This window comes from Eublepharis macularius, chromosome 15, assembly GCF_028583425.1.
Source record: "Eublepharis macularius isolate TG4126 chromosome 15, MPM_Emac_v1.0, whole genome shotgun sequence".
Lineage (NCBI taxonomy): Eukaryota > Metazoa > Chordata > Lepidosauria > Squamata > Eublepharidae > Eublepharis > Eublepharis macularius.
The window spans coordinates 55,165,951-55,305,912 of NC_072804.1; the positions used below are offsets into that span (position 1 = coordinate 55,165,951).

The 139,962-nt window shown below is 48.2% G+C and overlaps 7 protein-coding genes across 8 annotated transcripts in view; 1 reads left to right on the top strand and 6 right to left on the bottom strand.

Moving 5' to 3' along the window:
• Window positions 1–3,391: 3,391 nt before the first annotated feature.
• On the bottom strand, window positions 3,392–44,045 carry LOC129343651 (SPARC-related modular calcium-binding protein 1-like). The gene is made up of 12 exons (XM_054999989.1): window positions 43,835–44,045; window positions 19,150–19,348; window positions 17,732–17,844; window positions 17,203–17,302; window positions 16,194–16,244; window positions 15,550–15,606; window positions 12,369–12,446; window positions 10,176–10,368; window positions 8,873–8,955; window positions 7,541–7,640; window positions 6,939–7,186; window positions 3,392–3,892 (listed from the first exon to the last, which is right to left on the bottom strand). Exons 1-11 carry the CDS (start codon window positions 43,907–43,909, stop codon window positions 6,946–6,948), a joined length of 1,290 nt encoding a protein of 429 aa, XP_054855964.1. The 5' UTR covers window positions 43,910–44,045; the 3' UTR covers window positions 3,392–3,892; window positions 6,939–6,945.
• A 5,512-nt stretch (window positions 44,046–49,557) lies between these two features.
• RINL (Ras and Rab interactor like) lies at window positions 49,558–71,264 on the bottom strand. The gene is made up of 13 exons (XM_055000124.1): window positions 71,165–71,264; window positions 68,640–68,756; window positions 67,833–67,973; window positions 66,335–66,476; window positions 64,571–64,682; window positions 61,707–61,779; window positions 59,429–59,517; window positions 58,329–58,688; window positions 56,596–57,243; window positions 54,376–54,690; window positions 53,858–53,986; window positions 52,673–52,839; window positions 49,558–50,765 (listed from the first exon to the last, which is right to left on the bottom strand). The coding sequence occupies exons 3-13, from the start codon at window positions 67,883–67,885 to the stop codon at window positions 50,400–50,402; spliced, it is 2,454 nt and encodes an 817-aa protein (XP_054856099.1). The 5' UTR covers window positions 67,886–67,973; window positions 68,640–68,756; window positions 71,165–71,264; the 3' UTR covers window positions 49,558–50,399.
• A 1,378-nt stretch (window positions 71,265–72,642) lies between these two features.
• SIRT2 (sirtuin 2) lies at window positions 72,643–86,201 on the bottom strand. Its single transcript, XM_054999781.1, has 16 exons — window positions 86,134–86,201; window positions 85,958–86,007; window positions 83,434–83,479; window positions 82,324–82,440; window positions 81,742–81,783; window positions 80,202–80,308; window positions 80,044–80,100; window positions 79,302–79,370; window positions 78,142–78,271; window positions 77,557–77,616; window positions 76,960–77,015; window positions 75,107–75,183; window positions 74,945–74,996; window positions 73,980–74,047; window positions 73,648–73,714; window positions 72,643–73,470 (listed from the first exon to the last, which is right to left on the bottom strand). Exons 1-16 carry the CDS (start codon window positions 86,147–86,149, stop codon window positions 73,309–73,311), a joined length of 1,176 nt encoding a protein of 391 aa, XP_054855756.1. The 5' UTR covers window positions 86,150–86,201; the 3' UTR covers window positions 72,643–73,308.
• Window positions 86,202–87,804: 1,603 nt separating this feature from the next.
• Window positions 87,805–96,219, top strand: NFKBIB (NFKB inhibitor beta). Its single transcript, XM_054999274.1, has 6 exons — window positions 87,805–88,379; window positions 89,435–89,540; window positions 89,779–90,007; window positions 90,460–90,548; window positions 92,268–92,501; window positions 94,170–96,219. Exons 1-6 carry the CDS (start codon window positions 87,988–87,990, stop codon window positions 94,206–94,208), a joined length of 1,089 nt encoding a protein of 362 aa, XP_054855249.1. The 5' UTR covers window positions 87,805–87,987; the 3' UTR covers window positions 94,209–96,219.
• Window positions 96,220–98,134: 1,915 nt separating this feature from the next.
• On the bottom strand, window positions 98,135–110,680 carry CCER2 (coiled-coil glutamate rich protein 2). The gene is made up of 6 exons (XM_054999543.1): window positions 110,486–110,680; window positions 105,194–105,240; window positions 104,416–104,509; window positions 104,006–104,074; window positions 101,295–102,175; window positions 98,135–100,068 (listed from the first exon to the last, which is right to left on the bottom strand). The coding sequence occupies exons 1-6, from the start codon at window positions 110,532–110,534 to the stop codon at window positions 99,955–99,957; spliced, it is 1,254 nt and encodes a 417-aa protein (XP_054855518.1). The 5' UTR covers window positions 110,535–110,680; the 3' UTR covers window positions 98,135–99,954.
• Window positions 110,681–114,211: 3,531 nt separating this feature from the next.
• Window positions 114,212–131,023, bottom strand: SARS2 (seryl-tRNA synthetase 2, mitochondrial). Its single transcript, XM_054999309.1, has 16 exons — window positions 130,766–131,023; window positions 128,877–128,972; window positions 128,518–128,547; window positions 127,938–128,078; window positions 126,496–126,550; window positions 126,267–126,330; window positions 123,233–123,338; window positions 122,166–122,213; window positions 121,009–121,117; window positions 120,362–120,407; window positions 119,299–119,386; window positions 118,959–119,071; window positions 117,322–117,415; window positions 116,600–116,692; window positions 115,804–115,869; window positions 114,212–114,887 (listed from the first exon to the last, which is right to left on the bottom strand). Exons 1-16 carry the CDS (start codon window positions 131,021–131,023, stop codon window positions 114,750–114,752), a joined length of 1,545 nt encoding a protein of 514 aa, XP_054855284.1. The 3' UTR covers window positions 114,212–114,749.
• Window positions 131,024–132,614: 1,591 nt separating this feature from the next.
• The window catches only part of QPCTL (glutaminyl-peptide cyclotransferase like), an 8,569-nt gene continuing 1,221 nt past the window's right edge, over window positions 132,615–139,962 (bottom strand). The window contains exons 2-7 of one of the 2 annotated variants that reach the window (XM_054999303.1): window positions 139,831–139,962; window positions 139,170–139,253; window positions 137,481–137,633; window positions 136,361–136,460; window positions 135,076–135,192; window positions 132,615–134,320 (exon numbers count right to left, since the gene is read on the bottom strand). The exon at window positions 139,831–139,962 is cut by the window's right edge and continues 15 nt beyond it. In XM_054999303.1, coding sequence (XP_054855278.1) covers window positions 134,175–134,320; window positions 135,076–135,192; window positions 136,361–136,460; window positions 137,481–137,633; window positions 139,170–139,253; window positions 139,831–139,962 — 732 coding nt within the window. In that variant the 3' untranslated portion in view covers window positions 132,615–134,174. Of the gene's footprint in view, window positions 134,321–135,075; window positions 135,193–136,360; window positions 136,461–137,480; window positions 137,634–138,965; window positions 139,254–139,830 lie in introns of both variants that reach the window. The other variant, XM_054999302.1, reaches the window with a different exon arrangement.

A 139,962-nucleotide genomic window follows, 5' to 3' on the forward strand; every position in this document is an offset into this window, starting at 1 on the left:
TTAATAGAGACATGGAATTCTTGTCTCGCTACAGATGCTGATTTTCTGTTTTTCACACCCCAACTCTATCTGAAGAAGAGAGCTTTGACTCCTGAAAGCTGAACATTCTTGTTGGTCTCTAAGGTGCCACCAGACTCAAATCCTGCTGTTCCACTACAGACCAGCACAGCTACTTATCTGAAATTAACTCTTATCATGCTAATGACAGTATTATTATACCTTACACCCTTAGTTTAAATACCCCTCCCACTTTCTGGCTAGATAAAACCCTACATACTTCCACTCCCAAATGTACCTGAAGAAGGGAGCTTTGACTCTCAAAAGCTCATACTCTGGAAATCTAATTAGTCTTTAAGGTACTACAGGACCCAAATCTTGCTCTGCTCCCTTCCCCATACATTTCACTGTACAAATTAATCGCTGTTGAACCGGGAATAAGGGGCAGGGGAGTTAGCTAGCAAGTTAACGTCTTCCGTTCCAGAAGTTAACTCCGCCAACTTCATGCAATTCCACAACAGCAGGGGGACCCCTTCTTCTGGGAACTGAGAGCCAGAAGAAAATTACTATAGGAACAGTGCTGTACAAAATACCAGGAGGGGGAGATCTGCATTGGACACGGGGGCATCAGCAGAGGAAGGAGAACCTCAGACTCCCTGACTCAAAACCCAACTTTGGGGGGTTCCCCACCCATCCCTCCTATGAGAGCAGTTTTGGAGTCACAGAATATTCACCAACATTTTAATGGCTGAAACAGTCATCACAGAAAGTTGAAAATTACTGGGAAATATGCTATTATTAAAAACGATTAAGCTTCTTAATGAATCAGTTACAGTTTGCATCTTTACGACACTATTTTTTTTAAAAGTGATATATGTGGATACTCTGAGAATTCTTATGATGACTTCTGTAATGGAATTCCCCATCCCCACCCCAAAATACAGAATCCGGGGAACGACAATAAATTACCAATCAGTTGAAAGTTAATTTGCTTGTGCAAAAATATATATAAAAAATTAACTTTCAATTGATTGGTAATTTATTGTCGTTCCCCAGATTCTGTATTTTGTGTTGTTCCTCTCTCTGGGGGTTCCCTTTGTTTTTGAGCCCATCTGACAAATCCCATGTGCTTGTTTGCTTTCTGTTTCCGGCAAGCTGGGGCAGCCGCCGATTCTTCTTCCTTTTAATGCAAAAGGCTGAGCCGCCCAGGAGTGTGTGGTTTTCATCAGTCGTTTGTGGGGGCTTGACTCAGCCAGGCAACCGCATCCTTCCTCCCCGCCCCCCCCAACTGGGTATACTTACAGCCAGGATTTCCAAGCCCTCTGGTAGATTGTACCACCCACGTATCTCTTTGTTAGAGTTCCCCCCACCAGCTTACAGATTTCACTTTTGACCCATCACCAATCCTTCTACGGTGCATGCTAATTTTTGCAGGTTTAAACACCAGGACAGTAAGAACACATAGCGATCGTACAGAAGTCTGATGTGCACAATGGGTCACGTACACTGTAATCCTTTCAAAAAACCTTGTAAGGTAGGCCAATATGATGTTGCCTTGCAGTCAGGCAAAATAAACACGCGTTTTCTCTGTGGTGGCCCCCTTCTTATGTAATGGCCTGCCAGAAGAGGTCAGGAAGGCTCCTACTCCCCTGGCATTCTGTGAACGATGCAAAACTGAATTATTAAAGAGAGCTTTCTATCCAGAGTATAGGGCTGTATTGTAAGAGGTAGCTCAGAGAGATGCCTCGGTAGGGACAGGGACTATATGCTACTCTGTTGGGTACTGGCTGCTGATGTAGACGTGCGCCTAGTAGGAAGTTTCCACATTGCTAAACATGGCATGTGCCCTGACCTGCATAGCCCAGCTGAGCCATATCTCAGAAGCTAAGCAGGGTCGGCCTTGGTTAGTAATTGGATGGAAGACCTCCAACGAAGACCAGGGTTGCAGAGGCAGGCAATGGCAAACCACCTGTGTTAGTCTCACCAAGGGTAGCCATAAGTCAGCTATGATTTGAGGGCACTCTCCACCACCACAAACACGCCATGTGAATTAGCTATGGTTTGTTTCAGAAATATGTCATTTCTGTGCTTGGCTTTATGCTTGCTTTTCAAATTTTCTGCTACTCTCTCCTATGTGTATCTCTTTTACTGATTGTTCTGTTGTTCATTATTGTACCTTGCTCGGGGAATGTCCTGGCTGTTTGATTATATTGTATTGGATCTCAGAGTCTCGCCTGGGCACGTGTTCATCAAGTGTAGGGAGACGCAACATTAGCCAGGAAGCGTAGTTTAAAAAGACAGAGCTGGCAGAGATCACTCCTCTGAAGGGTTTGTTAATTTCATCTTCACCTCTGGGAAGGCTCTCCAGTCTAAAACTGTGTGGGATTGCAACCAGAGGGCATCAAGGAATGGGAATGAGCTAAAGTTGACTTCCAGAGCCAGCCTTGGACCTGGAGAAGTTATAATCAGCTGAAGTTTCCCTTCTGGCATTTCGCAGCCCCTTCACACAGCTCCAGTGTATAGCAAAGCCTTGCCCTGCTGCTGACTCTTTTAAAACAACCCTTCCTGGCTAGCATTGCATCTCCTGACACGTGTTCTTTGCGTGTCAGATGTCTCGTGTAGAGAGACTCTCAGTGAGAAGGGTAGACTAATAATATAATAATAACAACAACTACTACTACTACTACTACTTAGCACAAATTGTAGAAGTGCATCCGAGGCTAAGAAAAAAGGGCACCTGGCAAGTTTGTTGCAGAAGAGAGATTAGAACCATTACACTGTATGTAAAGTACATTCTCTCAGCCTGACCTACTTCTCAGGGTGGTTGTAAACAATACATTCCGGAGTCCTGTGGTTTACGTTTCCATCTGGCTCCCCTAACCTAGGCACGTTGGATACATCCCAGAGCCCTCATACATTCTTCTGAAATAGTAAAGAGTCCAGTAGCACCTTTAAGACTAACCAACTTTATTGTAGCATAAGCTTTCAAGAACCACAGCTCTCTTCGTCAGATGCATCGATGCATGTGATGAAGAGAGCTGTGGGTCTCGAACGCTTATGCTACAATAAAGTGGGTTAGTCTTAAAGGTGCTACTGGACTCTTTACTATTTTACAACTACAGACTAACACGGCTAACTCCTCTGGATCTATTCTTCTGAAAGAGGCAGCGGATAATGAATTTTTTCACTTAAAGAAACCATCACTCTCTTATGGACTAGATCCTTTACAATAAAACAATTGTGCAAATTATATATATATGGCAAGGCCTTGGCACTCTGCCCATGCTCTGAAGCACTCTGCCACTGCTTCACATTTCCCAGAGCATCAAAAACAGGCTCTGTGGTGCCATCAAGGACAGTAAGTTCCACTTTTTTAAAAAAGAGAGATCTACCCTTGTGTATCTATAATTTATTAATTTTAAAATACAGACTACAAATCATTTTATAACCCAACTTATTTCTTATGCAGAGTCAGAGACTTAAAAGATTAATATCACTTTTTTTACAAACCCTTTAACAAGAAAGTTCCCATACATTCTTTTTTCTCCTTAAAAATTACACAGTAAAAATAAAGCAAAGATTAAAATGTTTTTTTTAAAAAAATATCTATAAAGGTGGCTGATTGCTGCAGGCTTTTCTGATCTATGTTTTCTTAAAGCGAAAAAGAGGAAAAATTGAAGTTCGACTGGCAGCTGCCCCTGCGCCACCCCTTTCTACATTTATAGCCAAGTTCCATTCATCATCAACCATCTTGGCACAAAGTCCAGTCTGTCTCTTTAAAGTGCAAAGAGTCTGCAAACAGAGGTGGGAATGCAGTGCTCAGAAAAGAGAGTGCGCCCCCTGAGGGTCTGGAGGAGGGAAAGCGCCATTCTTTATTTTGTACGGTGGGGGAATCCTAAAGAAAGAGACAAAAAATAATTAGGTCTGAATTCTAAACATCCACTCATCTGTGGTGAGTAAAAGTTGCATCTAGATGATCAGAGAGAAAATGTTACTAATTTATTGTAATGTTTTTATGGAATGTAAGCCGCCCTGAACCTGCCAGTGCGGGGAAGGCAGAATAGAAATAGAAACAAACAAATAAAATTAATTAATAATGTTATTTTGCCTTCCTGGCTGCAAATGGCGGTGATGGAGAGTCAACTTCCTCCAGCCTTCCTCCAACTTATGTGGCTCTCCCTCCAATGGAAAGGGCTGCTTAAGTTGCAGGAAGGCTTCAATTTATTTATTTTTGTGTGTTATTTATAGTCCGCCTTTCTCACTAAGAGCCAACCTACAAGTGACGCCTGACACAGGTTGGACACTTGTCAGCTTCCCTCAGTTTTGATGGGAAATGTAGGCGTCCTGGTTTTACAGCTTGGCTCTCCGTTACAGCTGCAAGACCAGGATGCCTACATTTCCCATCAAAACTTGAGGGAAGCTGACACGTGTCCAACCTGTGTCAGGCGTCACTTGTAGCTTGGCTCTAAGACTCAAGGTAGACTACACAGTGTGGGTTAGTACAGCCAATTTCAAAGACATTTCAAAACATGCATAATAGAGTACATTCATGCACATTTGCAATGATTTAAAAACAGCAGAAATCCAATACAGAGCTGAAAAAAATGCTGAAACGGAGCATAAGTAATTCTAAGATGGACATATTAAATGACAAACCATCTACTCAGTAGGATCACACTCAGAGCAACAGTAGTAAAGTCTGCACTCCCTCCCTGTCCCTCTACTGATGCATCTCTCTGAGACAGCTTCCTTATATCTCAGACCTCCTACCTTAGCAAAAAGAACCCTCTTGAATCTTGAGCCAAAAGGAAATGTGGGGTATAAATGTTTTAATTAAGAAATACACTTTATTTGGAATGCTTCCAGGCCACTGGTAGGACAGAGGTAGGCACCACCCCACTGGCAGCAGGCCAACAGGCAAGTGAAACTTTTTTGTGGCCTAGCAACCTGTTTAGACCTGTTGTCACGGCTGATTAAAAGTGATCAGTCCCATGTTCTTTGCTTCCCACTTCATCTGCCCTGCCTGGCAATAATCTGGGGTTCTAGCCCTAGTTTTGTGCCAGACAGTGCCCTGGAAGCATTCCAAAGGGGAAGTGAGGGCAGTTTAGGTGGGGACAGTGATGGCACTGGGCCTGCCTGCAGCCAAAAATGTTATGACAGCAAGGGGCCTAAGGGTACATCAGGGACAAGGATGTGCAAGACAGTGCCCTGGAAGCATTCCAAAGGGAAAGCGAGGGCAGTTTTGGTGGGGGCAGTGATGGCACTGGGCCCGCCTCCAAGCAATAATGTTATGACGGCAAAAGGTGTAAGGGACAAGGGGTATCATAAGTCAAAGCAAAAGAGTAAAAACAGAAATAGTTTAATACACTTAAAGCGACTTGGAAGCATTAAATCATTTTAGTGTTGTTTTTTCAAAGCTTCCGGCACCCATCAATCATCAGTCAGCTCCGTGCCTTTGCACTCGTGGGTCAGCTCACTGGGGAGGAGGGAGAAAGTCTCTTTCTTACAGAGCTGTGGCTTGGAATGGCCTGTACTTCCTTAGGTTTCCATAAATGAAAGGGATTACCAAGAATCTCTGATTTTAAAAAGTTAGCTGAACATTTGAGGAATTAGTGGTCTTGCTCCCCTCCACCCACCCCGTTCCTCTCACTCAGCAGTGTCATTCATAGAGAAAAGTGATCAGCCCCCACCCCCCGGCCCCCGCAGTTTCATTTCCCCACCCCGGGAAGGTACGTAACTCTCCCTCCATGGGAATGGAAGGTTTTCTTATTGTGTTAGTCACCAGCAATTTCTGCTATTGTGCAAATAATTAAATTGAGGGGGTAGGGAGAGAGAAAAAAAAGAACATAGGAAGGCCAAAACAGAATTAAATCAAACGCAAAGTTTAAAAACCCATCTTGAAAGCTAACATCATGCAAAGAAAATGGTAGCCTTTACTTAGGCGGGGAAAGGTGGTTTTGAGTTTCCCCCCACGTAATTCTCCAAACAGAAATCAATTTTGGGGAAAGAAAAGAGAGTTTCAAGTTACCCCCACCCAGGTTAATTTCCCCAAGAAGACAGACGCTGATTCAAATTCTGTAGGCAATTGTGTTCTACAAAGGTAATCCACTTTTAATCTACTTCGAGGCAATGCACAGAGCCCCCCTTTGTCTGGGGCGGAAATTGGCCCTGAGAAATGTAGGCACCGGGGGTTAGTTAGGAAGCAGGGCCCTTTACACAGGGACGCTTTGTTCCTGCTACCCATCGGGCACCTGGCAGGGGCAGTTCCCAGCAGCCAGCCAGGCTCCAGGTGGCCAAAGGGAACAGAAGACGCTGTGCTCCCAGATGGGAAGCCGGAGCAGGGGTTGCAGGGTACAGCCAGACACAGCTGGGGCTGCCCAACCCAGAGATTCAATTTGGAGACCAAGGTGAAGAAGGCAGTGCGATCAGGGAAAGGCACGGGGGTCCAGTCTATGTGTACAGCAGAATGAGACGGTGAAAGGGATCACGCTGCCTCAGGTTGCAAACCAGAAGGGGAATCATATGTTGGAAGCCATGCTGCATTTTAAAACCCCTGCAGATAGAAAACCAGCTTTGCAAGGAATGGGTTGTGCAAGAATCTTGCTGCTTAATGGGCTAGTTTTCTACTTGAAGGGTTTTTTTTTCCTCAAATACCAATGTGCATTCAACAGTGATGTTATCGTCCCCCCCTATAGGATTAGACCGTGAGGATCCATTCTGCTGCTTGGCTTGCTCCTGGCTGTGCTTCTGCCCTCCCAGGCAGCAGCCTGACAGAAAACTCCTGTTAAGTGCAAATGCCCAAACCGCTCCAGGAGCAAAGCTTATGCAAAAGGATTAGAAACTTTTTAAAAAATGGTGTATTTTCCAGAAGATGCCCCGTGGGCATCAACGCAGCCTGCCTATTGCAGGGGGCAAAAGATGCACCTGGCGAGAACACCCACCCTGGTGTTAACTGAGACCCAGGCAACCTCTGAGCTCGTTCAGGGAGATGAGCCGGTCGTTGTCCAGATCGCAGTAGTCCAGGAACTTGCGGACGCAGCGCTTGGGCCGGGTGTGCTTCTTCATGTAGAGCTTGAGAGGGCGGAGCTCGCGCTCATTGATGCTGTTGCTGAAATCCTTGTCCAGCCGCACAAACTGCCAGCGGACCACTCGCTCTTCCAGGCTGCGCCCCGTGAAGCGGTCCGGAAACCTGTGAGCAGGAAGCAGCCGTTAGAACAGGGCTCCTAACACGGATGTTGCCTGCCGTGGGATGAGACACTGTTCCTTCACACTCCCTGTTGAGTGGCTGGGGGAAATGCCTGGGCTGCTGAGTGCTGGTAGGGCGAATTGTCTTGTGGAATTCACTGCCACAAGATCTGCTTATGCCTGCAGCAGAACAAGATGGTAACTAACGCAGCAGTGAGACAAAGTGGGCAAATGGACTTTACCACTGTAGGTGATGGAACTGCTTTTTTAGAAGTTCCCCTGAATTCATAACTCCCTCTAAGAGGAAAACCAGAACAGCAAAAGGCGAGAAAGGCAGTTCCAGCTCAGCAGTACATGCCTTTGGTACGGGGCAGGCATCATTCTTGACTGTAGCATGTCGGAGGCCAAGGCTTTGATCAGGTTGGAGATGAACTCGGCCTTCTTGGTGCCTGGACAACCTGGGCCAGAGAGAAGGAACAAGAAGATCCCTTTAGATCTTTCAAAGAGCGGAACTACAAGTGACAAAAGGCACAGATTGGACGCTTGTCAGCTTCCCTCAAGTTTTGATGGGAAATGTAGGCAGCTTGGCGGAATGTTGGACAAGTGACAGTTGAAAAGTCCATTGGACAGCAGTTGGAGAGCCAAGCTGCAAGACTAGCAGTCGGAGAGCCAAGCTGCAACACTAGGATGCCTACATTTCCCATCAAAACTTGAGGGAAGCTGACAAGTGTCCAACCTGTGCCTTTTGTCACTTGTAGTTCTGCTCAAAGCCAAACAATCGAAGAGTACCTGTCACAGACATGTGTTTAGTGTCTACACAGCACTGGGAACCAGTTTGGTGTAGTGATTAGAAGCGGCAGGACTCTAATCTGGAGAGCCAGGTTTGATTCCGCACTCTTCCACTTGAAGCCAGCTGGGTGACCTTGGGTCAGTCACAGCTCTCTCAGAGCTCTCTCAGCCCCACCCACCTCACAGGGTGACAGTCAGGAGGATAGTAAAAACACACTTTGTAAACCGCTCTGAGTGGGTGTTAAGTTGTCCAGAAGAGTGGTGTATAAATCAAATGTTGTTGTTGTTATTACTTTCGTTTCTCTCTGCAACACTGCTCTGAATTGGGGCCAAATGCTACTGAGATTTACCTTTAAGGGACACAGAGAGATCCATAATCCTGGCACAGCAACAGTGGAACAGCGATCCCTAAAAGAGCCTCCAGACCACCACAACCCACCCACCCAACCACACACACACTGTCCCTTTTCTATTCACAGAGTCTTGTAACATTTTGTCTGGCTGGTAGCTGATGCACATGTACGGCCATGCTCATTCTCACGGCTGTGGTGGAAAGTTCTTTCCACTGCCTATGAGTAGCATGCGTAGAAGGGTTCCCTTGGCAGCTGGGAAGCATGCGCCGTAAGAAGGAAGGAAGGAAGCACTGATTTTCTCTTCCAAGCAATAGAAACACCATGGAGGCAGCACTGCAAGTGAGGCGCGATATTGTCGCAAAGAAATGGGGCAGTACAGCTATTGTGTAGCGGCCAACCCTTGGTCTTCGCAGTAAGATATGTTCATTAGATTGTAGTTTTACATGACTGACCTGGTGGGACTGTTTTTAGTTTCATTTTTAATCCATCTACCACACACGTCTTGGAGGACAAACAGATAGCAAAAGGAATTGAGCTCTCAAACCTACCGGGTAATGCCCGATCACGGAAGAGGGAGCCCAGTTCTACGCTCTTGGCCGCTGCATCCGCTCCACAGTCTGGAGGGAAATTCCTGTACAGTGCGAGAAAAGTGATTTCTTGAAGAGATACCAGGGCCTGAAACAGGGAGCCCATCAAGAAGGGGGGCAGAAATCAGGCAGAGTAGGGGAGATACCTGATAGGGAAGGAGGAATCTCTGGTGCACATGCTCCAAGAGTTTACCAGGAACAGTCCACACCTGCTGGTTCTTGTTAAAATCACACACCTGCTTTTTGCCTTTAGAGATACTTGAGTCCAATTTTTAACGTGCGGTTCTAAACCCATCATTCTGCAAAGTTCTGTTCTCTACCCCCTCTAGAAGTCACATCTCACAGAGAGGAGCCGATCCATCAAGTGCCATTGAGTGGGCATGAACGCTAAGCCGCTTTATAAAACCCGGCCTGCCGTTTCGCGCACACATTCACAAAAGGGGATTCTAAATTTTTGAGAAACAGCTGGAGGACAATTCTGCATTTCTAGTACATCTTTCACTAAAGAAGCCAAACTCTTTCTGCCTCTTAGAAGACTAGCTGTTGAAGGCTGAAAACACACAGTGGAATGGATGCTACCACTCCACTGAGTTAAGTTTATTTTTTATTTACTATATGCCCCACCCTTTCTTTTTGGCTCAAGCCCAAAGTAAGCAGCCTGCCTCTGCCTTAAGGACATCTTCCATTGGAGGACAAGCTGCTTAAATTGGAGGGAGGTTCCATGGAGGATGGCAAAAAGAGAACCCTCCTCCAAAATAATTGTGGTATTAGAAGGGAAGCTTGAGCAACAATCCTCAACATGAGAACTGGTTGCTTTAAAACGGAAATCACATACTGTACCGACAATTACCAGTTGGTATTCTAAAATATGGGACCATTTTTTATTTGAAAAAATCAATGATGGAATCTATCAAGCTGAAAATTTCCCCCAAACAACAAATTTTATGGAAAAATGGCTCCCTTTTTTTGAATACATTTCTAAAGAACATCTATATCCTCCCAATAAAATATACCAAACAATCCTGAATCTATAAATCCAAAATATATCAGATCACTCAACTTGAATTTGTCTTTCCATGTTTTACCTTTCTCTGTTATGTAGTTTTTAACAATTTACCCATGTTGTATTTCATATTGTAAACTGTTTTGTTAATAATTGAAATAAAAATATTTTTTTAAAAAACAAACGAACATGAGAACTGGCATGCGACAAGCACGCCCCTATTTTGGCCCAGATCGAACGGCCGGAAAATGGAATACTGACCGTGTGGAAGTGCCCGGGACAGGCCGGCCGGTGTCCACCCGCACGCACCAGCAGTACCCTGTGGCCTGGTGGCACTGCACCATCTTGTAAGTGCCGTCGCCCTCACATTCTGGGATGAAAGTTCCCTCCTGTTGGTGCAGCTGGGCCTCCTCGATGGCTTCACGCCGTTCCTGCTCGCACGACGGCGGGTACTCTGCAAGGCGGGCAGCTGCCAGTCAGAACCAATAAGCCCAACCCTCCCACCCTCCTGTTTATGGCACCGCAGACTTTAATCAAACCTGGCCCTTAAATATTAAATACCCACATAGGCCTCCTCTATATGCCTTTGCTAGCGCCTGTAGCAAACAAACCTGCCTTGGGGTGTACTGAGGATTAGAAGACGCTTTCCCAGAGTAGCATTGATGGTTCCAAATGGCTGGTGCCTCCTAGCTACTCAATGCATCCCTCCTCCATGGCTAGGGATTGGCTGTAGCCAGCAAAGGAGATGGAAATGGGAGCTTTTGCAGCAGGCAAGAAAGAACCTTGAGAGGCTCCTGTGAATATGCTGCTTGCTTGCGAGGAGAACCGCTGCAGCTCGAGAGAATGGCCCTGGCTGTCTGGGTGCTCCTCCTCCATTACAAAACACCAGAAGTCTCCAGAATTCTCTCCTCTTAAATTGGCCACACTTTCTGTTGCTCAGAGAACGGGACAATATGAATATGCAAAAAATAAGGTAACAGAAGGGCAACTCTAGTGAGCCTGTCGCTTGGGACACCGCGAGCCATGCCTGGGTTGTCATAGAGAACAGCATCAACACAGACATACCAATGGGGGGGGGCAGGAAGGTTGTCCCAGCGTACAGCATACTGAGTTACGCTGCGTAATCTGCCTTGAGTCTCAGTGAGAAAGGCAGACTATAAATAACGTAGGTACATCTTTGCAGAAAAGACTGTATACTTTGTATAGAGTAAGAACCAGGCATAGGGAAGGCAGGGGGGGGCAGGAATCATAGAGTTGGAAGGGACATCCAAGGCCATCTAGTCCAACCCCCCTGCACGATGCACAATGCAGGAAATTCACAACTACCTCCTACCACTTTACTGGGGTATGCTTTACTGGAGTTTTGGGAAGACCCAGCCTGAGCCGCAAGCCCCTTTGTAACGTTTGTCTTGTTTATGGCATTAAATCAAAAACAAAACACAGAACATTTTCTTTCCTAATTCATGAGATTGCTTGCTTGAAATGGGGTCTCATGTGTGCAGTCCGGAGAAACATTGCTTGGGTCATAGGCAGGGAGATGGAGAGCTCTGGAGCTCGGAGGGAAGCTCTGCCTTACTCAGCATTGGGAAAGGAAGGGCCTTTGCTCCACAGAAGTCCACAAGGAGCAAGACACGGTCCAGGCTGGGAGAGGTGGAAAGCATTGCAAATGTAGACTAGCGAGCGGGGGAACTGTCCATTAGGAGCTGGCCAGGGAGGGTGCTGAACCTAAGGCTTTCACGAGGCAAAGCTGTCGTGCTGGAGGGTTACTAGGCCACAAGGAGGGCAGACTGGAAAAGAGCCAGTGCAGGGGAAGGGGAAGAGTCCTTGTAAGGTCTAAGGAAGCCCAGGTTCAAATCCACATACTGAAAGCTCAGCAACGAGAGGACGTTTTGGAAGTCTTTCAGTTTGATGTAGTGGTTAAGGGTGCGGGACTCTAATCTGGAGAACCGGGTTTGATTCCCCACTCCTCCACTTGAAGCCAGCTGGGTGGCCTTGGATCAGTCACAGCTTCTCGGAGCTCTCTCTGCCCCACCCACCTCCCAGGGTGTTTGTTGTTGTGGGGATAATAATAACATACTTTGTAAACCGCTCTGAGTGGGTGTTAAGTCATCCTGAACGGCAGTATATAAATTGAATGTGGTTGTTGTTATTAAAGCTCAGCAATGATAGGGCGTTTTGGAAGTCTATCATTCACAGGCTTGCCAGAGGTTGGAGACAACACAACACACACACACACACAGCTCACCAAGAATGCCGGTCATTCAGCCTGGCCTACTTCACAGGGCTTTGAGGATAAAATGGAGAGAGGAGAAGCCCCCTATGGTGCCCCTGAGCTCCTTCAAGGAAGGACGGGATTTAAAAAGGAAGGAGAGGACAGAGTTTGGTGCTGGGCCAGACCCATCTCCGAGGCTGCTGAGCCAGGCCACTGGGGGAGAGGCGTCCACGCGTCCTCACCTTGGATCTGCTTTGCCGTGCGGTTGGGCTTGAAATCTGGGATGATGATGGGAATTAGGAACGGCAAGGCGGTTCCCTCTGGATGGAGAGGAAAGAGACAGACAGACAAGACACGCAAAGACTCAGACAATAGGCCACGGAGAACAAATGTGGGGATCAGAGGCTGTTTTGCATCACCCAACAGAGAGATGCTGCTGTCACCTCTGCGTCGGCATCACGCACTAACACAAAAGCACACTCCCCTGCCCTGTCCTCCTTGGGAGAAGGCGGCAGCCATCTGCAGACTCAATGGAACGCCTCCATCCCAAACGGCACAGGACCTCTTCCTGGCCACTAGAGGGCAGTCATTCGCCAGAGACAGGCATCCAGCCTCTTGCTGAGAGTGGGAGGCAGCCCCAAGAGTTCGGGGCTCACTGTCTCTCTATAAGAGACACCTCAGCGCATGTTCATCAAGTGTAGGGAGACGCGTAGTTTAAAAAGGCAGAGCTGGCAGAGATCTCTCCTCAGAGGGTTTGTTAATTTCATCTTCGCCTCCCCAAAGGCTCTGTCATTCGCCTCTCCAGTCTAAAACTGTGTGGGATGGCAACCTGAGGGCAGCGAGGAATGGAAATGGGCTGGAGCTGCCTTTCAGAGGCGGGCTTGGACCTGGAGAGGTTCTAATGGGCTGAAGTTTCCCTTCTGGCCATTTACAGCCCCTTCACACAGCTCCAGTGTATGGCAAAGCCTTTGCCCTGCTGCTGGCTCTGTCTTTTTAAATTACCCCTCCCGGCTAGCATTGCATCTCCTGACACGTGTTCTACACGTGTCAGATGTCCCGTGTACAGAGATTCTCAGCCCCAGAAGCCATTTCCACTGCCAGGGAAGTCATAATGAAGAAAAATGGAAGAGTGGCCATGAACACGTGCAGAAAAACTGCCCTGCAATGCTTAATGCTACTGCCGTGCTTCTTAGGGAAAGGAGGGTGTCAGGATCAGGGGGTGCAGTTCCCAGGCCAGGGTTTAATCCCCCACACCTCTCTTTTTTTAGTTTCTTGCCAGGATATGCATTTACCCTGCAAAGTCTGTAACAGCAGGTGCCTTTCTTCCCTGTAAGCCAAGAAAAACATGCCAAGAGACTTCCAAGAAATGCAAGATTCCATTCCAGGCTGACCACTCCAAGAACAAGGGGAAATGCCCCCAGTTTCATTAAGGTGCACGCAGCTTCTCTTTCACACCCATTCTGTATTTTCAGTGGTGGTTCCCTGTTAATTAAAAGCCCTCTAATAGATCTTCCCTTCTTGTAAGAGTGCAGTTGACTAGTGGGTACCGTTAACAGATTCTAATTGGCTTAAAATGTGCTTCCCTCCTGCTGAATTGAGCAACGGTTTTGGGAAAAAATATTTCTAATACTTATACAAGCTGCAGATGTTTATAAACTGAGCTCTGGAGTCTGCTAGTGGCTTCTCCAGGCACTCAGAGAAAGATGCCATCTATTTGAGCCTGAATCTGGGACCTTCTGCATGCGAATCAGGAGTTCCACCGGTGAACCAAGGCCTGTCCCTTTCAGCCTGTCCCTAACTGGCCCCATTGCAACATAAGTCTGGATTATCAACAAAGGAAAAAAGATGGTTGTTGTGGATTTTCCGGGCTGTATGGCCGTGGTCTTGGTATTGTAGTTCCTGACGTCTTGCCAGCAGCTGTGACTGGCATCCTGAAAGGTGTAGCACCAAAGGACAGAGATCTCTCACAGGGTGGAAAAGATGTTGGCAGGTAATTTATATCTACTCAGGAAGGTGGGTTTGGGCTGAGTCATCCTGTAAGAGTTTCCCAGGGTGTGGAATGCTAATGGCGGGAGGCTTCACTGTATCCTGAGGAGGTTCTTTTGCATATGGATTCGTGTTTGATATGCTAATCTTCTCTGCAGGGTGTTGTAGGATGTAGAGTATTCTGTTAGCCTGGTGTTTTTCAAGACTGGAAACCATGCTGTATTCATTCTTAAAGTCTCTTCTTGGTTGGAGCATGGTTTCCAGTCCTGAAAAACACCAGGCTAACAAAACAGGCTACGAACACCAGGCTACACCTCTGAAGATGCCGGTCACAGCTGCTGGCGAAACGTCAGGAACTACAATGCCAAGACCACGGCGATACAGCCCGGAAAACCCACAACAACCATTGTTCTCCATCCGTGAAAGCCTTCGACAATATAAAGAAAAAAAAGGTGTGCGCTTATGTAGCTCTTTCAGTGTTCAAAGCATTCTGCATGTATCATCTTGATGGAAACCTTACAACAGTCCTGCAAGGTAGGCCAGCATTATTATTTCTGATGGGTTGAATAAGGTTGAGTGGCTTAACGAAGGCTACCTAAGTGACCTTGCGGCAAAGACTTGAACCAGAGCACCTCCTTGATCCTGGCCATCCCCGCTTTGTTCCTTCTCTTAAACTGCAGCAATAGAAAGATATTTATTTGTTTTTCAGATTTTTAAAAACCTCTCCCTCAAAACAAGGCCCAAAGTGGCCCAAGTCACAATAAATATTATACATTTAAAAAGTAAAAAAAATATATCAACAAAATTAAGGGAGGTCCCACTTTTTAAAAATTATTATTGATTTTATGTTTTTGTGACTTTTAATGTACTTTTTGAATGTTGTTAGCCGCCCTAAGCCCATCTGTGGAGGAGGCAGGGTATAAATCAAATCAATCAATCAATAAAATAAGTATATGACTGATAAAAACAGTCATCTCAGTGACTGGGACAACTGAAAGTAACAACCAGGTGGCAAAAATTCCAATGCTACATCACAGCTGATTAAAAGCCTGCTGGAACATTTCCGCCTTGAGAGCCCTGCAGAACCTAGAAACCTGTAGTGCACATATATCATTGGAAAGAATGTTCCACCAGTATGGGGCCACCACAGAGAAAGCCCTCAACCTTGTGGAAGAGAGACGAGACACTTAGGGGCTGGGCACCACCAATAAACCACAATATGTGTTGGCTGAATTAATTCTACGATGAATCGGCTAAGATTTCTTTAATAATCATTTCATAATGATAGCCTTAGGTTTTTTTAAAAACTCGCATGTTAAACCTTTCCGTATTTTATTGCAAAAAAAATGGACCTGGTACTGGAAGCATCTCGTAACGGACCAAGCTGTTCCCACAAGCCCCAGAGGGTACAGGTGGGATGATAAGAAAGGCACTTACCTTTCTGTTTGTGGGGTAGGGGGCTTGGCTGGGTGGGCCGTGGCCTGGCACCTTCTTCTGCGTTCAGGGAGGAAAAGAGTTCGAAGGAAACTATTACAAAGGTTTTAGTGTCACCTACTCTGTCCAAAGAGTGGATGCATTTAGAGCAAAAGGACAACTTGAGTCTTAGAGGGATTACCACGGCTATTATTTTTTCTGATGGAAGCGCTGTGACTTGGGCAGCCGGAAATTCAACAGCTGGAAATTTTCCCTACCATGAGAAATTGGACCTGTCGAATGCAGCTATTTCGACACTTCTTTCAAGGAAAAAGAGCCCTAAGTGGCAACTCAACTTCCTGCTCTCTTCTGTGGTACAGCCCCTCCAGAGATCAGCCACCTAACCCCAGTCCCCTTCCCAGAGCTTGGAAAAGGGACCCAGGAATCCTGGCTCCCCCACTTGCCTCTCCCTGTGGGACAGCGGAAGCGGAAGCACCCTCCCACCTCTCCCACCTGACTCACCTGGCTTGGGGATGCTGCCACGGCCAGGGTTGAGGTACCCTTTGGGTACTGGGCAAGTAGTCAGGCCAGGGTTTGGAAGAGGGGTAGACCGCACGGAGTGGGGCGGGATGAAGGACAGGGACAGAAAGGGTGGGATGCAACCTTACCTCTCCGAGAGGAGTTGGGATCTTGCCACGAAGTCCGTACTGTATAGGAGCCTACGAAAGAGGAAAGAGGCAGAGGAGGAGGTGTGAATGGAAAATGGACTCCAAGGCAGGCTTGTAGCTACAGGGTGGCCCCTAGAGGCCAGCCCCCCCATTGCTTTGCCCCCCCCCTCAACTAACCTCACCTATTTTTCATTCAGTCAGGATGACCAGTCTTAATTGTACTCAGGCTGCTTCCCAAGCCCAAATTTCTGGCTACGGACCTGGTATAAAGTAGCCGCTTCCACCTTGCTCTAGCTGGGGCCACCACCCTTCTTCCCAGCTGCACCTCAGACAGCAGCCCAGCATGCAGAAGTTCATCCGGTGACTCGATACCTTCCAGAGTCTGTTTGGGATGTTACAACAGCTCTGGAGCAAACTGGCCATTGCTTGGAGCTTAGCAGCCATCCCAGCTCTTCGGAGCTCGGCTCGCTTGACTCACAGGGCAATCCTAAGCAGAGTTACTCCAGTTTAAGCGCTTGATTTCAATGGGCTTAGACTGGAATAACTTTGCTTAGGATTGCACTGTCAGTTTGCTCCCCTCCCCTCCCAGGGCAGCAGCCCACTGAGAAATTTCCCGGTGATTTAAAGGGCCTGTCCGCCCTCTGTTCCTTTCCCCTAATCACTGCATCTCCATACCAGAAGAAAGCAAAGCCTTATAATAACTGCACTTATATACTACTCTTCTAGAGAGATCAGTGCCCCACTCAGAGCAGTGAACAAGGCCAGTGTTATTATTATCCCCACCATACATCTGGGGCTGAGAGGAGTGGCTTACCTAAGGCCACCTGCTGAGCTCCTGGCAATAGTGGGATTCGAACCGGCAGAGTGCTGACTTGCAGCCCAACCACTTAACCACTTTGAGCCAGGCTGTAGTTAAAGGCACAGGAGCAACGCCAGACAAGATGCTGGCAAAAGAAATGGGAGAAGGGCAGGGGAGACAGAGAGAGAGACCCAAAGCAGAGATTATTACCTGTACAATTTGGGGTTTCGTTGAGGACCGATGTCCCACTGATAGGTTTCCCTTCTGGGGTGGAACACCAACAGTAACCTGTCTGTTTGTGGCACTGAACCTAAGAGGTGAAGGAAGAGGATAATTCAGTCCGACTCCAAACCACACATCCACCCTCCCTCCATACATTTAAAAAGCACCTACCTTTTAAGAAATTATTCCGCCTCCCTTGACTGCATTCCAACAACGCAGCTGGAAATATTTCCTGAAACCTTCAACAATTATTGCTCACAGCAGTAGCCCCACACTGCTGCTAAAGAGCTAAACCGCTTGCTTTCCTCACTGCATCCCATTATAATCTCATGCCCTAGAGAAAAATCTCCCTAATGAATATCAACCCCATAGCAAACATTAAAAACCCTTCAGTTCACGCAGCCAGGTTAGTGGTGATGGAGGCTTAAAAAAATTAAAATGCCTGCATTCTGGGCATCCCCAGAAATGGGCTGGGGGTGAGGGGCAGCGTGTCACACCGAAAGGCCCTCAGAGTTACCTGTAGAAAGGACCCGTCTTCGCCACATTCCGGGACGTAGGTGGCGTGAGCCTGTCGGCGGGACTGTGAGAGGGCAGCCACTCGGTCCTCCTGGCAGCGGGTGAGATTAGTGTCTGCAATGACAAAGAGAGCTGTGGTTCTCGAAAGCTTATGCTACAATAAAGTGGGTTAGTCTTAAACGTGCTACTGGAGTCTTTACTATTTTGCAGTACATGAAAAACAGTTTGGAGTGTAAACTGCTCTGAATGGGCGTTAAGTTGTCCTGAACGGCGGTATATAAATTGAATGTTGTTGTTATTTGTGTTTGTACTTTTCTTTTCAAATAAAATTTTTAAATTCAAGGGAGAAAACAGTTTGGAGTCAGAAGTGAACAATGGCCACCACATGCTTCTGGGCACGTCCAGAGAACATTACTTGCCCCGCTTAGGGCTTTTGTCCCATGCATCTGGGTCTGGTAGGGTTCCGGGCGAGAGTTCACTCACAAGGTCAACTACTTCTCACTGCAAAAAGTTACTTCCAGGGTGCAAGCCGCATTGTAACCCAGGGATATTATGATATCCACAGAGGTACGCTGCAGAATAGCTGTCGTTACTCTCTATTATTCTTGCTCAGGGCTTTTTTTCTGGGAAAAGAGGTGGTGGAACTCAGGACCGCACAATGACGTCACTTTGGGTCAGCTGGAACAAGGGGAGAGTTTTTTAAAGTTTAAATCGCCCTCGGTGAAAACGGTCACATGGCCGGTGGCCCCACCCCCTGATCTCCAGACAGAGGGGAGTTGAGTTTGCCCTCTGTGCTGAAGTGGCGTGGAGGGCAATCGAAACTCCCCTCTGTCTGGAGATCAGGGGGCGGGGCCACTGGCCATGTGACCATTTTCAAGAGGTGCCGGAACTCCGTGCCACTGTGTTCCAGCTGAAAAAAAAGCCCTGTTCCTGCTTCTTCACAGAAAATAAGGATGGACTTTGTCTGGTGTCTAAATAGGGTGATGGTATCAAGTGGATCTCCCGGGGAAGGCGGCACCACCACGAAGGCCTGGTAATCAGAAGAACCCATCAGCTTATGGTGAGGGCACCTGAAGAAGGGCCTGGTTATCTATCTCATTTGATTCCTGGGCAAGTTCACATGGAAGAGATTGGCCCCGATACTAACATTTAGGACTTTATAGGTCCTGATGCACACATTGAGTCATGTCTAGAAACTAACAGGCAATCAGTTTTGATTTTTCAGTATTGGTGTGACATTACCATCCCGGCATGCTCCGCTTGATAACCTGGTTGCCTAATTTCAGAGGAATCAACATTTTCAAACACTTTCCAAGGTATTATTAAGGATACAAGAGCTCTTTTGTGTTTGGTCACCTTACACAAACTTCCTCCAACCTTCCCCCCTCCCCCAGCCCTTTCCACCAAGTCTCTACCTACTGTTGGGTTCTCGATGGGCACCCCCGCCACAGTGGGACCGTGGCAAAGCCTCCAGGAAAGGCTCGCGGCAACGTGCTCTCTGGAAAGTGCATGGAGATTTGTAGAGTTTCCCATCGGAGGCACAGATGGGTCGGCCTCTCTCCCGGGGACACTCAACCAGGCATGGCGGTTCTCCCCGTTCGCTCTCCGATATGATGAACTGAAACGAGACACATGGGGACAAAATGGTATTGCCTCATCACTTTAGGGATCTTGCACACAGAAGCACGAGAGCGATCACTCTTCACAGAGGAAGAAGAGAGAGGACACGGATGTGGTGGTCAGTTCTTGCAATCCAAAATTCAGGTACCTGGGCAAAGCTCAGAACGAATCCTTAAGTGAAAACAGAAGGAAAGCTTAGTGATTTGGGGAGGAGGCATGTAAGCCACCTCAATGAGCTTCTTGGAGAAATGGTGGGGTAAATATGGGTGAGTCAGAGAGGAGCTTGGCCTCTTAGCCACTCTGTGACTCCAGCAGGAACGAGGGGAAGAGTTTCGTGGCACTGCCACAGAGACCTGAGGGGGGTGCTGTTTTAGGGTTGCCAGGTCCAAGTTGGGAAATTCTTGGAAATTTTGGGGGTGGAGCCTGGAGAGGGCAAGGTTTGAGGAGGGGAGGGGCCTCAGATTGGTATAATGCCATATGGCCCACCCTCCAAAGATGCCATTTTCTCCAGGGGAATTGATGTTTGTCATCTGGAGATCAATTGTAATTCCGGGACATTTCCAGCGACCCCCTGAAGGCTGGCAACCCTATGTTGGAAACAGTCAATACCCTGCCACCCTTCATCATGGGTCCGAGAAGGCATAATTTGGTTGGGTCAATGTGTTCTCGCAAGTAAACCTTTATGCGTTTGCAAACACACACGTAGACCCTCCCCAAAGTTCTGGGCCTTTCCTTTACATCCCGCTTTCTGTTCTGCTCCCCCATCTCTTTCCAACCCCTCTCTTGCCCCCCATTCTCCCCTGCCCCTAGGGGGAGCTGCAGTGACTTGTGTACTTTGGCAACCTTCGTGGCAGGCCACTGAAAAGCGTTGGTTTAACTAATCGCAGTGTAAATAAACACGTGCCCAAGAGCAGCCCATTAAAAGCTAACCACGTTTTTGGACCAAGGGCTCGCTTGACATATTGCAAGGTGTTGTTCTTTTTCCATCAGAAGAGGCCAAAACCACAGGCTTGTAGTAGACGTGGGGGGCTGCCTGGGGTGTGTATAAAAACATACCCACTTAAAACATCTGGAAAAAGAAAAGTTCAACTCTATGCATATTTCTTGCTTTTGTGTGTGTGTGGGAGGGGGGGGGCTGGTTATTTGCAGCTGCTTCTAACTGGATTCTAGTTAGGGACACCCCCTTATGCTTCCTGGATGGAAGTTTGGAACTTTTAACAGGCAAAAGTATAACAGGTGCAGCTTTTCCTGGCATGGACGGGGCAGCGCCTGACCTGCTAACACTCTGCCTGCTGTGAAGCTGTTTAAAAACATAGTCTACAAAGAAAAGGGGCGTCTGCAACAATGGCATCAACTCTGGGTCATTAGAAGTCCCCCTTATGATTTCCGGGTTGAATTTCATCTCTTCAAAGGTGCCAGGGCTCAAGCTTTCCTGGCAGAACCCCCCCCCCCCCCCTGTAATGATGAATGGTCTTTCCCACTTCCTGATGGAAAAGACAATCTCTGTATGCACAAAGGATTTTTCTTCCTCATTACTCTAACTTCAGTGTCACAGCAGAGGGCTGGCCTTTTGCTTTCTTCCTCGGAAGAGGCAAAATGAAATTGCTCCTCTAAAAACATTCTCCTCGGAAATTCTCTCCCAGCTTTCTGATGGCAAAAATTCAACAAGGATCTTCAAAGCATGCCAACATCCACAAAACTGATCATTTGACATCTGGATCGGAATTTGGTATCATAAAATCATAGAATTGGAAGGGACCTCCAGGGTCATCTAGTCCAACCCCCTGCACAATGCGGGAAATTCACAACTATCTCCCCGCTCCCCAGACACACCCCAGTGACCCCTGCTCCATGCCCAGAAGATGACAAAACACTATCAGGATCCCTAGCCCAACTGGCCTGGGGAAAATCATCTTCCTTCTTAAGTAAAATAGTAAAGAGTCCAGTAGCACCTTTAAGACTAACCAACTTTATTGTAGCCTAAGCTTTCGAGAACCACAGCTCTCTTTGTCAGATGCATCATCAGCTTTCGAGAACCACAGCTCTCTTTGTCAGATGCATCTCAAAAGCTTAGGCTACGATAAAGTTGGTTACTATTTTGCGACTACAGACTATTTTGCGACTACAGACTATTTTAATAATATAATAATAATAACATTCGATTTATATACCGCCCTTCAGGACAACTTAACACCCACTCAGAGCGGTTTACAAAGTAAGTACGTCATTATTATCCCCACAACAAAACACCCTGTGAGGTGGGTGGGGCTGAGAGCGCTCTGAGGGAGCTGTGACTAGCCCAAGGTCACCCAGCTGGCTTCAAGTGGAGGAGTGGGGAATCAAACCCGGCTATCCAGATTAGAGTCCCGCGCTCTTAACCACTACACCAAACTGGCTCTCTGCGACTATTTTGCGACTACAAACTCCTCTGGACTTCTTATGTAAATAACTTAGGGCCATCATGGTGTGCAACAGTTTGCAGAGCCCCTGTGCCATGCTGGCACCCTCTGAATGCCCTACTAAGCAGCAGTGGCATGGCTGAAGAGCCAGCCCTGACCTTGGGTGTGACTCTCCAGCACTGGAAACACATTCTGGGGCTAAATCCTGGCTCAAATGCAAGCCTGCTCCTCAGCTGGGAGGGGGCTGGAAAACAGCTAAGTCTTGGAGTGGAAAAGTGCCTCTCCCTCTCCTGGGAGCATCTCATGTTCTCCCTTCCTGTCCCCAAACAGCTGCCCATTTCAGCCACATGTTTCTCCAGCAAAGAGTAGCTTGTTTGGGTGTCCATAGGGGGGGGGTGTCTCTTTCTGCCGCCAAACCACCAGCCCAGGTCCCCCGCTGAGATATGGGGAGCCCCTGCCAAAAGCCAGAGTGATGGCAGCTTGTTTGGCAAAGAGGGGGAAGCAGAAATCTCTCCCTTCGTGCCCAGCAGCCTACTTTGACTTATGGCTTTGGAGTGCCTCTTCACAGAAAGCTGCAATCTGGCACTGGCTGGAGAAGGTACCTTGTTTGCTGGTAGTAAATACTAGCGCCCCAATTCGTGGATGCAAAAACAAAGATGCTAGCAAAATTTGTAGCGTTATTGTTTTTGACCTGAAATCCCCCATCCTGTTCTTGCTTCTCCCTGGTGTGAAGCAAAGTTAAACTATCGCTGCATAAAACAGGGTCAAAATGGCACGTAAAATTGCTTTGGAAAACACATCGAGAAAGGCACGAACAACCAAAGGTGCTCGGCTCCCTCCCAAACATTGGCTGCACCAAAGTGACCAGAGTCACCTGCGGGATCTAGGGTTGCCAATCTCCAGGTAGAGGCGGGAGATCTCCTGGACTAATCTCCAGACCATAATGCTCAGTTTCCCTAGAGAAAATGGTAGCTTTGGAGGGTGTACTTCATTGCATTAATCCCTGCTGAGGCCCTAATTGGGTCCCAGAGGAGAGGAGTGCACATTGTTTGGTATGACAAAATACCCCAAACTGACCCTGACGGAAACACCAGAGACAAAAATGGGTGCAATGGAAAGGCTCACAACAGTTTTTAAAAAGATATACCATTTCCCCATAGCCCTTACCTGCAGAAGTCTAGTTTCTCTGTGTTATTTATTTATTTAAGCATTTCTGTCCAGCTTTCCTCTATGCTCAAAGTAGCTCGACCCAAAAAATCCATTAAAAAACAGTCATTAAACTATTAACAAGCAGCATGCACTAAACGAAAGAGGCCCTTTTCACACTGCTTACTTGCTCCCGGAACGTTAAATATCGCGCAAAAACCGCGGAAGATAGCGTCTGCTTGTGAGAGTTTTGTGCGATGTCGCACAAAACTCTCGCGAGAAGACGCTATCTTCCGCGGTTTTTACACGATATTTTGCAACGTTCCGGGAGCAGGTAAGCAGTGTGAAAAGGGCCAGAGTTGCCATATTGGATCAGGTCCGTGGTTCATCGAGTCCAGCATCCGGTTCCCACAGAGGCCAAAAGCCTCTCCTTGGTTGTTCCCCCAGGCAGAGGTATACAGGGGCTTACAGCATCCGAACGTGGAAGCTCCATGGGGTTTCTCATGGCCCATAGCCGTTCATGCAACTATGCGAATATGTCTAATTCCCCTCTAAGCTGTGGCAAACAAACAAGTAACCAGTACTAATTAAATAAGCAATCCGTTCAGAATACCGGACATCTGAGAAAGCCAAATACCTCGGGGGGGGGGGAATGAGCAGTGCCGTGAAAGTCGCAGTAAATGTTTCCCACAGTCAAACTAACCAACTTCAGCTGTTAGTCAGATGTGAGATGATCGTTGAGTTGCTTGGTTCGGCAATAAACGATTCGAATGTCTGCCGAACAGTTTGCACCAAATCTTTGCAGAGAGGGCAAGGGTGAAAAATGCTTTCGAATCAAGCAGATCGGCAGTCATTGACATCAAGCAGATGAACCCCAAACAATAAGATTTTTTTTTAAAAGACTGATTTAGATTGTGATTGATTGAATTGTCTATTTAAATTATGGCTTGCCAAACTGTTAGGAAAGAATAGCTGAAGCAACCTGCCAAACAGCCACCAAGAGGCCAACGAATAGACAAACTGTCTATCGAAAAATCAGCTCCCTGTTTGTGACCGGTGAACAGGACGTGAGCTGAAGCTGTGGAAGTTCAAGCATCCATAGTTTTAAAAAAAGATCTTGCATCCTAGCACAACTTTTAGAGTGATATAGTTTTTTATGTACTTTTGTGTCAACCTCCCTGAAATCCTAAACAGAGTTACTCCAGTCTAAACCCATGGGCTTAGACTGAAGTAAGTATACTTAGGGATTTCACTGTAAACGTATATGAACATGCCGCAGGGCCTCAGATAACGGATGAGTACTGAAGCTTCAGAGTTGTCTTTTGGGGCAGCCCCACATAGCATACATTGCAGTAGTCAAGACTAAAAATCCAAATATCAAGGATGTCCCACAATCCAGATATTTTCACATTGCATTCCTAGCCTCTCTGTATCCTGTTCACCATATGCCAGTGGGGCTGGATCATGCGACTCTTACCAATTATCAGGTGTAATAAAATGTTAAAAGACCCATTGCATGTCAAATGCAGTCCAACGCAAACTGCCTCTACATGTCAGAACATTGACCCTTGTCAAATATTGACAGACGCCAAGTACATTTATCATGTATTCAATTACTTGGAGTGAGCAACAGTTGCCCTCCACTTTCAGACAGGAGAGTCTCCTGGGACAAAATTCCTCCTTCTCTCTCGCCCAAAATGCAAGTTTTAAGTTCTGTCCACAGTACCGGCCAGTTTCTCGGAGCTGACACTCAATGTTTGTCTCCTGCGGACCCTGACGCGTCTTCTGCAGCATCTCCCCCCACCTGGCGCAGTCCTAAATCAAAGAAGTGTGTTATACCTCCACTGGTGTTGTGCAGACATGATGTCATCTCTCCCCCCCCCCGGCAGGTGGCTCCTGTATCCAAGAGGCGCCCAGGCATGGGGACGCAGAGTGTCTCAGACAGACTTCTGCGCCATCCTGGATTCTCTCCGAACCACGTCCCCTCTGCCCAGCATCCCTTCCAAAGGCCACATTTGGTGACGTCCACGACCAATGGTTAAATTGCTGCAGAGGACAAACAGAATCGTGGCATCTGCTTCATACAGTTTTTATGCCTAAAAACCTGGCTGTGTCCATGTGAACAAAGGAAATCTGTGTTGCACCTTACCCTGGGTGTTAGGCGGGGGGAGGTGTCTTTTTAAGGGAGGATTCTGACAGGAGAACGTTTTCAGAATATCTCCTTGGATTTTGGATTGTCAGTCACCTTGGTTCCAAAGTGGAACTGATATCAGAATCAACAACTTAAAAAAGATTGGGCCATGCTAAAGCTTCGAGACAATCCAAAATGCTCCCCTATTTACTTCCATTTATCATATCAGAAAACGTTTGTGTTGTCTACACATTTATTTTATTTAACACTTCCAAGATATCGTCTCTCTTTCATGTTACTTAGGTGCAATGTGTTACCTTCCACTGAGATGAATAATAATAATATTTGATTTCTATACCGCCCTTCAGGACAACTTAATGCCTACTCAGAGCGGTTTACAAAGTATGTTATTATCATCCCCACTACAATTACCCTGTGAGGTGGGTGGGGCTGAGAGAACTCTGGAAGAGCTGTGATTGACCCAAGGTCACCCAGCTGGCTTCTAGCGGAGGAATAGGGAATCAAACCTAGTTCTCCAGATTAGAGTCTCGCTACTCTTAACCATGAAGGGCCATTTTAGTAAAATCCCCTGAGAAACACTTTTGTAATTACTGTGAAGATCAAGTTGATTTAATTGCTCATATCTTTTTTAGTTGTCCCCGTTATATTTCACTCCACAATCAATATATTATTCCCTGGACTGACCAGCCACAGAACATTTCAGAACAACAGAAATTAAAGAGCTTACTGCCAGGTAAGATACAAAAAATGTACATGTGATTTAGCCATATTTACTTATGCAGTTATAAATCATTCATAAAATACTCTGGTGTATGGCTTGTAGGCTATCAAGTTCCAGGGAAAAGAACTAGTATCCTTCAATCGTGTGGTTTTTTAAAAAAACCTTCAGACCATTTAGAATTATAGAATAATAGAATCATAGAGCTGGAAGGGAACTCCAGGGTCATCTAGCCCAACCCCCTGCACAATGCAGGAAATTCACAACTATGCCCCCCATGCACACACCCGCAGTGACCCCTGCTCCATGCCCAGAAGATGGCAACATACTGTCAGGATCCCTAGCCAAACTGGTCTGGGGAAAATTGCTTCCTGACCCAAAGGTGGCGATCAGCATTACCCTGGGCCTGTAGGAAGGGGCCATGAGAACCAAGCACTGATGTAGCCCTTCCTGCCCTCCCCCTCATGATCTGCCCAGGTTCACAGAATCAGCATTGCTGTCAGGTGGCCATCTAGCCTCCAAAGAAGGAGAGCTCACCACCTCCCGAGGAAGCCTGTCCCACTGAGAGATCGCTCTAACTGTCAGGAAGTTCTTCTTAAAGTTTAGCCGAAAACGCTTTTGATTTAATTTCAACCTGTTGGTTCTGGTCTGACTGCAGTTTTAAATTCCTTCCTGTCGTGTGCTGTCTCACCCTGCTAAGTTGCCGGTTAACACATGGAGCTGCCTTATACCGAGTCAGGCCCTTGGTCTATCAAGGTCAGTATTGTCTATTCAGACCGGCAGCAGCTCTCCAGCATGAGGCCTTTCACTCCACCTGCTACCTGAACCTTTTAACTGGAGGTCCTGGGGGGTGAATCTGGGACCTCCTACATGCAACACAGATACTCTTCAGCATAGTCAACGCCCCTCTTCCCATGCTAATGGACAAAAACCACTTACATACTAATGAAGAAAACACTACCAAAACGGTAAAGAGTCCAGTAGCCCCTTTAAGACTAACCAACTTTATTGTAGCATAAGCTTTTGAAAACCACAGCTCTCTTTGTCAGATACATCGTCAGCTTTCGAGAACCACAGCTCTCTTCGTCAGATGCATCGTCAGCTTTCGAGAACCACAGCTCTCTTTGTCAGATGCTACCAAAACGAAATCTTGATGTGAACAGATGTATAATTGCATTGAGATTCTTCTGGGCCCTGATGGTGCACTGAGAACACACTATCAAAAATGTCAAATGTTTTAAGAATAAATTTAAACTTAAATTAAAACAGAAAGTGTTTTTAAAAAGAAGAGATTGGCAATATATGTGTGTAATAAAATCATTATTGGACATGAAGACAGAAGGAAAAGATAAAATAAAGTTATTTAAATAGAAGGGGGAAATTAAGAACATATATAAGCAAGTTCTATATAGACATGATTTGATTGATAATTATAGGATTTAAATGGTTGGAGTTTATGTTTTATATCTTTTTTGTATGGTTCAGATGATTCTGCTTATATTTTATGTATGATTTAGATGACTAGACAATTGTCGTAGTAGACAATTGTAGATGTACGATTTAGATTACTACGATTGTAGTTTATGGTTTATGTTTGTGAGTTTATTAATTGAAATAAAAATGTATTTAAAAAATGTCAAGTGTTTGTAACAAAGAGTCTTGCAGCACCTTATAGGCTAACATATTTTCAGTGAAATCCTAAACAGAGTTACTTCAGTCTAAGCCCATTGAAATCACTCTAACCCCATTGAAATCAATGGGTTTAGACTGGAGTAACTCTGCTTAGGATTTCATTGTGGTCCAGAACTCTTGGTCATAGATCAGGCACCTTCTCTCTGCCTCAAACTCGCCCCCCTGCCCTGATATGCAATATAGGGAAAAATAATGACCCTGGCCTACCTTACAGGGCTGTTGTAAGGACTGTAACAAAATTATGTAGGGGAATGGCTTTGAACAATGAATAGGCAATATCAGTGCCAAGCGTAGGCCTTGAATGAGTGGGATGTGGATTTCCCCTCCTCTGTAATAACACAGACAGCATTGCTAAGAAAATCCATAAACAGGGACTACAGGGGGGAAATTACTAGCCATTATTCCAACTAAAGGGATATGGGGGTTTTTTTTTTGCTTAAATCAAAAGCCATCTGACACATTCCTAATCCATTTTAAATACAATTTTGCCTTCGCTAGTAAAAGTGCAAGATACATTTTTGAAGCAAGTTCCTGCAGCTGAAATTACGACTGAAAAAATAACGGCAAATATAAATCGGGGGAGAAAAAAAATCGGGCAGATAGGGCAATGAAAAGAGGCAGCTGCACTTCATAAATGTTGGAGGATTAGCAGCAGCTGGGGAGGAACAGCACAGTGCTACCAGGTATTTACGGACAAGCCTGCAAAGCCCTTGGAGATCAACAAAACCAGAGTGTGTGCGCGTGCCCGCCTGTACACCCGACTGCCTCAGAGCTTACCTTGGCTCCTATTCTTGGTTGTAACCGCAGGGGCTGTGGCCAGGAAAATCTGAGTGTTGTGTCGACAGGCGGACCAGAAAAGCTTCGCTCCAGCTTGCGATGCCCAAAAAATGGGGTTCTGTGCATCTCCAGATCCTGCCAGATCGTCCCTGCCCACGTTTCAAAATAGAGACACTCTTGTGTGCTCATGTGACACCCCCACCCCACCCCACAGTTGTCACACCCCCACCATTTCATGGCCCCAAAGGACATTCCTTTTACACCGTGACAGCCAGACCTCCACTGGCTCCTGAAGTGGTGCAGGGCAGTTGGCACGCAGGCTGTCCGGCACAGTTCCTTTTTTCAACACCAAACCAAAAATTTAGGAATGCTTAATCTCACGATGGAACTGCTTGTACTTTTTCAAGAAAAACTTCACATGTAACAGCTGCAAGACACCACATTTAGCTCCTCTGGTTATCTGGATGGGATATATGAGGACTAGGGATAGCATTGGTTAGCAGGCACGTGCCCTTTGTGTGTCATAGATCGCTGGCCCAGTTTTAAGACCTTCATCCAAAGCCTTGCTCCTCTTCGCTACTTTTTCAGGGGTGAAGCAGATGACATCTAGGAGCTGGGGCTTTTTAGTTATGGCACCCCAACTTTGGAACATCTCCTTAGATTTGTTGATTTCTAGTGCAGGCTGAAAAATCCGCTTATTTCACCAAGGTTTTAGGCATTTTTTTTCCTGGCTTTTGAGGGGTGGAGGAGTGCTTTTGGCTCCGACTGGATTTGTTATTTTAATGATTTTATTTTATTTTGATGCTCCTGTTTGTGTATTGTAAGCTGTCTCAGCAGCCAGGAATAAATGTTCAAAAGAAAAATAAATACAATATGAACAAGGAATCAAGGGATTCGATCCTATGGACCAGTTCCACAAATGCCAGCATTTTCCTCCACTGCACGGAGCGCCTCCTTCTACTGAAAGTACCAGCACTAGCACAAGATATGCAGGATGCATCCCAAGGACCCCCCCCCCAAACTTATGATTTATGTTAAGCATACTCACCAAACATGGGGAGATGCATGGATGAGAAGAGCAGATCGTTTTGGTCTGAACAAACCCTTCTTGGTTGTACACAGGGGAGAGATCTACAAAAGTTTTTCCCAGTCTGGTCCGATGCCTAATCCATACATCCACATGTGGAACCAGCCCCTCCAAACTGAGAAATGAATGTGCGATCTAACTTCTCTATGGCAGTAAGAATGCTTTGAATGCTCAACCATGGGACTGGGGAGAATCCTCACTCGAAGGAAAGGAGCATCTATTGAAGAGGAGCAGTCCCTGACCGGCCATTTTTCTACTTGCAGAGAAATTTCCCACAAAAGAGCACCCAAGCTTGCAAGAACTTCAGGCTCTACCTGAAAGTTAGCAATCCTAATCCCTTCCCACATATACCTGTGATCTGAGGTGTGTGTTATGTGCCATCAAGTCGTCTCCGACCTACGGTGACCCTATGAATGAAAGACCTCCAAAACGTCCTATCATTAACAGACTGGCTCAGACCCTGCAAAGTGGAGGACGTGGCTTCTGTTATTGAGTCCAGCCATCTCGTTTTAGGTCTTCCTCTTTTCCTGCTACCTTCCACCTTTCCTAGCATTATTGATTTTTCCAGAGATAGCCTCCGTTTTTTCATTTGGTGATCTAAGAGAGTTTGGCTGCTTCATTCGGCAGCCGCCTTGAGCCACAACCGAAAGGCAAGGTTTTAACATTTCAGCGAATAAAGCAATTAATTGAAATGAGCGTGCCTCCATTTGCAATGGTTAAAGCTGGCATTTGGATAACCAACATGACTGATGCATGTTCTTCAAGACACGGCTAATCTGCTGCCCCCATTTTGGGGGGGGGCATTATTTTGCTCTTAATATTCTTTCTTCCCAGGCTTGGATTTAACACACCCGTCTGCCTTGCACGGAACAAACTCCCGTCTTGCCTCTCTTCTTCTGTCCTCCCTTGCCCCAATTGGTACATCAACATGGTGATGTCATTGCGGTCCTGTCTCAAAAACAGCGCAGCGCTGCCACTGGCGAGACGGACGGTCCCCAGGCTTGTAAAAAAGAAGTCAGATTTCAAAAACAATATTTTTCACACTAACAGGAGCGAACAGATCTAAATGAGTCCCCTTACAGAGGTGCTAATTTGTCTCCCATGTTGGATAGGAGGACAGAATTTTGGACGGAGTCCTGAACACACACCAACGCACAAGGACACGCCCTAAACATGACCAAATTCTGTAGGCAGCAAAAGACTAGTACCTGCAGGGATTTTTCTCCCCATAACTTATCTGTACCATTCTAGAAGGGGCATCGCCCGAGTCCGTCCTGAGTTGCACACTTCTGATGTCACACCTCACAAAGAGGAGGAAACTTAGTCCAACCATGTTCCAAGGCAAATGGGCCCTCACCCTTTAGCCCATAAAGATACAACCAAGATTTGATAGCAGGCAGCTTTGTGGGGTTGTAGGTTTCCCCCTTAAAACGATTCCATACATTTCCCTAAATAAGCATGTCCTTTGTTTAAGAACACTCTTGAAGTTTGCCTTGGGAACTCAGTAACAACATTAATTTTTATTATTATTATTATATTTATATTCCGCCCTCCCCGCTTTCGCAGGCTCAGGGCGGATAACAAATACAAACATGTTTAAAAACATTTAAAAACATTAAATAATACATTTAAAAACATTTAAAAACATTAAATATAACAATTCATGCTGCATAGTGGTTCATACATGCCTCTGTGTTTGCATAGGGGTGGTTTAACCCCCCCCTTAACAATGGATTTGGAGGTTATTTACTACAAATTGTCTTTATAGCACTTTTTAAAGCGTTACAGAGGATATCATCGTTCTTAACTGGTAAACTTTGCCTTTATCTCACTTATTTATTTAGGGTATTTATATGTCCCGCCTTTCTCCCAACACAGTTGGAACACATTTTGGGGAGGTAAGAACATAAGAGCAGCCATCTTGGATTGGACCAATGGTCCATATACTTAACTATCCTGTTTCACATAGAGGCCAATTAGATGCCCTGGAGAGGCTACAAATAGGGCACGGAACCCAAAGTCTTCCCTGTTTTACACCCCAGCAGCTGGTATTCACTGCCTCTGGAGATGCTCTTTGTGAGAGGTCATCTGTCTTTTGCGAATCTGCCTAATCCCCCTTTAAAGCTAGCAAACCTAACAGCTAACACTACATCCTTTGGCAGCGAATTCTGGAAGTGATTTTTCACAAAGTGATTTTTGCCGAAGGCCACAAGTTAAGTCCATGTCAGAAGTGAGGCTCAAACACAGGGCATTTTCAACAGTGGCCACACCATCCTCTGTCACTTGTGTATGCTAGATCAAAATGGGTAGTCCTGTTAGTCTGTCTGTAGCAGTAGAAAAGAGTAAGCGTCCAGTAGCACCTATAAGACTAACAAAATTTGAGATAGGGTATGAGCTTTCGTGAGTCACAGCTCACACTTCTTCATATACAAGTAGAAAAGAGCAAGAGTCCAGAAGCACCTATAAGACTAACAAAATTTGTGGTAGGGTAGGAGCTGGGTGTGGGGAGGATAGTTGTGAATTTCCTGCATTGTTCAGGGGGTTGGACTAGATGACCCTGGAGGTCCCTTCCAACCCTATGAATCTATGATTCTATTCTATGATTCTATGAGTCACTGTGAAGCATGAAAGCTCATACACTACCTCAAATGTTGTTAGTCTTATAGGTGCTTGCTCTTTGTGAGAGGTCATCTGTCTTTTGCGAATCTGCCTAATCCCCCTTTAAAGCTCGCAAACCTCTTGCTCTTTTCTACTACCTGTGTATGCTGTTAATGCGAGACAGAAAGTGCAGGGAAAGCCATTCAAAAACAGATGCACAATTTTTTTGTTCTATTTACAGCTGCCGAGAATATAAAAGCTCTACTGAGCAGACCCGGGAAAAACAACCCTGGTCTCAATTGCAGTCTAATTGTTTAACATTTCTTGAGAGGACCAGGGCTTTTTTTCAGCTGGAACGCAGCGGAATGGAGTTCCGGAACCTCTTGAAAATGGTCACATGGCCGGTGGCCCCGCCCCCTGATCTCCAGACAGAGGGGAGTTGAGATTGCTTTCTGCGCCGCAGTGCAGAGGGCAATCTCAACTCCCCTCTGTCTGGAGATCAGGGGGCGGGGCCACCGGCCATGTGACCATTTTCTCTGAGGGCAGCCCACTGAGTTCCACCACCTCTTTTCCCAGAAAAAAAGCACTGGAGAAGACCATATCACTAGACTTCAGTCACTGGGCGTAATATATTATTATGCTCGGACCTCCTTATGCACTTGTTCCCTGTAGAACTTCTAACTGCCAAGACTTGACCTTGGAGTGCAAAAGGACATGCGCTGTACTTAGTAAGTGAGATGACAAGGAATATCCACCTTGCCAGAGAATCCGCCTTCCAGAGGTGCGAGCCACCTTCCCTCTCATGTTAGAAACCAAACATTGTTCCTTTCTTTTATCATCCTATTCTAGGGCAGGAGTGAGCAAACAGCAGCCTGCAGACCAAAGGTAAGAGCGACCTGTGGTGGACCCCTCCCCCCCCCACCGCAGCTGTTTGGATTCTTGCAAGGAAGGAAAACCAGGCAGCCCTTGAGCTCATTTACCAAAATGCAGCTCGAGAAAAAGTGAATATTCAAAAGCACTTTTGCATAGATTAATTCCACTGCAACGATTTGTTTATCTACCCAAGTACTCATAGTTTGCAAGTTTAATAGCCACTGGAGGGTGACACATATTCTGATAATAAACAAGTCAGACCACAGAAGTTGTTTTTTTGGGCGGGGGGGGAGATGGCACAACCAGTTCTTGCCCAGGGGTTAGATTCCAAGCAAAAATTCCATTAATTGGGCAATACTGTACTCATCTACTCTACACAACAGCCAGTCTTCTGAAAACCAGAAAGGCGTTTCTTCTTTTTCCATGAAACACAGGCTAGGAACACAGACGCGCCCTGCGACTGCTTGTTCAAATTCCAGCTGCCCGCGACAGGTGAACTGGCAGACCCTGCGGAGCATGGCACATTAATGCTCAGGCATGTGCAATGAGGACCACTAGCGGCATCAGGGATTTGAGTTTCAGAAGTCCTAGCAGAAGAAGCAGAAACCTGAAGGGACAGCAACTCTACAACCTCATAGTAAAAAAAATTAAGAAGTCAAACACAAAAGGCAAAAAAAAAATCACGGCAGTGTTCTACTGGGGGCAGGTAGCAGAAATAAAGGATTGCCCTTCGTGAATAAGGACTGTAGGACTACCAGGTAGCTCCTCGACCAGCCGCCAGTCCTTTGCACCCTGGTCTGCCCTGCGGGGTCCTGCCGAGGCACACACAAGCCTTTCAGCTGTCAGCCGGAGTAATTTGTTAGCGCCTCCAGCAAGCAAGGCCAAGAGGCTTGCCAGATTCAAAGCCTCATTGTGGGACACCCTCCCTCGCTTCCCCCCAGACGACAAAAGCCTTTGGTTTGCTAGCGTGTGCAGCTCGGCGGCTTATGAAGGGGGCCTTATTTGAACGAGGGGAAAGACGGGGGAACACGGCCAAGACACATCAGTCTTTTAAAAATAAAATAAAAATACAGCCCTCAGCCACACTCCCCCAGGTATGGTTTTGGTAAAAATATGCTCTTCTCAAGAAAGGAGGGACGGAGTTATTCATTAGGAGCAGAGCCACAAATAAAGTGATTCCAAACACTCCTGTGGGCTGAGAGCATCTAGCCTGTCACACAGAAAACATGAAGTGGCCTTCATTTATATCTGGGAAAAATAGATCCAGAGGAGTTAGCCGGGTTAGTCTGTAGTTGGAAAACAGTAGAGTCCAGTAGCACCTTTAAGACTAACCAACTTGAGTGTAGCATAAGCTTTCAAGAACCACAGCTCTCTTTGTCAGATGCAACCGTCAGGTTGCATCTAATGAAGAGAGCTGCGGTTCTTGAAAGCTTACGCTACCATAAAGTTGCATCTGACAAAGAGAACTGTGGTTCTCGAAAGCTTACGCTACAATAAAGTTGCATCTGACAAAGAGAGCTGTGGTTGTCGAAAGCTTATGCTACAATAAAGTTGCATCTGACGAAGAGAGCTGTGGTTCTCAAAAGCTTATGCTACAATAAAGTTGTGTCTGATGAAGAGAACTTTGGTTCTCGAAAGCTTATATTACAATAAAGTTGGTTAGTCTTAAAGGTGCTACTGGACTCTTTACTATTTGGGAAAAAATAAAATCACTTGGATCTTCTGTACGCCTTGCCCTGGAATTGCTCCCCTCACTTCACAGAAGTGGGAGGAGGCAGCGAATTATTCCATCGTGCAAGAAATTTACTCTGCACATGTTCAGAGGCTCTTTTACTCAGAGGTGACTCTAGAAAACTAGTTTGGGGGAGTGAAGGTGTGGCAATTTTATTTTATTTTTGCAAAACATCTGTATGCTGCCTTTTACCCAAATAGGGTCCCCAAGGCGGCGGACATTAAAAAATGTAAAATAGCATTTTAAACAATTTAAATGTAAAACAATGTTTAAAATATTTTTTAAAGTCTTCAATAAAAACACACAAAAAACCCACAGTGCCAAGAAACAGGAGGAGGGCCAATAATTTTGGGGGGAGGGGAGGGGGAAGAGGCCATTCTTGGAGAATCATGGATTTGACTATGCACATTAAACAGAGAGGGCTGGATCTTGTGGATCTACTCTGCTACAGTGGAGATGCTGCAGAATTTGAATCCAGTGGCACCTTAGAGACCAACCAGATTTTCAGGCTGTATGCTTTTGGGAGTTGAAGCTCTCTTTTTCAAGTGGTAACCACCATTAGTGAAATAGATCGGCCCATCCTTTATAAGGCCATTTTAATAATAATAATAATAATAATAATAATAATAATATTTGCTTTCCTAATAACCACCTGTGACATAAGCAAATCTGCATCCGTCATTGTGGCCATTTGCCACCGCGAGCCCTTTTCTCCATGAATGCGTCTCATCCTGGTAGAAAGCAACTCAACTAGTTGCTGCCGCTTTCCCCAGTTGCAATGAGTTCCACAACCTGATTACTCTTTGCTGTACCTCTCCATGAATGTGTCTACGCTCATGTTAAAGTCAACATGCAGCAACTATAACCCCCATTGTGATAGTTTCAGGTGGGCAGGCGTCTTGGTCTGTAGATTAGAAGACGATGATTTGGGTGCGACTGGGCTCAAAATGCCCATCTAGTGGCAGGGAATTCCATGAGTTAATTCTGCACTGGCTGAAGAAGTATTTCCTGGGAGCTCCACGGAAAAGCCTAACCTGACCTGGACGACTCAGGCTAGCCCACGCTCATTAGATCTCGAAAGCTAAGCTGGATTGGCCCTCATTAATACTTGGATGGGAGATCGCCAAGAAAGCTGAGGGTTGCTAGGCAGAGGCAGGCAATGGCAAACCACCTCTGCTGGTCTCTTGGCGTGAAAACCCTATGGGGAGTGGGGGGGGGTCCCATAAGCTGGCTGTGATTTGATGGCACTTTACACACATGGCCAACGCACATAGATGGGGGGGCAGAGGCAAGCACACCGGTCCTGTGTTGGCATACCGAACTGGGGAATAGCGCTCATAAACTGCAAGCCCTGGCTCAGCCCTAAGTTTCCCAGCTGCAGGGACGGAGCTGGCATGAGTGCAACTTGCAAGCGTGTAAGAGGTGTGCTCTCATTCAAGCAAACACGTGCAAGGGGGGGCAGTGCAGTCGGTTGTGAGCAGGGGCCGTGAGCAGTATCCATTCCCTCTCTCCCTGGACGAGCATCACCGTACACCAATATGGTGTGCATACGAGGCTTCTGTTCCTTCTGACTCGCCTGCTGATCTGCTTCCTTGGATGACTGCAACTTCTTGTGTTAGGGAAGAAAAAGGTCCCTCTATCTACTTACCCAAAACCATGCAGAATTTTGTAAACCTCTGACATGCCTGCCCTGCCTTTAGCTGCCTAGCAGGGCACCGTTTAGCCTAACAAAGCATATGACCTTTGAAACACTAATGCACTTCCTTTTGCCAATAAATCTATTTACATCTGCAAATTAATTATCCAAAATTAATTATCCAATTAATCCAAAAGGGAGGGGGGGAGCAGACTTGATTTTACAGCCATCACTTCAGGAGTCCAATTCCCTGTTCTCTTTCTGTCGCAACAGAGGAGATCGCTCCTAAGACTGAGCTTGCCACCTGCAGTTTTTATAGGCGCTTTAAAAATACATACATTATTTACACCCGCTTTAAAAATACATAAATTCATTATGCCCGCTGCCAACTTGTAGGATGTTGAGAAATACGTTTAAAGTCTGCCAAAATGTTCCCTAATCCAACCACTTAACCCAATACGTGCTGCATCCCTAAACCTTCACTCATCTCTTCAGTGACCCAGTAAAAGAAAATAAAAACCCCTTATGATGCAGCAGAACGGGCTGCCTAGGGTTGTGAGGGGTTCCTCCTTGTTAACAGTCTTCAAGGAGCAGCCGGACAAATCCAGGTCGGGGATGCTTTAGGCTGTTCGTGCATTGGGCCGGGGGTTCGGCTAGATGGTCTGTAAGGCCCCTTCCAACTCTATGATGCCCATTTTACAGAGTGGAGGAACAGAAGAAAGAACGAAAGAACGAAAGAACGAATTTGCCCAAGGCTACCATGCTGACTCTGTGGTTGATCTGAGATTTAAACCTAAGTGGAAAGTTATATAAAGCTTAAGATCCTCCATCTTTACCCCTGGATATTATTGCTTCTATGCCCTGACCTCCACTCTACCACACACAACTGAATTTAAGACTTGACTCTTACATGGCCATACGCAGATGGCAGAAATCTCTTGAATACACATTTAGAGAATTTTGACAATCCCCCCCCCCCCCGCCGCCCTGCATCAGGTTAGTGCCCTTAAGGGAGAAGTTGCTCCTGCCAAAATGCGGCCCTTCCCACCACTCTCAAGGCACTTTTCGCTGTGCCCAAGTCAACCTGGCTGCTGTTTATTTTGTGGGTTTGGGGTTGCGATTTTCCAGGTGTGAAATACCCCAAACTTCTTAGATGTTTCAAATACACCAGAATTCCCCTTCGCCCTTCTTGCAATCTGAGCAGGTTAAAAAAGAAAGAAAAATAACTTTGAAAGGGGCGCTCCTTTCATGAAGGAATCCGGCACCTCAGCCAGAATAGCTTTAATAAATAAATCCAATCAATGAATAAAAACCAGCCACCCCTACCAAAGGCAGCCCCCCCCCCAAAACCCCACCCAAGGCAGAGGTGTAAGGACATGTCCAAAAGAGAGTTGGTTCACATTCATGGCCCGAGGCTTGCACACCTGTGTGGATCCAAAGCAGGAAATGAGAGAGAGAGAGAGGGAGAATGCAGGAGGGAAAACACACACACCATTTTCTGCTGCTTGCTGGGGAGAAATACGACCAATACTTTGTAGGGCAGTTCCCGCTGCTACCTCGGCACATCGAATGTTAGTGAACATTCTGTGTGGTTGCAGTACCTCAATTAATGGCTGGGAGGGACTCACAAGGAAACTAGCCTTCAGCCGAGAAGAAAGCCATGCTATAAATATTTTAATAAATAACTTACTAAAAGCTTTCTCAATTTTTTTATGTGGAGATAGAAAGATAGATTAGATATATAATACGGAGTCAGAAAAAAAAAACAGCCCTACACAGTCAGTCTATGGGGCTCTTTAGGGGAAAAAAGTAAAGGAACCTGATATTTTACAGTAAGGAAAACAGAGCAAGAGAAAACTTTTTCTCCCTGTCCCATAACAGTAGAACTCCCAGGCATCTAATTAAATAGACACTTCACTCAACGAATAATTAAATTGTGGAATTCATTTTCTGTGGGAATATAGTGATGATTACAGGTGGAAAAGGGGATTAGATTCCCAGAAGAAGTCCATCAAAAGCTATTAGCCACAATTACTAAATAGAACCTCCAAGTTCAGGGGTAGTGTACCTCTCAATGCCAATTACTGGGAGAAGTAACACTAGGGAAGGCTTCAGCCTCTGTTTCTTGCTTATAGGCCTTCTCCCATGACATCAGTTTGGCCACAAGGTGGGCTAGAGGGGCCCTTTGCTCTGACCCAGCATGGCTGCTCTTATAGAAGATTCTGCAAGAGGGATGGGTTACACAATCAGAACACTTATGCAAATTTCCTCCCCTGCTGTTAGAATTCTGACTGCAGAACTTGAACTTCTGCCTTGTTTCTAGAGTAAGGTCATACCAGGGTGGGAGAGAGGAAGGTGCAGGAGAGAGAAATGGGCTTGCATGAAGGCAGTTCTTGAAACTGGAGATTCTGGTAGCTGAGTACTCCATCTGTATCCAAAGGTGGAGCCAGAGGGGCAGCCCTGCAGTGCTGGGCAGAGCTCAGTGCAAAATGTGACTGGTTCATTGGCAACCCTTTGGAAGAAAACAGTGAGATCCCACCCAGAAGAGAAAGAAAGGGGGGAAATTGTGAGTTCTACTTTGGACAACAACAAAGGGGAACTGAGGAATTAGGAAGAGCAGGGGTTTGCAACAGTACTTGCGCAACACTCAGCCACATCAAACAAGCAGCGGCAGGGCCCTTTAAACTCAGCCCCGAAGCTTTCCGAAGCATTCCGAATGCTTCGGAAAGCTTTGATTAGGGATTTCCGAATCTGGGCCAGCATGCTTCAGCCATGTGGCTGAAGCTAAAGAAGGCTGGGCATGACCTGGGCTTGAATAGGAGACTTCTTAGGCCCCGCCCCCATATGTCACCATGATGGCAGAAAGGAAGGATAGAAATATAATAAACAGATCAACAAGCAAGCTGCTTGCAAAAGCACAGCTACAGTCGCAGGTTGAAAAGACAGTAACCCTTTCCACACTGGCCTGACACTTTGAAAAACAAACAAGGGACATTTTACCCTACTTTTTTTCTCCGTTTGAGGAAAAGTTTCATCTGCTTGATTTCTGTGTTAGGAGGCCCTTAATAGTGACAGACACTGCTTCCTTCTGTTCTAAAGAGGAGGAAATTCCATTGAGAACCGGGGGAAAGACAGTCTTTTTTTAAAGATCAATTTTCTTCATATTTAAGAATTCAAATGCATTGTTTTTAGTGGTTAGACTTCTGGTAGCGTGCATGAGCACCAGGTCCACCTTCTTGGAAAAAGAGCAAGAGTATCTGATACCTGAAGAAGTGAGCTGTGGCTCACAAAAGCTTATATCCTACCAGTCTTACAGGTGCTACTGGACTCCTGCTCTTTTCCACTGCTACAGACGAACATGGCTACCCATCTTGATCATACTTCCTGGATTTGCAACAATGAAGATCAGCAACCCACAGGTAGCACAGATACATGCAATTTGGGGAAAAGACCGTTTTGAGGGTTAGACAAAACCCACAATCCCCACCTGAGCAAAGAAAGAGCCCGAGACTTCCAGAATGGCTAGAACCCAGGACTTTCCATCTTAAAGATTAAGCTCCGAGTGTAATTTGTGTCTCGCTCCTATGTGGCAGACGCTTGCATCTGGGACCTGGCAAAGGGCCGACTCAAAAGCTTCTCTCCTTAAGGTCAGCGTCGGAGGGTGATTCCCGTTAGACTCTTGGTGCCTGCCAGGCCTTGACATTCTATCCCTTCTCCACCATCCCCATCTGTCACGTCCTGGTGAAACACTCCGGGGTATTGATCCGGCCTCCCCTTGGCCGGGTTCCCAGCTGACGAATACTAATCTTTTTAAAGTCCCCCGAGAAGGGGTGACATCAGCCAAAGGGCTTGGGCCAGCCAGGCCAGATTAAATTTAGCTCCAGAAGGCGACAGAGGGGGAACTAAATATGGGTGTTGGTTGTTCCCATGTTGGCAGACCCATCCCAGGGTTTGGAGCCTGCAAAAGCGTGCCCTACGGCCCAGTAGAGACAAATGCCCCAAGCACCTGGGACAGGGAGAGACGGCTCCGTGGATCTCAAACCAAAAAGAGTAACGCCCCTGTTGGGCTTCTGACTTCCACATGTGTGAAGCTACCTTCTACCGAGTCAGACCCGGGTTTGGACCAAGAAGTGTCTTTCCACCAACGCCTGCTAACGGGGAATGCCAGGGAACGAAGCTGGCGTCTCCTGCGCTAAGTCACAGCCTCTCTCCCATTTCCCAAACCCAGCCTGCACCTTGCTTCCTTTTCTAGGGTTGTGGGTCACCCTCTGTGGGCATCTCCTTTGGGCATGGCAGAATGGAAGCTCTGGGCCAGGGGAGGGGTGAGAATTTCACAGGGGTACCTTGGTAACCCACCATCTTGCCCATGACCAATGAAGTAGCCCAAAGGTAAATGTTTTGTCAGGTAACCGATAAGGGGAGGGGGGTAAAAAGCTAATGAATTATACTTCCCCTCCCCGTCGGCCAAAACTCTGTCATTAAAACAATGATCCAGAGGAGTTAGCTGTGTTAGTCTGTAGTTGCAAAATAGTAGAGTCCAGTAGCACCTTTAAGACTAACGGACTTTATTGAGGCAAAAGCTTTCGAGAACCACAGCTCTCTTTGTCAGATGCATCACCAGCTTTCGAGAACCTCTCATCTGACAAAGAGAGCTGTGGTTCTCGAAAGCTGGCAATACATCTGATGAAGAGAGTTGTGGTTCTCAAAAGCTGGCGATGCATCTGACAAAGAGAGCTGTGGTTCTCGAAAGCTGATGCCTCAATAAAGTTAATTAGTCTTAAAGGTGCTACTGGATTTTTTACTATTAAAACAATGACGCTCCAACCCACCTCCACAAGCAACGCCAGATGAGCAAAAATTCTCCTGCACATAGAAAAATTGTTGTCTTCACCTTCAGGCATCATCATTTCTTTCCCCACTGATCCTTTTTAGCTGCGGGCCCATCATGCAGTCTCAACCTAACCTACCTCATAGGGTTGTTGTAAGGATAAAATGGAGGCGAGGAGAATAATGTAAGCCACTCTGGTTCCCCTTTGGGGAGAAAAGTGAGGTATCAGTGAAGTCAGTAAATAAAAGCGCCTACCCAATTTTATTCAGAGGAACAAACCGCTTGCACTCTCAGATGCAAATGCAAGAGAATGCAAGGACACCCTGGGCCAGTTTTGGCTGTTTCTACAGGTCCTTAAAGGGACAGCTCACTCACCAAATACTGGCGGCTTTTCCCCTTCACTCCACGCATCTCTGTTTTCAAAACGGTTGCAGGCTGTTTGGCTTCCTTCGGTGCCTTTTCTGAGAACATACTTTCCCACAGTCCCCGAAAAGGAGCTGACAAAACGGAAGCCAAACAGCCTGCCCAAGCCAGATCAGCTGCAGCTATGTGCTGGCCAGGAAGAGAGGGAAGGAAGCTAATGCGAGGAGTGTGAAATCCAGTTGTCCCCTCCTCATTCCTCTTAATGTTAAAACTAGACCCTTCCCATCCATGTGAATGCAGCAGATACAAGGACAAACAAATACAGTGGCCCCATTGTACCCCTAATAATGGTAAGCCATTTGGGGCATTGCAAACACTCCAGGGTATTCTTTGGGCCTATGACATCTTGGAAGATATGCAGAGAGGGAATTCCCAAATAACCCTCTTGGCAGGCTTCAACATGAAACCGAGTGTGGGGCCCCCAACCAGCAGGTGCTCCACAGCCCCTAAGATCCAAAACACAGGGCCCAAGAGGGACACGTTTTATATTGCACAACAGGAAGTCTTGAAGGTGACGTAAGCCACCTTCCAGACCGCCAATTGCTGGGAAAGAGCCCCCCCACGAAGCCTCTTCTGTGCTGCTCCAAGCAGCCACTTAGGTAGCTTGGCCAGGCAGCTGGCTCAGCAGTGGGGACAAGCAAAGGAAGACCCCTTGCAAGAGCTCAGCTGCTCTGCAAGGGAAGAGGAGCAATGGCAACTTTGCGAGAGGCCAGGACAGAACTTGGCAGCCCGAGTAGACGGGGAGGCGGCTAACAAAAACTGTGTTTGATGTGACCGTGGCTTGATGCTGACCGAGAGCTTTAAAGGCCACTGTGCTCTCAGTTTTCAAACGTCGGTAAATATGTAAACTGGGCTCATTGATTTTATTTGCAGCACAACTCTAGGAGGTGTCCCAAAAGATACAGAGGAGAAGAATTATGGCTGCCCCTGACAAATCGTTTGCAATAGGTTAAGTGATTTGGTCATAGACACTGCTGAAAATCAGTGGCCAAGGAAAGGGTTGCATTCTAGAGGGTTCGGTGGAAGGATGGAGAGTGACTACTTCAGCACTAAATAAGAAGGGAGGAAGAAAATCAAAACAGCTCATCAATTAAGATCATCTTCCTAAGTTCTCCTCTCTGGGAGCAGGCAGCAAACAGAGGCAGGGCTTTTTCGCTGGTGGCACCTTGCCTTTGGACTGCCCTTCCTCTGGAGGCCATCCTTGATGCACCAGACCACAACCTCTCTTTTTACCCAGGCTGAGGGCTCCCTTAGCTGTTTTCAAGGTCTGCTTCTACCTTGGCTGTATCATTAAGGAGATAAATGTCATTTCATGCTGTATGCAGGCCCCCTCGTCTTTGTTTCTCATGGTTTGTTTTATTATCAACAATTCTTATGTTGAAGTTTTTCTCATTTTATTATATATTTTTTAATTTTCTGATCTGGTCTCTAGAGCGGCAGCTATCCATTTTTCAAATAAATTAAAAGGGAGGGCAGACGCACACACACACACCCAACTAAGAAAATAGTTTGAAGCTTCACCTGGTAGATTTCTGCCAGTCCCCAAACTGCTCAAGAGGTAAGACCACCCCCTCCCTCACCAAGACTGGGAAAGGAAACCAGTAAGAGAACACTTTGCCGCACTTCGCAAAGCTCATCCTATGGTCTGAAAAGGGCCATTCATTCATTCTCTCATTCTTTGGGTGTCTGTGGTCAGAGCAAACTGTGGAATTCGCTGTGAAACCTCAGCTCTCCTGCGAAGAAGTGGCTAGTTAAGTCCTTACCGTCAGAACCAAGCCAAAGAGAGGGTGTTTCGTGCTTGCAAAGCAATTTCTGCCCACTTGGAACGACCACCAAAGACGCAAACTCAAACTAACTGCCAGATCAAAAAAAAAAAAAAAGTAGAATTGATATACAAGAGTTCATATCTCCAGAAAGAAGGGACATCAGCCCTGCCAAATGCATCTGGAATTTCAAATTTAAAAGAAATAGGTAAGCCAAGACACCTTTGTTTGCTGCGGGGCATAAGTCACTTCCCACCACCTGCGCCGCTCGCAATAACAATCCTCCCCCCCCCCCCAGATGCAAAAGTGAGAGAGAAAAGGCTGCAGAGTTCAGCAACCGCTCTGCTTCGGATTGCCAAGCCCCGATCCTTTCCCAGGGACCGGCTGCCAAAGCAAACGGGCCGTCCTGCCAAACGGTGCAAATGCAAAGCTTCCAAAACGCGCACTCGCCCCGGGGCACTTCAGGTGCGCGGCGTTCCGCCCGTCGCAGCCAAGGTCGGGAGGAGAAAGGAGGAGTTTGCAGCTCAGCGCTTCGAAAACTGGGGGGCAGGGGGCTTGCGCAAGCCCCTCCGAAGCCCTCCCGGGGAGGAGCCCCCAGATCTGCCCTTGGCACTCCCCCCAGCCCGGCCCAGCGCAGCCCTCCGCTCCGCTCGCTCTTACCGGGGACGTGTCCCGCCGCAACGGGGCTGCCAGTGGAGGGGAAGCCAGGAGCAGCCACAGCAAGGCGGGCAGCATGGCGGGCTCGGGCTCCCGGGCAGGGCAGGGCACGATCCCGCGCAGAGGGGGCCACTGGCCACAGCCGGCGCGCCTGGAGGCTTATAAAGCGGCGGAGCTGCCTGCCCTGCCTCCTCCCTGCCCGCCGTGTCATTGCTCTCACTCTCTCCCAAAGGTGGTCCAACCCACGTGGAGCAACAACAGCTGGGGGGAGCCACGCCCCCAGGAGGCAGAGCGCCCCTCCCCCTCCCTCTCCTCTGCCCAAATTAAAGCGCAGAGACCGGGGGCGAGAAGCGGCGTGCGCAAAGGCCCGAGCCAAAGCGCAGCCTCTGTTCATGCGCAGAGTGTATCCCCTACATCGCCCCCCCCCTGCAGTATTTGGGGGAGAACCCCCGCCTAGAGCACCATTCATTTCAGTGCAATCCTATGCATGCAGAGTTACCCCAGTCTAAGTTCATTCAAATCAGTGTGCTTAGACTGGAGTAAGTCGTTTTAGGGTTGCACTGTCTTCCAAGACCTTGTTATGCATACAGTGCCTCGGAGCATGTGCAGAGTACAGGAGCCCACTGACCCCCCCCCCCTTCACACTGTAGAGGCTGGTCCCCATCTCTGGCTGGAGCTTCACATGGCAAAATGGTACTGCAGCGCAGTACCTCTCCTCCTTTGCTTGCTACCGTTCTATATGCAGGGAACTTTTAAACTAATAATAATAATATTTGATTTATATCTCACCCTTCAGGACAAAGGAACGCTCACTCGGATTTGTTTACAAAGTATGTTGTTATTATCCCCACAACAGTCCCCCTGTGAGTGTGGTGGACTTGTGAGGTAGCTAGGCAGTACTGGGGGGAAATAATAAGAGTAATGAGTGAGATTTTACAATTTCAAGTTAATAAGAACCCAGAACTCCTGCTACTGAACTTGGGAATGGAAGACATTCCAGCACAATACAGGACATTGTTATTTTACATGACAGCAGCAGCTAGACTTTTGTATGCGCAGAAATGGAAAGTACAAGAAGGGCCAACCATTGAGGACTGGATTTATAAATTGCTGTACATGGCGGAGATGGATAAAATGACAAGAAAATTGAGAGACCTTGACCCGGGACAGTTTAACACGGACTGGGAGAAGCTGAAACGATATTTGGTGAAAAAATGGGAGGTGGGAGGACTGTGGCAGTTCGAAAATTACTGAAATATAACAAAAGGAGAGGGGAGTGACTATACCGGGGGGAGAGAGTTAAGTGAAAAAATTCTAAGCAATTATTTTATTTGATCAGTATGAATAGTTGGGTATCAATAGTGTTATTATCATAAGGATTATAAGGATAGAATTTAATTAATTTTTTATGCTATTAGATAACTGTACAATGGAGAATGAATATACATTAGCATACAGAATGTGGGTCTAATTGATAGACTTATGCTGAATGTGTACATGAATTGTTTGTTGGATAGTTTTATAATGGAGAAATTAGTTAATTAAAATGGACAAGATATGTAAAAGAAAGTAAAGAGCAACATATAGAGTATAAGTCAAACTGATTGATTTATAATAAATGTATGCAATGTTTATAGAAGTATTTGAAGTTATGCATAAGGAGGGACAAATTGTTTGTCCCATTTTGAAGTAATTAGAAAGAGTAAGATAGAGTACAGACTATCAAAATGATTATTATTATTATTATTGAAGAAGATAAGTTAAGAGTGTTATACTTTTACCCATTTGGGAAGGGAATTAGAGATAGCACTATGTTACTACAGATAAGCTTAGAAGAGTTTGAAAGTATATTACAATAAGCATAATAAGTTTGAAATGAGTAGAGGGAGAATAGATAAGGGGTTGGAAAACTGTTGGAAGTCAACAAAAGGGGGGGGAAAGGGAGGGGGTTAGAATTGGAAAATTTAAGGGAATGTGATTGTAATAAATTTTATATGTGTCTAATCCAATAAAAAAATTTATTAAAAAAAAAACAGTCCCCCTGTGAGGTGGGTGGGGCTAAGAGAGCTCTGGAAGAGCTGTGACTGACCCAAAGTCACCCAGTTGGCTTCAAGTGGAAGGGCGGGGAATCAGACTCAGTTCTCCAGATTAGAGTCCCGTGATCTTAACCACTACATCAAACATAAGGGATGCACTACAGAACGTGGTGTACAGCCGGTGCGCCTGCAGAGAGAAAGGATGCAGCCCATTCTGCCACTCCAGGCCTGGGCCAACTCATTCCCAGGCATGCACGAACTGGGTCCTTGCTCCTTACAACACTGCATGTACTACATGTTTGCACATGCACGGTAAAGCAGAAACAGGGACACTGTCTGCCATTGCTCATCTGCAGCTTAAAGATAAGCAGAAAATGGTCGCTCCGGTTGCATGTTCCCAAAACCTGTCCCCTGTCCTCTTTCTGTTAAGCCTTCACACACCCCAATGGAAATACAGAATATTCTCATCTCTCGGGGCTATGCAAATAGGAATGTGGGTGGTAACCAGACAGAAGCCCCTTTTCAGCCCTCAGCTGCACCTGCTCAGACCTCTTTAGAGGAAAGAGAATGACAAAAACTGTAAGAGTGCGCCAGCCCAAACAGTCGCACTAACATTAGACATGCATCAACCATCGGCCTGAATTTAAACCTGCTGAGTTTCTTTTTTTTGGAACGGCAGAACATGAATGCAAAAACGCATTTTGAGTTATGCTGATTCTACCACTGCTGTCCAGAGAAAGGGTTTTTAGGTAAGTGGCCTGCAATTTAAATTGGCTAAAGTTTGACGAAACTACTCTTGTCGTACGGTTGGAAGGGTAAGCCAATTTCCAGTTTTAACACCTGACTGTTAACCCACCTTAAGCAAAGGCAAAATGCCTCTTTAACATTTCCCTTTTTTTGTTCTGTTACAGCAACACTCCAGAATTATTTTTTTTAAAAGCTACCGGAAACACGAAGTCTCAGACTTGCCCTCATCAATTAATCAACTAAAGCCAAGTTCTGAAGAAGTGAGCTGTGAGTCACGAAAGCTCACACCCTACCACAAATTTTGTTAGTCTCAGAGGTGCTACCGGACTCTTGCTCTTTTCTACTGCTACAGACAGACTGACAGGGCGACCCATCTTGATCTAAAGCCAAGTTGATTAACCTATTGCCCTGATCAGCAACTAGACTTCCTTGGAAGGCCACTTCATGAAAGCAAGGGTCGATCATCAGGGCTGTAACGCTCCCCCCGCCCCCCCCACACACACACCCCAAAAGCAGACTGCCCATGACATGCCACATCCTGTATGACTCTGTTTTGCCCCCGGATTGGCAATGGACTCCAAATAGGCTCAAGGTTGCAGTTGCTGCCCTCTAACTTACAGACAGGACCAGTACAAAGCCTGCAGCCCTGCCTAATTCACACCTGCAATTTTCAGACGGGACCCATTTTTCAAAAAGTCGCTTTCCACATCTTGCACAGGCCAGAAGAGACTGGGAGTTTCCAGATTGTTTAAAGGAGAGGAGGTGGGGAAAGGGTAGGACACATCTCCCCCCCCACACACACACACCTCTCCCGCCTCCCTGCCAAGCACCCTTACACCTGTTTGGGGTGAGTTGTGCAGAACACAAAAGGAAGGCCTGGGGGGGGGGGACTGCTGCAAGACAGGGGTGTTGGCCCGGGGAGCGCTGCGCTACAGACCTGCCCATACAAGAATCCCCTGGCTATGAGGAGCTGCGCTGGGAAACACAGACTTAAAAGGGGACTACACTAGAAAATAAAAGCTGCTCTCAGTTGATTTCCAAGGCTCTGACATTGTGTCTCTCCCCTGGCTCAGGGGAACACACCTGGGTGGGTTAGGTGATGAGCTACAGCCTGAACTCGTGACCTGTGTTTTCAAAATAGGGAAACGCACCGCAGCTCGCCCCACGAGAAGAACTGTAGGCAGGGTGCAGCAATGCAGCAGCTTTGCTTCTCTCACTGCCTTCCTAGGGGTCTTGTGTGCTGGGGTGATGGGCGCCCCACCAGGCCCCTAGACCTAACTAACTCTCATCTTGGCAAAGGCTGGAATTGGGTTCTCCCTGGCACATTTTGCATGAAACCCAAACTGTCTCACTTGCAGGGCACCGTCTCGTGATTCTGGGGAAGTTGGGAGTGGTCCAAAGCTTCATTTGGGGAGCAGAACTATTTTGGATATGGTTTGGAGAATAAAGGAACCTAGAACTGCAAATCAGGATTCAGGAAACAACTTTGAGTGTATAACCTTAGAGCTGGCCTTGTGTGGGATAACGGCAGTATCAGTGCCTTATCATCAAGTCCAGTAGCACCTTTAAGACTACCCAACTTTATTGTAGCATAAGCTTTTGAGAGCCACAGCTCACTTCATCAGATTTATCGTCGAAGATGCATCTGACTAAGAGAGCTGTGGCTCTCGAAAGCTTATGCTACAATAAAGTTGGTTAGTCTTAAAAGTGCTACTGGATTCTTTACTATTTTGCTACTACTAACATGGCTAACTTCTCTGGATCTATTATCATCAAGTGAAGAAGTCATCCCCCCCACACACACACTTTGCACTTCTTCCCCATAAACCCATGTTCATCTTACTTGCTCTGGATGAGTTTTGTGCCCAGTCAAAGCTTGCTCCAAATATGCCCTGTCAAAACAAAGACTTAACAGTCTGACTGCAATGTCAAGTACCAACTGCGAGCAAGGATATTGCCTGTCCCCCATCTTCAGTTCTAACCTAGAAGTTAAAAAAAGAGGGGGGGACAGAACTTATCTACAGGCTTCTCTTGGGAGAAGAGCCCACTACCTCTCAGTAACCCCCTTGGGAAAACTACGTATTGGCCAAAGCGGACCCTTCCACATATCACATACTACACTTAACACTTTCTCTCAGCAGGGGAATGACAACTTGGAGTTTGTAGGAGGGAAGATGTGCACTGCCCCCTGCTGGGAGAGTGGGAATTCTACTAGATACATAGCTTAAATGCAACAACTCACAGGAACTGGTGTGTGTGCGCACGCACCCATAAGTAAGCTGCAGAGACAAGAAGGACAGACTGCAGGCCAGCTCCATCTTCTCTTTCTTTCTATCCACCTCTCCCTTCCGTTTTTGGAAGCCGTTTTCCTCTCCACACATCAGCAATGCCTTATCCGGAGAACACCTGGTCGTTACCTGTTACCTGCCCCCTACATGGTCATGTGACCGACTCTCTGCTCTCTCTCCTGGCCTTGTGTGTCTAATTTGGCTTAACAGACCAGGAGGGGGGAACCACCGCTCTGGCAGGGAATATCCAGCAGAATGGGACACGTGCCTTAGGCAAAAGGGGAACCCCCCTGTGGCTCTGCTGTTTGGTGCTGTGATCCCGGCTTCTTCCAAGCCATGTGAGGAGGTGCTATAAGCTAACACCAGCAAAAATCAAATTGTGAGCCTGCCAGCATCCAACATCCAGGATCTTAAAATCCAGACATGGGAGTCTTGCTTCCCCCCCCCTTCATTTTTTTTTTGGTAACATCTGCTCAATGAGGGGTTCTATGGAACTCAAAAGCTTGCGCAATGTTTTGTATCACTTGAGCTGGCCTACGTAAAAGGTATTACATCATTTTGTTTCTTTTTCTGGGGAAGGAAAAGCCAAAGTGGTGTACAGGTAAAGATGACCAGAACCTGAAGCAGAAGAAATCCTCAATAAATTCTGCTGAAACACATTTGCAGATACGTTTAATTTTTTTGCATCATTGATTTTGCAAGCCACAGTGGGGTGGAGAGGAGAGCGCTCGAATCCAGTAAAGGACTGAAGCATTTTCAACACGAACGCTGTAGGGCTAAAACTTGGGTTTCTTTTGCGGGGAGTGTACCCCCCACCCCCACCACACACACACACACGCGCGCGCGCACGAACACACACACACACACACACACACACACAGTGAAGTTCTCAGGGCTCTGCAGCAACGGTGTTGCCTTCCCTCAAAAGAGCTGGAGGTTTTCACAGAACAGCTCCTGAGAGTGCAGCCTGGCTTTAGAAACGGAGAATTTGTCGCTGGACTGGGGATGGTGGTTACCTTGTTTAAAAAGACAGGAAAATGCAACACAGGTGAGAGAGATGGTTGGAGGGTAAACTCATGAAGTCAAGAAGAGGTCCCTGCTCCTACGCATACTCCGGAATGAAGGACAAAGGGCCCCAGTGTGCCGTCTCCCCCCGCCGCCCCCCCCCCCCGCAAATTCTTCATCCTGAAATCTTCCATTCCAGAGCTTTCCTATCTGTACATTTTTACCTCATCCTTTTGCCAAGGAGTTCAGGGCATCACACGTGACTCCATCTTCCCGTTTTACTTTCACAACCACCCCGGCCAAGTTTTTTAGGCCAAAGTCACCCAAAGCGAGCTCCGTGGCTAAGAAGAGCCACAAATCTCCCGTCTCAGACTGACATTCTGGCAGAGTTGTTAGTACCAAATCTCTCTGGGTTTTTTTTTCCTGCTAAGCCAGGAACTTTGGACAACCATTTAAATAAAGGGGGGGAAAAGCTTTCTGGAAAACTGATATTCAGTCCGCCGCGGATTGCCCCGTGTCCGTGCTTTTGAAGGGCTCCTGAGCCTCAGTCAAGCTGTCGGGCTTCTGGAGGGAAGAGAGAACAGCAGCGGGCAGTACTCCACCTTTCGGCTTGTATATGAAACTGATAGGAGGGCCCTGGGCTTGGAGGATATCCAAGTGGAGCCTCCGAGGACAGCTGTCGTCTGCCAGGAGCTGAGAGGAATCCCCCGACACCAGGAAGAGGCCGTAAGCTTCAGGATTGGGGACGTCATACTTCTTGGCACACACTTCACATATGGACGCTGTGGTCATGTCCACGGGAACCGAGATGGACTTCTGGTTGTTGAAGGGCTCGTGGAAGGAGACGTAGAGGATGTTCTGAGGGGAGGGCGAGAAAAGGGGTTACTTGGGTGACACATGCCTCTCAGCTTCGGCCTGGTAATGAAGGCCCTGAGCAAGAGATTCAGGGCAGAGTCAACTTGTGGGACTCACTGCTCAAGGATGGCATGACGACCGCAAACTCCATTGGCTGGCTTAAAAACAAACACATAGGGGGGGGAGGGGTGCACCAACGGCTATTAGTCCTGCTAAAATAGAACCGGCGTGTTCGGAAGAAGTAAATCTCCAAATGCCAGTTGCTGGGGGTGGGCCAGGAGCAAGGGCGAGGGGCTTCTGGGTTACATCGTAAGACAAGAGGACTTCATGCTCCCTTTAGATACTCCAGAAGGAAGGATGGGTGGCTTTGTGGACATTTTGGTACATCTGACTGATTATTTGGGAGACAAGGTGATGGACAGGACGGACTATTGATGTGATCCAGTACCGCCAAAAGCCTGCTGGGAAAGGGAATAAAGCAGGGGTGCGTTTTAGCACCCATACTTTTTATCCTATATATAAATGACATTATACAGAGACTATCCGGTGCGGTACGGCTACTCGCGTGTTCTTACGATAGCGTAGCCTAGAGGCACCAGCATGATCTTTCCTGTGTTCTGGATCTGAATCTTGCCACAAACCATACGTAGACGCAATAAACATGGGAACGGCGATCTCCTGGTGTTGTACATTGATCTTGTTTTCAAAAAGCGGCTCAGCCCCTCTGCTTACCTCACTGAGGCGGCAGCCTGCACAGGAGGCAGATCTGGGACTGTATTAAAAAGTCAGCAAACAATCAGACATTAAGTTTAACTTTTCAAAAAAAAGTTGTGTGTTCTTTTGCCCCTCTACCTTATCATGTTCAAACACAAGGATTTGGGGCAAAACCAATTTTTGGAGCATTAAAGCAATGTTAACACAGATCTATGTGCACCACCGGGTGGCGTTTGAAAGTTTGATGGTCCTGGGTTGAATCTGGTGTGTGTGTTACGTGCCGTCAAGTCACCTACGGCAACCTTATGAAGGAAAGACCTCTAAAATATCCCATTATTAACAGACCTGCTCAGATCCTGCAAACTGGAGGGCGTGGCTTCTTTTATTGAGTCCAGCCATCTCCTTTTAGGTCTTCCTCTTTTCCTCCTGCCTTCCACTTTTCCTTGCATTATTGACTTTTCCAGAGAAACTTGTCTTCTCATGATGTGACCAAAGTATGATAGCCTCAGTTTTGTCATTTTAGCTTCTAGGGAGAATTCAGGCTTGATTTGATCTAGAAGGCAGCTAAATATTTCTAGGTTGCAGCCTGACTATCTGTTCTGTGATGGCCTTGATTGAGAAGCCTTTCTCCTCAACTAGAGAAGGGGTGATGTCAATTAACTCTGATAAGAGGCGCTTTTTACTTCCAGGGTAATATAGAATGTATAAAAGTAGTACTGGAGCTCACATTTATTTGGACCCCTTTCTCCTAGTTTGCGGATCTCTTTGAAGAGGGCTGTGATGGAAGAAACACACACTGCACACAATCAGATGGGCTAACCTCCAAGAGGTGCCTACAGATCTTCTGGAATTACAGCAGATCTCCAGACAACAGAGATCAGTTCGGGGAGGGACTGTACGACAGCATGTCGTTGCTGAGGTCCCTGCCCTCCCCAGGCCCTACCCCTGAATCTCCAGGGATTTCCCAACCCCAAGCTTGCACCCTGATCAGACAGCTTTTTAGTATTCACATATTGCCAGGGCTAGATAGGTGCTGGGTCTGAGCCCCCAGTAGGCAGTTCCAATAAAACCCCGGCTTTCTCTAGCAAGTGTCTGAGCTTTAATTTGGGATGAGAAGCAGGGACTTTTGCCAGTGTCAGTGGCCACAGATTCCTCCCCAGCTGCTGTCTGTCCCTTCGTCTCACATCCACCCTTACCTGTGATTGACCCCGGTGAGCATGATGGTGATAGATGGTGCGGCGTCGATGCCACTGGTGGATGGAGCGCTGGGCCTCAGCGCTTATCTGGCGTGTCACCATGGCGGCTGGCTGGAAGTTCGCAATGTGATATAGGACCCCGAACCAGGTAGTGAGATAATAACCACCTGCAGGATGGTAAGGGGCATATCAGCATCAATAAAAGCTTAGGACACACTGCTCCATCCAAAACTGACAGGCCTATACTCAAGATCAGAGTTAAGGAGAAATCATATGGCCGCAGACTCTTGTTTTCTTCCCCACTGGGGACCGTTAGCCAGACCGTCTCTTAAAGCACGCGCAAAGCACCAGTCCCGCTTGCTGGAAAAGCAATAGCGACATGATATACTTCAGGGTACATCAAGATAATTCACTGAACTCCAATGCGTGCAGTCAGGGCTTTTTTTCTGGGAAAAGAGGTGGTGGAACTCAGTGGGTTGCCAGCACAGGGGGCAAGTCCTGGCGGGAGGTAGTGCCCCGGTACCACATGCATGTGCGCAAAGTGCACGCATGCTCCCAGGACCACACAATGACATCACTTTGGGTCAGTTGGAACAAGGGGGGAGTTTTTAAAAGTTTAAATCGTGCTCGGCGAAAATGGTCACATGGCCGGTGGCCCCACCTCCTGAGATCTCCAGACAGAGGGGAGTTTAGATTGCCCTCTGCTCCAGTAGCACGGAGGGCAATCTAAACTCCCCTCTGTCTGGAGATCAGGGGGGCGGGGCCACCAGCCACGTGACCATTTTCAAGAGGTGCCGGAACTCCGTCCCACCACATTCCAGCTGAAAAAAAGCCCTGCCTGCAGTGGAGAAGCAAAGGGAGGTTATCTATCATGATTGCCTTCAACAAAAGTATGCTTTCCACCTGGATATAAGGAATAATGGCTCCCCTTTCTCATTTGCATCTGATGAACGGAGCTTTGACTCACAAAAGCTTATGCCCTGCAAAATGTTATTGGTCTTCAAGGCACTACCAGACTCAAATTTGGTTCCGCCCAGCTTACATCCATGCAGCCCTTGTGTCTTTGCTACCTCAAAAGCACGAAATGTTGTTGGGACTTCTGAACGGCACGCAATGCACACAGCTAACTTCAGGACAGCAGAAATAAACCCCGGAGAAAAGATCTGAGCCAAAAAGCCGTGCTACCTTCTCCCTGCAGTTGGCTGGGATCCATCAGCTCCATTATGTACTCCACGTCCAGCTGGACCAACACGATGTCGCAATTCAGGAGGACGTAAGTCAAGACCGGCAGGAAGTCATCGGCACCAAAAGGCTCTTCCCAAAATAAGAAGTGAGGGCATGTTATCACTGGGTGGTCCAAGCAGTACCCAGCAGCTGGTTTGGGAATGCTTGGGGAGAAAACTCTCCTCTCTACTGCTAAGTACCCAAGGAGGAAAGATACAGAGAACTGAGTGGGGGTGAGTGTGTGGGCCCCAGTGACGCTATTAAAGCAAGCTTGAGTAGATTTGCCAATCTCCAGGTGCTGCCTGGAGATCTCCTGGAATTACAAATGATTTCCAGACCACACAGAAAATGGCAGCTACTGGGGGCAACCTCTGCGGCTTTCCACCCCACAACTCTGCAAAACCAGAAGTCCTTTAAAACAAGGTATGACTCCGCCCCACCCCTTCTTAAGGCTCGCTGACCCCACCAGGCCTCCATACCTGTCCGGCCAGCTGTCTGGTTCATGGCTTCATAGAGCACCTTGCACACCTTTAGCATCTGCGTCTCCTTCTTCTTGGGTGAGTAAGCCTGGTGCATGAGGCTCAGCTTGCCCTGGATGCGCTCCAGGCCAGCCCCGTCAGGCACACCGGCTGTCACTCCCAGCTCAGCCAAGCTCTGCCGGATCATGGTGGCCTGGTGTTCGCGCAGCCGGCCCAAGCTCCCGTCACGAGTGTGGAAGTCCAGCAGCTGGGCGTAAATGGAATCCCGGAGCGGCTTAAGGATGCACTTGTACAGGGCGGCTTCCACCACAGAAGCTGGACAGGGAGGGGGGCAACATGGAAACAAATGAGAAACCTGGAAACCAAGGCACAACGGCCGGGCTCCAAAGGTCTGAATCAGACTGGCTGCTCCAGTTTTCGCAGGAGGGCTGCAATTCCAGCCCTTATGTCAAAACAAGGGACCTGGCTCCATCTTGGTGGGGCTCAGAATAAGAACAAAAAGCTTAATTCAGGGGTGCCAGCCTATCTAATCATGCAAAGCTGTCTTACACTCTAAGGTCCAACTCACAGAAGGTCTCCAACAGAGGAAGCGTTTTTTCCCAAACCTGGCTACCCAAAATCCTTCGACTGGAGCTTCCGGGCATTGAACCTGGGACCTTCTGCGTACACAGCAGGTGCTTTACCATGGAGCCAATGGAAGGGGACTGGGCAAGGTTTCTCTCTTTCAAAATTCAGCATGAACGGCAGCTGAATTCAACTCCCTCCGCAAATGATGCAAGCCAAACTCATAGGCATATTCCAGCTGTTTTCTGTAATCTAGTCATCTTTTTCCTAATCTCAGGCAGGAGCAAAGAGCCTGGCTGGGCATCAAGGCCTTACTTTCCACCACTGGGAATTCAGCCACCTCTCTGCCTTCTAAGTCTGTGAAAACAGGCCACAAAAATGCAGCGTTCTCTCAACCACACCTTGAGGACTAGAAACCTGCTTCCCCTCTCCCCCACAAACATGAACAGAAACTCAGGAATCCAGATACAGTTCCTGACACCGTAGGCTGCGTGAGAATCCCGAGAGGCAAGCCTCTTACTCAACCAACCAGCCCAGAGAACTCAACCCCTCTTTGGGGGTTTTAATGAAGCAGAAATTGATTCCTCTCAACCTCTCTCTCCCCTCCTGCTTTCCTGCAATGGCTTCCTCTGTATCTGCCGCTGCTGCTGCCGCCGCCTGTGTCAAAACCCCAACCACAGAGAAGCGACTGATTTCCTAAGCACGCTGGTGTTCACCTACAAGCGAACGGATGCTGCAGCCAGGCAGCCGAGGCCGCGAGTGGAAACCGCAGAAAGCGCTTGCAGCGGCTCAAAGTCGTGGCAGGAGATATTCATAACCCATTTGCTGGGAAGTGGAGAAGACGGCCTGACGCTTTCCACTTCTGGGGTGATGTGTGTGTGTGGGCATACATACGCCTGCAGAGGCACAGCTAGCTTTTTGCCCTGGGAGCGGATTCCCCAGAGGCATACGGAGGGCAGGCCTATCAGTAGTAGCTAGCTAAATTAAACCTTCAGGTCCAAAGGCAGTCTACCTCTAAATACAGCGACACAAAAAGCGAGCGTGGTAGCGTTTTAGTCCAGATGCCAGCTAGGCCAGGAATCCACAGGCTATTCAATCTTCAACAGGCAGAAATGGCCTCCAGGGAAATGTCCTTGCTTCCATTCTTTCTGAACACGAAGGTTCCACCAGTTTGGTGTAGTGGTTAAGAGCGCGGGACTCTAATCTGGAGAACTGGGTTTGATTCCCCACTCCTCCACTTGTAGCCAGCTGGGGGACCTTGGGCTAGTCACAGCTCTCTCAGAGCTCTCTCAGCCCCACCCACCTCACAGGATGCTTTGTTGTGGGGATAACAACACACTCTGTAAACTGCTCTGAGTGGGTGTTAAGTTGTCCTGAAGGGTGGTATATAAATCAAATGTTATTATTATGTTATTATTAATCAAAGCTTAATACCCACTGACATATAACTCCACAAATTTGCTCTAATCCCCCTTCTAATGCCATCTAAAATGGTGGCCACCTTGTGGCAATGAGTTCCACAAGGGTATGAAGAGTATGAAAAAGTATTTTCCTTCGATCATGGATCACCATAACAATGCATAAAGGATGATGTCAGAGCGACCGCCACCCCCTGCCCTCAGAACCCTGATCCCAGCCCTCAGCATCCCCACATACCCAGGTCCACCTCCTCCACTTCGCTGTGCTCACAGATGGCACGCAACTCCGAGCTCTCACACAGGTAGCCCTTGAGGTTGCTGATCATCTGCCGGATTTCCTGCAGCATGTCGGTGCTGGTGGAGTGCCGCATCCCAGCGCCCCGCAGGATGTGTCCCACGAAACTTTGCACCAGACCTCCTAGGTAGGACGTTGGCTCCTGCGCCAGTTCCTGCACCCGGTTGGAGATGCGGCGCTCGACCGAGAGGAGCCCGCTGAGGGTGCTGCCCACAGCTGAGAGGTGGTGAAGTACTTTGTATGTCAAAATGGCAGAGGAACTGCGCTTCTTGCGTGAGGCGGTCAGAGGCAGGCTGTCCCCCTCGTCTTCCATGCTGCTGAGAGAGAGGGAATCCAGTTCAGGGATGGGGGGCAAGACCAGGGGCTCATCCAGCAGCGACGATCTAGAACCAGACTCTGCCAGAGGCCAGCGAGGAGATGCAGTCGCCGGAGCAGCTTCAATCCAGGAAACACGGTGTGGAGACCTGCCCTCTTTCTGCGGGGGATCAGGAGACGGAGGCAGCTCTTCCGAGACATTTCCAGAGTTGGTGCAGGCCAAACTGCGTAGGAGAAACTTCCGCCGCACGGAGGATGAGTGGGGTACAGAGCCACCTGAGGATTAGCAGTAAAGAAAAAGACGGACTGAATGAAGACAGCCACTAGGGCCGGCGGACAGTTCTTCGATCAAGTCCCCAAAGCAACTGCTTGGTGCAGGGCAATGAGGAGGGACTCTGATGAACCCACGGGGGCTTGGCTCCTTCCCAGTCACCAGTGGCAGGGGAGGTGACCAGCATCTGCTCCTGGGCTTGCACCACCACCAGCCGGGTCCAAGTCAAGCCCCGAGTCATTACTGCAGGGGTCTGGCTCAGATCTGGCTGCATAGGCTGTGGAGGGGATGGCCGTATCCTTGCTTGGGGTGACAAATTACCTTTCTCCAGCTGTGCATGGCCATTCCCTCTTTCATTACAAACTGATGGGTATTGTTCATTCTTGCTCAGCTTGACAAACAGTCCGTTTTACTTTCCCCAGCAATCGCTTCAGGAGGCAAGCAACTAAGGGCCAAGCTACATGATATGTTTTCTAAAAGAGGTGGGCACGGACCGAAATACGAACCAAAGTTTGTCACAAACCAGGCTGTTTTTTTGGTTCGTGAACCAGCAGTTTGTTGGAGGGCATTACTGACGAACCACAACGAACCGCAACAATTTTTAGGCCGGTTTGTTTGGTTCGTTTTTCGGTTTGTCACTGCATGCAGCCTAGCACCGATCAATCAGTTTCCTAGGCAATCGGGGGCAGGCTTTTTGCAGACCTGCTGCTGCCCTGGAAGTGATGTATTCACAAACCAAATGAACCGGTTTGCGAACTGGACAATTTCATGCCGGTTCGTGGTTTGTAAAATGCGACAAGCAATGAACCACCATCTTCCCAGTCCATGCCCATCTCTATTTTCTAACGAGTCCTCAACTGACTTTCCCCACAGCCAAACAGCAGATACAGGAAATGTCATTTTTTAAGGCATGCAGGAGTCTGATTCGGCTCAGAAGCACAGTGTGGTGGGAGGAGGGGCTCCTTTCTTGAGTCGAATGGCCTTTACAGGGAGGTACATGCATCACTTCGGGGTTACACATGCCACATGTTAAGCACTTAATGAGAACAAGATCCTCATGCCACTAGCACAATGTCATTGCAGCTCTTACCTTTCTCCATCACTCCTTCCTCCTCCGAGGTCTCCAGCTGATCCAAACTCTCTCCAGATTCCTGCCTGCGGGGTACAGCTGCTGAACCAGAGTCCTCAGAGCTACCCTGTCCATTCCGGAGTCGCAGGGTCCCCCTTGCGCTGTTGGCACGGCAAAGGCTTGGCACAGAATTCAGCCAGCAAGCTTCACCATGCACAGAGAGGAAGAGGGGGTTGACGATGCATAGCGCCCCGTGCTCAGAGGTCGCCTGGATGGAGCCAACTGGCTGTCTGGGTTCACGGGGCTCTCCACTTGACCCCAGGGAACCTTCTACTGCTGATGCAAGCCCAGTGCCAAGTTTAAGGGGCATTGTCCAGAACTCTACCAGTGAAACAAAGAAGGAATCGTGGGGAACAAAAACATTACAGTTGCTACTTTTTTTTTTTAGCAGAGATCAGGTTTCCTCTGCCTTTCCATGTCTGCCCAACAGGCAGAAATTAAACCAGTCCTGTTTTCTAGCTTGGGAATGTACAGATGGGGGGTGGGGATTGTGCCTCTTGAACTTCCCTTTCAGCTGTCAGAGGCACAGGGACTTCCCAAATGGTAGGGCTGCCAGCCTCCAGGTGGTGGCTGGAGATCTCCCGGAACTACAACTGATCTCCAGGTCACAAAGATTGGTTCCCCTGAAGAAAACAGCTGCTTTGGAGGTGGACTCTATGTCATTATATCCCACTGAGGCCCCTCTCCACTCACTCCAGGGCCCGCCACCCAAATCTCCATTTATTTCCCATCCTGGGCCTGGCAACCCTACCAAAGGGGTGTGGCTGAAGAAAGAAGGGGTGGGGCTACAGGAGAGCTGCAAACAGAGGAAAGAAAGTTATCCTTTACACAACATATGAATCAAATTCTGGGACAGGATGCAGCAATGCCCTCAGGAGCCAACTCTTGCTGAAGCAGCTTGAAGACCAGAAAGAAAGGCAACGCAAACTCGGGGCTGGTTAAATGTATCCCATGATGCTGAGCAACAGGAACTTTGGTTCAGAAGGGGAACAAGTCAAGCTTGCAAGGAATGACCCTCCCAACCCCCCCTTCTCTCGCCCAGTAGGGCACCCCCAACTCACTTGTGCCCAGCGCAGCGAGGGCATCTAATTCAGGCTTGCAGGAGAGCTGAAAGGCATCCGGGATCCGCAGCCGATCTGGCAGAATATCCCTGGAAGAGAAGGCCCAGCAGAATGGCACAAATGATCCCCAGGGAGGTTCCTGAGATCTCAGGGGAAGGGGGCATGGTCCTTTGCTTTTGCCAAATCACTCGATGGCCCCTCTGCTGTCCCCGATGCCAGGGGGCAAACAAGGACTCCTGTATTCATAATGGGAACGAAGGGTGCCAGAGGATGCAGGGAGGGCCACAGGCATAGATAGCTTCCAAACAGGAACTGATTCCTGGAGAAGAAGTCCACTAACGCGTTGGGGATCATAGACTTCATCACTATTTTTGCCTTATATATTATCTGCTGCTTTAAATATGTATTCCTATGAACTACCAGCGCTCCATGTTGTCTAATGTTAGTCCTAGAATTGAGTAAAAAGCCTTTTTGAATAGTTCAGTCTTGCATCGTTTACGAAAAGCCAGGAGGAGTGGGGGCTCTTCTGACTTCCTCAGGCAGGTCATTCCACAGGATAGGGGCCACCACAGAGAAAGCCCTTGTACGGGCTGCTGCTGACTTCACCTGTGTGCAGCCTGGCACCTGCAGGAGACCCTGTTCAGATGAGCAAAGCTGCTGTGGAGGAACATAGGGAGGGAGGCAGTCCTGTAGGTATGCCGGACCAAAGCCGTGAAGAACTTTGTATGTAATAACTAATACCTTGAACGGAGCACGGTAAATGATGGGTAGCCAGTGGAGCGACTGTAGGATGGGAGTGATGCTCAAGCTCCTGCTTGCTCCTGATAACAATCGAGCTGCAGTATTTTGCACTGATTGGAGCCTCCTAGTTAACTTAGATGGGAGGCCAATGTATAGAGCATTTCAATAGTCAAGCCTTGATGTTACCATAGCCACACTTTCTCCTGCCTTGACATACTTTCCCCCCATGCCACACTTTCTCCTGCCTTGACATACTCAGAAATGGCAGTTCCCCCCAATGGCTGCACTATATTTTTTGAAAAAGTGAAATATCTTACTTGCTCTATGTGATCAAAAGCAAAGCGCGCAGTCTTCTAAGCGTGTCTAAACTTTGATTTTAAAAAAACCAAGAACGCTAAAAGTTGCTGTTGTTGAGCTGACGCTTTCATTCTCCAGCCCCTTTATAAAATTCAGAGAACAAAGGAACCTCTCTCAAGAGCTTCAGATCTCCCAAACAGCTTGCAAGGCCCATCCCAAACCTGCTTTTCAAGAACCAGTACTTTCCCAGTCTTTAATCTGTCACAGATAAAGTAACTTAGATGCACTAACTACAACGCGGAATGGGGAAGGAACCAGGGGATAGGGACAGAGAGAGGGCTGCCATTTATTTATCGCTTTAAATAAACCTACTTTCTTGAAGAGTGGATGCATCAATGCACAGGAAAAGGAGCCTGTGCATGCAATCTACTTTGCATGCAGAAGACACTCGGATCAGGAAATAAACAGCTGTTGGTGGTCCCTGGCCCCAAGGAGGCCCACTTAGCCTCAACCAGTGCCAGGGCCTTTTTGGTCCTGGCTCCCACCTGGTGGAACGCTCTGTCTACTGAGACCAGGGCCCGGCAAGACCTACCATCTTTTCGCTGGGCCTGTTAAGACAGAGCTGTTCCACCAAGCACGTGGCTGAGGTCTGCACCTCCGCCGGCCTGAAACAACAAGGGGTGTATAAAATCTAACCCTCCCTGCGAAGGCTTGTGCTGCAGTGGAATTGGATAGTCTAGGTGGTGCTGCTGAACTCTTTTTGATTTTGCTACTACAGACTAACACGGCAAACTCCTTTGAACCTTTACACAAGCAAACTGATCCCCACACCAAAAGGAGCTGTCTGCATCTCCATATCAAAGGAGTTGTTTACATCCCTCCTCTCCTCCTCCCCTCCCCTCCTCTATATTTGACCAGTTTCTTTCTGCCCTCCATGCATCTGACGAAGAGAGCTGTGGTTCTCGAAAGCTTATGCTACAATAAAATTGGTTAGTCTTAAAGGTGCTACCGGACTCTTTTTGATTTTGCTACTACAGACTAACACGGCTAATTCCTCTGGATCTGGGTCCAGAAACGTTTCTTAGAACTAGGAGCGCATGCCCAGGGAGTAGCCACGAGGGGCTACTGAACAGACCCCACCTGTCACAGCCTCTGCACGTCCTTCAGCCAGGGACCGAGATGGAGGAAGGGATGGCCCCAAGACCTCTTCTCGGGGTAGCCCATGCTGGTAGCCACTCACCTGCTCACCGTATGAAAGCTGACCAGCTCCAGCAGGTCTCGAAAGCGTAGATGGGAACCCTCCAGATGTACGGCTGCAAGGAAGAGCAGGACCTCAAGACATGGCAGAGTTTAGGGTTTAATGGGGCAGAGAGACAGATACAGACAGGGAACATCCCACGTGAAAGCAGAGGATAGAATCTAGAAGTCCAGACTGTGGGCACTCCCAGCCTTCCAAAGTGCAGGGTCTCACCCTTGAAGAACCTGCCCAGACAGCCTCACCCTGTGGTGATACACCCACATATTCACTCCTTCCTTCCTCTGCACCAAGATTCAGATGTGATGACCCATTTCTTTGGTGCTAAAGATCTACCAGGTGCCTCCCAGCAAATGTTTTTTTTTTTTAAAAAAACCTACATGAGAGAAAAACAGCCAGCCTGACTGTTTTGGGCTTCGATAATAAATGAGACACAAGAGAGATTAAGAAAAGGAGAGCAGGAAAGGCAATCAAAATATGCAACATAAATTTAAAAGCAACCAGTTACAATCTTGGATTTAAAAAGAAAAACTGAAACAATAGGGAGAGAGATTATTGACACAAAGGCTGCAGTCTATCCTCTCCCCTGACTGATCTTTCCTTCTCTCTCTCCTCATTCCCCTTTGCATCCTGACAATGGGACAAGGAAGCCCATGTCCCAATTGGACCCATTTGCACTGGGACAGGGTGAACCTGCCCCAGTCCCCGCCAAGCATTCTCATAGAATCATAGGGTTGGAAGGGACCTCCAGGGTCATCTAGTCCAACCCCTTGCACAATGCAGGAAATTCACAACTACCTCCCCCCACATCCGCAGTGACCCCAGCTCCATGCCCAGAAGATGGCAAAACACCATCAGGATCCCTTCTCTAAACTCTGTCATCATCTTTCCTTCCATTAATGGGGAAACTATACCAACCTCAGCTCAACAACAGTCCTTCCTGAGAACTGAAGCCTCAGTTGGACAGCAAGGAGGGGTGTGCGGCTTGGATGATTGCATATTCTAGCTTTCTTACAGATGAAATTTTGCAGGAGGGGAGAACATCCTTCTCTGCTTTAAAACGGGAAGGGACAGAGGACATGCATTGTAAGCAGACATGCCATGATACAACCCCGTAACTTTTCTACATTGCACAGACCAAAATTGGCCAGAACCATACTAACAGCATCCCAGTTCTCACAGCAAGGGACACTGCCTAGGCACACACATCTCTGATGCCCTTTATTCATTCACAAGACGCAGAGGCTCCAAAGAGCATCTGGTTGACAGGTTCATCCTTGGCTCCAAGGGAGAACTATCCAACTTGATGTCAGGTTCTGAATACTGTTTTGTACTGCTTCGCTTAACCGACTCCATTTTTAATCCTTTCAGTGTTTTAGTGCTCTGTCTCCACAGGTGCCAAGGTTCCCAGGCAGCTATCTCACTGAAGAGGATCGTTTTGGCTACCGACGTTCCACCAAGAACCGGCCTTGGGAACTTTCGCTTTCCTGACTTCAAAGGGGTTGTTTTGAGAACTACGGGGGGAGGTTGGGCCTACTGTGATCTGTTACTTTGTACCTCATACTTTGCTAGTCATTGGTAACAATGCATATGTACCATCCTGAATATTGCATTCAGGCTAGTGGACTATAATGAACTTTTTATCCAGTAAAAGCCTTTTGGAAACAATGGACTGTTGTCTAATTGCAGAGGGTAGTCTGGAGTAAGGACATTATCTAGCCACAGTTCTGACACTTGAGAGGGTTGGTTCTGCCCAGGGCTTTTTTTCTGGAAAAAGAGGTGGAGGAACTCAATGGGTTGCCAGCACAGGGGGCAACTCCTGGCAGGAGGTGGTGCCCCTGGTACAACATGCGTACGCACAAAGTGCACGCACGCTTCCGGGACCACGCAATGACGTCACTTTGGGTCAGCTGGAACAAGGGGAGGAGTTTTTTAAAATTTAAATCGCCCTCAGCAAAAATGGTCACATGGCAGAGGGCGATCTAAACTCTCCTCTGTCTGGAGATCAGGGGGCGGGGCCACCAGCCATGTGACCATTTTCAAGAGGTGCCAGAACTCCATTCCACCATGTTCCAGCTGAAAAAGAGCCCTGGTTCTGCCTCTCCAAACTTCTTTCCCTTAGTGAGGGACAGGACTTGTAAGTGCTGCAAAGCCACTGAAGATAGACCAATAGAGTAGCCTTTGAAAAGGAGGGCGTGAAGTATAATGGTTAGAGAAAGGGTGCTAATTCCAAAAGGCAGAAGAAAGGAAGACGTGGGGTCCAGTGGTTCCAATACAGACAGTGCTGGGAATCCCTGCCTTCCAATCCAGGTGAGAGCAGAGAATGGGAACTGTAGAGAGTTATTTAAGCAAGATCTACTCATTTAGATTTTTTAAAAAATAAATAATGTATGTATGTTTTCCAAGCATTTATTAAAAGGTTTCCAAGGCAGCAACCGCATAGGAAAAATGGAAAAGTGATTATATACAAATTTCAATATAAATGTAAGTGGAGGGGAAAAACAGCAGAATAATTTTTTAAAAGGTGTATACAATGGAAAGAGTAAATAAAAGATAAAACCAGCAAATCAGTAGTAGAAATAAAAACAAGCTGAAAATGAACATTAACAAAGCTATACAGAAAACACACACATGACATACTTGATTTAAAAATCATGGAGAACGTTGCGAGTGATGACTATTCACCACAACAGTTGAAGTAGATCCTACATGTACCGATAAAATATACCTCAGAGTAGCAGGCACTAAGGATAAACAACACAGATGTATTCTTCCCTGGTTCCCTACCCAATCTTCTCTATGCTATCCTTAAGCCAACAGGATACCCTGGGTAGCAGGAAAAGACCTACCTGAGTTCTCTTCTAGAATGGAGAAACAGCGGATAGCATCCGTCGCCTCTTCTTGTGTCCGAATCGAGATAACTCTGGCATCTCCAACTACATTTCTGGTGACAATGAACGTCTGGTCACAGAGAAAGGGCCCGGAAGAACAGAGAGACAGTGCAAGAACACAGGTTTGGCAATCACTTTTATCGAGAAGGCGCTGACATGAAGTCAGATCCACACACACACACTCACTTCCTTCCCCCTTTGGGCAGGAAAGAGGAACCAGATGGAAATTTCCAGTGTATTTGCAGGTTTGACTTATCTCAAGCCTGAAACCAGGAGGTAGCAACAAAATTTTGTCAACGGTTCCCATGAGAGCTTTGCAAGAGAGGATGAGGCAAGGCTCCCTCTTTCGCTCTTCCACTTTACAAGAAAGCCCATTCCGTGGAATCCAATTTCTGCTCAAAGTTAATGTTGAGGCTGCTGACATCCAACAGGAGAGGCTGTATAGTACACTGCTGGCATTATCAAGGGATAAAATACATACGGGCAGGGCTTTTTTTTGGGAAAAGCGGTGGTGGATCTCAGTGAGTTGCCCTGGAGAAAATGGTCACTTGGCTGGTGGCCCCACCGAGCGGCGCGGAGGGCAATCTCAACTCCCCTCTGTCTGGAGATCAGGGGGCAGGGCCACCAGCCATGTGACCATTTTCAAGAGTTTCCGGAACTCCGTTCCCCCGTGTTCCAGCTGAAAAAAAGCCCTGCATACAGGTGTTTGCTTTAATGGCTTTTATGCTCTTTTTGTAATTTTATTGTTTTACTTTGTAAACCACCTCAAGCAGGTTCTCTGGAGAGACAGCATATATATTTTTCCAAATAAATAAGTGAAGGAGGCAAAGTAGTGGCACAATGGACGCAGCCACAGTCATAGAGTTCTGGCATGAGGTAGGAGAACCACAGGGATTTTTTCTGGGAAAAGAGGTGGTGGAACTCTGTGGTGGAACTCAGGACCGCACAACGATGTCACTGTGGGTCGGCTGGAACAAGGGGGTGAGTTTTTTAAAGTTTAAATCGCCCCCAGTGAAAATGGTCACATGGCCGGTGGCCCCGCCCCCTGATCTCCAGACAGAGGGGAGTTTAGATTGCCCTCCGCGCCACATGGTGGCACAGAGGGCAATCTAAACTCCCCTCTGTCTAGAGGTCAGGGGGCGGGACCAACGGCCATGTGACCATTTTCAAGAGGTGCCGGAACTCCGTTCCACCGCGTTCCAGCTGAAAAAAAGCCCTGGAGAACCACAAGCTATAAACCTAAACAAGTTTTCCAGGTGTTTTTGGACTGTGATCCCAGAATGCAACCAAGGGAGGCAAAGCTCCTTTTCTGGGTGCCAGGGCTTGTGGGTATCTTGCCACATGCCCTGGGAGGAAAGCCTTGGCCCCAAAAATGTTGAGACCAGTTAGCAACTGTCCAGTAGTAGTAGTAGTAATAATAACAACAACAACATTCGATTTATATACTGCCCTTTAGGACAACTTAATGCCCACTCAGCGGTAAGGGAAATACACTCAGCATATACGCTTCAGAAGGAGCGTGGTCAATTATGGGAGGGATTCACTAAGTGGGTGTGGTTAATGAAGGATGGGATGGGGTTACAAAAATCTGCATATTTCTTACCCCTGAATTGGGTAGGGGACCTTCTATTACAAAAAAAAATCTATTTAAGGAAGGACAGCTGATTGTCCCAGTCCTCCTGATAGCTTGCCAGACTTTCAAAAAGTTTTCTGGCTACTTACCCCAGCCGGGCGTCCTGTGAGCAGTTCTGTGGCTTGCTGTGGGTGGACATCTAGAAGCTCCCAGACGCTCCTGGTTGCAGACAGTCGGTCTAGAAGGCTCCGAAAACTGTCACGTTTCCCGTTTATTAAAGTCTGTTGGGAGCTGCATGGAGAGGGAGAGGGGAGGAAGGAAAAAGAGTTGATAGTAAAACTGGGCCACCCACTCTGGCCTGTGAAAGAGTTAAGTAGTTCTCTGAGCTGCACCAGCCAACAAGGAGAAAAAACGCTGCTCGTGGCTGCCAACAGTTTTTCTAGGCTCTCCTCCTGTGCCTTTAACAGCAGCTGTCCAGAAGTTTGGTAGCTGAAACTTTTCCCTTCGTCTCCCTACAAGGAGGCTTTTTGCCTGTTATCTTTCTAGGCTACTATTTGTTGAGAATTCAGACAGCATGACGAACTTGATATGTGGGAAAGCCGAGATGACCTTTAATCACCAAAGTGCCACCCTCTGGGCAGCAACTTGCTGCAGAGCCCAGGCAGGTGGCAAAGTTTGCCAGAACTTATCACTGGATTGGGGAGGGGGCGTAGATCAAAGAACCAGTTCCCTTTGGCAATTCTCACAAATAATAAGCTGCCTTGAGATGAGCCGGACTTAAGCCCCAACTGTCTTCTCCAACGCCAAGTGGCTCTCTGAGTTCCAAGCAGAGAAAGGTCTATCACAGCAACCTCTACCTGCCCTCCTCTGCCAAGGACATCTGGCAAAGCAATGGTTTTGAATTCCATTGCTGCTGCTTCAACCCTCAAGCCCCCGTTTTTATTTTGCTTCTGTCTCACTAAAACCAAACCAGGGATTCTTTCTTCCCGATTTCCTTGTGCCAAGTTTTCCCTGTAAAATGTATACGTTTTTCAATGCCAATGAATACCCAGGCAATATAGAGCATGCATATGCAATTCAAATTAATGTATACAACCGACAGCAAAACAGGGAAAACAAAATTCGCCAACAAAAATTCCAGGGAATATGAAATGAAGCTAAATGGGCAACAGTTGCTCACCATTACTTGTCCATAAGAATGTCAAAATACCAAATACCTCTGGCTGGAACAGGCCGTAGCTCATCAGGGCTGGCATCTTTTCCAGCCAGACGCCACTGGCAGGCACACATGCAGGGACTGAAGGAAACAGCCTTCCCTGTTGTGTATCCCCAATAGCTGGTGTTCGGAGATACACTGCCGTGGAAGTTCCGTTTAGCTATTTTGGCCTAGAGGCACGGATCGTGTTATGCTGCATGAACATCTCGTAAAGCCCTATAAGCCATCACCGCATTTGGTGGAAGTAAATTCTGTAAATTAAAGTTGTACTTAAAAAAAAAAGGAACTTGCTTTGGATCAGTCCTAAATCGTCTTCCAACCAACATCAGAGGGTGGCAAACAGTCACCCAAACTGTTCTGGCTACCTCCTTACGGTGGAAGGAGGTGGCCAATTGGCTCCCCCTCTAACACAAAGATGGCTGTTAAGTTACCTGGACACGTTATCCACAAGGCCTCTCTGGTCACTGGGGACCGTGTCTGACATGTTTCACAATGGACCTGTCGTCACAAGTTCAAAAATATCGCATCCTCAGATATAGCTTTGGGGATTCTCCTTTGCTTCTTACAGTTTCCTTGGAAGACAAGAATGAGTAGGAAAAGAGTGGGTCAGCTCTGCGGTTTTGGTAGACATGGGACAGGAGGCTTTTGGTGGGACCTCCAAATCTCATTTGGCTCCTAGGCATGCGGAAAGCAGACAATGCTCCTGAGAACATACCAATATTCCCCTTATGGCTGCATAGCCACAGCCAGACTCAAAACTACTTTAAATTAATAGAAGCAGCTTCCAGAGCAAAGGCCTGTTACTTACTCTCAAGTAGCACCTCTTGTTGTATGCCCTTCAAATTTATGCTGATAGATCACATTAAAGGATTCTTGGTATTTTGTGCATGGTAGATTGTAGCTCACGTGTGCACACCAGCAGAGAAAATGGCGGCGGCCAAAGACCGCAGGCCTCTCAACAGGTCCTGGGCCTTGGAAAAGAGAGGCCCAGCTCCGCCCAGTGCTGACGCCAGCCCCACTTGTGACTCGCTAGGCACCCACATCGTAAGCGCAATTATATGGTGGTACCTTGCAACTGGTGACCAAAACAATGGAGTGTGTCAGGGACTTCTTAGCATACAGAGGGTTGCATTTAGCTACCTCAGCAAGTAACCGATTGGTTTACCCTTTCTGTTCATCCCCACCAAAAGAGTCCAAAGACAAGACGCAAAGTACAATCAAAGAGTCCAAAGTCTTACCTTGGTGGTGGAGCGGGGGAGACAGAGAACTTCGGAAGTTGCAGTGCAAAAGATCTTGGAAGGAGAAGCGAGATGCAGATAGGAGATCTCTGCCTCCGGTGATGGAGGACGGCAGGTCTGGGAGACAAAAAGCGAGGGATGTGGTTTACACCTCCGCTGGCTGCCTTCACGTGGTCTCCAGACATAGAGCTCACTTTTTTTTAAAAAAAGGCAGAGAAAACAGAAGCGAGGCAGAGAAACAAAGCTCAGGATTGCTACCTGTCAGGTTCTTCACTGCTCATTCAAAGGGGTGGTGGGTTCCAGCTCAAATTATCTTCCTAAACAGACCACTTATTTATAATTGTTTTCTTTTAAGAAGTATGTATGTTAACCTCCATGCCATGATCCATTAGGCTCTAGCCCACCAAAAATTACCCAGGGCTATATCTAAAGGATGCGGGGCCCAGGACAATCTTCCTCCACCTTCCTGCCCCCCAGCCCGCCCCCCTCCCCAGCCTTGCAATGCTTCTGTTCCCAAGACATGACTGTTCAATGGGTGGCTGGGATTGGTTCAGAGCCCATCACCCAGATGATCTACAGAGACTTGAGCCTGGAAGGAAAGCCCCATGCAGACCCCACTGTTCAGGTGGTTGGCAGATTCCTCAGGGAAACTTGCCCCCCCCCCCAGCACACACCCCGCCCGCCCCCCCCCCCAGTACAGAGCCCAAGAAAGCAATCCTCTAGGCTCAGCTTTGGCTCCACTAGCTTCTGGGCTTCACTGGGCCCACCACAACCTACCCTTCTCTCCCCTCCGCCCTGCCTTCACCTGCAGCACAGCTTCATTGAAAATCACCTACGGCTCTCCTTGCAAGAGTCAGGAGTTTGTCTGCCTGCTCAGCTTTTCCCCAGGAAATGACCGGAATTCACAGGACTAAAATGGGTGTGCATTTAATCAGCAGACTTCAAGAGCAGAGCATTTTCCAGGTAGCGACAAGAAGGAAGAGAGGCCACAGCCAAATGGGGCTGGGTGGTTTCCAGGAGGACCCAGAGTTGTCACCTTGGCTGTCACTCAGCACACATTCCACTGTGCAACAGACCCGGCTGAATTCTCCCCTACACCCCAGGATGGGAGAGAGGAACTTGGGGCCTCCTGAGGGAGCCAGTTCCTAAGCCTTCTTAAGCCAAGCTGATCCCCAGTTCTTTACCAGATCTAGCAAAGAGTCCAGTAGCACCTCTAAGACTAACCAACTTTGTTGTAGCATAAGCTTTCAAGAGCCACAGCTCTCTTCATCAGACACATCTGACAAAGAGAGCTGTGGTTCTCGAAAGCTTATGCTACAACAAAGTTGGTTACTCTTAGAGGTGCTACTGGACTCTACTATTTTGCTACTACAGACTAACACAGCTAACTCCTCTGGATCTATTACCAGATGCATCTGATGAAGAGAGCTGTGGTTCTGGAAAGCTTATGCTACAATAAAGTTGGTTAGTCTTAGGAGGTGCTACTGGACTCTTTACTATTTTGCTACTACAGACTAACACAGCTAACTCCTCTGAATCTATTACCAGATCTAATTTGTTATTTGGCCTACATGGATTGGGGCCCATATTACTTGGAACACACCTCTCTCTGCATGAACCTACCCTGACCAGGATAGCCCAGGTAAGCCCTATCTCATCAGATTTTCAAAGCTGGCAGGGTTGGCCTTGGTTAGTAATTGGATCGGAGACCTTCGAGGAAGACCAGGGTCACTATGCAGAGGCAGGCAATGGCAAACCACTTCCGTTAGTCTCTTGCCTTGAAAACTCCACCGGGGTCGCCATAAGTCAGCTGTGACTTGACGGTACTTTCCACCACTACTACCATTAGATTGGTTGCAGGTGCAAGTGGAGTCTCAAGCTGCCTTGAGGTCAATTGATTGCACAGCATACATGTAAGTATATAACACTGGCCTACCTGACAGGGCTGTTGTAACCAAGTTAATCTATGCAAGGCACTGAATACTGACACAAGAATGATCTGAAGCTGGGCAGCTATGTTCGTACAGGCTGCAGTTCCTCTCTTGTAGATGTTCACAGAAATTCACCTGTCATCTAGTGATAAAAGGCCACCCTATGGCTACCAGGAAATAGACGCGTTACTACAGAAACCCAGGCCGGGAGTCAATGCAATGCATATCTTTACACAGGGAGTCGAACAGCACATAACCACCCTAAAAGGCACCACAAGCTATGAGTGAGCCCTTGCAGCAAGCCAAAGTCTTCTGTGCCAGATCTGACAGTACAAATAGCTGATCCCCGATACTAAATATACAGGCGAGAGACTAAACAATTGGCAACTCTCAACTTTTGGTTTTCCTTTTGATTTCTTTTATTTATAAAAGAGATCCAAAGGTTCTGCTTGGCCAGAAACTTTGAAAACTCTTCCTAATAGCCCATGCATAGGATGGATAAGGGGAGGGAAGAGATCTCATTTTTTGCCAATAGAAAGCAGCTATACAGATTTCGAGATGAGGCGCCCAACGTATCCTCTTGGAATATCTAACCTTCAGCTCTGGTTGTCTTCTCCGCCAAGCCAATGCAGTGGGACACTTTCACTCTTCCAGGCGTTTATAGCAACGATCAGACCAAAGGAGCTCTTATCTCATTCTGGACACTCACACGGTGTGTCAGCATCCAAGAGACACACAAAAGCGGGGAATCCCAGAACTCAACTGGGAAAGTCACTTCCTGCTCTTCAAGGAGTTTAACCCTTATTTACCCCAGCACAATAAACATGCTTTCCGTTGCTGTTAAGAGCTCCCCATTGTAGAAAATTTTCAAGGGCTCCACTGTCGTGACCCAAAAGGTATTAGACAGGTACCACAATTCCAAAATTAGAATAAAATGGACTTTATTTTGATTGCAAGTTTGAACTCTCTTCTTTGGTGACAGGAGCTGGGATATCAGAGCTGCAATGTGGATGGGGTTTGCCAGGAGGGGCTGGAAGCCTGAATAGCCACAATCCCACCCTGGAGCACAGAAGACAAGAGCTGTCACAGAGCCGTCAAAACGTGAGTTTTAAAATAAGAACTCGAGCTTCTCGCCCAAGCTGATTTCAAATAAATGCCTGAAGAAACACACAAGGTCAGCTTGTGTTAGGCATTTAGTGGTTTTTCTACATCTATACCTGAAAGTAAACCTCACCTCCACAATGTCAATGCAATGCTGTTTGAAAATGGGAACAGGGTGAATTATGTCTCCAGGGGCCCCAGTACACAGGATGTGTGAACTTCTGGATTTTATCCTCATGGCTTGAAGTTTAGTAGCTGAAACACAGAGGCTGTAGAATCCTAAGATCACTTCTCGAGAGTAAGCAGCAGTGAGTAAACTATAGCAGAGTTCGGCGACGACCTGTTTAGGCTTGCACCGTAAATATCTCCCAAGTGGTTACTTCAGCTTTCTGTATAAGATCGTCAAACCCTGTAAAGATACTGCCACCTTCTGGCGCAAGTACAACTATTTGTAGAAGGATACAAACCAGAAAGGATTTCTCAGGTCACGTGACAACTGGGGCCAAGGAACTGACTGCACAATCTTTGCCCACACTCAGCTCTGTTCTCACGGCAAAGCGGATTTCAGATTGGGTAAAATGCAGTCGCTTGATCCACTGCGTCAGGGCAGCTCCAGCATACAACGGCCACGTGAACAGCTGCCCCACAACTATAAGGCAGCATCCCTCTGAAGACTTACCCCCCAAATGACTTTCAGCAGCCATGGAAAAGCTTTTGAGGGGCCTGCCAAGGCTTGACAGTTTTAGCTCTTTGCATTAATCCAGGGTGTTTTTTTTAAACGGATGGTTTGATGTTGTGAATTACTCCCAGTTTGGAAAAGAATGATCGTACAAGGAAGATGAAAAGTGACAGGTGCCAATTCTGCTTGTGCTGGCGTGCAGCAACAATAAAGAAAGTAGGCCTGCCATACACACAGACACCGGTAGGAGCAGAGGCATACCCAGGGAAAGACAGACCGAATCCTCTTTGTGTATCAAGGTGCTTGAGTTTAATTGCCATTTATGAGAGCTTAATTGCAAATGACAGAGGAGAAAGTTTTTAAACACTCTTAAAATTTGCTACATTCCAAGCATCAAAAAAGGGCCGGGGGGGGGTGTCAAATGACTCCTTGCAGCCATTTTCCACATCTGCCTTTCTTGGCCAAGCCAGGGATGACACACGGGAGGCAAAAGGTAGTGTGAAGAGTAACGTTGGGTCAGTTTGCCTCAGCCAATTTGTTAAAACTTTTTCCCTTCAGCTGAATGAGGAGGGAGGGTGGGATCAGATCACAGAAACCTAATTGCATTACAAACGGAACCAGTTCAGAACAAGCCCCAAAGAAATATTCACGCTCCTAATCAGAGAATTCTGCTTCTCACCCAGAATTGTGGAAAGTCAGAGAGCTTCAGGCAAACACTCCTGCGAAAGTCAGCAGAGAGAGAACGCTGCAAAGTGGGGCTCGTGCTGTTCTTGCTTCTATCTCACTGCATTACCCACTGTGGCACCGCCCAAGAAACCACCTCTAGGAGCCTTCTGGAAGGCTGTCCCCGCAGGAAACGGAAGGAGAGGAGGCCAGGAGGCCCAAATGTTCACTCAGCTGGTGGCCGGAGGGCTTTGATTTTTAATGCATCTGGATCAACAGTCCCAACGTGGTCTTTTTATTCCTCTTCGCTGCCGGGAGGGCATTGCTTTTTGGGGGACGCCGGCTGCTTGGCTACCTTTGATGGAGCGCCGGAAGCACCTGCCCTGTCTCCAACAGCCTGGCTTGACTTAGCATCTATGGCCGCGTGCTCCTCCCTCACCAGTTTCTCCAGCTCTTTCTGAAGGAAAGAGAAAAAAATGAAGGTGGGATAGGGTGAGATGGAGCTCTCACTTGGCCGAGGAGAGGAAGTCACCTTGTGGATGCCACAGGGAGCCCAGTAACAGCTCTGCTCATTTTGCCCAGTTGGAGCTCAGCTGGGCTGGATCCCTGTTATATCCCTTAACAAGACAAATACCTTCCATCCCAGGAGCTCTGCCAAAGCCAGGCAGCCCTCGTCACAGTCTCCGAGCCAGGCAACATCCCTGTTGATGGAGAGAGGAGAAGGGAGCCAGAAAACAACTGTGGTTTAGTTGAGAAACACAAATACTCAACAGTCAGAGCTGGTGACTCACACATGTGCTCTCTGTAATCCTTACAAGAGTCTATTCCCTAACCTCAAATCTTCCCATTTCTCTCAGTTCCATAGCTTCAGTAGGTCTGTGTCCCACTGCCCCATAGAGGGATCCTCAACAGATGTGTGCACAACCACCCGTCCCTCTCCACTTCTGGACTCCCACAAGAACTCACCTGTATGCTTTCTCTGAATCAAAGTCCATCCCACATCCAAAGCCCATCAGGGACATGAAAGGGTCACTCTGCCATGAAAGAGAAAGGGGAGAGCTGGGGTGGTGTAGCATAACAGTGTAGCCCTTGCCTCCATTTCTACCCTTGTTTGCCCATGTCCTCTGCTGTGCATTCCCCCCACTCTGGTGCTAGAGATATTCAGCTCGCTGGAAGATGCTGTTCTTGCATGAACCAAAGACTCCTAGAGGCAGAAGAACACAGCCTGCTGCAGAGGACAATTGCCATAACGGACAATGAGGAGCGCAAACAGAAGTAAGACCTGGCACTCAAGTCAAATTGTCCGGGGAAATCTGGGTGTAAAAGAAAATCCTCACTCCACCACCAAAGGAACTGTGGGCCACCTCAGCTTAATCTACCTCCCAGGGTTGTTACAAGGGTAAGATGGAACAGGGGAGAACCATGTACGTGCGTGTGAAGGGGAGGGGAGAGAGAGTGCTTTTGTGGATCCAAGAAGCATCCTATTAGGGGAAGGAGCAGGGAAAGAGGTCCAGGAATGTTGACTTTAGGTACCCTTCAACATCTTTATCAAGAGTTCATTTCTTGCTGCATTTAGGCCTTGCTAAAATGACCCCAAGGGTCTTGTGCAACAGCAAAATGGGGCCCTCTCAAGACAGCGGTCTAAGCAAACACTTGTTTCCCAGAAACTGGACTGGAAGTCTGCTGGTTCCTTTCTTTCCCACCAAAAGGGAGGAGGGTGTGGAAGAGTGGTAACCACAACCCACCCACCCCAAACCTTGCTGGTGTGCTCCTCCCATCCTTCCCTTAAAAAACAGAGTAGAAAGAGGTAGTTGGGAAAATATTCTCCCTGCCCTGATTGCAATGCCCCCACTTGGTTCATCAAAAAGCCTTTTTGCTCAGCAACTGAGCCACCGTGCTGCAAAGGATGAAGGCACCGAGCCAAGTCTTACCTCCCCAGTCTTCTCTTTATTGATCAAGAGCCGGGGCGTATTTGTGGGCACCCTGGATGGGATAAGAGAAAGACAGAAGTCTGGGAATGTCAGCAACCCCTTAAAAAGCTAGGATCCTAACCCTTCCCAGCTTGAGTACTTGCACGTCAGAGGTTTACCTACCTGCTGACAAGGGAAGCAAAGGGCTGGACTTGAAGGGAGGTGCCCAGGATGATAAGCAAATCCACATTGCGGAAATCCTGCATGGGTGAGGAGGGAAGGGGAGAAGAAAGAGGCTGTTACAAAGGACCAGATAAATATTATCCTGCCTGGTCTCAAGCCCCTCCCTCTCCAAAAGTCACTCCATGGCTGTGCCTGCATCTTGGGGCTATAACACCGCTTACCAACTACTATTCACTTCGCCTTTATATTTCCCTGAGCTACCATGACTGGGTTGGTCTCCCCCCACTTTTCAATTATTCTGGTTTTAAACAGTGTTGGCTTTAACAGTGCTAGTTTTTAAGTGGCCTTGGGTTGGGTCCTGCAGATTGACTCCATGGAGAGTGGGGCGCCACCCCAGTTCTCAGGGGAAGGCTCTTTGTTTCAGGGGAAAACATAGCCACTAGCAGAACAGACCTGTGGGATCTTGTTTTCAACACTGCTTCATGTTGTCTAATGTCAGTCCTATAATTGATTATGTTCTGTTTCAGGATTTCATCTACTTTGTGTTGGATTCTTGCAATGCTATGTTTTTTGTAAATGTGTATCTATTTACCCTATGGCATCGTTTATGGAAATGTCCTTGACACTGTAGGGGAATGTACTTGATACTTGACAGAAATATCCTTGATACTGATTGTGCTAATCTCAAACTGGGTAATCCGCCTTGAGTCTCAGTGAGAAAGGCAGACTATAAATGACAAAAAAATAAAATAAGTAAGAGGAGAATGACAGGTCCCTTTGTTGGGTGTGTCTTATCACAGCCTTGCCCCAAGGTTGCGTTTTCTGACAGGACAGGTTAATAATATTTTCAATTTTTTTAAAAAAAGTAGATTAAAATGCAACTACAACAGAAGATTGTAGTTATTTAGAATTATTTAGTTAGTTAGTTAGATTTACTTAGAATAAAAGGCCCACAAGCTGATGCGCTGCGGCCCTTATCCAGTCATGGGAGACACGGTTGGGATTTTGCCTGTAGCTAAGCTCCCTTCCAGCATGCTTGTATTCATTAGCGCTTATAGGAAAGCTTGCGGTTTAAAACCCCAGGAGGTAGTTTTGGCAAACGGCAGCTGCTCAGGAGAGAGGGAAACCACTTAGATCTTTGTGTGTTAACCCAGTACATTAAGTGGCTGCATGCCCCACACCAAGAAATTTCTGACCACAAAAGTGAAGAAAACCATACCTACGCTGCGCTGAACAATACGGTAGAGCCCACTATGAATTATTCATAAGGTGGCGCAGTACAGTTTCCCACAAACAACACAAAAGGCACACTCATGGGGGGGGGGGTAAAATGCCCCCCATCCTCTGCCTCTGTGAATCCTAGCCTTTGCTCCTGCTTGCTCTCCGATCTGCTGTAGTGCCGTTTCTGTGCATGCATATGCACGCAATCCCCCCCTCCCAAGGGCTCTATGACAAACTCCCAGCCAATCAGGAATCACACAGTGAACATGCCGATGCTACAGTGATACACAGCCAATCGGCTCTGCTTGCGTGATGACACTGCTGAGGGCAAACACAAAGCCAATCGGGAATGAGGACAATGTTCCCTGGATTGGTCATGTGGGCTATCATTTCACTTTCATTTGCTGTTACTTCTCCCTAAAAATTGCTTGTTTGATCAAGGACAATCTAATTAAATTACACTAATAATAAATGAAACAATCAAACCAAGCAGATTTACTGCAGATCCCCTCTCCCCTGTACATATGCATTATTTGCCACACAATGATCCGAAGGCCTGGGCCTTCACAGACACATGCATTTAGGGCTGCAAGAGGCCTGAACCTAAGGGCAACGGCGACAGGGGCACTTACTGCCTGCATCAGAGAGAAGAAACGGGAAGGCAGGTTCTCCCCAAAGAAGACAATATCTGTGTAAACAGACACACACACATTGGTCAGGGACGCACATCTGTTGTGATTCCAGAGGAGCACAGAACTCAGCCTCCTGAAAATCTCAGCCTTCATTAGAAAAAAAATGAATGTCTAGCCCTTATAGAGGAGAAAATTTGCTTCAAGATGTGTGTGTGAGAGTGAAGTTGAAGGAAACAGAGGGGGTATCCCAAATAAGATTTTCACTGGTTGGGGGGCATGAGGGGCCAGCAGAATTCTTGCCCCTCCTTGACTAGCGAGCAGCAATGCATATTGGCTCAACCTTCGTAATTTACGCAGAATACTGAGGGAGGTTTTGTGCGTAATTACCAGTTTTAAAGACCCATTTTTACATATTTGTTCACGGCGAGGCTGGAGGGAAAAGGGCTCTCTCACTCGTTCGCTTCCAACCACTAGTCACCAAGTGATGAAATGGTACGAGTGAGGCAGCCCCTGAACCAAGGGCCCTCAGGTGCACTTGAAGAATGATGGACGGGGGGAAGGGGGCGGGGGGGGGGACTGTCCCAAAGAGCCACTCACCCGGCTTCACCACACTCTGACATTTTTCACACTTGGGGATGAGGGATGAGAAGATCCTTTCTGGAAGGAAACAGAAGGAGGTGGTCTCATACAGCCCAGAATGCAAGTCTAGCATAGCCACTTTGTAACTCACCAGGTTTTGACATACCGCTGACCCACTTCTCCTTGTCGCCTAACAAGCGGTTCTGCTTTTAGTGGCACCCTCGAGCAAAAGGGACACCCCGAACCTCCCAAGCAAACCTGGCTCCCCCACCCTCTAGGTGAGTACTCTCATATTCCACCAAGGTACGGACAAAGCATTCTTAAGATTACGGCCTGAAAGTACTTTTCTTCTCTGATGGTGAATTCTGAAGAACTCGGCAGCTGGCACGCTGCGTTATACAGGTTGGTCTTGATAAAAAGCATGACGTGGCTTTTGTCTTTGCCGTTTACTGAAGCCACCAGTATCACTTCAATGGGCATCGCTTCCTTCCGAGCATGAAATATCACAACAATGCCCAAGAGATGCTGTTAAGTCTGCTCTGAAAAGGCCTCCTCCATGGAGGAACCCTCCCCTGCTGATTGCTTCACCCTCCAAAGCATCACCTTTCATCCAGTCCAGTTTGTACTCTTTCCGGCATGAGCTGCTGATGCAGTGAGAAGTAAAGAAGGTGCCATGAGCTTCTACTAAGTCTTCCTGGTCCAGACCAGCCACCCGTTCCAAGGTGTCGATGTTCTGAGGCAGAGAAATCACCCCAGCCAAACGGGTGGGGGAAACATGGTGAGCCAAAACAAACTCACCATCCAGAATACTGAAGCACGGGATCAGGGAGACCTCTGCTCAGGTTTCCACCCTGCCCTGAAGCTTATAGCGTGACCTCGGGCCGGTCACACTCCTCTCTCAACATAACTTAACTTACAGGGCTGTGGGGAGAACAAATGGAGAAGAGGAGACCAGGCGCGCATGGGGGCAAGATCTTGCTGGCAGCAACCCTGCAGTTGCTGAGCTCTACCTGGACTATGTTCTCTTCTCCTTGCAGATACTTAAGGCACAGGCAGTGCCAGAGGTTCACGCAAAAAGGCTCCTGGACTGGGTCTGGGTCTGCCTTGCTGAACAAGACTAGCCTGGAATTTGTTTAATTGCATTATTTGTTGAACTTGGTAATTTGTGTTTTGGTATTTGGAGTGCAGCTTTGGGGAGAAAAGCAGTACATAAATAGTACAAGCAAGCAAGCAAGCAAGCTGGTGTACACATGCTGCTCTGAGCAATTTGGAGGAAAGGTTGGAGAGAAATGAAATCAATACTAGGAGCAATAAATAGCCAAAGCTGTTTGGACAGACACCCTTCCTGCTTAAATAGAGTGAAGGCTCAAAGTCTACCGTGGTTTGCAGCATAATTGACCTGGGACTGATCTGGAGGCAAGCAAGCCGCACTGGCCTTTGGACTACAAATCTCCCCCTGATCCCCAAGCAAAAAGGCGCGATACGTGATAAGTGAGTTCTCAGTGTTTTGTCTGCATGCAGCCTGGCTACATAAACACTTCACTGCAGCCACTACTCCTCATATACTTCTCCACTGCACAACAGGAAACACAGCTGGGTATACACCCAACCTTGGCTCCGGGAAGCTCACCTCTAGCCCCTATCCATCCAGAGCTGGCTTGCACAGTGATGCTAGTGGAGAGTCCAAAGGCTTTGCCACAAGGGTTCTCATTTGGGCAAGCTACTCTCTACCTTGATCCAGGGGAAGGGCTGGTTTCACCTACCTGAGTGTAGCAACGCAGCAGCAGCCCTTTCTCCTTCAGGAGGCGTATGAAGTAGTGGCAAACGGTGGGCTGAAAAAGGAGCAGAACTCGGGAGTCAGGATGCTTTGCTTTCAAAGGAAGGGAGGTGGTAGGTAGGCTGGGGGAACGGGGTTTGGGAAGGGCTAGAGTGAGAAGTCTGGAGAAGAACACGGGACTGCTGATCTCTGCTATCTCCAGGAAACATCTTGGGTTTAAGGTTCGGATCCCATTTTTCTATCACTTAGGCCTTTCAGGAAGCTTACAAAGGAGTTTCAGAAGAAGAACAATTGCCCTCCTCCCTTGCCGGTATCAGCAGCAGGCCTGGCTGCCTTGGCAAAAGGCCCTGATACAACAGAAAGTGTCTGGGTGGGGAAGAAGGTTCCAGCTGACTATTATCTTCTTCTTAATCACAGTTTTCACAATCGATGTCATAAACAGAAACCCACTAGCTCACAATCCCTTCCACGACTGCAAATAAGTTTATACAGAAAGACCCCTTTTAAAGCCTTTTTTAAAAGGCACAGCAGGAATCAAACCACCTCTAATCACCCAACAGGCTTGGAAATATTAAAAAGAACAAGACCAACATCCCCAGATCAAAAGTTATAAGAGGTTAATGGATCTGGCTGTAACCTAGACTCAGGATCCCAGTCCCTTGCCTTCAAGTTACCCTTCCGTTTAAAAACGGAAGTGTTGCTGAAAGACACAAGAATGTGGAACTCACCTTAAACTGCCCCGGGTACAGCTCCCGGGCCAAGGCAAAGAACGGCTCTGGGTGTTGCTAAGCAGGGAGAGAGAAAGAAAGAGAGTTGTTGGCTGGTCAAAGACCGCCTCTGTGAGAGCACAGTAGAGTCAGCCCATGCCAAGCTGCAAGCACACTACCTTGAAATAGCTGATCTCAAAGATGGCTTCGGGGTACGGCAAGTTGTATTGCTGCAGATTGGCGTAGAGCCCCGTCCCTGGGGAACGGAAATCTGGGATCCCCGCAGCTGCAAGGCACAACAGCACTTGATTAGGAGGTGCCAATGCAGCAACAGAGAGTAGGCAGAGCAGCTGAGGGATTCTACCGATGACCACAGGCAACCAACAGAGAGCCTGGCTTGGACCGAACCAACCTTACTTAAACTGGGAGAGTGGAAACTTGCGGCTGCATTTACGCTAATCCAAGTTCAAACCAAAGCGGAGCTGAAAGAGGGAAGGAGAACAGGCCAGGTATGACTGTGTCACCTGGCATCACATAAGCTCTGTAGCTTAAAGCAACGTTTTCTTCACGTCATACAGGCTTGCAGGACCTAGCCACCACCCTTCAAGAACTGAGATAGTTGTCACGGGCTGGGCCAGCCCAAGCAGGGTGGTGCAGGTCCAAACCTTGATACCAAGTCCAGAGGGAGTTTCAGGAGCCAAAAGCCAAGTCAAAGCAGTGGTCAGAGCACAAGCTAATGCCAGAGTTGAGTCCAGAGTCCAAGAGCAAGGTCAGGCACAGTCCAAGGTCAGTTACCGGTAGTGTCAGGTCCAACAGTAGGCACGGGCAAGGTTCACGGAGCACGGAGTGGTTGCAGACAGTAGAGACGTTGCTTCCACGCCTGGCTGTTGCTCCTGACTGGCTTTTATAGCCAGGCATGGTTTTCAGCCAGCTGCTGGGGCTCCATCCTGAAGCTACTCATCATCACCCTCCAGCAGCTGGCGTTGGCTCAGGAGACGAGCACTGCGCCGTCTCTCCTGCAGCTCCAGTCTCTGGCACTGTCTGCGGCGTTCTCTGGGTGTGGGTGAACCTGGGGGGGTGGAAGCCTCTGCCTGGGCTTCCCCTGTGGTGCTGGCAGTCCCTGACTGAGCTTCCCCTGTGGAAGTCCCTGGCTGCACTTCCCCTGTGGTGCTGGGGCTGGAGAGTACTGATGGCTCTGCTTCAGCTGCTGGCTGTAGGCTCTGATTAGCCAACAGCTGTGGCTCCTGATTACCAGCCTCTGCTGAATCAGGGCTGGCTGCATGGAGCTCCTCTTCTCCTGAGGAGTCCTGGCTGGCTACACGAAGCCCCTCTCCTCCTGAGGAGGAGTCCTCACTCTCACTGAGCCCAGGCTGGACCATGACAATAGTGTCCTAAAACAACCCAGCAATACTCTGTAGCCACACACTGCAGGTGAAGAGCTGTGTGGTGGAGGAATCTCATGATGTACTTCTGAAGAATCCCCCTTGCACGGTGAATTTCGGGCTTTAAAAAGACGCAGAGACGGGTCAAAGTCTTTTAAAAAGACAATAAAGTGTTTTTTCTATCTTGCCCCCAAGGTGACAACATCACTGTAACGATCAGAAAGCACTCAGTGCCCCCATCATGCTCCACAGAGAGCGCCACAGCCATCCTTACGCCCCCATCACTCCCTTGAGACACAAGTCTAGAGATGTGCTCAGCAGCACCTGCGGCACTCACCAGTCGAGATCCCGGCTCCCACCATGCATACCACTTTCTTGCCTGCCAGAGAAAGAGATGCTTTTAACCTCCAGCCCTTGAAATCTAGACTATGCAACCCCTCACCCCCACCCCAAGATTCCCCACAATATTTCAAAAGTGAGAGACAGACAGCGGGGCACTCATTGGATCACACTTGAGGGACTGGGGGGGGCGTGGGCTATCAGACTGGCTCAGGCAAATATTAACAGCCAGGCACCATAAGCATACTCCACACAAAATGGAAATACTTTAGCGATGAGATACAGGGCCACAAAGCCTCTTTTGTATCCCTGCATCCATCCCTGGCTCTCAGCAGGTCTCTCTCCAATTCGCTTTTCTCCAAGTAAACAACTCCACATGGGAACAAGTCTTATTAGGAGATTGCTATTGTAGAGAAGCAGCTTGGTGTAGCAGCTAAACTACTGGACTAAGATCTAGGAGGCCCACATTCAAACTAATCAGTGATCTTGGTCCACATGGGAAGAAACTAATGGGACTGAGGACAGAGTTGCCCGCTACAGCCCAGGTCCAAACCCACATGGGGTGGGAGAACTGACTTACATTTCTCACTCTGCATGAACCTGCTCACGCCCTCCAATGTCAGTTCATCCAACACTTTCTCGGGCTTCTCGCTGCCCAGGCCCAGCGTCCGGGAGAAGAGGTTCCGCAAGAAATCCACTGGCAAGAGAAAAAGGCCCTTAATGTTAGCCACAGTAGATTTCCGGGACCCTGGATTCTGCTCCCAACTCCTGCGTGAAGCAGAGTTCTCTGCTGCTCAAAGACTGGCTTACCCTGCCCTGCTAACTACCCAGCAGCGGCAAAGAGTGCCATCAAGTCATAGCAAGAGACTAACAGAGGTGGTTTGCCATTGCCTGCCTTTGCAATCCTGGTCTTTGCTGGAGGTCTCCTATCCAATTACTAACCAAAGCCGACTCTACTTAGCTTCCAAGATCTGATGAGATTGGGCTTGTGATCTTTCATAATAAAATGAAAGATCACAGATCCTCCTTTCCTCTGGAAAGATCCCCCTCTCTGGCAGCAGAAATGGAAACTTGCTATCCTGCCGTATTTTTCAGGTGATTAATCCCATCTGTGTCACATTCTTAACCACCCAGCCTTCAAATAAACCTTCCCAAGGGAATGAGAACTGGTAATTAACCCAGATAAGGAAAACTGCTGACTGAAGAGGACTTACCATTGAACAGTACGCTATATTACAATTGTGTCCATGGGGACTGATCTTTCAAGCGAATAGAGCGCTATACATTCAGCAGTAAGTGCAATCTCTGTTTTAATTTGGCCTGAAGCTGAGTGCTGAAAAGGGATCTTTCAGCATCACAAAGAAGCTGTAGTGGGGACTCCCCCTTTCCCCAGCCGGGAAAATGAGCCATTTCCCTGCTTGCTAAGTGAGAAACGAAAGCACGTAGCTTCAGTATTGCAGGTCTGGAGTTTTTCAGCGTCTGGAAATGAATAGCCTTCCAGTTACATTAACCACAGACTCTTTTAAACAGCACCTCAGAGCACACCAAAGTAAGAGAATGAGAGCAGCTTTTCAGAACTAGACAGACACGCTACGCTTGGGCTCAATTGATGAGGCTCTGCTGGCATCTTTAAACAAAACTTGAACTTTTACAGACCTCAGCATGTACAAAGTTGCCGTGGGATACCTACTTTCAGACTGGCCGGATGCCCCAGCTTCGTCGTCCGAATCAGGATTCTAAGCAAAAACAGGACAGAGAAAGAAGAAGGTTGATGGGTGAAACTAAAAACTTTCCTTGCCAAGGTATTTACTGTAAAATACATCCCAGTGTTAGAAGTGAAACACATAGTTAACTTCCTCCTCCAGTGTAGCCAGCAAAAGATCTTTCCCTCTCTTGAAACATTAACTGCTTATCTCCCAGGCCAACAGTCTCACCACACCAGTTCCCCTAGATGTGTATGAGGTAGCTCACGTCACTCAGAATTCAGGAAAGGGAACTCTCTGCATGCACAAGCCATGTCTTGCTATCAGACCAACACAGTTGCTAAGCAGTGAACCAGTAAGTCCCAAGGTCCAACGACACCTCTGACACAAACTCACTTCGTGGTCTTATGCAAGCTACTCTCACTCTGAGGCTCTGTTCACAAAAGCAGGAAAACAAGGTGGTAGAATGGTTTGGCCCACTCCAGAATCACATTTTGGAATTGTCCCATGTGAAAAGCTCCCTAAAAATAGAGACCCAACACAGCAAGAGAAATGGTAGTAGCTTTCTCCCTGTTGTGCATATTTTTAATTTGCTGGTAGTTTTAAGCAAAGGTACATTCCAAGCTGAATTTTACCACCAGCAACCTTTTCTGCCCCCTTATTCTTCAAAGTGAAGCAGGCTGAAGCTTCAACACCCACATCCCATTTGCAATCATCATCTTGACCTACCTTACAGGGGTGATTATGAAATAATGCATGAAAAAAATTGAACCTTCTAACAACTTATAAAGCAACACGCAAACTAGGGCCAATCATCCCAAGGGTGAGGCCACAGCTTAGCTGTATACCGAGGCTTTGAGTGGTGGGCAAGAGTATTTCTGAACACAGACGTCTCATTTGGACATTTCCTCCACCCCATATAACCTCACCTTTTCCTAGCTCCCCAACACACACTGGTCACCCTCGTCCTTAAGGAAGGTCTTATGCTTTGAACACCTTTATGACAGACTGCCATCTGTGTAGACAGGCAACCACATTAGTTCTTTGTAGAAAAATACAGCGGAAAGTCCACGTCAAAGCAGTCTTCAAGACTGCTTGCAGTGAGTAAAACTTGACTTTAAGCAATCAGATGGAAAAGCTTTTCAGAAATGGAAGGGGGGGTTATTTTCTTCTTCAAGGCTGACAGTGTGCTACAGATTGCTTGCAAACTTGTGTGTGGGAAGGCAAAAACAAATGCCAGGCAAGGGCTTTTTGTGGGAGTGCATTTCTCACTTCTGTGGACTTGTTTACAAAGACTACCAATTCTTGCCAAAAGAAGATTTGGGAATGGAATAGGATTTTTCTTTCTAATCTGTGCAAAGGGGTTTCTTACAAATGGTAAAAGCTGCTGGATTAGACATCTATCCAACAGGGTCCAACAGGGACCTGTCAGATGCCTTTGTGAACCTCACAAGCAGGACACCGAAGTGGCAATCCCCTTTCCCTTGTTTGTAATATCAAAATCACAGATTCCAGAGGCATAATTGCATGGGTCTACTCCAGCAAAGGCTAAAAAAAAAGCACAAGAAGACGAAGAAAGAACCTGCACTTTCAGAAGCAGTCTACCTAACAAAACACCAACATGGAGAGAGACTCCGGTAACATTTCAAAACAAGATGGGTAGCCGTGTTAGTCTGTCTGTACCAGCAGAAAAGAGCAAGAGTCCAGTAGCACCTGTAAGACTAACAACATTTGTGGTAGGGTATGAGCTTTCGTGACCTTTCTTCAGGTATCTGAAGAAGTGAGCTGTGGCTCACGAAAGCTCATACCCTACCACAAATTTCAAAACAGCGTACGTTTTCCACCACACTCTCCCCACAAAAGAGGGCGAGGACAATGGTTGGAATTTGTAGATCACCTGCCTCTAAGACCATGGGTCAGATTTTATTTTTATTCTGTTATTTATAGACTGCCTTTCTAACAGCTGAAGGGTCTGTCCAGTCCAACATCTTGCACAGTGGCCAAACAGATGCCCCAGAAAGCCCAGATGCACAGAGCCACCTCCTGCTCTGAGCCACTGGCATTCAAAGGTAGGCTGCCTCTGCACAGAGAGGTTCATTTAGCATCATGGCCAGATAGCCTAAAAATTTGCATCAAAATTTGCATCAGTTACGGTTTGGGTTGAACGTGGCTTCTCTTTACCACACCTTTCCCCCTTTTCTGTTTTAGTATACAAAATCGGGTCTGACAGATCTCCACTCTTCTATAACAAAAACGAGCAATGGAATAAAATCTGTTTTTTTCCCCCTTTAAGGACTGCTATTTAATTTCGCTTCCAGGGATTCCACACGACGGGCAACCCCTCTGAACCGTGAACTTGCTCTTAAAAACAGCAGCTACGGCTGCGTCCTGTGGCGGGGAGTTCCACAAGCTGCGCGAAGTATTTGGCTTGTTGTCAGGCTCCTCGAGAAATGGAAGGGGGGTGGAGGAAGCCTTTGGAGGTCCGCTCGCCCTTTTCTTCCCGCAACTCACCGACGACCCTGAGCTCTTCTCGGCGTCGACCTCGGCAGCAGCTCCAGAGTCTGGAGCAGGCGGAAACAAAACAAAGAAGTGGCGGGTGAGGGAAGAGAGTAAGGCCTCAATGTAGGCCCGAGTAGGCCCCGCTCCCCTTTTTCCTGCAGCCCCAAGCCCGCCTCAGCGGCAATTACCCTCCCGGTTGTCCATGGAGTCTCCCCTGCCTGGCTGGACTCCGGCTATGAGGTAACCCAGACGACAGAGCGGCAGTCAACCCTGACAGGAAAACTACACCTCCCAGGAGGCATCGCGCGGACAGTTTTCCCAGCATGCTTCACAACTACGGGTGAGGAACGAGATGGCGGAGATTTTATAAAAACAATCAATCACCTGATACGAATCAGCCAATCGTCCCCAAGCAAAAGGAGGCGGGGGGATGCAGCGCCTCGGTCTCCCGCCATGCCTTGCGCGGCTTGTTTGTGGTCGGGTTTTATTACGCTGCTTGTTCAAAACAAACAGATAAAATATCGCAGATCAATAAGATGGAGCGACGGAATGGCCAAGAGGGGCGCAAAAATAAATAAATAAAATATGACGTAAATAAAAAAATATTTAAATAAAACAAATTAAAAATTTTATCTAATAATAATGAATTATTTGTTTACGTTATTTGCAGTCCGCCATTCTCACCGATGCTAAAATCTTAAGAAAGCTTTCCTGGGAGCTTTCCCTAGTGAATGAGACTTACTTGTGAGTAAGAGCTGCTTACGTTTACTCGAGGATTACACAGTGCCAGTGCCATCCTGAAAAGAGTTACTCCAGTCCAAGTCCATTGATTTTAACGGGCTTAGACTGGAGTAACTCAATTTAGGATTACACTATGGGAGTCAGTGCAGTCGATTTCAAGGATGTTTCAATAAACCATGCCATATGGTCTATAACCGAAATTTTGCAAAGATGTAAAAGATGCCATATGCTAAAAATATAAAAGATGTAAAATACAAAAAATATAAAATGCTAATATTATAAAATATAGTAATAGTAGTATACTATTACAATAAGTGCCCTGTGGCACAGAGTGGTAAACTGCAGTACTGCAATATATTGTGGAAGGCAGTACTGCTGTTCAAGCTCTACTCATGACGTGAGTTCGATCCTGGCGGAAGCCAGGTTCAAGTAGCTGGCTCAAGGTTGACTCAGCCTTCCGAGGTCGGTAAAATGAGCACCCAGTTTCCTGGGGGTAAAGTGTAGATGACTGGGGAAGGCAATGGCAAACCACCTTGTAAAAAGTCTGCAAAGAAAACGTCATGATGCGACATCCCCCCATGGATCAGTAGCCTGGCAGCAGAGGGCGCCTTCCAGAGGCTGTGTTCCACAGCACACTTTTTATCCTGGTGTGCCTCGGAAGCGCAGCAGGATAAATGTGCGTTGTAGGAAACCCGCTAAGACAATTATTATAGGATTATATACTATTATATAATTATATATAATATTATAATCTACCTTGAGTCTCAATGAGAAAGGTGGACTATAAATAACAAACAAAAGCCTTTGACAATAAACGAAATAAATAATACAAAATTATAATACTATATATTATCATAATATAATATCATGCAACATAAACATAGAAAAAACTAAATCATAAATAAACGTGCTCTTCTGTATTAACAAAACCAATCCCCAAAGACCAAAAAAAAAGACTTTAAGCAACTAACTTCTGAGAACTACAACTCCCAACCGGCCCCGCGACCCTGGTCGGCCGCAGAGCCTCAATAGGCATCAGGTCAGCCGCAGAGCCCAATAGGCATCGCGGCAGGACCGCATTTCCCAGCATGCCCCGGCAGGGGGTGCTGGAACTACGACTCCCGGCCTGCCCTTGGGCCTGGCTCAGGCGTTCGCGGGGGATTCCCGGGCGGCTGAAATCCCCGTCCATGGCCGCGGCGGCGCCTGCTTGAGCGCCAGCGGGGAGCGGACGGGGGGCTCCGGCGGGGCCCCCTCATGGCCCTTCCGCCCCGCGGGGCTGCGCTGTGAGGCCCGGGCCAGGCATGGCCTCCTCGCCCGCCTCAGGGCCGCCTGCCCAGAGCGGGCCGCGGGAGCCCAAGCGGCTGGAAGCGGCGGGCGACGAGTGGTGCGACAGCGGCCTGGGCTCCCTCGGCGAGGGCCAGCTGGGCTCGCTGCGCGGAGAGGTCGCCGGCCTGGCCGCCCGGGGGCATGAGGAGGCGCCGCCCCGAGGGGGCGCCCCCAGCCCCGCCAAGGACGACGACGGCGGCTCGGAGCGCCTGGACTCGGCCCTGGGGGACTCGCTGGCCGGCGACGAGGACGTGGGCGGGCTGGCCGAGGGCGTGGGCGCCGTGCGGCTGCAGGGCCAGGAGGCCGCCGTGGCCCCCGAGGCCTGGCTGCACCACGTGCTGGGCTTCGTGACCGAGGACGGCGACACGTAGGTACCGGCCCGGCCCGGGGAGCCCCTGCTGGCCCGGGACGTGGCGTGGGAAGGCTCTGGGCAGGAGCGAGAGAGAGACCGGCCCGGAGAGGCGCTGGCAGGGAGCCTGGGCGCTTGTGGGCTGGCGCGAGGGTGGCCGGCTACAGGGGGAGAAATTCCGGGAGCATTTGGGGGTGGGAACCTGAGAAGGGCAGGAGTTAGGGCTCAGGAGCCTCAGAAGGTTACAACGCCATAGAGCCGTTTTCTCCAGGGAGACTGATCTCTAGGGCCTGGAGATCAGTTGTAATTCCGGGAGATCTCTAGCCACCACCTGGAGGCTGGCAACCCTAGCAAGTACCTGTGTGTCACACAGTGCACCAGCTTGTGAGACAAGGGGCATTTGCACCTCAGCAAGTACGCTGCAAGGTACTTCCTCTGTCGACTGGCAGGGCTTGCTCTTGATGTGGTGGTACACACAGTGTGCCTGTAGTGGCTGCCGCTGCCAACAGCCGCTACAGGTACCAGCAGCCAAAAAGCCTTCCAGCCTAACTCTTGGAAAGCTTCCATCTCGGCGGTGTGCTTTTTAAATGAAAATTATGCAACAAGGTGTGTTCCTTTACTTGTTTGAGTAACATAGTGCCATATTTGTATCTGTGTGGTAACATTAAGGTGCCTGAATGATGTGTCCAATGGATGAACTCTCCACGGATAGGTCAGAAGGGGAGAAAGTCAATGTTTAATCTGATCCCACTGAGGCATGAAATGCATGCTGGTTTCACATACCCTAATAAAGAGTACCCAACCATCTCATAAAATTACATTTTGAGGAGGGAGGGAGCGCAGCCCTGTAAAAGCTTCCTTGGAACTAAGCGCCTTTGAACTAATTGGGCCTCATTTCTGAGTGAACAGGCATAGAATGGGGATAGTTTACGCTACCGGCATGGCTGCGTTCAGCATCAAAACTTTGAGAAGCGCTCTGTTCTGGTGCTTCTTTCTTAGTCCCCTTCCGTTTTACTCGATGACTGAGCTGTTTCTTTTCTTAAATAGCATTTGTTCTTCCCCATTGCCTCCAGAGCCCTCCACCTGGCTGTCATCCATGAACACGAGGCCTTTCTGGACTCCATCCTGCAGTACACGGAGGGGACAGATTATCTGGATATTCAAAACGACCTTGGACAGGTGGGATTGAGAGGAGAGAGGCTTTGCTTCGTATGGCCTTTGTTTTTCCTGGGGACCTGAGTTCAAACAGAGCTGGAGCAGCTGTCTAGAATTCAGTGGGGGTTGGGCCTCAATCGTGATGTAGCTCACAAGATCCAGAGCTGCAGCCAGAATGCAGGAATCTCAGCTCTCAGCCCCTTCTGGTATCCTTGCTCCCCTCCCAAGGGGAGCTCAGGCTCTTACTTTCGTTTCTTTCCAGACAGCGCTGCACATTGCAGTCATCCTCGATGCTTCTGATTTCGTTGGCAAATTAGTGTCAGCAGGAGCGGGGCTGTGCGTGCAGGAGAAAGGTGGACACACTGCCCTGCACTTGGCGTGTCGCGAAGGGCGACGGGAATGTGCGCAGCGCCTCCTGGCTCTACCTGTGTCGCAAAGGCCCTGCCATGGGAATGGCTTCCGGGCCCAGCTAGACTGCACCAATTACGATGGTATCGTTTCATTTCCTGGGACACCTTGAGTGTGTGTGCATGTGTGAAGTGTGGAGAGGAGCAAATCCGGAGTCTTTTTGAGAGATCCTCTATCATGCGAAGCAGGCTTAGCTATCTGGGACCAATTTTGAAATAAACAAGTTTCTAATCCTCATGGATATGAGGAAATGGCAGTATGTGTTTGTTATCTCTTCCTTCAAACGAAATCTGGCTCAGAGTGCAGAAAAAAGCACAGCTGACAAACTTACAGTTGAAGAAGACAATCACAGGGGAAACAAATCAGTGTTCCTATTGCAAGCGGCATGAAAGAGAGAGAGTGGTGGCCCTGTCTGTTGAAAAGAAAAGTGATATGATGTAAATTGCGTTGATGCCCTTTTACTGAATCGCTGTGATGTGGAATTTGGGCTTCGCTAATGTTAGCCTTCACAGAATTGTCTGCTTTCTTTCTGTAGGTTACACACCTCTCCACATTGCTGTTTTGCGGAAAGATTTGGACATGGTCAGTCTCTTAATTGCAGGGGGAGCTGATCTCAACAAACCGGTTAGTTTCAGGGGAAATGAAATGATGCTGCGTGGTATTCTCACCGATAGACATTTGTGGGATATTCGTGTATCCTTCCTACAAGAAAGCACTTTCCATTTATTTTATGTATATCTAGGGGTCATTTCGTGGAAAAACAGCTGGAGGAACTCATTAGCATAACTTATTAGCATAACTCATCAGCATATGCCACGCCCCTTGCCAGCCCCAGAAGTGTGTCATTGGCATAACTGATTTGCACATACCACACCCCCTGACATCACCTATCCTGGCTGTTTTGGACCCAATCCTGGGCGTTCAGGGCCGAAATTGGGCCCAAAATGGCAAAAGGGGGCTGAGAATGGTCAGGATCAGGCCGCTGCTGAGTGGGAGAGTGATCCACCTGTCAGAGGCCCAATCCAGGCTGTTTCGGTTCCAATCCAGGCTGAAATGGGCCCAAAATGGCCGAGAGTCAGGTGGGTGGGGCCAGCTGTCATGTGACCTCTTTGAGGAACTGCCGGAACTGCGTTCCAGCGCGTTCCTCCTCAAAATGAGCCGTGTGTATATCATATATAATCTTCATTCCTCACTGGGACTCAAGGCGGATTCCACAGCATTAGACAATTTTCATCAACAGGAGGGGGACATCCAATAAACTGTACATTAGAGGTTTTGCTTGCGAAAATCTGAAAAAAAAGCAGAAAATCTGAAAATGGAGCTGAAACAAAGCATAAGCATTAATGTGATACGTTAAACAGCACATGAGTTACACAGAAGGATCATATTTATTGTAACAATAAGTACATGCTAGATACTACAGTCCGTATCCCTTTCTCAAAACATCTTTCAAAAAACATTACTGTAAAGTCCTATTATCTGTTTTTAAAACCCCATACGCTTTCGATCATATGAGTGCAACCATGAGAACTAGAAACTTAATCTTTTTCTCAGGAAGATTTATTTGATTTATACCCCATCCTCCCCATGAATGGGCTCAGGGCGGCTCACAGCGTTCATAAAATACAATAAATTAATCATAAAACTATAAAATCAGTAATAATCTTAAAACAGTCATTAAAATAGTCCAGGCGCTGTCTTCATAAGCTACTTAAATAAACAGTCAGGAGTCTGTATATAGGCATACAGATGGGCTTAGCAGATGGCTGAGGGCAGTCCCCAAGAAAGTGATGGACTTGGATGGAAGAGGGGGGACACCCGCTGGTCCTCAACCAAAGACCTAGTGGAACATCTCCATTTTACAGGCCTTGCGGAACTGTAACGGGTCTCGCAGGGCCTGGATCTCCAGCGGGAGAGCGTTCCGCCAGGGTCAGGGCAGAAAAAGCCCTGGCCCTGGTCAAGGCAGCCAGATGCCCTTTAGGCCAGGGACCACAAGGAATTGTTTGCAGAGTGCAATGCCCTGCAGGGGACGTAATGCGAGAGGCGGTCCCACAGGTGTGCAGGTCCCAGTCCATGAAGGGCTTTAAACACTGAGGTTAACACCAAGATGGATTCTGTGCTCCTGCAAGGTGGTAGCACATACCCAGGGCCAGGAATCCGTTACCTCGCTGCCTCGTGGCTCAGCTATGGTTCCATCTTGGATTTTGTATTATTTTATTTTATTACACTTCTAGACTGCCCTCCCCGTCAGACAGGCTCAGGGTGGTTCCCGTGGTCTTGGTAGCTCAGCCCGTTCCGTGACCTGTCTTCCTGTCTCTCATTTGTCCTCTTTATCACTGGCAGGAGCTGAGCTGTGGACGGAGCTCCCTTCACTTGGCAGTGGAGTCGCAGAACCCCGAGGTGGTGGAGCACCTGCTGCGGGCCGGAGCTAACCCAGAGGCCCGCATGTATGTCGGCTACACACCCATGTACAGTGCCGTGCATCGGCCCAACCAAAAAATCCCACAGCTGTTGCGGGAGTTTGGGTCAGAAGAGCCCGACTGGGAGTCGGAAGAGAGCCTGGACAGTAACAGCGAGGTGATTTAATCCCCAAATGCCTTTAGGGGTCTCCGCAGGGCTGGTGTCCTGAAAGAATAAATACATTGGTTTTCTGCAACAAGAGCAGCGCTTCTGCAGTTGGCATGAATGATGCGCGTGTGCGTAATGTTTCTGAGTTTGCGGATAACCTAAGCTGCCACAATTGCATTTTTCGAGGCCGTAATTGCAGCTTGTCTCTTAAAAGCAAAAATAAAAGCTGAGATCCTTAATCCTGTGCTGCTTCTGCACTTGGGGAGTTGCAGTGTACTTGCAGCCACGACGGTGCCATTTTGGATTTTTTCATAGTACTAAAAAGAGCTACATGAGAGCTTAATTTGGGTCAAGGCGCACGGCCCGACCCAGCTCTTTCAGCTCCATCTTTAATGATCCAAGAACTACAAATTATTCTGTACCAGCAAACTGCTACATACTGAAATAATTTCAGAGAGCTGTCCTTGTTATGTGGTTGGACCAGAAATAAACCCAGAGGACTTAGCCGTGTTAGTCTGTAGTAGCAAAATCAAAAAGAGTCCAGTAGCACCTTTAAGACTTACCAATTTTATTGTAGCATAAGCTTTCGAGAATCAAGTTCTCTTCGTCAGATGCATCTGACGAAAAGAACTTGATTCTCAAAAGCTTATGCTACAATAAAATTGGTAAGTCTTAAAGGTGCTACTGGACTCTTTTTGATCCAGAAATAAACAGGAGTCTTGTGGCACCCTTCACATCTGACAGGATTTTATTCCAGCCCCTAAACTGCCAGGGATTAGAGCTCTGCCTTTGCAGGAAAAAGTTGTAAGCAGGGTCAAGAGATCACAGTGGACAGGAAGGGGGGGTGAGATTGCGTTTGAATTTTACATTATCATGCTTCTCCCAGCACGTCCTGCCTTTCGTGGTCCTTTGACCCTGCTATTTTTTACTTTTTAATTTTTCATAACGTCGTACAGAAATATTTGTCTAACGAGGATCCACAATATGCCTTTGACAGAGCGCGCAAATGCTTCTGCAGGAGTAAAATTGTGGTTTCTCTTTGAGATGCTACAAAATGCCTTTTAATTTTTACTCATCACAAATCACTTAGCTTGGCAGGTTGGTTTGCAGACAGCTTGCCAGGACTTTGATGGGTTGCTTGAAATACTTACTTATATTTATGTAAAACATTCAAGGCAACAATTTTGATTAAAGCAGTTAAGGACTGTGTAAACTTTTTTTTTAAAGGCACTCATGAACAAAATCAATATTTTGCACCACACAAAAAAATTGAACTGTACAGCCTGCATTTAATTGCTGTGATCCGGGAGGCTGCAGGTTCAAATCTCATCTTGGCTCCAAGATGAGACACCTGGCCAATGCAGAAGGGCCCCCCCGCCCCCCCCCAGGTTGGGATTTCACCAGACATTGGCCTCAGACACCCCATCACAACCATGAAAGCAAGAGACTTTTTAAACGTTTTAAAATGAAAGGCAAGGTTTCTAAGCCTTGATTTCTGCACCAAGCATCACCTCCTAGAATCAGTGCCTGGCTTTGCTTGTTGCTCATGATCACCCACAAGGCTGGGCCGGGGTTATAGGGGAATATGGTATTTGAACCGGTCTGAGACACAAGTTTTAGCCGCCTCCCTTCCCTCCTGCTATCTCCAAACTTGGATGGCATCTTTTCCTTCTCCAGGAGGAGTACGACGACATTGTTATCAACAGTGGGCGTTAGAAGGCCAGCAGAGAGAATCTTTGTCGCCTGGGACTCAATCCATTCCACATGCAACATTGAACCCGCAACAGCTGACTGTGATTCCCGTAGCAACTGTATCTTCACTGTGAGCTTGATATGAATTATTTATAGGGGGTAGGGGGGCAGCTGTGTCGTCGCTGGGGAGCAGTTCCTCACACCCCATTCCGACTGGATTTCTCCCTCATTTTGTTCTTGTAGTTTTAAAGGATTTCTATTAGTTATTGTCCAAAATTAAAAACCATTGAGGGGTGGGGAGTTACTGTGATTGCATTTCTGATAAATTCCTAGCATGAGTCTTTCCTCTTCCCCACTCCCCTCCCACTTTGTGCCTGCTTGAGAAGCAAGAAGAATCCAAGCTCTGTCTTGCCCCTGCTGCCATCGTGTCAGAAACTGGAAGTGGTAACTGGTTCCAGGGCCACAGTCTGGATTTTTGCACCACTCTGGTCTTTAAGCCTTTTAAAAGGCTCCTTTGCTAGTTTGCAGTCCAGCAATAGGTTCAGTCACCATAGCCTTAATCCCAAGTGATGCCTCTCACAATATGGATGTAGTGGGGGTTGAAATGTTTCCTTTTTACCCAGTGAAAAGCTTACAAGGAGGCTGCTCTGGTCTTTGCCATCTCGCACCCCACCATGTGAATCACTTCTCCTGTGCTTTGGCTCTTTAAGGCTTTCTAGAACCTCCCCTTTTCAAGGGTGCTGCCTGGAGGCTGAGCAGGGAACCAAAGTGGGGGGTGGGGAGGGGAGCAGATGGCAATTTCATCTTGGCCCTCCCTGGGGCCTAGTTTGAGCAAGCACTTATCTCCACTTCATGAAGTGAGTGTATCCTATAGTTGCTAGGCAACCAAAGTGGTCATTCTAGAGCTAAGTAATGCACAAGCCTGGTGCCCTATTGGATTTGAGGACAGGGCTTTGGTTTCCTTCAAACCCCAGAAAGCAACTAGCATCAAATAGGGGCAGTTTCTCCTGTCTCCCCACCCCCGAGAGCTGAAAGTGTGGATGCAGAGCAAACGGCAGGCCTCCTTCCCCTTGCTCTGCATCCACAATGGGTTTATTTCTCCTTGGAAACTGCCAGCCGGTGGAAGCTTGAAAGATAGCAAACCAAAGTGATTTCTCTACTAGCCCCACAGTACTTCCTATTAGTCCTCAAAGGTCAACCTAGATCCTTATTCGTGCTGGAGAAGCCCCCCCCCAACCTTTGTAGGCTGCACGGAAATAGAACACCTGAACATTCTTTTTCAACTGGGGGTGCTTCTGCATTGGTCAGGTTTCAGCAGGTTCAGCACCGCACCCCTCACTCACTGTTAATGCAAAGCGGTGTCAATATTAATGCCATTATATATCACTTTGTCTGTCCTGCTAAGGACTGTCAGCTCCCCTCGCTCTTCCTGAGAAAGATGGAGTCATGCCCCCAAAGCAGGCAAGGAGAATGCCAAACTGTGATATGAAAAGGAAGGAACTGAGTACCAGTTTCAGTCTCCTGTGCCCTCTAGCAGCAGGGCTGGCTTTGCTCTGTGGACTTTTACCAGGAAAAGAACTTAAAGAAAGGGAGGGGAGGGGTGAAGCATCGTTGAAGGCCAAGTGGATGGAGGGCGCCACCTGTCCCAGTTAAAGGCACAGTGACCAGGGTCTGCACTCGACCTCTTGCCCCTGCTGAGTGGGTTCTGGTGGAAGCTGCTGGCTGCCTTTTGCCATCTCTGGGGCTCCGCTGTGCATCTCGGAGCTAGTCCTTTGACACCTCCCATCTGTATCTTCAGCAGAGAAGAGGGAACAGTTCCATGTTACCTTCAGTCTTTGAATTCCTCCCCACCACTTACCCTCTTCCGGTGTTTTGATGCTCCCGTGTGGTTTTCCCTGTGACCTGTTAGTTTAATCTGCGTCTGTGACTTGGTTCTGTCTCCCTCCCCTCCCCTCGCTCTGCCATCCTTCCATGTGTAGATTGTGTGATGGAAGTCTTGGACCTGATCAGATTAAAAGCTGTGGATTTCTGTGTGCCTTTTTGTATCGACTGCTTTATATGGGCGGCCGTGGGTTTTGGTGTACAGGGAAAGGGAGTGCCGAAAGACTGCAGTGCCAGAAAATGGGCCAAAGCTGCACTTCTGGGTTACACACAGGGGCTACTTTGAGGTGGGCGTGGAGGGTAGCACATCAGAGATCCTGTCACCTATTAAAAGTCAGCCACTAACTGCCTCGCTGCAACAACCATCCCTCCACACACCCCAGCCCTTTGTTGGCAAGAAATACTCCTCCGAGGGCCAGATTTGGGTCCCAGTGCCTTCACTCCCTGATTTCTTTTCAAAAGTAAACTGGATATTTCCTGCATGAGAGACTCTGTAGCCCCCCCCCCCCAGTTCTGAGCAAGCATGGGTGGTGGAAGTGAGCATGCTACCTGCTCGGGAGTAAGCTGCACTGGGAATGCCAGGCCTTCATTCCAGCTAAACATGTCTCGTAATCTTCCAGCCCTTCCCAGATTATACGGTTCAGGGATGTCTAATCTCCTTTTGAAGCTTAAAGGGATTTAATAGAGGATCAGGACAGGTAGATGTGTCAGCGGCTATGTACCACGATGGCTAAATGGAGCCTCCATGTTGAGGGGCAGCATACCAGCTGCGAGGAAGACAGATGCAACAGGTGGAGGCTTTAGCTTCTGTCTCCCAGCTGTGGACTTTCTAGGGCAACTCTTTCGTCATTGTGGGAACCAGGGTGCTGGACAAGATGGACCTCTGGTCTGATCCGGCAGCTCTCTTTCACAAGATACACCAGGGGTCGCTTGAGCCTAGACGTAAGAACGTGGCTGAATGCAACAGACTTGTGTGCAAACATCTGCACCCCGCCGGCACACAAATCAACAAACCACGGTTAGATGCAACTCCCTGGCAGGCCATACCCTTGACTGCAAATCCACATGTGCCTCAGTGTAACGGCCTTTTAACGAACTGTCCCTAGGGCAGGAAAAACGGAAGAGCAGCAAGAGAAATCAGGCATACGTTCTCAATGCAGTTCTCACTGGTTTTGCTGACACAGCAAGGTGGGGAAAAAAACCACGTTTCCTTCCCACTGTAGTTAGGAGGGGCGAGGTCATGCTGCAAATGGATTTTGAAATAGTAAAGAGTCCAGTAGCACCTTTAAGACTAACCAACTTTATTGTAGCGTAAGCTTTCAAGAACCACAGCTCTCTTCATCAGATGCATCGTCAGCTTTCGAGAACCACAGCTCTCTTCGTCAGAAGGCTTATTCTACAATAAAGTCTTAAAGGTGCTGGACTCTTTACTATTTTGCGACTACAGACTAACACGGCTAACTCCTCTGCATGTATTTTGAGAGAATTCCAGAATAAAATTCTGTGGACAAAGAACCTGGATTCTACGACCTGCACATATTTTGCCACCGGAATGAAGGAGCTTAAGACATGCAGGAAGGAGCTTTGCAGGGTCAAGAGAAGTACTTCTGTCTGTCGGAAATCTTGTTCCTCCTCCATTCTCGGGCACCATGCAAATAATTTGCTGTCTAACTTTGCAGCTGGACGGTGTTAGGATGGGTGGACCCTTTAACTTGCTGTGGAAGCTCCCTTTGGGCTGCTATCACAGGTCAGCAACACAGTGGGTGAGAGTGTCGGTTGAGACCACGGGCTGGGTCCATACTGAGAGATTTCCTGCAGCACTGCCAGCTCCAGTAAGGGATAGAAACTTGCTTTTTAGGTTTTTTGTCCTGTTTGTTTTGAAACCCTAGAAGCCCAGATCACCAGTTACCTAAATCTATGCTTGATACCACTTGATTACATTGTCTTGGACTTCCAGCAGAGTCCCAGCATAAAAACGGACCAGAGTAGTGGTGGGATGCTAAAAGATGGCGCAGCCCCCCCCCCCCCCCCAGCTCCAGCCTACACCCAGTCAATGCAAGAATTTGGTTTGGATTTCACTTTATTGAGTCGGCTACACACCGGCAAGCAAAGCAAATCTGTTCCCAATCATAGAAATCAGAAACAACGTACACACGCTTTCCCGAGCACACACACACACACCCCTTCCCCAATCACATGAGCAGCGTCCAAGAAAAGTCTGCTTCACGCTGATACCAGCGGAGGTCAATGATGGAAGAGGAAAGGGACAAAGTTTTAACAGTCAGCAGTAGAGCCAGGAAGGCGTCAGGGTGCGGAAAGAAGGCAGAGGCCCACGGGATGGGAGGGGGGGAGTTATGACTAGCGCAAGGCTTTGTGCCAAACATCTAGTAAAATGGAAGCTTTAAAAAAAACTATGGGTGAGAGTGCCTGTTATAAAGGATTCGCTTCACTTAAAATGCTTCAATTGGGAAGAATCTGTTCCTTGCAATCTCCCTTTATAACAGCAAAGTTTACAAAGCATACTCTTGTCTTGCACAGTTCACAAAACTTCAGCTAGACCAAACGACGTCCCTAAAACTAAGAATTCAAACTAGGAGATGTGATTCAGTACACGACCCTGGCAAATATCACTTTTAGCACAAGTAAGAATTCGCCAGTGTATCTGCATCAGTCGCTGTTCTGAGCGCAGTCAGCTTCCTCTCAGGATGGACCGTTCTACCCCTTTTGGAGTGATCAGTCTCAGCAGTGCAGAGGCAATGAATTACTCACCTACCGGACTGGAGGGGAGGACAGGCCAGATCTAGTAACTCATACAGAGACGCTGCAGGCAGCCTCCTCTGTAGTCAGCTACTTCAGGCACATGGGAGCCTCCCGTTCTTTAACTAATATCCCGTAGAACACATTTTGGGAATAACCAGGCTTTGGTGAAGATGACCTGTACTCCTCCAGCGGTGACAGAGAGATGAATTGCTTGGGCGTTGGGGATTCCTGGTGGACTGTCTTGACCTGTCGCTCTGGATGCAGAGAAGAAATTCATCTCAGAGCTTTTAGCATATAACCAGATTCAACCTTGAGGTCAGAAATGGGAAACAACTGCCTAAGGCAAGTCTGGCTATCCACAGAGAGCGTTTCTAGGAGACAGAAGGCCGTCAACTGGATCTCCACAGTATCCTTAAATGGAATTTGATGCCATGTGACCCTCCAGTTTGGATCATAGTAGATCACAGTGGGGAGGGAGAAAGGTTTAACTCATCTCCCATCCTTCCTTATTTCCCATCCACATATAAAATCAAGAGGAGGAGTTTGGTTTTGATCTCTGGGCTGGAGAGTGTTAAAGCCCCCTTTCTCTATATATACTGTGGGCTCCATCCACGTCACTGCCTTTTAGTCACTATTTAAAATAAAATACTGAGAAGTTCCAGTTGAAGACCATGCAGTGTGTTTTAAGCTGGTCCCTTTAGCCCAAGAACCAGCATTTTGGGGGATAATTCCAGAGGGGTAGCCATGTCAGCCCATCACCACAAAAACGAACAGGAGTCCAGCATCACCTTAAAGACCAAACAAAATGCTTTTCCGGGAGAAGCTTTGGAGATCTAGAGCTCCCTTTTTCCAGAACTGGGCTCAAGTCCCGAAAAGTTTCTGCTGCCCTAAAATGACGTTGTTCTTTAAGATGCTGTTGGACGCCTTCTTATTTTAGGAGATATAACTGGAAGGAGGTGGTTCGTTGAGCCATGTTTCCGTAGCAAAGAGCTGCCAGGGTGGATATTTTTAGCAAAAGGAAGGTCCTAGTTAACAGTCGAAAGCCAAGCTGGAGAGAACAAAGAGAGAGAGGTTGCGTGTGTGGAAGAGGGCTGGGAAGGGAAGAAGACACCTGTCCCCCTCTCCTCCCCTAAACCTGCCCTTGATGTGCTGGACGAGAAGAGCCTCTCTTCAGTTCCTGCAGCTTCTCAGCAGCCTTTTGGAGATCATATTCAATCTCTTCAAGCTTCTGCAGCTCTTGGGCCTAGAAGACGAGGGGAGAAGAAAGGTGGTGAGAGGAGGGATTCCCATCAGCCGCGGTTAACAGATTCAGACTGAAAGATCCTGAGGGGGGAGAGAAGAAGCAAGTTTGTCATCTCCTTTGTTGGTGAGGCAGACGTCCCCTTGGACTCTGGAGATAAAAGGCAGAAAATACAGCCACGGGAGTTAAATGAAACCTCCATGTTCAACTGAAATCTACCCTCCTGTAACATGAGCCCATTCGGTCTAATCTTGTCCACTGGAGCAGCGGAAAACAAGTCCTTGTCTTCTCCCACAGGCCAGCCCTGCAGATATTTGAAGAGCATGATAGAATCTTAGCCCTTCCCCCGGGTTTTTTCCAGCTGGAACGTGGTGGAACAGAGTTCCAGGACCTCATTTTCGCTAAGGGCGATTTAAACTTTAAAAAACTCCCACCCCCTTGTTCCAGTTTACCCAAAGTGACGTCATTACACGGTCCCCGGAACATGTGCGCACTTTACACGTGAGCATGTGGTACCAGAGGCACCATCTCCTGCCAGGAGTTGTCCCCTGTGCTAGCAACCCACTGAGTTCCACCAGCTCTTTTCCCAGAAAAAAAAGCCCTGGTCCTTCCCCCTGGTTAAATCTACCACCATTCCTTCAATCACTCTTCACAAAACTTGTTCTACGCACATACACCATCCATCCAGGCTGCCCTTCTCTGAAACCGTTCTACACTGGGTCTGATGATGCCTAATAAAATGGCACGATTACTTCTCTTGACTTCTGTTAATGCTGTCTACAATCCTACTTTTTTTTTTCTTAACTGCTGACTTACACTGCCGACTCGGCGTTCCTGAGCTCGTTTTTACACATACTGCTGCCCTCCAAGGCAGGTGTCCCCCCACAATCTTGTACACGGTTCTTTTTGTCACGAGGCAGAACTCTGCACCTGTTGAATTCCATCACACCAATCCCAATCAAAGCCACGAACATAGAGATAGATCAAGATGGGTAGCTGTGTTAGTCTGTCTGTAGCAGTAGAAAAGAGCAAGAGTCCAGGAGCACCTATAAGACTAACACAGTTTGTGGAAGGGTATGAGCTTTTGTGAGTCACAGCTTTCATATCTGAAGAAGTGAGCTGTGACAAAAAAGCTCCTACCCTACCACAAATTACGTTAGTCTTATAGGTGCTCCTGGACTCTGGCTCTTTTCTACTAACACAGAGAGTAACCCAGGTTGGCTACTGACCTCATTCTGGCCGGCCTCCCTTTCTCCCTCATCCTCTTCACGGCCATGGTGCCTGCCCTTTGGATAATCTTCCCAGTGTCTCTTCTTGAGGTCCAGGCCAGCTGGTTGATGGTGGTGTCCATACCTCATCTCACCTTCCTCCTTCTCTTCCTCTTCCTCCGGCCAGGGCTTCCAGCCTCCATGGAGTTGGCCCTTGGAGTTGGAGATCTTTACCCCTTTCTCTTCCTCTTCAAACTGGGCTGTCTCTTCGTCACTGGCCTTCTCGGCCACTCGCTTGGTCAGATCAGCCATCTTCCTCTTCTTCTCTTCTTCCTCTTCATCCTCCCAGTCCTCATGGTGGCGGCCTCCATGGTGGTGGTAACGGCTTCTCGGCTTCTCTTCAGAGCTGTCACCTACTTCCTCTTCTCCCTCCAGCTCGAAGGGCCTCTTCTTGTCTGACCCATTTCTCTTGATGCTGTCCCGATTTCCTTGAAGCATCACCTCCCTGATTTTCGGCCCCCCAGGACCTCTGTTCTTCACATGGCCAAAATATTCCTGAGAAGACCACGTCTCCGAGGAGCTCCTTTTCTTATTCTTCCTCAGCCTGTCTTCCTCACCCTCATCCTCCATCTCCTCTTTGGCCGCCTCCTCTTCCAAAGCCTCCTGTTTGTCCTCTCCGTGGGAGACTTCCTTCAACTTCTCCTCGATCTTCTCCGTTTTTTGGAACTCCTTCAGGCCCTGCCCCTCTTCCTTCCATTCCCCATCTTGCATCTTCTCAGAAGCTGTTGCTTCTCTCTGCTGGCCCGCCCTCGCCTCTCGCTTCTTGACTTCCTCCTGCTCTTCGCCTTCTCTTTCCCAAGAGTCACGGCTGTCTTCATGTCCCAGACGATGCTTTGCATTTTCTGGGGAAGAGATGAGACTCACTGAGACAAGAGGAACTAACAGGAGACTTCTGGCAACTTAAAGACTGGTCAGTCTTTATTCTGACCCAGTTGTACTCACTCTGCAGCTAGCAGAGCCACGTTCACGATGACCATCTTCCAAAGGAAGCCACCGTGTTTCTCATGTGGCACACACTGAACACACAGACAGTAATATAACACAGATTAATACAGGGCTTTTTTTCTGGGGAAAGAGGTGGTGGAACTCAGAGCCTTGCTACAGGTGACATTTTACACGTGAAGGATAAAGGATCATTTTCGCAAGTCTTTCTGGGAACTGAAGTTCCTCTCCCCCACCCCTTTTCCTTCTGTTCCTTCCCCTCGCTGCCTGAAGAGACAGAGAGAGCCTACGGCAACATCAGCTTTTGCAAATCGTCTTGCTGTGGTTGGGGTGGGGGGTGGGGAATGCTCCGGAGAAAGCTGAGAAAGTTGCAGCTGCCTGCCCCAAAGATCATTGAGAGCAGGCTTGTGACCGGAGGAACCATTTGCAAAAGTTGCTGTTGCCGCAGGCTTTCTGTCTCTTCAGGCAGCGAGGGGAAGGAACAAAAGGAAAAGTGGTGGGGGAGAGGAACTTCAGTTCCCAGAAAGACTTGCAAAAATGATCCTTTATCCTTCACGTGTAAAATGTCACTTGTAGCAAGGCTCTCAGTGGGTTGCCCTCGGAGAAAATGGTCACATGGCCAGTGGCCCCGCCCCCTGATCTCCAGACAGAGAGGAGTTGAGATTGCCCTCTGTCTGGTGATCAGGGGGCGGGGCCACCAGCCATGTGACCATTTTCAAGAGGTGCCAGAACTCCATTCCACCGCCTTCCAGCTGAAAAAAAAGCCCTGGATTAATATTAAATGTATAACTGTGACCTTTAGAATTACCAGGTTCCTCTGAGCACATAGGGCTGTTCCTCCTCACCACTTTGACCCCGGGCAGCCCTTGTGCATCTGCAGCGAAGGGAAGGGCTTCCCTCCCTGCCTTCTTGCTCTGTCCTCCAAACGAAACACAACGTGCCCGGAGGACGGCAAGCTGCCCACGGAGAAAGGGGAACGGAACAGAACCGCTACCTCCCCAACCGAGGCCAGTCTGCTCTTTTCCCAGGCAGGTTTTGCTCTCTCTCCTCTGCAGCCGGCTTGCTCGTCTCCCTGACAGCTGCCCTGGTGCTGGGATAAGTGTAGGGGCTGGGCGGGGGGGGGGGGGGTTGGAAAGGACGGGCCCTTTATTTGCATCCCTGGCATGCTGCTCCCAGCCTAACCACCCATCATTCCCTTTACAGGATGGGAGCTACCTGCCAACCCGCAAGCCCTAAGGGGCAATGATTTTGCTTACTCTCCTGGAACGTGGGGCAGGTGATGCAGAGAGGAACATAGCCCCGAAGGGTGCCAGCCTGTTGCAAAATAAATGTGCAGGGTGCAAAAAGGGTGTGTGTGTATGCGGGTGAGAGAGCGCGACAGAGAGAAGAGCCTTTCTCCTTGTAAAATATGTGCATCAGAGAAACTAAAAGGATCAAATAAGCACTAACATCAAAGTCCTTTCTCTGGGGATCTGCTGCCAATCAAAGTCGGCAAGACTGACCTTGAGAAACGCAACAGTGTGACGTCATGGGCTTGTGTGTGTACAGGAAAGAGAGAACAGGGCTGTTACAAATACACCCCAGGGCCTTTCGGGTCAGTGGCTTAACTTGGAAGCTCATTGCCAGCCAAAAGGAAGAACTGCAGCAAAGAGTTAATCCTGACCCCCAACCCCCCCCCATGTTTTTCCTCCTGTGCTGGGAAGCAGTTGGCTGAAACCAGCCTCCCATACCTTGATGCGCCAGATCTTCCAGCTCTGTCAGCAGATGCTGATGGTGAAGCATCGCCAGGACTCGTTCATCTGAAAGAGACACCCAGGTTGAATGCCCTGCTGGCGACCCTAGTAAGGGCAGCAGACCCATACACAACGCAGCCAACACGACATGCGCGACAGGGAAAGAGGCCGGTGCTCGGGGAGAAAGGATCTTGCTGTCCGGGCATACAGAAGGGGCCGGGTTCAAAGGCTGCAATGCCAGGTGTGGGCAAAGACCCTTCTCTGCCACAGACCGCAGGGACCTGCAGCAAGGCTCCTTCCATTAGAGGGAAGCCCCGCTGTCGGAAGAACAGATCCGCAGGCTCCAACCCAGTACATATGAACTTGCGCGCCTTCTTTTCAAAAGCACTTCTGCAAACAAAACTTACCCTCCCTAAGGATTTTCATGCATTCACTGGTCACTGGAACTGGACTGGGTTTGGAAAGGGTGTCTGCTAGAACTTCCGTGATGCATCTGGTCACCTGGCCAAGCACAGAAGGGGGAAGAGGCGTCAAGGAGACAAAGGCAGAATAGCACTGCTGGGCTCTCTCTCCTGAGCGGTTTGCCCCAAAGGAGGAGGCTGATCCAGCCACAGGGACGGAGGAACCCAGCCCCCCCCCCTCCCCTAACCCATCTGCAGGTCTCCTGCTTGGTAAAAGACAGCTGGCAAAAAGACATTAGTGAAACTTCTCCTGTTCAACTTCTGCCTGTCTGATACTATTAGTGGCACTATAAATGGCAATTCTAATCCCTCCCAGGCCCTCTTGAATTAACAACCTCACCCTTCTCTTCCTTGCCACCACTAGGCCCTACTCCCTTACTAAAACTAAGCACACAGTCCCTCCACCCATTTGCATATCTGTAGATTCTGCAGCTCTCTTCTCTAAGGTGGAGAAACCCTGCCTCCAGTTGCCTTTGATAAATTGTGCTCACTTCCCCAACATCTAGGAACACTCCCCTCCCAGTCCCACCAATCCACACGTGGCCTGATTCAGTATGCCCAGTTTGGGGAAGGTTCACAAAGGACCAATTCTTCACCGTCTGCTTCTCTATTCAACTCTATCATTATATCGCAGCTTCCGTTCGGCAAATATTTCAGTTTCGTCTGTTCCAGACGAATGACAGCTGTCGATCCACCCACCCCCTCTTCCCATTTCCATTCTTACCTTCTCATCTTCTTCCGACAGCTGGCTTGCTAATGGCAGAGCATAAGCTGGAAAATGAGAAGGGAATCTTTTATTTTTTTAAAATCTGTTTTAAACATTTCTAGATCTGCATGCCCTCGCAGCCCCTGTATGAGATTGGCCACTGTCATTCCCATGATAAAAGTGGGAAACAGGTTAAGAAATGGGTTTAAACTCAACAAGATACATCTCTAAGCAGAGGAGAGAACCTCAGACTCAGGTCTCCAGAATCCATGATGGGAGATCCAGTACAAAGGAGTTCTTGATTCATTGATAAAGAGAGCCCCTTTGGGGTAACAGTTAAATTAGGACAGGAGAGAAAGCCAGGTTCAAATCCCCACTCTGCCATGAAGCTCAGGGTGTAACCTTGGGCTAGTCACCAAGGTTGTTGTAAGGATAAAATAGGGAAGAACAATACACACACACACATCACACCAGGAGCTCCCTGGAGGAAAGGCAAAACAAAAAGAATGACAATTGCATAGAGGGGAGGCAGCTGTTCTCACCTCTCTTATGAGAGACGCACTTGCCAACCTTCTCTCTTAGCTACACCTGTTCAATAGTACAGGAGTTTGGGTCTGCAGCTGGGGGCATCCTTCGATGCTTTGCAAATCACGTCCTTGTAGTTCCCCAACTTTTGCACTCTCCCAATAGACCCTTGTTTATTAAGACACGTGATGCAAGTGTTACAAATTTAGTTCATGAAAACTCCTTGCTTGTGTGCAGTAAAGCAATAGCAGAAAGATATTTGGGGTGGGGGTGCAGAGGTAAGAGACAAAGAGGATGATACAGAGCACAAATACCCTACATCTAAAATGACCCTAACCCTTGCCTTTAAGTGCTCGCACAGCATAAAGACCGCCACTGATGAAGAACCATGTCATAAACTGCAAAACAAAAGAGCATCGCATTTCAAAAGGCTCGTGCTTTGGGTGCCTTTGAATTTCTTTTTTAATGCAGGTCTCTGCTTCCAAGGAGCCCACGTGCCTAGTTGTGACAGTAACCCCCCCCGCCCCCCGCAATCCAGCGCAGCCAGGCAATTGCAAAGTAAAGCAACCCTGTTCATTTTTCAAGATGAGAGAAATCTTGGTGTTAACTCTGGCCCTGCCTGGAAACTAGAGAGAGGGAGTGGGGGTGGGTGGGATGGCTACCTATCTGGGTGGTGTGGCGTGCATGCTCTCCCCCCATTCTGCCAAAGCTGTCTTTACCTATTAAAATTGCATGGGGGGCAGCTGGTCACAAAAGCTTCCGAGGCCCAGAAGGTACATTGCATTGTTCGTCCTGGCACAGCCTGTTCTTCATTGTTATGGAAAAGAGGGCTGCATGCTATTTTGCAGCTGCTAAGGGCTGGGAAACAATTGGTGTCTTTGCAGAACGGGGAGGCTGCTTGTTGGACAGGAAGGAGAATTTCCTGGATAGTGCGACCAGTCCATTAGGCTCTCTGCAGGTGAGAAGCTGTAAATTATTGTTTCTATTTTGGGTTCCTGCTCCTGTGCTTCTAAGAGTGGCCGGAGATGCAGGAATTCAGTAGGGCTACTATTTTTGTTTCTGACCTGCCGGAAGTGAAGACTTTCCCAACAGCGAATAGCAAAAGCTTCACTATTTGTTTAATTTCTGTGGATTGGGCAACTGTTAGAAAAAAAACCCCACAGAGACAAAAAGCACAGCCAGCAAAATTTAGGGGCAGCTTGCCCTGCAGTATAGAAACGGGAGCAGCTCCACTGGAAACTAAAGCTCAGGCTGTTTGTGCGAGCTTTTGAACACACAAGGGTCTGTCCTGCCCCAGATTTGGGGACAAACCCTGCAAACCTGCAGAGTTAACTTTTACAAGATGCCCGCCTCAAAAGGGCGAGCCCTGTAACTGCAGGTTAGCAGTTACAAAAGGGAGCCCTGAGCCTCAAAAAGGATGAAGGTTATGGGATTAAGCAGCCCGCAGGGGGTGACTGGGCAGGCTCTGTCCACTTGCAACAGGCTACGCTAAGCCCCGATTGGCTGAGGAGGGTAGAGAAAGCTCAGGTGAGCTTGCATAAGCCGGTTACATAACTCTAGATGCAGCAGAGCAGAACAAAGGAGAGTGTGGCAGACAGTCCTGGAGGACTTTCGGACTGACGGAACTGAATGCAAAAGACTTCTCCCTCTCCCACCCCCAAGGTCCTTAAGTTCAGCAATGGTTGTGCGTTGTTTTGAGAAGAGGCGAACGTCAGTCCCTAGCTCAGTTCACAGCTGCCGATACAGTCCATCCGAGGAACAAGGAACCAATCAATTCTGCATCCCAGAATAGTCTCTGGACCACTCCAAGCAGTGCCCAAGATGCCAGGAGGCTATCTTTGGTGCGCCGCTCAATGCAAAATGTCCTAGTTCTCTGGCCAAGTGTGCCGAGGGACCACAGGGGCTCAGTTCACCCCTTCTGCCCCGCTATCAGCAGCTCGGGAGGTGAGGGGGGCATCCTTTCCTGAGCCTGCACGTTTCCTGCAGAAATTATGCCCCCCCATTCCATTTGCATCCCAGCCTGCATCCGTGGCAATCATGGTGCCACATATGCTTCTTCCTTCCTCTACTGCATTCTCCCAACAGCCCTGTAAGGTAGCTTAGGCTGAGAGAGCAATTCAGTCCAACCTCACCCCCGTGGTCTCTGAGTTGTGGGGAGGGGTGGATTTGAACCAGGGTCTTTCCAGTCCTAGTCCAGCACTGCAAACCATGCCGGCATCCGCTCTGCCAGTGTTGCTTCTCGTTCCTGACAGAGAGTGAGAGCAGGGGGCACGGCTCAGTGTTGGAGCATCTGCTTGGCATGCAGCCAGCCCCGGGTTCAATCTGCAGCCTCTCCACTTAAAAGGATCGGGTACTAGGCGATGTGAAGGACTCTGGCCTGAAGACTCGAGAGATCAGCTGCCAGTCTGAGTTGGCCATACTGACTGGGATGGGCCCATGGTGTGGCAATGTGTCTGGGGGCGAGGGACTGAAAGTGACGCCGGGTGAAGAATGCAGAGATCACCTGAGCAGGGAAATGCTGCTTGGGCCAAAGGAAGGTGCCATAGTGTTGAGGTACAACCCAGCATGTAACCGGTTTGGAGGGACTCCTTCCTAGATTCAATAAGGCAGGAGTATAATAGCATCATCGGGGCAGAAGTCAAAGGCTGACCTTTGGAGATTTGGGGTTGGGGCTGTCAAATGTTATTTCTAACACCCTGCAATGTTCCCATGCCCCCAATGAACCAAAGTTCTCTTTCTGGTTCGATAACATCTGTGATATCCCTGACCTGGATAACCCAGGTGAGCCTGATCTTGTCAGATCTCAGAAACTAAGCAGGGTTGATCTTGGTTAGTAATTGGATGGGAGACCTCTGACGAAGACCAGGGTTGCAGAGCCAGGCAATGGCAAACCACCTCTGAATGTCTCTTGCCTTGAAAACCCCACCAGGGGTTGCCGTAAGTCAGCTATGACTTGAGGGCACTCTCTGCCACCACCACCACCTGTGATAAATGCCAATTTATTTAACCTTTCTCTCCAGGAGGTTCCAAAGAGTGCACTTCCTCACACCTGCGTGCTTACCCAGTAAGCTTATGGCTGAGCCAGGGTGTGACTCTGGCTTTCCTTTTGCATGCTGCTGTACCCAGTGTACCACACTACCCCACCTCCCTTGATAAAACTTTCTGGCCAGGCTGTAAACCCAACAGTAGACCTAACAGAGAGTTAGGTCCATGTTACTGGGGCAGGTTCAAAGCTGAATGGCGGACCACCAGGCTTTGCAAACAGATCAAACAGGTCAGCCCCAGACATTGCCAGAAAAGGATCTCAAGAATATCTTGAGGAAGACCATCTCCTGCCTGAGATCCTGGAGAGCCACTGCCTGTCAGAGCTCTGTGATTTTCTTGTTCCCTGTCAAATTTTTGATCATTAACCCTGTGAAGCTGCCTTCTCGGGATTGAACCTGGGACCTTTTGTGTGCAAAGCAGATGCTCCGCCTATGAGCCACGCATCCCCTCTCCCACTTACCTAGTACTCCCCGCATGTTAAGAAAACGAGTCCAGTGGCACCTTTAAAGACTAAGGTGTCACTGGACTTCTGTTTTATTTTGCTCCTAGAGACTTAGCACAGCTATCTACCTGCATTTTAATAACTAATTCAAAGGGACTTTTTTCAGTTTCAAACACTGCTGCTTCATGGTAAATGAGAACTGTTTCAAAAGGAATTGAGGATCTGGCGTGGCAATCTGCAGTTTAAAGGGGATTTTTTTAAAAGAAAAAGATCAACTGGGAAAATGCTTAAAAGCAGCTCTTTTTGTTCCGGCCTCAAACTAGAGGAAGAGGAGGTGGAAGAGTTGCTGTCCAGGGTCCTGAAATCCTTCGATTACTTAAGAAGGCTGGGACTCGGTCCAGACCCTTCACCGTTGCTTTGTAGAGCATTTCCAAAGCTTCGTCCTGCCCTTGAGGGGAGAAGAGCTCATAATGAAATAGGGCTATTTTTAAAATGAGGGGAATAATAAACACCAGTTTGCTCCTGCCATCATATTCCAGATGGCATTGAAAAGTCTAGGGAACAAAGAGGTGGACTGGGAAAGGGAGAACAGGCAGAAAAAGTAGCGGGGGGTGGTGGAGGGAACCGAGGAATAAATTCCAAATGTTATAAAATACTGTGTTTCTTAAAGAGGAAGAGTTTAAAGAAGAAAGATGGATAACAAAGAGCATAAAGGGGGAGCAAAAAAACTCCTCCAGAACTGTTTCTCCCCTCCTATTTCTCAAGAATCAATGTTGGATATACCAAGGGGTCTCTACCTGCCCCCCCCCCATACACACAAAGAGTTCCCATGTTACAGAAGCTGGCCGATCTTTCTTCTCTTGGTGCTGCAGAGCATAAAAAGGATGCCAAACCTCAAAACTGCTCACCCCCAACTGACCCACTGGCAGGGGAAGAAGAGCCTCGATTATTTCCTGTTAATGAGGTCGATTGCAATGCCCAAAGCGAACCAGCTCTCACTCAAGAGTTTGTTTCCATATGTTTATGCATCTCGAGGCAAAGAAAGAAAAGCATGTGTGTGTAGGGTTGGGGATACAGTTACAGATCAACTAATAATAAGCCCCAACCAATAAATGGAAAAACTTTGGATGATCAAAGGGGGGGGGAGAGATTTCTCTTACAATAAATATTTGGATGGTGGACGTGGATTAGGGGAAGTAAAGCACCCTGCCACGTTCACTTCTGAAACCTCCTCTGGTTTAGGTAGACCCCACAGCGCTCCATCACCTCCCAGAACTTTTGATCCCTTGCGGACTTACCTTGGCAGAGGAAGAGAAGCGGCAGGATTGAGACTCCGTCTGAAAGCATTGCTGGAGAGACTGCAGTTCTACTTGCTAAGCAGCCAGCGATGCCTGGAGCAGCGGGAGAAAGGGAGGGAGCGAGGGCAGGAGGAGGATGCAGGGATGAGGCGTTGGGACCGCTGGATGTCCTTGGATGCTGAAGGGCGAAGGGCTTCTTTCTGCCACTGCCAAACCGAGCAGAGAAGCACAGGAGTTAGGGGAGGGGGGGATTTTAAATAGGGAGGTTGGAAAGGAAGTGATGTCAGCTGCTCCCAACAGAAGATGGGGGTAGGGGAGAGAGAATCGTCTCCTGGCCTGTATGCACTGAAGAATCTAAAAAAAATTACTGGCCTAGTGGTTAAAGCTGTGCATGATTTAATAATGAGCTCCTGCCTGCAGTTTCTCTCTAGCTAGAGAGAGTGATCAGGGTGCTTCAGCTTGCTATGAGAGGCTAAAAGGATTACTCTCCCATCTAAAAAAGAAGCAACTAAGCAGGATAAAGGGCAGTGCGGGGAGTCAGGGTGGAGTCGCAGTTCTCCAAGCCACTCACCAAAGCCTTTACACGGTGGGACCCAAAAAGAAGGAGCTTGGAGACTCAAGATCAAACACAGCCCCTTCCAAGCTTCCACCAGTTCTGAGCTGTACTTCCTCCCCTGGACTGGATCAAGACCTAGGCTTCCCGTCTCATTACCAATGCTGATTTCTTCACACCCACCACCCCTCTGCATACCCCACCCTATCCAATCACACCTGCTATTCTCATTCACCGGCTATTTTCATTCGGCTTCTGTAATCACTCTCCACGATATAAGGACAGATGGACTCACATTCTAGCTATATCGGAAGAAGCGAACTGTGGCTCACGAAAGCACACACCCTACCACAAATTTTGTTAGACTTATAGATGCTTCTGGACTCTTGCTCATTTCTACTGCTACAGACAAACACAGCTACCCATCTTGATCCCCCTCCCCTAGTTCAGCAGGGCTTACCTCCAAATTGCTCCTGAAGGCTGCATTCCAGGGCAGACTTGCCCCCCAATTGACATCTTCAGAGGGCTTTGCTTTGTGTCCCTTTCAGGAGGAGTTTCCTTCGGGGTGGTGCCTCACCTCCTCGCCAAGCATCAGGAGCTTCAGGGGTGCTCAAAACACCAGTCTACTCATGAGCTTCTCTTTGGATTTTTCTACAGATTTTTCTTCCCTTCTTGTGCATTGTTTTTTTGCTTCCTATTGCCAGATTTGATGCCATTTTTAGGTTGTAAACTTTCCAGCCGTTAGGATACATAGATAATGGTTTGGCCTTATCATATACTGCAGTCTTAAACTGGCCTAACTTTCTATTTCTTATATTATTGATGTCATTTGGGATTTTAATGATTGTGTTTATCAGCTGTCTTGAGCAGTTTTTAAAGAGCAGTATGGAAAGAGCTTACTGCTCACTTACCCAGCAGAATGCAGTGGGGTTTGTGTCCAAGGTTCTTTGCCTTGGCTCAAGGTACACAACTGTGATCTCGCACGGTTCAGCACCCAGAAATTTCACAGGTTTGCAGTGAGATTTAAAATATGCTTCACCAGAAGCACAACTAACAAGCATCTTAGGAAACCTTAAACATGGACCGATTTATTGTAGCAGGCATTTTCGTGGACTGGAGGCCACTTCATCAGATGGAAGGAACATAGTTGGAAGACTAATATAGAAGCATCAGAATACAGAAAACAATTCTGAACAGTAGGGCTTGGCTATAGACAATGGATTGTGTTCACTGTGTGGTAGCAGGAAGTCCTGAGATAGGAAGGTCCAGTGAGCCAGGGTTTAGTGTTGGACTAGAATCTGGGAGATTCAGGTTCAAAGCTGGCTGGGCTACCTTGGGCTAGCCACTCACTCTCAGCCTAATCGACCTCACAGAGTTGTTGGGAACATAAAACGGAGGACGGGAAAATAGAGGAGGGGAGAATAGGGCCATTCCTTTCAGGGAGAAAATCATGCTATAAATCTAAATAAGTAAATTCTAACTCACCCTTTCCAAAAAGCAAACAAAAACCTCTGCCTCTAAACTGGAGGAAGAGTCCTGTGTAAGCTAAATGCTTATTGTCAGCAGTCTGGAGAATGGCTGAGCCAATTTCTCTTTCCCCCCCCCCCTCAGTATTACTTGCAGCCGAGAGAGGTTTGCACAGCAGCTGTGCCTGGCAGGACAACCTCCAGCTGCCTCTTTGTGCTGACCTTTCTCTTCTCTTTTATTGCAGGGCTATTGTTACAAGCAAAGCCTGGGGCATTCTGGCTTGAAACCTGTTTGTGGCAGAAAAAGGCGGCAGGTGCGCCTGCACTAGAGCGGTGGCAAATCAAGCTAGGGAGAGGGAATGGGGGAACTGCTGACTCAAAAAGGGGGTTTACAAGAGAACAAAATAGCAAAGAGTCCAGTAGTACCTTTAAGACTAACCAATTTTATTGTAGCATAAGCTTTCGAGAACCACAGCTCTCTTCGTCAGATGCATGAACGTTTAGTCTTAAAGGTGCTACTGGACTCTTTACTGTTTTGCAGCTACAGACTAACATGGCTAACTCCTCTGGACAAGAGAACAAGGAACAGAAGTGCAGCCACTGCCCTCACTTGCCTTTCTGTGGACCTCCCCACCTCAGGCTTAACAACTCCCAATCCATACACACTCCATCTATACTGCAAAACCTAAGCTCAGCATTTTAGGAAACTGGTGCCTCTGATGAAGCAAGCTTTTGCCCACAGGAGTTCATGCAAAACATACGGAAGATGCAAAGCCATGCCCGGCTTGGAATGCTCCTCCATGCAAAAATAAAATTGTTCGCATTGCAGACGTGCTACTGACATGTTGGACCCCTCACCTGCTGCTTTGAAAGAACAAGGCCCAAGTTGGATTGGTTTTTCAGAGCCAGGGTTGTCCATGTTAAATGTCTTGGCTATAGGAACCTAGGAAGTGACCCAATTCAGAGACAGCATATAGAGCTCCTCCGGCTGGCAACAACTTTCTAAGGCAATAGACAAAGGATCCTTCCAGACCCTTTTGCCCAGAACGGGTGGCAACAAAGCAAGGGCCCTTCGGTATGCCAACCAGGTGCTTGCCACTGTTTGGGGTGAGAAAGTGACAACCATTCTTTTAACTCTCACTACAGCACGTCTTTGCCTGGTTGGTCAACTCAGAGCAGGACCCATGGCACAGCTGCAGCAACGTTCTGAAAAGCTGTAATTTTTAGCCCAAGTTACGGAAGCTTTTGACTGCTGCATATGCCACTGCACACCCTTGTCACCCATTTAATTTTGCCTATTTATTTGCCTGAGTAGTCAATAGCTGATAGAGGCAGCCAGTGGGTGTAACAGGTATAGCATCAGTCTAGAACCAGGGAGGCCTGGGTTCTAATCCCCACTCCACCAGAAAGTTCCAAAGGCAACCTCAGGCCAGTCATGGTCTTTCCGCCTTACCTACCTTGTGGGGTTGTCACAAGGATAAGATGCAGAAGAGAACCTTCTGCAGTGACTGAGGAAGGGAAGCCCACTCCCTGGAAGAAGGGGAGAGGGATGAAGTACTAGACAGAGATGACAGAATTAAATGTTAGGCTCTGCTCCTCTTTGTAATCCAATTTATATACCAGATGTGTGTGTCTTTTATCTTTACAAAAAATGCAAAAGTAGAATACAAGTACTGATTCATAGAAACAAGTCCTCTTTTTCTGTAAATGATTTTATTTCATTTTATTCTAGGAGCATCTCCCGTTTCATCGGCTGATTGATCCTCTCCTGCCAAAACTAGAACCTGCCCCACAAACCGAATAGCACCCAGCCCGGGGGGGGGGGGCGTGATGGGGGTTAAGAAGACAACTTAAAGGAGCAAAGCCAGATTTCTGTTAAAAGGGGGAGGGGATAGACGTTCTCAGGAGCACCAGATAGGAAAACGGACCCCGCCCCACACACATACAATCCACACATTGGGTCTGGCAAGGCATGCGACACCGGGACCCGTTCCTTCTGGGAAAGCTCTGGATGGCTCAGACCATTTCCCCCAAGATGGATATCGAATCTCCAAATCACAATGTGCCAAACACAAAGAAGTTCATCAGCCCTCCCTAGCCATGGGCCATCTGGGGTGGTCACTTTCCATCAGCATTTAAGCCCCACACCGGTAGCGACGCTCCTAGAGGCAGCTTATGTCTGTCCCCCATCCTCCCCCCAGTCTGGGGCTTGAAGGGTCGGTCCTCTCCACTCTGTTAGCGTACATCAGTTTTTCTCACTGCAGTGTCGGTGTTTCTTGGGCTGATTTGGGCCGATGTATTTCAGTGGAGTGTAGCCAGGTTTGCCAATGATCTCCATGCCCATCAGTGGCTGCAGGATCTCCGGCACCCGAACGCTACCATCCTGCAGGTAGGAGAACAGAGGCAGAGCAGGGATAAGCTGCAGCGGTAGACCCAGAACCACTCTTTTACCATCTACATGACACAAAACTGGGTAGACGGAGCACGCCACTCGGGCCAAGGGCACCAGGCAGCTGCCGCAGACCGAACTGACTGGTGAAATAGCATTTATACCCCCGCTTTGGGCACTTGAACGTCTCTCCAACCTTCACAAGGGTGAAGGGTACAACAAGGCAAGGAAGAAGTGGATTGAACCCTTGATGTTACAAAGGACAGAGTCCAGAGCAGATATTTTACTTCCTACATTATTAGCAGATCCAAGAGCAGAAAATGCACTTGCTTTAGCTAAATTGTTAGTTCGGGCCATGAGAATTCGGGCAACTTATAGGAAGTCGGCATTCTTGTCGCTGATGTTTTGACTTACTCTGACTTGAATTCTTCCTTTATTTCTCATATTCCCAGTTACATTTGATAAATATTACTTAAGACCAGGGCTTTTTTTTCTGGGAAAAGAGGTGCGGAACTCAGGGGGTTGCCCTCGGAGAAAATGGTCACATGGCTGGTGGCCCCGCCCCCTGATCTCCAGACAGAGGGGAGTTCAGATTGCCCTCCGTGCCGCTGGAGCGGTGCGGAGGGCCAGCTCAGCTCCCCTCTGTCTGGAGATCAGGGGGCGGGGCCACCAGCCATGTGACCATTTTCAAGAGGTTCCAGAACTCCGTTTCCCCGCATTCCTGCTGAAAAAAAGCCCTGCTTAAGACCCATAAATCGGGGGGGGGGGAGGGGGGAGGGAGGAAGAAAGAGAAAGAAGGAAAAAGAAAGACAGACCACCCACAACACACAGACCCCTGCCAATTTCTGCACTCGTTTTCATATTGCAGAATTTTTCAAAGCGTGTGCTGTGTGCACAGACTGGAACAAACCTTGCATTGGTTGGACTCGAGAATGGCAATGAGCATTCGGGGAACAGCGCAGGCTGTGCCATTGACCTGTGGAGAAACACAGAGAGTAGGTCATAGTATCGTAGGGTTGGGAGGGAACTCCAGGGTCATCTACCCCAACCTCCTGCACAATGCAGGAGATTCACAACTACCCGTCTCTGCCCCAGTGACCCCTGCTCCATGCCCAGAAGATGGCAAAACACCCCCAGGATCCCTAGCCAAGCTGGCCTGGGGAAAATTGCTTCCTGACCCCAAGGTGGTGATCGGCATTACTCTGGGCATGTAAGAAGGGCCATGAGAACTAAGCACTGTTGTAATAACCCTTCCTGCCCGCCCTCTCGTGATCTGCCCAGGTTCACAGAGTCAGCATTGCTGTCGGATGGCCATCCAGCCTCTGCTTAAAAACCTCCAAAGGAGGAGAGCCCACCACCTCCCGAGGAAGCCCATTCCACTGAAAGACCACTGGGAGGATCTTCTCCGCTCATCTGTCCCCTCCCTCCAGCTTTTGGAGCGTCTCATCATTTTAGGTAGCAAAAAGGCACAAAGGTCAATGTGGAAGCTGTCTTGTCCCCCTCCCATGAACACCTCCCCCCACCTCCATCTCCATACCTCCTGCAACCCCACATGAGAAAGTCCCTTGATGAAGCAAAGGCAGCCTAAACCTGGCTGGCGCCTGGATGGGAGACCCTCGGGGGGGGGGTCTCCAAGTAAACCACCTCAGGCTCCGCTGAGGACCTAAGGGGGGTTTAAATGCCGTACATGAAAGGCCAGCACTCACCGTATGCGCATAATGGAACTGCCCCTTCCGGTCATAGTACATGATGTTCAGCCGCCGGCTCTGATAGTCTGTGCAGTTGGAGGCACTGGAGATCTGGCAGGGGAAGGAAAGGCCGGGGGTGGGGGTCGGGAAGTCGTAGCTGCAAAGCAGGGTGGGGCTAGCCAGACTGGGGACAGCGCCTTTCTCCTCCCAAACGTGACGGGAGGAAGGCAACAGGCTGCAACCTGGGACGAGGCTGAGACGTGCCAAAACGTGACTCCGCAAGGGGAAAGCATAAATCCTGCTCCAGCCGTGCACTTGAGCACACCCTTTAGTTTCTTCTTTGAACGAAGGAGCGAAGGGACAGAGGCCTGTGTTTTGGGGGCGACACTGCAACAGGGGAGGAAAAGCTTCCCCCTGATTTCGATGAGCCTAACAAATGCAAGTCCCTCTCTTGTGTGCAGAGCTCAGAGTTGCACCGAGGGGAGGGAACTGGGAGTGACTCGAGAGACCGGCTGCAGCTAGACTGGGGGTGACAGTCCATGATCCTGCACCTTGCCAAACAAAACGAGTGTCCCCCTTGCACCTGTAGACAGCCTCTCTTGAGCAGAGGCCAGAGAGATGCCCTCTGTCTCTCCCAGAAGGGCTTTTCCACCTGACCCTGAAGGACAAACTAGACGGTCCGTGCAAGCAGAACAACTACACCAAGAGGCAGGCCCACTTTCTCATTCTGCACCACTCACCTCTCCGTACTTGCCCCGGCCTGGCATCCAGGCCTCGATGTCAAATTTCCTATAAGCAGGCAGGCCCAGCTCCTGTGTGGGCATATCCAGGACCCTGTCGGGAAAGAGAGAAACCAACTGATGGCAGAGATCCAGAGGAGTTAGCCATGTTAGTTTGTAGTAGCAAAATAGTAAGGAGTCCAGAAGCACCTTTAAGACTAACCAACTTTATTGTAGCATAAGCTTTCGAGAACCACAGCTCTCTTCGTCAGATGCAACTTTATTGTAGCATAAGCTTTTGAGAACCACAGCTCTCTTCGTCAGATGCATCGTCAGCTTTCGAAAACCGCAGCTGTCTTCGTCAGATGCAGATGTTCTCAAAAAGCTGTGGTTCTTGAAAGCAGATGCATTTGACGAAGAGAGCTGTGGTTCTCGAAAGCTGACAGTGCATCTGATGAAGAGAGCAGTGGTTCTTGAAAGCTTATGCTACAATAAAGTTGCATCTGACGAAGAGAGCTGCTCTCTTCATCAGATGCACTGTCAGCTTTCGAGAACCACAGCTCTCTTCGTCAAATGCATCTGCTTTCAAGAACCACAGCTTTTTGAGAACATCTGCATCTGACGAAGACAGCTGCGGTTTTCGAAAGCTGACGATGCATCTGATGAAGAGAGCTGTGGTTCTCAAAAGCTTATGCTACAATTAAGTTGGTTAGTTTTAAAGGTGCTACTGGACTCTTTACTATTCAGCTGATGGCAGAGGCAACGATGGCACTTGGCCAACCCTTGGTCAGCTGACTAGCGGGCAGGGGCAATGCAGCCACCTCTGCTGGGCCTTCTAGCGGGGGGTTCTTAAAGCTGGGAATAAGGGGGACACTCGCTTTGCCTTACAAACATTTGCTTCTCGGGAACCCTTATGCCAGGCACACCCGTAGATTCCCAGGGCCCTTAACTCTGATTTCCTTATTCCCTGCCTGTGGACAGGTGCACAGAAAAAGTAATGGTTGCTAGTCAAAAATCCCACGCTGCTGCTTTTGCACTAGATGCGCTTGGAAAATGCTTACTGCCTTCTCCTCACTTTAACAAGTGCCCAAAGACCTTCCATATTCCAGGCGTTTTAAAGAGACCTGCTGATTCATTGCACTTCCCCAGGCATCTTGAAGATTTGATTTTAATGAGATTCTTACTGCACAAGATGCAACAGCCCAAGGACCCATGGGGGGCTCGGCTGGGGGTCTGCGCTATATAAAGAAGCTATTATCAGTGACAAATAAGCCAGCAGGGGCAGGAGCCGAGAAGGGGAGTGAGCACATAACTGATCTGCTGCCTCACTGGACGGCTTGAAGATGGAGAGCACATTTCAACGGCAACTCGGGTCCGCTTAGCAAGAGCTGCCAACACATTTCCAGGTGCTTTTTCAGTACTGAAATCCAACTGGAGTAGATGACTCCCAGCCGCAGCCTTTAAGAGCCAGCTGGTTTCGTTCTCCAAGATAGAGCCGGATGCTCAAAGAGGAACCCAAGAGACTCAGAAAGGCATGCCAAAATGGCTAGGCTGGTGGGCCAGCCCATACCAACTGAAACACACAGAGCCCCTTGCAGTGACAAATAGGATGACATGGATCCCACTGCACCCACCACGAGTCACACATGTTTTCTCACTTGTAGTGTAGGCCTAGCTCAGAGAAGATTTCTTTCTGCAGAGCCAGAAATTCCTCCAGCAGGGCCATGCTCTCTGTTCCAGTCTCATTTGCGGTAATCCCAAACATTTCCACCTAAAAGAGAGGGGACAGGCTCATTACACACAGAGGAGTATGTACTTGTGGGCAGAAGACAGGAGGAAAGAAGAGGTGAGGAGACAGGTCCAGGAAACAATTCCATGTGGAGCTCTCCGGTCCTTTTCAACCCCCAAGCGCCCCAGAATGCTCCCCCACTGATGCAGACCCTGCCCTCCTCCATCCTTCTGAGTTTCAGGCCACATCTCAGGTCATGCGAGCATTACCTTGGTGAACTGGTGCACTCTATACAGTCCCCATGGCTCCTTCCCGGTGTCTGTTTCTGCTCTGTAGCATGTGCTAGAACACACCGTCCTGGTCGAGGCAAAAGCAGATAGGAGATGACTCGAGAAAAGGAATAGTGGCCAGGGCGGAAGAGAGAGGTGAACGGCAGCCTAAGCTTAGGGCTGTGTTCTAAGCGATCTTGCGGGAGAACATAAACTATGGGGCACAGAACGGAGCTTCCACTTGAAAGAAAATAAGACAAAGGGGTCCTAGTCCTTAGGACTACAGTTATTGTTGACTGGGCAAAAAACCCACACACCATAAAGGGTAGCTGAGTAAGATTTCCAGAAGGGAACGGGAGAGCATCTCTGCCCCACATACCTCCAGAGGGCTGGCAAAAACATTTTAAAAATTATGGAGGGGTGAAATCCATGGAGGACCTTGGCTTACCTGATTTTTATTTTGGGGGGCTCTTCCTTGAATCAGGTTAAAAGAACACAACTTAAGTCTTCAAACTGAATTAATTTTTTTTAATTAAATGATACATTCCCCTCATTAAGCAGACATCCCCGTTTTTGGCTTTGCACACGTGTGCAGTTCTTGTTGGCGCATTATACTGGTCTGGATTACGGTTGTTTGTTTAACAATGCTTTCGTATCATCGTCTGCTCGAGTCAGAATTACACAAATCAACTTGAACTTTGCATAATTTATTCACGCTACAGAAGCCTGCTCATCTTGGAGCAGAATGTTAGCTGTTCTAGCCCCGCCGGAGACGGCTACAATCAGGCCTCGCAGCTGCTCTTGGCGAAAAAGGGAGAGGGCCAAGCACTCAGCCGGGCTGACGAGGCAGCCAAAAACGGAACATTTGAAGCATTCTGACCATCTGAAAACGCAAAGCGAATGCTAAATATCATTATCGTGTCAATTTCCTGGGTGCCAAGCCCAGCACTGGCTCTCTCAAGCATCGAGATATTCGGTGGCCGATGTTCAATTACGGTCAGAGCACGGAGTATGTGCAGAGTAGCCTTGAACGGTATTCGAAAAGGGGGTGAAAGATTTTTACCTGACTGGCGTGTCTTCTAGATTTACAGCATGATCCATGAAGTACCCTGGTGGGGACAGAGGGGGGAAAAGGGATTTTCATGATGAATGGGGTTGGGGACACCACCACCACCACCCCCAGTTCCTCTGTCCTTTTACCCAAGCTCTTGCTTACACATTTGACAGCTAGGGACTGGAAGGGATCCCCCTCATACAAACTGATACGTTTCAGGCATTTAAGAATCTCATTACGTGCTTTTAAATGCCGCCCTCTCAAAGCCTATCAGGAGAAGCCGAGAGATCAAAAATCAGACACCTGCACCAACAGCTCCTCTGCACCCCTTTCCTGCTACCATCCTGATCCCCAGCTCACCTTCCCCCCCAAAAAACTGGAGCCAAGATTTTCAAGCTGACTCAAGTACAGGCTAAAAACAAGACATGAAATAAACATGCGCCTGATTAACATCAGACTTGAGAGTGCTCGGGTGAAGTCTTTCAAACAAGGATCATCCACAGTTCTGATGGAGCTTGAACTTCTTTCATGATGGCTGAAGAAGTTCCCTCTCTCGGCATGCGCTTTAAACGAGCATTTCGGAATGCAGGAATGTAGACAACTACCTCAAGACTCTCTGGTGTAAACTGCCAAGAGCCCACCCTCTTCCGCCCTACCTGCAATTCCGACCTCAGAGGTGCCCGCCAGACTCAGATCCTCGAAGCGAGAAGGGTCTATGTTGTACACTTGGGAGGGGCTGGTATCGGGGAGCATGCCACAGCCTTCCTGGGAGTGGAATGACACCGGCATTAGTTCATGCGTGCACACAAGGTGCAAAACATCACGCACATGGGGTCAGAGTCGTCTGTAGCACCCTAACCCTGTTTCACAGCAATTACTGAACCATCCTGGGGTTGGAAGTCAGCAGTGAAGTTTGTTAAGCTGGCCAGAGAAGTCTGATGGGCAGATGGGAGGACTGGTTAACTTCTAAGGAGAAAGGGGCAGGGGCCACATTCTCCAAACGAGAAGTTGTTCCATCTCTCCATCTGTCACGTTTTCAGCCAGCACTTCCTCAAAGAACCTCCAGGCAGTGCGCAGGGCCATCAGCCCTCCTCCATTTTATTTTCACAACAAGCCTGCAAAGTAGATCAGGCTGAGAAAATGACTAGGCGAGGTCACCCAGCGGGATTCCAGGCTGAGCAGGGATTTGAACACAGCTCTCCCAAGTCCTAGCCCAGCACTCCAACCCCCCCCCCACTGCACCACGCTGTTTCTCCCCCCTAGAAAGATTAACCAGTCATGAAAGAAAAGCTCTAGAGGGGTAATCCCAGGATGCAGCAAGCCGTTCTGCTTGTCCACATTTTTACAGCGACAGATAGCTTATAGGAACGGTTGCATTAAGGGCTGCTGATTTGTTTTTCCAACTCTGCTGTTTATTTGAGGTGGAATTATTGGACTGCCATCAGATTTAGATCAAGCTGACATTCTGGGCTGAACAAAAGTTAGATGCAGTCTCCAAGCACCTGCTGAGTAGGGGAATTTGGCACTCAAATCTTATTGGAGTTTTGACACCACCACTGAGGGCCAAACAGGCAGTGGAGGAATCATAACAGGCAGGAGTGGAATGACCTGACTGGCACAGAGGAATGGTGCTGCCGTTGCTCTCTGGCTCCCTGAACCAGAACTAGAACCACCCCAAGGCACAGAAGTAGGGGCCATACAAGCTCCAGAATGCACAATTCCTTGCCCAAAACAAGGTCAGCGGGCACCACCAGTGTAAATGGTAAGCTTGTACAAAAGTTTTCAGGGCACAGGAAACAGAGAAGAGACTTACAAAGACTGCTCCTTTAAGTAGGTCTGGGACAGTCATCGGAATGAAGCCCTATGGAAAGAGAGGGATGAGAAGGTGGAGTCAGAGCAATGCTCAATAAGGGAACCAAGACAAGCTGGCTGCTGAGATTCTCGCAAGGACAGCTGAACCAGATGAGCTGCGCTGTGACCCAACAAAGCTCCTTCACCAACAGGCCAAAAACAGCATCACTTGGCACAGCTTTCTTGGAGTTCTCAACTTTGGGGGTTGTCTGTTTGATACATGCTCATGCACAAGGAGGTTCTTAATAATGTAGACCATGCAGGACTGCAGCCACAACGACACCCCCCGCCACCCCATGCGCAAAACCCAATTCTTTTCCAGAAACAGGAGGAGACCCTGCTCTATCTTCAAAGCCTCCTTTGTTCCAAACACCTATGTGGCACCCTTTTCCAGGCGAGAAAGCGAGCCCCCAGGGATCTTTCCGAGTTCACATGCGTTGTGAAGCCAGAAATGCTGTCAGTTTCTAAGCATCAAGATGCTGGATCTTTTTCTCACCCATCACAACTGAGGAACTCAGTCTATCCATGCCTCCTTTTCCCCATCGAGGAAGCAAACCTAGAAATCTTCCACTGCTGCATGCACACTCTTGCCCTCGGTTGCTCTCTCTCCTTCTCTCTGAACAAGAGAAAGGAAACGGCAGCCCCCAGCCCTCCGGGTTCAAACCATTACACCATGCTCTCTCTCTCCAGGTTCTAACCATTACACCATGCTCTCTCTCTCTCCGGGTTCGAACCATTACACCATGCTCTCTCTCTCTGGGTTCGAACCATTACACCATGCTCTCTCTCTCCAGGTTCGAACCATTACACCATGCTCTCTCTCTCCGGGTTCGAACCATTACACCATGCTCTCTCTCTCCGGGTTCGAACCATTACACCATGCTCTCTCTCTCTCCGGGTTCTAACCATTACACCATGCTCTCTCTCTCCAGGTTCTAACCATTACACCATGCTCGCTCTCTCTCCGGGTTCGAACCATTACACCATGCTCTCTCTGCACCATGAGAGACATGCTCACATATTTCATACCTTCTTCACCAGTTTGTTGAGAGTGAACTGCACCAAGGCTTGCTGGAGCAGCGCCCCTGCGCCACGGAGGTAATATGACCGGTAGCCCGAGATGTGGGACAGGCGCCTGGGAAAAGAAGAAAGATCTATCCTCTGCGGGGGGAAAATGCCTTTGGCTATCCTCTGTGTGTGGGGGGGGGGGGAATGCATGACTTGGACTGTTCATATGTACAGCCAGGAACACCCAGCCTTTCAAATGTGGCGATGGCAAACACCAGAGAAATCTTTGCCACCTCTTTGGATTGAACCGAAACTGATCACTTGGCCGAAGTGGTTTAATGCGCTGCAAAGGGCCTGTGGATTCCATGGCCCAAAACCCTAAGGGAAGTTGAGGTGGCACCAGACATTCAATGTGCGAAGCGTGGCCTTGCGTATGCCAGGTTCTGAAGATGGCTGAACATTCTGAAGGGAAGCAGAAAGCATGGAGGGAATCAATGGCACACACAAGGGAGAGGGGACGAGGCCACGGAAGCCTTGTACTCGCACACTCCCTCGCTCACAACAAGCACCCAAATTACAAACCACAACCGGACCCCTTGCCTTCAAGCCAGAAGTTAAACCACAGTCTCAAGACAGTCAACAGAAATTACTTCACCAAAACGTTTGCTGCCATGTGGAACTCACTGCTACAATATGTGGTGCTGGCTCCTGGCTCAGACGGATTTAACAGGGGCTTGGACAAATTTATGGAGCAGGGGTGGTGCGGCCCTGTTGTCTGCGGGCCCTGCTTGTGGCACAAACTGGCCACTGGTGGAAACAAGATGCTGGACTAGCTGGACTGGGCCGATCCAATCCAGGGGGTCGACTCATATTCTTGTTGCTTTGGAGCCCAGCCTTAGAAACGAGAGAACAAAGCAGAGTTTGTAATTTGGACAAAATCTCAAAGGCGCCTTGCCACAAACGCAGAAGCGATTAACTTCCGAGTCGTGTGTGTGATGAAGAGGGAAGCCAGGGAACTCCAAGGCTTGACCCCTGATGAGAAACCAACAAGAGGGGGAGAGGGGGAGAGGTGGTGGCCAGCAGCCCCACTTGCCCACATGATCCCCCCTCCAGCTTCCTCTTCCTGTCTACGGAGGAGCATAAGAAGTCTCAACAGAGTTCGGCTTCCATACGAAGCAGCCTTATACCGAATCAGACCGCTGGTCCATCTAAGTCAGTATTGTCTAAACAGAGTGGCAGCGGCAGTCCAAGGTCCTGGGCAGAGATTTTTCACATCACCAGCTGCTTCTTCCTTTTCACTGTCAGGCACTGAGCGTGCCAAGTAGATGCTCTACCACGGATCCACAGCCCCTCCATGTTGGATGCTAGCATTTCCTGTTTCCAGTGCTGGCAAAGCTACCAGCCCTGACTTTCACAAACCAGCGTGTGCCCAGCCAGATAGAACCAGACTTCTCCAGCTGGCACAATGCCTTCCAGGAAACCTGAACCTTTGGGCCATCGCTTGGCAATTCCATGACGCACGTGAGCAGGCGGCGGCACTTCAGGCAACGGCTGCTTTCTTCTGCGAGGGGCCAGGCCTCCTGCTTTGTCAACAGCTTGGGTGAGACTTTGCAGAAGGGAGGAGGGAACAGCCTGATGCTGGAAAATGCCTCGGGGAAGGGTTCAACAATCAAAAGCTGCCCATCAAATATTTATTTAGTCTTGTTAATGCTCTGGGAATTAAAGGCATTCCCAATCAGCTAATGGCCACCTACTGATTGCTTAGTGGCTTGCGGGCATCTGGAAAGGTCTGCTCAGAAACTTAGCTAGTACCCATCAGGCAGGACTCTTTGTTTCTGCCACCAGTCAACAATGCTCAGTAACCCCTCCACGGAGGCCTCTCCAAGCCATACCTCTTTACTCCTCCCCTTTCTCTCACGCAAGCATCCCAAAAGGCAGACATTTTTCCTATCAGTTTCTGGGGCACCAAGATCTCTCACAGGAAGAGAGCAAAAGTTCCTTTCAGGTGGACTTGCACTAAGTCTCAGATCCTGTTTACAGTGTTAGAATCAGGTTTGGTGCAGATGTGTACTCCAGCTGCAATACTGACCATGGTCAGCTCAAAGTCTGTAGACCCTTTGCTAGCCATGATGGAAAATGCTGGTTTGCAGCTATGCATGGCTGATATTATGATCTATGTACACAAGCTTAGCTCTGAAAACAGGAGGGAGCGATGAACTCACATGGTGAAGAGCAGAAAGAACCACGAATGTTGGCTTCACGTTCCCCCATCTTTCTAACCAGAGGACAGATCAGGAACATTAGGTTTGCACACAATCTTAGGAGTGGTTCTTCCACTGTAGTCCCGAGTTGTGTAAATTCCCTACGGCAGCTGGTGTTGCACAGTAGCCAGAGAATGAGCCATGCGCCAGAATGTCCCTTATTCAAATCTCACTCATCACAAACTCCATGGGTGGCTGCTCTCTCTCAGCCCCTCTCAAAAGGGGGAGAAAAATTACTGGCCTGCCTTACAGGGCTGTTTTATGGATTACAAAAAGATAGTGTAGGCAAATTGCTTTAAGCGCTTGCTGTATAAGATCAAGGGAAAATTTAAAGCCCCCCTTGGCCCCAATCCAAATCTCATCCCCTCCTGCAGCAGTTTACGTTTTCTTTAAAAGCAATCGGGAGATCTCAGCACGGATCCCAGCACCCCATCTTGTTTCACGCGGAGACAATCACCTTTCTCTCTAGCAGAGATATTTCAGCCCATGACAAGAGGAGAGGCTCTTTGGGGCCACTGCAGAGTCATAGAACAGTCAGCAAGTGTAACAATTGGCAGGAGTAGGGGGGAGAAAAGATGAGGGATGCTTAATTTTTTTTCCAGGTTGTACTGGGCATCAATGAAATGGCACGCCATTCATCTTCTGTCTCTTGTAAATTATCTCCCAGCAGATGGAGCTCTTACTTTACTTAACAGAAATTCCCTACCTGTTTCCAGAAGGGGTTTCCTGAAGAAGGCCCGGGCCTGGGAGGGCTTGGGTGCCCCGTAAGAAAAACTCCAGCCTCTCACACTAACCTTTGCCGTATGATATCCAGGTCTTCTCCGATTTCTAGGTGCCCTTTCACCTTGAAGTCAAAAGCTGTTTTTGAAACAAGGAAGTAGGGAAGCAAGAAACAGTTGAAGCCAGGAATGAAAAAGAAATCCAGCAGTTCAAAGGTCGAGATGCCTTCCCCAGGAAAAGAACAGGCAACCCCACTCCTGCCTCAACTGGAGTGGGGGGAGAACCATCTTCCCAACTTCTCACCTGGTTTCTTGCCGACAACCTCCACCACTTGTGCTTGGCTCTCATCTCCGACTGGCTAGGGAAGGAAAAGTCGAAGGTTCAGGCACTCAAGACCATGTGGCCCTTACATTTTCCATGCTCTGATGCTCCTTTTGATACCTTAGGCCTGCTTTTCAGCATCTTGTTGGGTCGTTAATGTGCCTGGACCCTCTGAAGGATCTGAGCTGTGCAGCCTACATCATCCCAAACCTCTCCTTACCCCCAGTAGAAACATGCATGTAGCACTATACAAAATCGCCGCATTTTAGGAGATGTCAGCTGGGTTGGGCACATTGTCATTCAGCCAGGGCAACCACATCAGCAAGGAGGACAGACCTAATTCCCAGTGGGTAAAAGGGGGAACCCTTGCAAGTAAGGCGTTCTGTGTAACAGTAACAGTAGAACAGTATAATCACACAACTTACATAGCTAATATATGCTCAATTACTATCAATAATCTTCATTCATCCAATAAATACAGTTATTCCAACAAATCGTATATACATAGGAGAGTAATCCTCTGATACAAATATACAATGCTGAATAGAAATTACAATAAACAGATTCTCTAATATAAATACACTCTGGCAAATAGAAAAATAGAAAGGCTGAAGCCCGTTGTTTGAAACTGTTCCTGAAAAGGGTGGTGGAGGTAAATGGTAACTTCTGCCTCCCCTGTGGTGTAGTATAGTTTTCCACTTAAGTTTCTTCTTTGTGGCTGTCTGTATCTGACTGAGATGTTCAGCTTCTTCCCACAGGTACACCAGGTTGTTCAAACAAATCACCTGCTGCTCAACGTCCATATGAACTGTGGGTGGGAGGAACACCCCTCTACACCTCAACGGTCTGGGTGTATCCAAATTCCCGACAGGATGCTAGCTACTGGCCTGTTTCGTAACCACTTTCTCAGGGGAAAACTTTTCTCTGTTGTACAGCCGTGTTTGTAACCATGTTCCTTCTCTTGGTCACATTGAGCAGGAGGTGCTGCTACGACCCGGTGTACCTGTGGGAAGAAGCTGAACCTGTGGGAAGCATATATTAGCTATGTAAGTTGTGTGATTATACTGATACTTTAAGAACTTCTGTAATAATTATTGTGAGAAAGTGGCTGATGTTATTGTTAACTTGTATGTTTGCACTTATTTAAGCGCTTGCACTTTATATAAAAATATAGATAAAAATTTCAAAACACTTTAAGGTACACATAGAGAATCTCTATATCTACTACGGGAACTGTTGTTTTGTTTTGAACTGGCTTTACCCGTAGGAGCCCTTGTTGTAGTTAATCTAGGGAAGGCTGGTTTATCCAGAGGAGCACAGCAGCGCCTTCCTGGCAGCAGCTCTGAACGTTCTAGAATCCTTCACTCAGGTGGGCTCACCTGAACCCCTAAATCTATGCTGTTTCTCTGCATCACACCCCTTACCACGTCAGGGTGGGTTCTGTTGGGCAACTTGAGGGCACTCAGGTAGTACTTTTCATCCAACACCATCTCCTCCTGGTGCAAGACGTTCAGCTTCAGGCGGAGCTCTCTCCCACGCTCCCGCAAAGCGTTGTAAATAGGGAGCTGTAGGGAACAAGGAAAACACCGTCAGATGCAAGTATGCATGAATAAAAGAACACATCCCACAGTCAAACAATGAAGGGACAAAATTTCAGAGGGCCTGGTCAGCCTAGAGGTCCATGGCATTGGACAAATTATTGCATGTGAAGAGCCTGGGTGTGGCCTACAGAGGCTCTTGGGAAGAGCAAACTTAATGGAAACACAGATAACAGGAAGTTCTTGCCAAGAAAGTTGCCTCCTAATTCTTAAAAACTGTAATTTCCACACGAGCCAACTTTTGGACTCATTCCCACAAAGGTGGCAGAGTCTGCAGTTCTCCAAATTGCTCTGGATTCACAAGACTGGCTGTGTATTAACTGTGAATTTAGCTTGGGGGGTGGGGAGTAATACTTAATCAATGAGCAAAAATTAAAATAAGGAGAGGAAAAATCTCTGTTCTTACCGACTGCAAAGTAGTACTCTCTTGGCTTTTCTGGAATTGGGAAGAGAAAACAGCAAGGTAAAGGGGTTCTTCTCCCATCCAGGAAACAACATAATGTAGCAATTACTACAAGTTATAAACTGCAAAACTCAACGAGTCTTAAATTGTGGCTTCAACACAACTCTACCCCTCCACCTCTCACTCTCACAGTTGTAGTAGGAAGTTTGAAGCTATTTACAACTTTGTAACCTTCATAATTCAGAGAAATGCATAACCAGATATCAGCAAAAGATTCCAGAAGCTTTGCAAATTAATCAGCACATATCTGCTGCACAGGTTGTAACCTTTCCAGCCGGATTATTCTACAAGGGCAAACTCACCACAAGATTCCGCACCCCTTCAGCTACTTCAGCTTTCTCTGCTTCGACTTTTGTGATCTCCTCCTGCACCTCAACTAGCCTCTTCCAAGTAGCAAGCTGGAAGTTGGTCATTTTAAAAATAAAGAGTTATAAGTTAGACACAGGTGAATAAAAAGAGGGTCAAAAGTAATTTTTATAAGTAAATAGAAGTGCATATATGTCCCAATTAAATGAGCCAGCTTGCACCAGGAGGAAAGGAGGGGCATACATACTTTAATAAATTTACAGAGTTGGTGCCACAGCTAATTTAAGTTTTAGGTTTCATTGACAGAAGGACAGTATCCAGCTCACAAGAAGTAATAGTTTTATTCTATTTTTGCATTCACAGAACAAATTCAGAGGACTGTTCAGAGCACTAAACTTTAAGAAAGTGGTAGACAAACTGAAACAGGTTCAGAAGAAGGTACTGCTTGGGAGGGGAAGCAGGGGGCCTGGAACACAAGTCCTGAGAGGGAAGGTTGAAAGAACTAGGTTAGTTGGGCCTAGCAAACAGACTGTTGAAGGACACTTTTCAGACACCAGAAGACTGCCACACAGAAGACGGCAAAGTCTGCTCTGGACTGCAGAATGGGCAGACTGAGCATTTATCTTACTGGGGAAGTCATAGGTAGGCCACTGCCTTTGGAGGCCTGCCAGCAGCCAGGAGCAAACAGGGCCAATCCCTGCAGCTGTGGCTTGAGAAAGCCCTTCAACAACGATTACCACCATCATTTGCCCCTTGCTACAGTGGCATGGAAGGGTGGCAGCACGTAAGCTGGTGTCTTCAGGCTAAGTCTGAAATGAGTTTGCACCACCACAAAAGCCACTCAGCTTGGTTCCTGCCTGAGTCACTGAACTTTTCAGCTTGTCTCTGATCCAGTGTTCTTAAGTTCCAGATATATATGTTCTGACTGAATGTTAAAAGAAATTTAAGTTTCTTAGCAGGTGTGGAGAGGTCTCTCCCTTCCTGGTGATCTTTAAGCAGAGGCTGGCCAAGTTACCTGTGGAAAATGCACTATGTTTTGGATGTTCTACATTGAGTGAGGAGTGGGGGATGGATTCGACAGACACAAGGCCCCTTCCAATTCTATGAAAGATGGGACAGCTCCAGGATCACTCTCTCTCTCCTTTAACACCCAAGTGCAACAAGAAAATTTCAGTATGGTATATTTATTAGAGGATCATCTGGGAGACTCAGATTCAAATCTCCAGTCTGTGATGAGCTGCTGTAGCATAGTGGATAAGTGGCTGGGCTGTGAGTCAGCACTCTGCTGGTTTGAATCCCATGAACTCAGCAGGCAGCTTCGGGTCAGCCCCTTCTCTCAGCCCAGCTCCTTAGCTGTATTGTGGGGATAATAACAACATTGACTTCATTCACTGTTCTGAGCGGGGCAGTAATCTGACTAGAAGAATGGTACATACATACAGTTGTTATTGTTATTATTATGAATATGAAACTTGCTGGGTGACTCTTGGGCAATTATTCTCTCTTTGCCTAACCCAAGTCACAGGTTTCTCACAAGGATAAAACGGAGGCGCGCAGAACCATGAACAACAGCCAGAGGTCTGGAAGGGTGGGAATAAAGGGCGCAGAGTGGTAAACTGCAGTACTGATCTGCTATATCTTATATAGTATCCATTTAAAGTTTTACTATACTTCTATGTTCGTTATTTATTGCAAGGCAAGCTGCCCCCTAGATATTTCTACCGAGATATGGGATTTAAATGCTTCAGATAAATGAATGGAAAAATGGAGGCACGGAAATTTTCTAGGGTTATTTACGGAAGCTGCCCTCTGTACACGCCCAGAGACACACTGCTCTCTCTCAGCTCGAGGGTCGCAGAAACTCCGCTTCCCCGACAAGGCTCACAATCTGGCGCAGGTCCCCGGGCTCCAGCGGCCCCTTCCGCCTCTCCAGCTCCCGCTCCGCCCCGTCCTGCTGGGCGTTCAGGGCCTCTACGTCCAGCCTGGGCCGCGCCGTCCAGCCGTTCCGCACGTGCTCGTACAGCCGGCTTCTCCCTGCGGCGGCACAGCCGCTCTCCGCCCTCGCCAGCGGCCGCCCTCGCCCTTGCTGCAGGGCCCTCCATCGCCGCCCTAGAGCCCGGTAGAGACCCATGGGCGCCGACATGTTGAGAAGTCATGTGATTCCGCGGCCGCCGGCCAATGACAGAGCGCCGTCTGCGTGACGTTCAACGACGGGCCAATCAGAGCAGGTAGCCTCGCTCCTGCCAGGACTTGGTTACCATGGTGAGGGAAATGTGGGGAATAAAGCTGCCAACCTCCAGGTGGCGGCAGGAGATCTGTCTGAATTATAACTGATTTCTAGGCCGTGAAGATCAGTTCCCCTGGAGAAAATGGCTATTATTCCGTGCTGAAATACCTCTTCTCTGAAAACTCCACTCCCCAGGCTCTAAATTCCTAGAAATGTCCCAACCTGGAGCTGGCAACTCTAGGGAGGCGCTTCAGAGAGAACTGTTTTTTTAATTTCAGAAATAAAGGTGAAGTCTTTGAGTTCTCCAGGCTTCTGCACCATGCTGGATGTTAAAAAAGGGGGAAAGAAGGAGAATACAAAAAACAGGTTCCACAGCTTTCTTGTCTGCCTCAGCCCTGGAACATCTCCAAGACAAAAGTCTAGCTTGATGCAGAATTCTGGAAAGCTTGCATGGTGCTTTCTGTTATTTTTGGTTGTGTCAAATAAAAAGGTACTCCCATGATGACTGTTAGTTTTGGATTCTACTTTGCACCAACGTAGTGCTCCGAAAGCTCTTGCCCATTTGTTTTTGCAATACATTTATAAATGACTAGGTTTGCCAGCTCTGAGTTAGGAAATTCCTGGAGATTTGGGGGGTGGAGCTTGGAGAGAGAGGGGTTTGGGGAGGGAAGGGGGCTCAGCAGAGTATATTACTGTAAAATTCACCTTCCAAAGCAGCCATTTTCTCCAGGGGCATTGATGTCTGTGGCCTGGAGATCAGTTGCAATTCCAGGAGCCCTCCAGCCACCACCTGGAGGCTGACAAGCCTATCAATAACAATCACCCGGCTCCAGGACGAAAGCTGCCTAGCTTATTTTGTGCATGGTGGTGGAATTAAAGAGACACTGCCACACTAAATTTAGCAAAAAAGTGCGCCAGCCTTTCTTAGGGCAGGCCTATATATTTGTGCTGCCCCAGTGTGAGGAAAAAGCAGGACAGACCTGTTCTATGCCTGCCCCGCGCCTCTGTTTTTATTGCTACCATAAACTGTCTTGAGAAGGGAAGGAAGAGAGGGAGGAGTAATTGGATGAGATATCAAGAAAAGACTAGCCATAAGGTCAGGGAGCAACTGGGCGGAGGCAGCAGGAAACCAGATTCCCAGAACTAAGAGGTCCAATAAACTGGTGCTTCAGTGGTGGGAGCATGTGCATCATTACACTGCCCTTGAAAATAAAAAAAGACCACGAGAGAGAGAGAGAGAGAGAGAGAGAGAGAGAGAGAGAGAGAGAGAGAGAGAGAGAGAGAGAGAATAAAAAGTAAAACGTTTTATTTTTAACTCATCCAACAAGCGGAGGAAGGGCTCAGTCACGGTGGGCACACCTAGCAAAAGGAAGCAGTACAGTACCAAATGAGATGCACTATTCTACTTCCACCTGTAAGTGGGAAAGGGCGGTAAAGCTGAATACTTCTCTAAGTAAAATATACTCCCTATAAGTAAAGGACGGAGAAGGTTGAAATGATACCTGCGTGAGAGCTGAATTTGTTTATTTTAACAAAGGGGATCATCCAAAAATAAGTAAATTTAGAAACTAAAGTTCACTCTATCACCCTTACTTCTGCTGCAGCCAGGACACAAGAATTCATACCCAGTTACAACACTCCTTCAATGGAAGAAATAACACAGAAAATACACACAATGGGTGTCCCATCCCCATGCGTTCTTGAAGCAATTTTCCATGTAGGAATTTGATCACCCTAGAAACTGTCAAAACCCTTCAGTAAGTTATAAAGAATAAAAACCTGTTTGGCTCAGTATAAACGGGAGAGGGAGGCAGCCAAAGCCACAACAGACATCCTGTTACCCCCTTCACAGTCCAAACTAGCGGCTACAAACATTATGGCTCAAAACTAAATGGCTCTGCCTTCAGGCCTGATGAATTTTAAAGGCCAGGTAACGGAAAGTGGTGGAAGAAGCAGTCAGAAAAAACACCTGCTAACATGGGTCTGGAACCCAGGGAGTTGTTCTGCTAGCAGACATCCTTTCCTTTGACTGAAGAAGGAAACGAGGGACCCATGGTGCAAGGCTGTTTGGGGGAGAAGTGTGGCTTGTGGGTCTGGAGGCCAGGTCCAGGGCTTGGGGAAGACCTCAGTAAAATGCTTTCTAGTGGACTCTCCCACTAAAGGTCTCCATTGCCCCTCCTACAGCAAATCCGTCATTCACTTGCTGACCTCAGCAAAATCTCTTCCCTTGTGGTAACAAAATCCACCCTCCACACACTGCTTCTCCTTGCAGTTTGCACCCCTAGATAGCAAAACAGGGAGCAGGAGCTCTGCCATCACTACTATGGCAGAGGTGAGGCACATCCACACAAAGGATACCATCCAGCATCTCTCGTACCTCCTGGTGGGGGCAGAGGTGGGGGTGGGAAAGGCAGCCCAGAAGAGGAGCCCATACTTCGCTGTCACCTGGGAGTTGCGATGGCTGGAGAGGTGGCTGATCTGGGTGGCCCGTTCCTGGAACAGTGGACACGGGCAAGATGCACGGAGGGTTCTATGTCTGAGCAAGGGTCCCGGCATGCATGCCTCCCCAGAAGAGACTTCTGAAGTTAATTTCTGGCAAAAGTGGCTTTGACAGATCAGAAACACCCACAAAGATTCACAGAATGCAAGGACGGATCACTAATTTGTTGTGAACAGACTAAACAGCTGTTCTATGGCGCACTCTCTTTAAATCATCAGATACACGGAATCAGACAGGAAGACCATTTTCAAGGAGAGAGAAATTCTCTTTTTCTTCACTATTCTCTTTGGCCTCCCCATCGGGAGCTCTACATTGGCTTGTTAGCCACAGACCCTCCAGCTCCTGGCTCAAAATATTAGACTGGAGGCCATGGCTGTAGCAGACCATGTTCTGCCTCTCCGTGCACCATGCTCCTCTTGAGTTGCACAACAAAGTTTCTGCAAAGGCCACCGTTCTAAGTCTGGAGCAGGCAGCAGTGCCTTCTCCCATTGCAGGTATATTCTGTGGCCATTCCACTGGACGGGAGGCAGACCAAAGAGGATTTCTGGGTCGGGGCAATGGATTCTCCTACAGCCACAGGTATTCTGCTACAAAAGCTGCCAGGATCTTACACAAGTTCTCCACGGTAGGTCGATGCAAGTTCACCTCTGTGTCCTCCATGGTATGCCAGAAAACAGGGAAAGGTGTAGCAATGAGGTGAAGAACTGGGACACCTGCGACAAAGACAGACAATCACACACATTTTAAGTCCAGGGCTGCCTGCAAATGTAAACTCCCCCCAAATCCCCTAACTCCCAGCATTTGAAAACTTTAAACAAACCCCAAGTTTCTAGCCCTTAAGGGGAGCTAGGGGAGAGGCTGGGCTTTGCCCCCACTTTCCTCCACGCCATGGAGGCATGGGGGAAAGGAGGAGGAAGGAGAGGGAATGGTGTCACATCCTGCCTTCTGTGAAGCAAGAAGACCTGCCCCCAAACCCTCCATGCATGGCCGATGGACTGCTAGAGGACAACATGCAGTTCTGTTGCCCCAAATCCTTTAACTAGAAATGCCAAGAACTGAGCCTTGGAATCTTTTATAAGCAGAGCAGATGCCCTATGGCTAAGCCCCTCCTATGAAAAACAAAAAGGTACAATTATGGTTGATTTTATACAGGTTACAGAATTCACTGGAGCAGGGCTTTTTTTCAGGGAAAAGAGGTGGTGGAACTCAGTGGGTTGCCCTCAGAGAAGATGGTCACATGGCCGGTGGCCCCGCCCCCTGATCTCCAGACAGAGGGGAGTGTAGATTGCCATCTAAACTCCCCTCTGTCTGGAGATCAGGGGGCGGGGCCACCAGCCATGTGACCATTTTCAAGAGGTTCCGGAACTCCATTCCACCGCGTTCCCGCTGAAAAAAAGCCCTATACTGGAGGCTGCTGGACATGACAGTCAGAGAAAACAACCGGTATGTATTGAGGAGGGGGAGTTACCTCTTTGGAGAAAGGGAACGTGGTCATCTTGGACGGGGCCATAGATGGGATGCCGACTGAAGTACAGCTGCTCTTGGGGGTGGGACGCCAGGAGATTCAGGCGGTGCAGCCGTCTTTCTGCATAATGCAACAAACCCCCAGAATTCACGTCCAAACACCTCCAACAGCACCCCCAAGCTGATATGCCAGAGATACTCTAGCCCAGGAGGCCTTGGAGATCTTTGTCAGGGCTGCTTCATCACAGCCCCCAGCAGCGGAACTGGCCCCTGGATGCTGAAGTCACAAACCCAGACTGGAACGCCAGACTGGAAGGCAGCAACTTCGGACCTCTGCACCCAGCTGCCCTAGGGAATGAGCCAGTCAGCCCGCTCTGCAAGGCAGAAAACCACTGGGTTCCGTTACTTGAAAATGTTTCTTCTGCCCTGGCACCTAGACTAGTCTTCTGGAAAATCCTAACGGCAACTAAGCAGCTTGATCAATTAAATAGATGCAGGACAGCTGGCCGAATTCCTGAAGTGAAGAGTCCTTGCCTACAAAGAATAGCTAAGTATTATTCAACAAGAAGCATTTTAAAAGATGCCACTCAGCCTGCTGGCTCCCCTAGGCCTTCACAAGCTACATAGACTTTCGGGGTTGGGTGAGATTTTGTCTGGCCCATAGGCTGGACCTGTCAGATTCTAGATTTAGCAGGGACTGGTTCGACCAGCTGCCCAGGTATGGGATTATCCTCACAGTTCTGGGTTTATGTCCTTTTCCCATCTGGCTTGGAGCTCCATGGAGCTCAGGGCTGCTTACACAGTTCTTCCTTCCTTGATTTTATCCTTGCAGTGGCCCCGGGAGGTAGATTAGGCGAAGAGAACCCAAGTGGCCCCACAATCACTCAGTGAGCTTTGATTATAGATCCAGAGGAGTTAGCCGTGTTAGTCTGTAGTCACAAAATACTAGAGTCCAGTAGCACCTTTAAAACTAACCAACTTAATTGTCGCATAAGCTTTCGAGAACCACAGCTCTCTTTGTCAGATGCATCTGATGATGGTTTCAGGATGGTTTGCTCTCTTCGTCAGATGCATCTGATGAAGAGAGCTGTGGTTCTTGAAAGCTGACAATGCATCTGACGAAGAGAGCTGTGGTTGTTGAAAGCTTATGCTACAATAAAGTTGGTTAGTCTTAAAGGTGCTACTGGACGCTTTACAATTCAGTGAGCTTTGTGGCTGAGTGAGGATTTGAACCTGGGCCTCACTACATTTACTCCATTGATTCTGGAAAATTGGCTTCCCCAACTCACCAATGCTGACAAGCCTTTCAAACCAACTGGCGGTATCTGAAAAATGATTTTGGATTGTCAGCCCGTCTGCACCCAGGAGGTCCAACAAAACAAAGAGAGCCTGTAAAGAAGAAGAGTTTTTTACAAAAAAAATCCCACCCCTTCTAGTTTCATGTTCACAGAACACTTTGCGCTGCTGGTCCTTGAAAAGATCCTGCAAAACAGCCTCGGACGTTTGGGATTCTGGTCTATTCCACTGGTCTGGATTGTACCAACTTCAAAACAGCTTAAATGATGCAGCCTTCCTCCATTGGGAGGGGACAGTTCTCTGCTGATAGAATGATGGTGTGTCAGGGTGAAGATGGAGCTAGAGCCTCCCTTGTTGCTAGTTTTCTAGGTGCATGAGCTTTGGGACCGTGCATGGAGAAACATTCAGTTGGAATGGGTATAGGCCAGATGCAGGTTTACGATATCAATGACACTTAATAACAACAACAACTGTGGTTTTTAATCGCTCTTAGAGACAGATTAGTGCCCCACCCAGAGCGGTGAACAAGTTAGTGTTATTATTATCCCCACCATACAGCTGGGGCTGAGAGGAGTGGCTTACCCAAGGCCACCTACTGAGCTCATAGCAGTAGTGGGATTCGAACCAGTAGCGTGCTGATTCGCAGCCAAACCACTTAACCACTGTGCTCTTTTCAGTAGCTCACTTCATTGTCCAATCCAATGAGAACGACAAATAAATAAATGAATAAATCACAATGATTTAAACATAATAATAATAACATTCGATTTATATACCGCTCTTCAGGATAACTTAACACCCACTCAGAGCGGTTTACAAAGTGTGTCATTATTATCCTCATGACAATCACCCTGTGAAGTAGGTAGGGCTGAGAGAGCTCTGAGAGAGCTGTGACTGACCCAAGGTCACCCAGCTGGCTTCAAGTGGAGGAGTGGGGAATCAAACCTGGTTCTCCAGATTAGAGTCCCGCGCTCTTAACCACTACACCAAACATGGCAGAATATGGAGAAACGAGGTGAACAGGAGGCAGATGGGAAAAAATGGACCATGGGGTTCAGCTGGTAATTCAAGCCGGGCCAGATTTCATGCCTGACAGTTCGGAAGAACACTCACCATAGCCTGGAGCTGAGTGACCCCTGGGCGGAGCGAGGCTTTGGACATACGTTCGGCCAAATGACGTGCCCCATACAGGGAGTCCGTGTCACTCCATTCCCCAAAGGCCTCTTCCCCATCCAGAAACAACAGCTGCAGAGACACCTTGGCACCCTAAAATGCAAAGCAGGTCTCAAGACAACATGGATTCGCTCAAGAAGTCATTAAACAGGGGAACTCACTGCCACAGGAGGTAGGGAGAAACCGCAAATTCATTTGAAAGGGAAAGAGACCAATTCACGGGAGGAGCAATTCACCAATGGCTATTAGTCTTGATGGGTAAATACAGCCTCCATAATAATAACAATAATAACATTCGATTTATATACCGCCCTTCAGGATGACTTAACACCCACTCAGAGCAATTTACAAAGTATGTTATTATTATCCCCATAACAATCACCCTGTGAGGTGGGTGGGGCTGAGAGAGCTCCGAGAAGCTGTGACTGACCCAAGGTCACCCAGCTGGCTTCAAGTGGAGGAGTGGGGAATCAAACCTGGCTCTCCAGATTAGAGTCCTGCTGCTCTTAACCACTACACCAAACTGGTTCTCATCAAGTAGACAGATAAAAAATAGAAACTGAAAACAGAAAATGTATATTTTGCAGTAAAGAAAAGGACAGAAACACAGTCATACAGTCGCAACAGGACTAGCAGCATGTCTGGATACTGAATTGAACTCTCTTTGGCCCTTTCCACACGTCCTTAAAGGACGACCCACTCACTGAATGCTGGCGGCTTTTCCCCTTGGCTCATTTTCTGGGAGTTCAGAGGCAGTAAAATATCTGAATATCAGTGGGTGGCAACAACAGGCATGGGGCGAGGGGGGGGGCTTCAGCCTCTGTGCCCTTCCTGCGAGCCTTCCAGAGGCCAACTGGTGGGCCACTGTGTGAAACAGGATGCCGGACTGGATGGGCTACTGGCCTGATCTCTCTTGCCTCTTCCAGCTTTGATCTTCAACCAAAACAAAATTTAGATTGCTGGTGCTGGAAACAGAATGCGCTTCCTTGCAATTGAGAGCCCTCAAAGGCTGGTGAACACCCTGATGTTGCAGCCTGCTCTCACGCTCTGTTACTCTTCATGTAGGACTGCTATCTTCCAGAATGACTACTGAGCTCTGGACTACAGAGATCAGGTCCTCTGGAGGAAATGGCTGCTTTGGAGACTGGACTCTACGGGCATTATATCTGTCTGAGGTCCTTCCCAGATTCTACCTCCAAATCTCCAGGAAATGCCCGACCCAGAGCTGGCAACCCTATTGTCACAGCTATCAAATTGTTTAACAACTTTTGGGGCTGGGCAGCCAAGACTCCAATCCGGCAGGCGGCTTCTCCCTTGAGTGCCAATAAAGTTCCTATGGGCCAAATGTGGCCCTTCTGGTTCCCAGAGTTTCCCAAAGCATTGGATGAGCTTGCTGCCTCCCACGTTGCATTTCCACCCTCTCACCTGCTCCTTGGATCTCAGCAGCTCCTGGTCCAGGGCGGTCACCAGCTCTAGCAGGATCGAGCAGGGCACGGCTGAGTCCGTCGCCCCCAGGAATGCCCGGCCGCGCCCATCGTGTGGGAAATACTTTGAATCGTAGTGGCAGGCCAGCACAAGGCGGCGGGGGGCAGCAGGGTCCAGAGTGGCCACCACGTTGGCAAAGCTCACCATGCCACGCGGCGTCCGGTCCTCGAAGGAGTCCAGCTCTATGTGCCAGGATGCGGCCAGCCCTCTTAGGCGTTCTGTGATGAACTTTGGGAGGGAAGAAGGGATGCAGTGGGAGGAACCGAGGGCTAAGGCTCTAGTCCTCAACGAGATCTTACGATTCTGTTGTCTAAACCCTCGGGGATAACAGCCTTTGGTCGTTTGTTGCAGAACGGGGAAGCATTTAGAATAGAAACAATCCCAATGCCGTTTGCCGCACCCCGTTAAGATCTCAGCTGAGACCCAAACAGCGACTTAGAGGAGGACCTGCAGTTTGTAAAGTCCACAGCCGAAACCTCCCTGTTGCCACCCCGGCACCCTCTAGGCAAGCCCTGCTCTGTCAGCTTTAGCCTCCCATCTGCAATATGAGGATTGCAACAACAGCCTACCTTGCAGGGCTGTTATGATTGTTAAAATAAAGTTTGCAATGCTCTTGAGAGGTACCTTATAAATGTTTTACATATTCAAAGTATTCATTGAATAACACCAGATTAGTTCTCAGCATAAGACCAAGGAGAGAGCGCCCCGCCCCAAGATTCAATGTGGAAATGTATATTTTGTGGCACGTTATCTGGTTGGTGGGCAGGTGGGGAGGTTCCCCAGTGGGCACAGAGTCTGAACTCACCTGCTGGACTTGTTTGCTCCCGCGGCTGCCAGGATACCTCTCCAGCAGTATGGGTTGCAGGTAGCTGTGCCAAAGCCTCTGCAGATCCACCAGGGAGGACAGGCGCTTCAGCTGGCTGCTGGACAGGCTCCG

Coding starts and splice junctions, on each gene's coding strand:
- LOC129343651 (XM_054999989.1), bottom strand. CDS start 43,909: ATGCTGCCCGCCTTGCTGTGGCTGCTCCTGGCTTCCCCTCCACTGGCA. Junction 10,369..12,368: donor CACGGCAAAGCAGATCCAAG/GTGAGGACGCGT, acceptor CCCGCCTTGCAG/AGTACCCGCCGTCGTGCGAG. Junction 7,641..8,872: donor CCGTGATCGGGCATTACCCG/GTAGGTTTGAGA, acceptor TCTCTGGCCCAG/GTTGTCCAGGCACCAAGAAG.
- RINL (XM_055000124.1), bottom strand. CDS start 67,885: ATGTCAGACACGGTCCCCAGTGACCAGAGAGGCCTTGTGGATAACGTG. Junction 61,780..64,570: donor CATTCTAGAAGAGAACTCAG/GTAGGTCTTTTC, acceptor TCTTCCTTGCAG/CCGTACATCTGGAGGGTTCC. Junction 57,244..58,328: donor GGAAGGAGTGATGGAGAAAG/GTAAGAGCTGCA, acceptor GCTAATCCTCAG/GTGGCTCTGTACCCCACTCA.
- SIRT2 (XM_054999781.1), bottom strand. Junction 79,371..80,043: donor TGTACCCGGGGCAGTTTAAG/GTGAGTTCCACA, acceptor CTCCTTTTTCAG/CCCACCGTTTGCCACTACTT. Junction 73,471..73,647: donor CAGAGCTCCTGGGATGGAAG/GTATTTGTCTTG, acceptor TCTTTCCTTCAG/AAAGAGCTGGAGAAACTGGT.
- NFKBIB (XM_054999274.1), top strand. CDS start 87,988: ATGGCCTCCTCGCCCGCCTCAGGGCCGCCTGCCCAGAGCGGGCCGCGG. Junction 88,380..89,434: donor GTGACCGAGGACGGCGACAC/GTAGGTACCGGC, acceptor CATTGCCTCCAG/AGCCCTCCACCTGGCTGTCA. Junction 90,549..92,267: donor GAGCTGATCTCAACAAACCG/GTTAGTTTCAGG, acceptor TATCACTGGCAG/GAGCTGAGCTGTGGACGGAG.
- CCER2 (XM_054999543.1), bottom strand. CDS start 110,534: ATGCTTTCAGACGGAGTCTCAATCCTGCCGCTTCTCTTCCTCTGCCAA. Junction 104,510..105,193: donor TGTCGGAAGAAGATGAGAAG/GTAAGAATGGAA, acceptor GTGCTTGGCCAG/GTGACCAGATGCATCACGGA. Junction 100,069..101,294: donor GGGAGGCCGGCCAGAATGAG/GTCAGTAGCCAA, acceptor CTCGTCTTCTAG/GCCCAAGAGCTGCAGAAGCT.
- SARS2 (XM_054999309.1), bottom strand. CDS start 131,023: ATGTCGGCGCCCATGGGTCTCTACCGGGCTCTAGGGCGGCGATGGAGG. Junction 128,548..128,876: donor AAGGGGTGCGGAATCTTGTG/GTGAGTTTGCCC, acceptor TCCCAATTCCAG/AAAAGCCAAGAGAGTACTAC. Junction 119,072..119,298: donor GAGTGCACCAGTTCACCAAG/GTAATGCTCGCA, acceptor CCTCTCTTTTAG/GTGGAAATGTTTGGGATTAC.